Source organism: Myotis daubentonii, chromosome 5 (genome assembly GCF_963259705.1).
Source record: "Myotis daubentonii chromosome 5, mMyoDau2.1, whole genome shotgun sequence".
NCBI classification, from domain to species: domain Eukaryota; kingdom Metazoa; phylum Chordata; class Mammalia; order Chiroptera; family Vespertilionidae; genus Myotis; species Myotis daubentonii.
This window is the reverse complement of record NC_081844.1, coordinates 106,489,995-106,611,890: the sequence shown is the minus strand read 5'-3', so window position 1 is coordinate 106,611,890 and position 121,896 is coordinate 106,489,995. Positions and strand designations below refer to the sequence as shown.

General features: G+C 56.5%; 1 protein-coding gene across 2 annotated transcripts; it reads right to left on the bottom strand.

Annotated features, from left to right (window-relative positions):
• Positions 1-1,528: 1,528 nt before the first annotated feature.
• Positions 1,529-83,617, bottom strand: ERGIC1 (endoplasmic reticulum-golgi intermediate compartment 1). Of its 2 annotated transcripts, XM_059699197.1 has the most exons (10): positions 83,460-83,616; positions 43,418-43,479; positions 38,262-38,334; positions 28,865-28,959; positions 24,785-24,909; positions 21,789-21,893; positions 21,089-21,149; positions 16,629-16,729; positions 14,130-14,252; positions 1,529-3,328 (listed from the first exon to the last, which is right to left on the bottom strand). In XM_059699197.1, exons 1-10 carry the CDS (start codon positions 83,477-83,479, stop codon positions 3,221-3,223), a joined length of 873 nt encoding a protein of 290 aa, XP_059555180.1. In that variant the 5' UTR covers positions 83,480-83,616; the 3' UTR covers positions 1,529-3,220. The 2 variants fall into 2 exon arrangements, with proteins under 2 accessions (XP_059555180.1, XP_059555181.1); XM_059699198.1 differs by lacking the exons at positions 1,529-3,328; positions 14,130-14,252 and adding an exon at positions 14,433-14,555 and having other exon boundaries at positions 83,460-83,617.
• Between the last annotated feature and the right edge of the window lie 38,279 nt (positions 83,618-121,896).

The following is a 121,896-nucleotide window of genomic DNA, read 5'->3' as shown; positions in this document are numbered from 1 at the left end:
GTTCTGTAGCTATGTTCCTCGCTAGGTTCTCCAGCCAGGTTCTGTCCAGGCTCTCCAGTCAGGTTCAGTGTCCAGGTTCTAGTCAGGTTCTCTTGCCAATTTCTGTAGTCAGGTTCAGTCCAGGATCCCTTGCCATGTTCTCCCGCTAGGCTCTGTCTCTAGGCTCTGAGGCCAGTCCCTCTCCAGGATCCTCCGGCATGCTCTCTCCAGCGAAGTTCTTCTGTCTCTAGGCTCCGTGTAGGTTCTGTCTTCTTGATTCTGTTCTAAGTTCTGAGTGTTTCTGTCTTGTTACAACTGTATTTATACCAGTTGATTCAATCCTATCAATCTCTATTACAAAGGTTAGGGCGTTTCTTATCTCCATTCCAGGGAGTAAAGATTATGTAGCTTAAGCATGATTGTTCGTAGTTAAAGTGATTAATTACCTGCCTGGCACTTAGTTAAGGGGTTTTATTCCCTCCCTAACTTCAGGGGAAAATCCCTACCTGGGGATTCAACCTTTCTCGGAGAGGTGACCTTGGTTAAAACACAGCGCCAAGAAGGTGAGCAAACATATTAAGAACCCTATGCCATATATGCCAGGTCCCTTGAAACAGCAAGGATGGACCGGCTCCCGGCACCTTTATTGTTTCTCTCCAAGGTATCCGTTCATTTTCAATCCTACTTCACTGGCTAACTAAGTCACATCATCACAGCACGGAGCTCAGCTGGCGCAAACGGCTTGGGCACACATGACTGCCCGCTGGTGGGCAGGCTGCTGTGGACGGCGAGCGGTGAGTGTCACCACAACTCAAGTAGCAGACAAGTTGGTAGAGAGACGGGGAGCGTCAAAGAGGGCCACCTTGCAGACAGCTGGCTCCCACACTCACCCCTGATGTGTTTGTCCACGTTTGTGCCGTCCCAGCGGAGACCCTGAAGGGCTGGCCAGCAGGATGGCACACAGCCACTAAGTAAGTCCCGTTGTCAGAGCTGATGATGGTCTCCCTTTGCTGAGCTGAAGGTTGAACCGGGAATGCCAGGTCCTTGGAAATCGAGAACGTATGAAACGCCTTCCTTTATGCACCCTCGGCTGGAAGCCGTGGGGGAATGTCAACCCTGCTCCCAGGACATGGCATTCCCTTGGGAATACCGATCCGGACCTACTACCGTTTTTGAAAAGCCACCAGGTACCACTTGCCCGCATACATGAGCTGGTTCCGACCCAGGATAACTGACGTGCACATACTGCAGATTTCATTTCTGCCACAGCCCCCTGAGGTTGTGTCACTGTTAGCCCCATTTCCACCGGGGCAAACTGAGGCACCGGCAGGGGAACGAGGCTGTGTGGCTAGCGAAGGGCAGATTCCGGGAACGTCCTGGAGGGACTCCATACAGGAAGCGCTGGGTCCGGAGGGTGACTTCTGGTCATCCTCACAGATCTTTTCCGCATTTCCCAATCCCCCTCCTCTGGATTTAAATTCCCTCCTGGGACCGAACCCCCGGGCTGCCAGCCACCGTCCAGTAGAAAGAAAGAAACACACAGCAACACTTCTGAAAATCAGCCCTTTAATCTATTTGAACCCAATGAGTGGGGAAAGAACGGACACATTCCCCCCCTTGAGATGTCTGTTTATAATAATGGGTCTGAGGTGTGTCTTCCATAGGAACCTGACATCCCCTACGTCCTCACGAGTGTTGTTTCTTTAAATGCATCAAAGTGGAATTTCGAGGCCTGTGCACCCCACACATTTCCTCGCCCTACCCGCCCACCCTCTAAAGGGGACTCTTCGTCACTGGGGAACAGAATGTAAAAAAAAAAAAAAAAGAAAAGAAATCCATCTAAGTGGCCAGAGATACCAGAAATAACCAAATGCACATCAGTCAGCACACATGCAAGCGGGGAAGCTGTTCTACTGGAATCCGGAGCCAGCAATTACCAATGGCAGAGACTGAGCTATCTAGACAGATAAGTTACAACTCCTTCCCCGGCACGCCCCTTAATTACAAAAGTATGCAAACAATCTTGATCTAAATGGGAAGCCGGCTGCTCTCCCTGGGACAGGGCATACCTGAAATTCCCGGGTGGACATGTGCCTGGACCCCTGTGCCTCCCTTTTAGGACTAAAGGGGAAGGATGGCGGGGGGGGGGGGGGGGGGGGAGGAAGGGTTAGGGACCCACCTCAGGAGCAAGTGGGGGGACAATGGAGCCGCCCCAGGGACCAGGAACGTGCTGGTGTGTGGCCAGCCCCTGGGAAGCTCAGTGGCAAGGGGCCTAAACTGAGGGCTGCAGAGAGGGCCGGGGCCGGCGCCCCTCGGGAGCCGGGAGGTGGCCGTCCAGACGGGGGAGGGGGTGGGTCAGCATTGCTTCCCCCACCTAAGGCCTTGGGACTGATGGCAGCCGCTGGGAGAGGCCGACATGATTGTTTTAGGGCCACAGAGAAAGAGGCTCCCGCCTGACATAGCGCACAAACCCTGTCTGGTTCTCGAAGGATGATTCCCGGTCACAACCAGCCCCTCCGCCTGGAGATGCTGCTGTCACACAGCAGGGGGCTGAGGCACATTGGTGGGGGGGGGGGGGTCCAGAGGGACACGGTGAACTGAGGAAGGGAGCCCACCACCGCCCCGTGACTGGGCATCTGCTTCTCGGGAGAGAAAGAAAGGCGTGGGGGTGAGGCCTCCTGGCCCGGGCTCTGGGCCAGGCAGGAGAGGATGCGGCCAAAGCCAGGGCTCCCCCATGCAGCGCCGCATCTCAGGGACCTGCCTGGGAAGTACCATCCTTTGTTGAAGGCGCCAGGTGGGGGGTACCTCTGGGCAGCCTGGTCCAGAGCCGAGTCCAGGTCTGCGGGTGGCTGCCCAAGGGGGAACCCAAGGGACTCGTGCGTTCCAGAGGTGGGGGCTGAGAGATTGTCAAAGCCTGGGTGAGAGCTGGTCGACAGGAATTCTGGGCTGGTCCCACAGCCCTCCCAGGAGTGGTCCCCAACATCCCCGAGCACCCCTTGCCTGACTCTGGTCTTGGGGGTCCCCAGGGGAAAGGGCACCACAACTTCAGGCAGCGTAATTCATCTAACATTAAGCACGGGGAAGAGAGGTAGCTGCGGAACCATGAGCCACCTGCTACCTCCCCCCACCCCCACTTTGGGATGCAGCCAGATCCTGGGCCAGACAGAGGGCAGGAGGAGACGGGGCGCTGGAGCAGGGCTGGCGGTCGCCCTGGGTCCTTGCCGGCCGGGCGGGCAGGTGGTCAGTGCATCTTGCCCAGCTGGATCTTCTTCCAGGCCTCCGAGGCTGTGAAGATACACGAGTCCAGAATGCCAGCTACCGTGAAGGTCCCGCCGATGATGGCACAGATCTGAAAGAGGGGGAGGTCAGAGGTCAGCGCTGCAGGGAGTGCCGGGCCAGTCCCCGTCCACATCACAGGACAATGAGCTCAGCAAGCACAGACGCTCTGCCCCATTACACTCTCCCCACGGCAATCCGCGGGGTCTGGAACACACCCAGGGCTCAAAAAGCCCACCTGTTGGATGATGAAGTTAATACTAATAATAAAAGTAATCAGCGGCAGCTCCTTAAATTCCCATGTTAACCTTCTGAGTGAGGGAAGGGGATTAGTGGACCCATTTCACAGGCGAGGAAACTGAGGCTTAGTTAGGTAACTGCGCTGTGACTTGAACTCAGGTATGGCTGGACCCTGGAGCCTGTGGTCTTCTCTAATTGATCAGGGATTTACAATCCCATCTGCAGATGAAGGAAAGGACGTTCAGAAAAGTGGCAGCACTGGCCCAAGGTCGCACAGCCAGCAAGTGGCAATCCTGGGACTTGAACCTGTGTCTGACAGGTCCAGGCGCAGCGCTGCCTGTGACTGAAAGCTGGGGTGGGCTGCAGAGGCAGCAGCGAGAAACACATCTCTCTCTCACAAGCTTGCACGCGACCAGTGGGATGGGTAGTCATCAAATAATCATACTGATAAATGCAAAATTATAACCAAGGCCATGAGCAACAGAGGAGGGGGCCCATGGTGCTACCAGAAAGCTCCTATTCGGCGGAGTGGCTCAGGGCACTATTTATTTTTGGGACCGGATAAGTCACCGTGAGGCCGTCCTGTGCACGGAAGGATTCTCGGCACCATCCCGGGCCTCCACCCACAAGATGCCGGGAGTAACTTCTTCCTGTTGTGACAACTAAAATGTCTCCAGACATTGTCCAATGTCCCCTGGAGCTCGAAGCTGCTCCCGATTAAGAACTGCTACAGTAGGGGGATGACCATGAATGTCACCTGTATGTCTGTATTCCAGAACTTCCTGCCACATGACGGCCACAGACAGCGCTTGCACCGCGCCTTCCCTGTGCCGGGCACGGTCCGGGGGGGGGGGGGGGGGGCTCATGCCTCCCATCACAGAACCCCCGGTCAATCCAATGAGCTCAGTAGAATTCTTACGCCTACCTGATAGCCAAGGAAACCAAGGCACAGAGATACCAAATCACTTGCCTAAAGCCACAGTGACTAGTGGCCGCACAGGGACACAGAACTTTGTGGAGTCTGTCTCTGAACCCCGCTCGCTGCCTCTCCGACACGAAATGTGCCCTCCGCTGACTTCCTCCCTTCGCTGTGAGGTGGTTGAAACTGTGCGACTCGGAATTTTCTGACCTATGAGTTGCTTTTTGGTAACAAAAGAGAATCAGAGAATGCATGACGGAAAAGACAAGTTCACAGAAGGTTTGCAAGAGAACTTTAAATGCATTTCCCTCTTGCAAACAAACCTTACGCTGTTCATAAGAACCAATACCACCCTCCACCCCGTGTGCCTGGGGGAGGCACCTCTTCACTCGTGTACCCATGTGGCCCAGAGAGGGCGATCACCTGTCCAAGGCCACACAGCAAGTGCGAGTCTGTCTGCCCCCAGAGCTCTCACACGCCCCCACATGCTGGGCAGCCCAAGGGGGCCCCTGAGCCTGCCTGGAAGGCACCCCTGGGGGGCCGGCCAGCATGACACTCGCCCACTGGAGGACTCTGGGAGAGGGCAGCCAGGAGAGAGGCGGCCAGGAGACACGGGGAGGCAAGAGGGGAGTGCGGATCGAACCGGCATTTATTTTTAAAGTGATATTTCTACGAGATGAGCTCAGCGGAGGCCTGAGGCCCGGGCAGACAGAGCGGGTCTGTGGGATGGGCTGGAAGTGGGGCAGCTGGCATTCCAGTAATAACAGCCCAGCAACCGGAGCGGCCCCCGGGAGCGCAGAGGCTGGGGGCGCCGGGGGATTATCGTGGGGCGCTTCAGCGGGCACGCCCCTCCCTGCCGGCCCCCGAACATGACGAAGGGGCACTTTCCGAGGCCGATGACGGCAGGGAGCTGGCTTATTTCGGTGGAGTGGGTCAGATGATGGGAGATTTTAGACCACAAAACGCTTTCAGAGCTTGGATCGGAGGATAGGAAAATGTGACTTAAGTGCAACGGAGCAAATAATGAAAAAATGAAAAATAACCACACACACATCTATATTCATCTACACCCTCTGGACCCCGAGCGCGTCCGTGATTCACACACACCTGGCGCCCCGTCTGGAGGCTCCTCTCACTGGGCGGCCCGGAGCAGCAGACAACACACGCATTGAGGTACACGGGGAAACACGGCTGTGGGGAAACTGAGGCCCTGGGCGCTAGACCCTGCGGTGAACCCACAGATGCCCCCAGCTCAGCATGTCCCCGCGACCCTACGTCTGCCGAAGGTGCTGGTCACCGGGCAACTGAGGAGGGGAAATTTGGACACTTTTTTTGGGGGGTGGGGGAGCTCAAAAGCTGAAAGAAATCTAACAGCCCCCCCGATGCTGCCACAGCCCCCAACTAGCTCACCCATAGGTGATGACTGGCGTGAGCGGGGCTGGGAGGGGTCCCAGGGGCTCTCAGGCCACGGTGGCCCTGGATGCTGCCATCTGGGTGGTCACAGAACCCCAGCACCAGGTTACCACCTCTGGACTCGCCCAGGGAGGTGGTCAGTCATGGTGAGGCTTCATCCTGAGAAGGTCACGGGGAAATTAACAGAGCCACGAGGCTGCATGGAGGGTATGCGTGTCCTCGGACTCAGGCCCTACACGGTGGTGGCGAGATTACAGGCTTCCTTTGTGATTCCGTGGCTGATGGGGGGTGACCAGCCACAGACATGAGGAGGCCGACGCGGATCTCAAGAAGACACTCGAGAGAGCCCTAACTGGTTTGGCTCAGTGGATAGAGCGTCGGCCTGCGGACTGAAGGGTCTCAGGTTCGATTCCGGTCAAGGGCATGTACCTTGGTTGCGGGCACATCCCCAGTAGGCGGTGTGCAGGAGGCAGCTGATCGATGTTTCTCTCTCATCGATGTTTCTAACTATCCCTCTCCCTGCCTCTCTGTAAAAAAATCAATAAAATATATTAAAAAAAAAAAAAAGATACTCAAGAGAGGGCAGGCGACAGGGGGCGCGGAGACACGGCATCTCCCTGACCGGCGGGGACAGGCCCAGGGCGAATACAAGTGAAAATCAAGCGAATCACGGTCGCAGCACTCAGTTCCCACAGCCCGTCGCTCTGCACGCAGAAGAGCGAGGAGAACTGGGCCTCCGTGGGCACGGGGCTGGGAGGCGGGACCCTCCTCGCCGGATGTGGTAAAGGTGGACTGGGCAGAGTGGGGGTGAGGTGAGCACCGGGAAGTCCACTGGGGCCACCCCCACTGTGACAGCAGAAAGAGCTGGAGGTTTCTGGAAGCGGAGTGCTGGCTGTCACTCTGGCCGTGGGAGAGCCTTTCTGGGCCTCAGTCTTTTCATCCACAAAATGGGAAGACCATCCCTACCTTGCCAACTGTTGCACTGCAGGAAAAGCCTCTGGAGCTCCTAGCACTTAGTAGGTGCTCAGTAAAGGGTCCCCTTTTGGTGGACCGAAAGGCTCCAACCTTGTCGCTAGAGCTGAGATTTTGTAAACCTCCCTAAGAACAATGGGGCAGCTGGCATTCCAGTAATAACAGCCCAGCAACCGGAGCGGCCCCAGGGAGCGCAGAGGCTGGGGGCGCTGGGGGATTATCGTGGAGCGCTTCATCTCGTATCCCTCAGGTCAGGCCTCGGGGTCTCCATCTCTGTTTCCCACCTGGCTCTTTAAAGGAGCATGCCGATTCAGGGAAAGCTAGGCCAGCACAGGCAGACAGGCAGATTCTCTGCAGCTGCCTGGGCCCCATGCACCCGGAGGACCCATTCTACAGATCGGGGAGCTGAGGCGGAGGCAGGGTGTTTCCTCAGGGAAGTGCCAAGAAGTGTTTGTGCTGAACAGCGCTGGTTAGGGCAAAGCACCCTAGGCCTCAGGGAGCGTCCATTCTTTGGCCCACCTCAACCCTACCGCGTAAAAGCCCAGGACGGGAGACAGCCAAGTCCCTGACACGCAGTAGGCACTTAGTACACGTTCACTGAGCAGGCCAGGCAGTGATTGAGTGGGAGAGTGAACGGACGAATGAACAAATGAAGGACTTGCTCAGAAACGGAGCAGGATTCCCAGGGGGCAAAGGTGACGCTCTCACAGGGTGGAGGCGATTCAGGATGGTCGGGTCCCCTCCCGCCGCATGCTCTTGCATCACCCAAGTGCCCCGTGCCTCAGTTTCCCTACTTTTACAAATGGGAAGGCTAATCCTCACTGGCCAGGACTGCTGTGGGATTGAGGGAGTGTCCGTGCCAGCCCTGAATGCCTGTTCCCTTGGTCCCTCATTGCTGCCAGGCTTTGTACCTCCCGGCCAGGCCAAGGACAGTGGGACAACCTCTGTGGGTGTGTTGGGGTGTGGGGGGGGAGGGGGACGGGGGTGAAGAAGCAGGGCCACTGAGTCAGGAAGGGCCGCCGCAGCCAGCACCTGCAAGCCCCTCGGGTCAGCAGCCCCAGCTCCAGGCCCAGAAACAAGGACCATGCGATCGCCAGGCCCCAGAGAGTCTGAGACCAGCGCTTCGCTCCGCTTCTGGCAGAGTCATCAATAACACCCCTCTGTTCCCGCCGGGCCTCCTCCCTGCGGCTGCCAGCCTCCCGGCCGCCTCTGGCCAGAATGAAGTCAGCTCGTCTACCTTGAAAAGAAGGTGTGTGTGTGTGTGTTTCCCTTTCGTTTTAATTACGGCTCTTAATTCCTTATACTCTGGAAAGGCCATGTTCCAACCGCACTGGCTGGGGCTGAATCCCTCCCTTGTCCCACCAGCACCAACCCTTCCCCGTCCGTGGGCACCACCCCCCCCATTTACTTCTCTGTCGCGTGCAACGAACAAGTGTGACAGACACGCCCCACGAGGTGGGGGAGAGGGTGGGGGAGAGGGTGGGCTCCGGGGGACACATTCCCCGGGTCGGGTCCCAGCTCTGTGGCTCTGGCCGGGGAAACCCGTTTGCCTCTCTGAGCCTCAGTTTCTCTCATCTGTGAAATGGGGCCCACCGTGAGGACTGCGTCGGCCCCCGTCTAGCTGCCGGCTGCACTAAGTGCGGGGAGCCACCCGCTCCCTGCCCCGGTCCGGTCAGCACGGCGCGAAGAGCTGCTGGAAAAGCACAGGAGGAGGAAATAAATAATGAATCCGGTGCCATCAGAGCTGGCGGCGGCAGACAGGCTGGAGCCGAGGATGAGAGCATGGAGCCGGAGCCCGGCGAGGCGGAGGTGGGGGCTGTCTCAAGGGAAGCCGATGACTGGGCCCTGGGAAGGAGCGGGGGGTGGAGGAGGAGTGGGGTGGTGCCCCCACCCAGGGGTGTCTCACCTGCCAGAGGGCCCATGCCCACCCTCTAGTGCAGGAGTGCGGGGGACAGGAGCCCTCTCCTTGCCATTTTTACAAAGGTTGCGGCTGCAAAATACCGGCCTCCGCCTCAGGAAAAAGCCACCTTGGTTGAGCACCTACTGTGTGCCGGGTCTGAGATGACACTTTCTTCTGCTTCTCATTTAGTCCTTGCAAGTGCTGGGGGAAATGGGCGATGCCCATTCCACGGATGGGGAAACAGAGGCGCAGAGAGGGACTGACTTATCCAAGGTCACACGGCCGCCACGTAGGGCGACCAGAAGCTAGGTCTGGGAGGCTGGCTGCAAAGGGCCCGCTTTTTCCAGCGAGACCCACCCCCCGCCCCAGCTTCACCCCACCCTACAGCCTCCCTCGGTCCCCATCTTCATGCTCAGGCAGCTCCTTTATCTTTTGTTTTCTCAATTCTGTTGTCAAATGCCCTGAAGGAAGGGCCCCCCTCAGCCACGTTTATGGAGCAAGAAGCTGTGATGCTGTAAAAATCAGCGTAGTGTGCAAACGGGAGCCCAGTCCATTCTAACGTTCCCTCCATCCCAGAAGCTGCCTGAGAACAGCTCCTGTTCCAACCGAGGCATCCGTTCAGGCCGGCCGGAGCCACCTGCCCGCGGCACGCAGCCTTCTGAACACCTAGCTCCGCTCAGACGTCTGGAAGGATCTGGACGGAAGCTGTTTGCACATGTCCAGGCCAACTGAGTAACTGAGCTGCCAATCTGGGTTTGTTCTGTTCCCCAGAAATTGCCTTGGGGGTGGACACCCCTCCCTCCGTCTGACACCTGCTTACCACCCGCCTGCGCTGTGGACGATCTGGAGACCCGAGATGCCAAGACGCAGCCCTGTCCGGGAGCGCACGGTCCCGGGGAGGGAGACACCCGGAGGGAGGGACGCGGGAGTAGGAGAGAATCGAGGCTCTGAACAGGCCGCTGTGCCAGTCTAGCCACAGGGGGAAGCTGGTCTTTCCCCCCTCACAGTCTCAGCAGGTAACACCGTCTCAGGCTTGCCTCCTCCCAGTCCTTCTTCCCACTCCCCGCACCCCAGGCACCGGGTGCCTTTTGCCGACGGCAGGTTCCTTCAGGTGCCCACACAGCTGAGCGGAAGGCAATCAGGTCAGGACAAGGAAACGTGCAAACCGCACGTTTGGGTAGCTGGCTCTTTCTACGGTTTGCATGTACGTGGCTGTGATTTTTATCACGTGTGCTCCCTGCTGTATTTTTTCCTGATTTCCCAGGACAGGAGCCACTGTGTCCAAGGACCCTGGTGTCCTGCCCAGGGCTCCACGGCCTCATGGGTCTCTGTTGCTGGAACGTCCTGAGAGCCGTTGTTTTAAAAGAAGGAGGTGGGTTTCGGGGCCAAGTTCCGGCCTTGTCGTTTAGTGGCTGTGTGATCTTGGTCAGGCTTCCGTACCTCTCGGGGCCTCATTTATAAAACAGGAATGAGCCCTGACCGGTTTGGCTCAGTGGATAGAGTGTCGGCCTGCGGACTGACGGGTCCCGGGTTCGATTCCGGTCAAGGGCATGTACCTTGGTTGCGGGCACATCCCCAGTGGGGAGTGTGCAGGAGGCGGCTGATCGATGTTTCTTTCTCATCGATGTTTCTAACTTTCTATCCCTCTCCCTTCCTCTCTGTAAAAAATCAATAAAATATATTTTTTAAGAAATAGGAATGACATCATCTACCTCGGAGGGTCCCTGGGAGGGCTAAAGGAGGTAACTATAAAATTACCCGGGAAACACACCGATTATAATAAGCGTCGCTATATGACCACTTCTTCACGCGGCTGTGCCCCTGAATCTGAGCTCCTTTGTGCTAGCCAGGCCCTGTGCTAGATGGCGGGGGACACAGGGCTATGAGGCGCAATTGCAAGTGTGGGGGGTTATTTCACTGGCGGGCAGGGATCATGTCTGATTCCGCCACGGCTGTGCCCATCGGGAGCCTGGCAGGACCAGCCGGACTCTTTGGCGGGCAAACACTCACGGCCATCCCGGCCCAGTTTGTCCTTTGTGACTTCTGGCCGTTGCCCCCAAATAGAATAAGACAGAGAAGGAAAGCAACGCGACACCTGAAGCCATCCTATCTGTCACCGCCGCCCACTTGAAGGCCATCTCGAAAGGGGCGTCGGCGAGCGGCAGGGACAACTGTGCGTGGGTGGGAGGGGGCACTTCACACTTGCACGCTGTTGAACGCCATCTGTGTGCTCCCTGAGTGGAATTTTCTGGAATAGCACAAAGCAGAAATCTGAGCGAGGTGGCCTGGCTGGCCGGAGAGGGGAGCGTGGGGCAGCCTGGTGGACACCCGGGAGGAGGAACCCTTTCCTGACCACGGGACCCTGGAGGGGCGACTCCGAACACACCAGGAACTCGATACTTAGAACTGCACTGGGGAGGCCCCCTCGCCTCTCCCCTCCACACCCCAGGCCCCCCACCCCCACCCCCGCCACCGGCTGGACCCACCCCTCATTCCAGCCCACCCACAGCTGCCTCTGCAGCCGCCACATGACGACATCCTGGCCTACGCCCCCTCTTCAGCAGCCTCTCCGAGGAGCTATTTGCAGAGGCCCCCACTTGGAGTCCGAGCTTTGCACACAAGTGTTTGGTTTTTAAAAAGAGAGAAAGAGAAGTCACAGCAGGTGCCGCCCGCCCCGCCCTGTCCCACGAGGGCTGCCGGGGGTCTTTGTGCCGTGTGCCTGCCAGTGCACGTCATCCCCACATCTGCTGTCCCTGTCCCGAAGCTGCACAATGACGCCATCTGCCAGGGACAGCCAGCTGGCTCTCAAGGCTGACCCTGGTTGCCATGGCAACCGAGATGGTGTCCTGGGGCCTTCAGACAGAACTACCAGCCTAATGATGTCAGGAGGTTCCCTGCAGCACGGCTCACAGGGGGGTGGAGGGGGGGCTGGTGCCGGAGTCCTGGGGGGGGGGCGCCTCTGGGTAATGAAGGATCCCTGTGCCCTCTGGGACCCCCCTCCCCCCCCATGGAAGGAGGCCACTTGGCCTCCGCAGGGCGCGCTATGCGGGGCACCCAGGCACGCACTCTGCTTCAAGCCTCTCTCCTTCCCTCAGCCGGGCACGCATCCCTCGCCCTTCCATCCCATCGCCGGGTTTCCTTCTCGGAACCTTCCCAACCACGGGCCTGTGCCCCCCCCTCCCCCCCCCCCCCGTCCCCACCGCGCCTGGGGCCCCTCCTGCCCGAGGGCCGAGGTGATGTCTCATCATCTGTCCAGCTGCCGGCATGGGAGACCCTAGCCCACGCTCAGCGAATACATGAAGCGGCTTCATTTCTCAGGCACTCGCCACGGCCTGGCCTCACAGGAGCAAACAGGAGGGGGACGAAGCCCTACAGCCAGGGGTGGGCACGGGGTTTCCCTGCCCCTGTCAAGGCCGCAGCCACACCTGCGGAGGCACCGACTGGCACCCTGGTTTCTATCTTTTTCCGAATCAGCGCCAAGATCAGGAGGGGCCATCCGTGAGGCCGCGGGGAAATCACTTGTGCACACATCCCGACTTGGGTCAAAGCGTTTGCGCATCTCCCTCCGCAGTGGCTGGCCCCCGGCCTGTGCCCGGGGGGTGCCCGAAGGTCTCCCCCACTCACGGCACAGCCGCCCCATCTCCGCGGCGGCACATCCTTCCCATCTGCCCGCCTGGCAGGACCGAACCGGCCGTGCTGCTTCGAGGCTCAGTCCTCCGCTTTCTAGTGAACCCGGGCCTCGCCCCACTGGCCGTGTGGTCTCCTCTGTGAATGCCTGTCCTCGCCCGTTTTCCTTGGGATCATTTAATTCTCTCTTACTGATGTGTAGGGATTCTCTATATGTCCATTCTTAAGCTTAGTCCTCCCTTGTACGTGCGGCAAATAGCTTTTCCCTGTCTGGGTCTGCTGTTTTAACCATGGCAGGCGCCCTTTGTGGACTAGAAGTTCAAGCTGTTTATGGTGTCGGGGAACAGAAAGGGCTGTTCTGAGGCGCAAAGAAACCCAGAGGTCTGGCAGCCTCGTATCCGCGTGGCTTTCTAGCCTGCAGAGCGCGAGTCCCCCGCGGCCCTGGGAGAGATGGGGGTGTTATTCCTATTTTCTAGGTTGGGAGAGGAGGGCCCTTTGCCTCCTGGCACCGGCTCCTCCCTCCCGGGGACTGGCCCCAGATCTTCCCCTTGCAGTCTTTGTCCCTGGGGTCTGGGTGGGGCTGGCCAGCTGCAGGCTCCGCTCATTCTCCAGGCCACAAGGGTGACATGGGCCCTGAGCCAGGCCAATGACAGCGCGACCCTACCCAGGACTCGGGGCGGAGTCACTGAGAACGAGGCAGTTCTACTGGTAAATTCTGCTTGAAAATGAAGCCGGTGCAGGGGAACAGGGGTTGAAGGAAGGCCTATTGTAGACCTTGTTTATGCCTGGATCCAGCCATGCCTGAGGCCTACCGACCCCCTCAAACCAGCTCGCTGTGGGGTCCTGTCTCTTCTGTAGCTGAGTCAGAGGCAGAAATGCAAGTGCCAGGACTGGACCCCTAACCCGGACTCCTTAATCAAAGTATGCAGAGGAGCAGAGGAAGCATACGGCCTCCAGGCCTCAGTTTCCCAATCTGTGAGGTAGGGATGACCACCCATCTGTTCACGTCAGCCGGCTCTGGCGCCAAACACCTCAGGCCTCTTGGCGGAGGCAGGGCGCCGTGACCGGCGGCTTCCCCCGAGGACGTGGGGAACGAGAGCCCAGGAAACCGCACACTCGGCAACGAGGCTCCGAGAAGAATGACATCAGTTTGAGGCTGTCTCCACTGGCAGAGACGATGCCAAAGAAGAAAATAAAAAAGGGACAGGCAGGAAGGAAAGAAAAAGCCTGATGATATCAGCAGCTCTGGCTGGAAAACAGACACAGGAAAGAAAACGAGGTAAGCCTTCACGGCAAAATGTACACAGAAAAGGATAAACCCTGCTCACAAGAACACCCACCAAAGTGATAAACCGGAGGCAGCCACCAACATCGCATCGAGCCACACAAAGACCCGCAGAAGCCAGCGGCTCTCAACCTGGGCTGCCCATTAGAGTCACCTGGGGGTCTTTTTAAAATCCTGATTTCTGGGCCTCCTCCTCCGGAAAGTCTGTTTCTTTGTGACTAACGATGAGGCCCAGAAGCCAGGATTTTAAAAAGACCCCCAGGTGATTCCAATGGGCAGCCCAGGTTGAGAGCCACTGGCTTAAGCAATGAGCTGCGTGGCACTCCCCGCTGGAAAGCATTTTCTTGATGAACCACCGACGACACTGATGTGATTCTGATGACAGTTCTGCACGTCGTAGGGATCGAAGCCTCGTGTCGTACAGCCTGAGCCCCCAGTCCTGTCTCTTTAAGAACCAGTGGCGGCTCCAGGAGGAGGACCCCCCCCCCCCCCGCCCCGCAGGCACCCCGCCCGCTCACCGTGGTGATGAACCGGTACAGGGGCTGCCGTCTCTCTGTGTACTTGACCGTGATGGGGCTGAGGTCGTAGCGGAACCAGATGGCAGGGATGATGCGGCCCGTGTGGCTGTAGGCGACGTACTCCTGGGTGGAAGAAGAGACGGGGGCGGAGGGCATGAGATTCAGGCACGCAAACCGCATCTCACGGTGGGTGGGGGGTGGATGACAGGGGTTCCCCCTGCCACCCACGAGAATGGGCCTTCCTCCCTCTCTCTCCCAGGGAGCCAACCCCGCCCCCCCGACCCCTCCTCTCACACCCCTTCCCCAGAGCCTGTGCCGTCAGCGTTGGTCTGGACGGGCATCGTTGCTGGGGGCATTTTGACCTTGGCTGCCGGGAAACTGTCCATATTTTGATCCCAGAAGCAGCGCCAGAATAAAAATAAGAATCTGAGAGCAGAAAGGGAAAAGGACAAGTGTGATTTGGGCTCCTTCTGAATGACGGTCTCTCTCCCGCGTCCTGGGCCATGCAAAACCCATTCATTCATTCCTTCATTCATTCAGCAAGTTTCCTAAGCGCCTCTCCTGGGTGCTGCCGCCGTGCTGGCGGCTGGGGACCCCAAGGGAGTGAGCCCCGCTCCATCCCCAGGGCATCACCGTCTGGGAAAGGCAGATGTAACAATATGTGCAATCCTGCCACACCGCACACGCTGTGACAGAGGGACATGGAGTCCTGCAGGGGACAAGTGACCAGGTCTCCCCAGGGCGTCTGGAAGGCTCAGCGAGGAGGGGACATCCTATGCCACACATGACAGCCTGAGGAGTGCGTGCGTGTGACACAGAGAGGTGCGTCTGAGACCACGTGGGAAGAAGGAACACACGGAACTGGAAAGCCAGAGGGCTCAGCCCCACACCGCCTCCCAGGAAGGCACCGCTGGGGCCTAAAGGATGCTAAGGATGCTGAGTGGGCCGTGTGCCCTCTCTGGCCTGGGTGCCTTGGGATGCTGCAGCCCTCTGCGCTCCCCTCATTCATCTCCAACATCTGGAGACCAAGCTGAACCCCCAGGGCACCCCCAACCCCAAACGCTGGGCCGGATCCGAGGCTTCTCCTGGGGATGAGCCCGAGACCTGCCCTCTCTGTTCACCGTCCCCGATGGGCACAGCCCCACTCGCTCTCGGGGCAAGCTGGGGCCAAGGCTACAGAGGGAGCTGAGCAAGCTGTTCTGGGCGCTGGGCCCTGGCCAACGCCTCAGGGGAAGGAGCCTTGGGCAAAACAAGATCAGCTTTCTCCAGGGGAGCGGATGGGGCAGGGCGACTGTCTGGGTCATAGCCTGGGGCTGAGGGTCAGAGAGAAATAGTGAAAAAATAGCAGCATTTATCCAAAGCCTTATCCAATGCCTGGCTTTAAAGGCACCGCCTCACTTGACAGTGGTCTTGTGAGGTGGGCATCATTTTACAAACGAGTAAACTCAGGCACCAAGGGGTTATGAGACTTAGGGACTGAGCCAGGTTGGGACCAGCCGTCTCCTCCGCGGCTCCCCGACTTCTGCCCAGACCGCCTCCGCGTTCTCCCAGCTGTCAGACGCTGTCAGCACCTGAGGGTGTCGATGACACGCCCTCCGAGAAGCAGAGAATAGAAGGAACAGGCTTCCTTTTGGGGAGTTTCACCGGAACGTCACCCCGGGCGGGTCAGCGCAGAGGGACCTCAGGCCACCCAGAGAGGCAGGAAGGCCCGGCCCGCAGTCTCCTGCGCCTTGTTCAGAAGGAATGGCGATGGGACCGGGAGGCCAGGCTCTGGCGCCCGAGGAGAAGCCGGTTCTAAACCCCACTTGGCTACCTTGTAGCTTGACTACCTTCCTGTGCCTCAGTGGCCAAATCTGTAAAATGGGGACAATAATGGTGCCGATGCCAGCGCTGTCACGATGACTGAAAAAGATGGTGGAGGCAGAGAGCTTAGCAGAGTGTCCAACCCATTACAGGTGCTCAGTAAATGAGAGCTACTGCGCTATTAGTGTTATTACTAAATGAGCGAAACACTGTATCCGTACAAGGGGTTTGGGCAGCCCTGGACCAGATGAAAAAGGAGAATCCTGGTGGTAAGGGGTCTTGCGGGGGGACCTCAACCAACGAGCCTCAGGCATTCATGTCCCACTGGCAGGCAGGGTCCTCCCCGGGCAGCCTGAGGCCCTCGGCCTGAAACCGCTGTTGGTCACCCCATCCCGCGGGCTCTGACCACGCCCTGCCTCCCCGAGGCCTGCCTGCTTCTCCGTGACCTGGGGTGTTGGGGTCCCGGGACACTCCTGCTAACCAGTGGCCATCGGTATGATTCAAGAGCCAAAGCGTCTGTCATGTGCTGACCAGTCAGGGGCCAGAGGCAGGGCTGTGGAGCCGGCGTAACTCCTGGGCCTTTGGGGGAGGCCACCTGCCTGCTCTTTCTCAAACTGTGCCCCGACACGTGCAGCCCCTGCGCTCGGCCAGCAGAGGGCGCTGTCGCACGCAGCCGGCCCGCGGCCGCTGCCCTACCTTGTTGGCCACTGTGTACTGGTAGGAGTACCGCTGCTTGCCACTCTTGTCTTCGTAAACGGTGGGCACGATTTTCAAGATGTAGTCGTGGGAGGCGAGGGCTGCGGGAAGGACACAGCAGAATGAAGCAGGGGGTGGCAGCTCTAGGTCATTTCAACCTCCCACCGGCGCGGCGGGCATGGCTGGCGGTGGGGGGGGTCGGGTGGGGGCTCAGCCTCCACATTCTCATCCCCGAACGGGGGACCCGCTTCATCGTCTCCCTTCGACACCAGGCACTGAAAGACTCCACCGGTCAGGATCGCGACTCCTGTATTTAATATTAAAATCCGGGGAACAGCACAATGCCCATTCACAGGGCAGCCTACGGGGTGGGTGCTGGGCCAGGCCATCTGCCAAGAGGAACTGTTACGTAAAAAGAGCCGGTTACATAACCGGGTGAATAACGTGTTTCCGCGCATGGGGGCAGGGAAGGCTCATGCTCTCCACATGCAAAAATACATAGAAGCATTTTCTGGAAAGATACCCGAAGAAGGATGACCAGCCTTAGCCTCTGGGGAAGGAGGCAGGATGTGAGAAAGGTCACATCTCACTGTGCACCCTCTGGTCCTGCTTGAATATTATTACGCTTGAAACAGACCGGGGCGAGGTTTTAAAAAGAGAGAGCCCACCAACCAGAAAAACGTCACCTCGGAAGAATTAGCTTCTTTCCCCATTTTCAGTGACTGGGAGATCCGTGCTCCCCCCGCCATGCCCTGTCACGGATTTCACGGTAACGGTCACCTCCACCCCCTGGATGGGGAGGCCGCGGGGGGCAGAGGCCCGCTTGACTCAGCTCCGCGTCCCCAGAACCCGGTGCCGGGCCTGGTACGGAGCGGACAGCGGCAAATGCTTATTGAATGAATGAACGGATGGAGGGATGACTGGTCAGAGGCATGAATGGGAGAGCAGATGAATCAGCTTCTGATAAGCATGAGGCAACCGGAATCCAGCAGGAGCCTCCCAGAGCGCTGGCCCCAAGCTGCCAAGTGGCACCCGGGAAAGGTATGCGCTCCCTTGGGCCTCCCGGGATGCTGAGGGAAGAAGCGCAAGGACCCGTCGATGACTGCCTTCTGGACTCTCCAGGCAGGGCCCCTGGAGCTGGAATAACACAGAAGTGCGGACCTGGGGGTTCTAACCCTGGTCTCCTGGCTGAGTCAGCCCTGAGCCTTGCACTCATCCTCCGTCAGAGGCGGGGGCGGGGGGGTGGGGGGGTGCAGATGGTGTGCACGGCCTCGTCCTGCTAACGCCAAGTCTCAGGACGGAAGGGACAGCGCTGCCTGGACTGTCTTCAGACCTGACCCTCTGCAAACCCGAGATGAGCTCTGCAGCCTCAGGGCTAAGCCCACGACGACCCTAATAGTCCTCGGCTGAACCCTGCGTGGTCCTCAGAGAGCAAAGCACTGGAGTCACCCAGAAAAGGCAGACACCTGGCTCGCCGCCCTCCCCCCCCCCAAAGATTCCTGCTCAGGGGGCCTGGGGTGGGGCTCAGAGCCCGTCTGCATTGTAAACCAGGAGCCCGCACGTGAAATACAGGGCTCGGATGCCCACCGCCCCGGGTTAGAAACCCGAAGGCCTGACATCACACCTGCAAGGGTGCCATGAAGCAGAAGGCAGTCACCGGGAAAGGGGGGTGGTGGGAGGAGGAAGAGGGCGAAGGGGCCGGGTATAAGGCGATGGAAGGAGACTGGACTCTGGGGGCTGAGCCGTCAATGGCGTCCACAGACGCTGGCCTATAAAGCCGACGTCTCCTATACTGTCATTAACCGATGCTTACGAACAAGGTACAAACACACTGAACACCGTTCTGTTACAACAGGGGGCATGAAGAAAGGACCCAGAGACCACTCACAGAGCCGCCCGGCACAGGAAGCCGTGGGTTCGCATTCTGGGGTAGAAACTCGGACGGATACATAGTTTGTTTGTATTTTCTGAAAACAGGATCATACTGTACCTTCGTCTAAGAACTGGACCCCACAGACACCAGAGCGTAGGATATACGCACTGTCACAGCCCCTGGCACGGTGCCTGGCACACAGTAGGTGCTCAGGAACCGTTTGCTGCCTGGATGCCAGCGAGGCTCTGACACACGGCGGTCAGTGGGGGCCCGCGTCCCGCGGCGAGGCCACGTACCACGTACTCCACCAAGCCCCCTTCCCCCCCCCCCCCCCCCCCCGGCTGGACACAGACGCTGCTCCTCCTCTTCCCTCCTGTAAACAATGACCTAATGAACAGTGTTTTCCTAAGTCCTCAGACACTTAATTATTCCCTCGGCTTATTTCCTCAGCTTACTCTCTCCTGTGCACAACTGACGATGCAGACGCAAGGACCGTTTCTGAAGGCCTTTGCCACAAGTTGCCCGATGTCCACGACAGCACCTCACACTCCCACACGGATTCCCTCTCGGCTGACCCCTCCTAGGGGCTGGCGAAGGCCCACACACCCTCCTGCCCCTCACACATCTTATTATGGGAAAGCGCAAACACATAAAAAACCGGGACCGTATAGCGAACCCCCGTGTACACATTCCCCAGAGTCAGCAAGGAACAGTGGCCAGTTTTGCTTCATCTGTGCCCCACTGCTCTCCCGCCCCCATCTGATGTTAAAGTTAATCCCAGACATCACATCAAGTCATCCACAAACATTTCAGTTATGTCTCCCTCAAAGATAAGAGCTCCTTGAAAAAAACAGCCGCCGCCACCACCACAATGCCATCATTACAGCTCAAATATCAACAGCCAGTATCTGCAAAGAGAGTGGGCTGAGCTAAGAAGAAAAACAGGTTTGTTCCTTAGGAGGAGTGGGGTTTCCTGCAGATAAGGTAATCGGGGAGGGCCTCTCTGAGGGGGCGGCATTTGTGCCGAACCTGAATGACAACAAGCAGCCCCAGTGGGAAGACCCGAGGGCACGGGGACCCTCAAAGGCCAAGGCCCAGCAGGGGGACCGAGTCAGAGGAAATAAAATCCAGGTCTGCTGCCCGACCTAAGGCATTTTTCTTGCCACGAGCTGAGCTTTCGTTAGCTGCAAGGTTTTCTGCCCACACCCTCTACTGGCTTGCACCCCTCGGGCCACCTTGAGACAACACGCTGCCCTTACACAGACCCATGATGACTCCCCACCATTCGTGACATTCGCATGAACACAAGTGGCTGCTCGGACACCGCCGGAGGCAGTACCCATGGGCGCAGAGCGCTGGGAAGCCACTGGGTAACGCAAACACCACAAGCACCAGCGGCGTTACCGGCCGGGTGAAAAACGAGAGGAGACGTTTCCCAAGAAAAGACAACGCCTGAATTCAGCCTGGCCGGGCTGGCCGACGGCAGCGGCCTCCGTCACCGCGGGGAACACTGTGCAGCGTGCGGTTACGCAATAGGCCGAGCACATGGCGCTTTGAAGAAATGGCTTCTGTGTGTGGAAGGACGAGAACTCACAGGGGCACAGAGAACGAATGGGGGGGGGGGCTCCTGGGGCGCAGCTCATGGGGAGATGCCTTCTCTTGCTTAGATTTCTGACAATTAGAGAGCAGAATGTTTTTTAAGAAACAGTAAGAAGCCCGGCCGGTGTGGCTCAGTGGTTGAGCAATGGCCTATGAACCAGGAGGTCACGGTTCGATTCCCGGTCAGCGCACATGCCCGGTTTGTGGGCATGATCCCCAGCGGGGGGCGTGCAGGAGGCAGCCGATCAATGATTCTCTCTCATCACTGATGTTCCTATCTCTCTCTGTCCCTCTCCCCTCCTCTCCGACATCAATTTAAAAAGAAAAAGAAACAATAAGAAAAGCCTGTGGATGAAAAAAGGTGAGCTCAGGTGAGGCCATTAGAAGAGGCCAGGTAACCTGCCCTGCAGGACCCAGGGGGCGGACAGGCCTCCCAGGCCGGCGCTGTGCACGTGTCCGAGGCCCCGCGCGTGGGCGCACCCTGCCTGTAGGCGGACGTGCTTCGGGCCGGTGTGTGAAGACGGTACTCTCTTTAATCAGCGCCGCAGTGCCGGGGAGCGGAGGCGGGAGAGGGCTCGGGGTGGGGGCATCTGTGGGTGGGAGGGGTTCAAGCAGGAAGAGGGGGTGGGGGAGGTGGCCCAGGTGGCCAGACCTGACTGAGCTGCCTACGGACCGGTTCCCACGGTGCCACGTGGTCTGGGATGAATTCTGGCTCTGCCGTCACTCCCTGTGGGACTCGGGTGACTAGCTCAACTAAGGACAATTATGTGGCTGTCAGGACAGCAGTGACGCCATACTGGCTGGCATTCACTGCCACTCACGGCGCGCCTGGGGCTGCCACACTTTCCCAGGAGCAGGTCACTCTCCCCTTCTCTGTGAGATGGGTAATGCCACCTCCCCCCAGGCCAGCCCGAGAACGGTGCCGCCCTCCCCTCCCTCCCGGCTGCTGGGGTCCCGGGGCTGGAGGCGGCTCCAGGCGGACACGTACGGTTGGAGGTGAGTCTGTCCGCTCCTCCGAGCGCATTGAAGGCCCCGTGGACATTCTGCACCTGCGGAGAAGCACAGTGAGGAGGCCTCAGGAGGCCGCCGGCTCCAGGCCCGGCCCTGGCTGTGAGGGACGGCCACGTGCAATCGGGTGCGGGACCCCGTGGTCTCTGTGTTTGCTGGTCTGAGTAAGAAACGGCTGGGCTGGGCTGGGCTGGGCCTGCTGGGGGGCCCTCTGGGTCAGCAGCCAGGACTCTGGACACTTCACCACGCTCCCCGTAGCCAATGGCGTGGCCCGAGCAGTCAGGCCGCGGGGGCCGCGGGGGGGAGTGGGCGGGCTGGTCTGTGGAGCCTGACAGATCTGCTGGGAGACCCCGGACAAGCGGCTTCTCTGGTCCCAGCTCCAGGTCTGTAAACTGTGGGCGCCCTCCCCCCTCACACGGCTGCGGACAGAGAGGAAGCGCCAGCACTTAGTACTCGCTCAGTACAGCGAGGCCCTTTCCCCAGGCCCCAGGTCGGGACCGAGGTCCGAGGCCAGCGTGTGCTCCAGAGCAATGAACTGGAGAGGCTGTGGATGGAGCAGAGGATCAAAGGGGGCGACCCCTCTGGAGGGCATCGCTCTGCGCCAGGAAGGACAGGCGGCTTGGGGGACACAGCCCCCGTGTGCCCATCCCAGGTCACGCCCCCGTGGTGCGGCTGCTCACCTGCAGCGTGTCCCCGAAGGAGAGCTTGTGGATGACATGGGTCATGTCCGGGTTCTGGGGCTGGGCCGAGGCACTGTGCGTGGACACGTGGAAGTTGCCGGGGACCTGGGGAGAGAGGCGAGTGCCAAGAGGTCGGTGGGCTGACACCAGGGCGGGGGTGGGGGGGGGCGCAGGGCTTCCTCCTGAGTCAGACACGTTTGGATTTGGACCCAGATCGGTCAGCCCATGAGACTCTGAGGAGCCACGGCCCCCCTCTGAGCCCCAGGTTCCTCGCCTGCAGACGGCGGCAGTGACAGAGCTACCAGGGGGGCTGCTGGGCGATGGGGCAGAGCGTGCCCGCTGGGCACCTGGCACAAGGCCACGGCTCCAAACACCATCACCTCCCTGGCTGTGGGCTCCACGGCGGGTGAGGGGATGACCTTCAGGCTTGCAGCCCAAAGGGGCTTCCTCAAACTCCAAAGCAATACCGACCCTCTTAGAGCAGGAAGTGTGGCTTATTTTGCAAGCACCTGTTTCAAACACTCTGGGTCTCTCTCGGGAAGAGTCCTGTCTTCACTGGGCCTGAGCTGGGGGCTGACATGGGAGGAACCTGGCCCACAGGACGTGGCCCGGCCTCGGTGAGCTCGCAGCCGAGTGGCTAGCATGGAGCCGGGGCCCTGGGCCCAGGGAGCTGGGAGGAGGAGGAGGTGCAGGCAGCCACGGGTCCCGGGGCGAGCGGGAATGGCAGCTCGGTCAGGTCTCCCGGGAGGGACACGTCGCCCGCTCCAGGGGCCCAAGGACGGTGACAGGGCAGCAGCTGAGCTCCACACACGGCCAGGCTGGCCCCGCTGCCCAGCGGGGGCCTTGGGCATGGTCAGCAGCTACTCTGTGTCTGTCTCCCCACCAGCAAAACGGGGATGATAACCACGAGGGCTCCTGGGGATTCAATGAGGTGACGCGTGCAGGCCGGCGGCGGTTGTTCTGGGCTGGGTTAGAGGATGGGTGTGTTTATCGTCAGAGCCGAGAGAGGACCCTCCTGAAGAGGGCACAGCATGCACACAGCCAGGGCCTGGGCAAGAGCCACTGCGTTTAAACGTATTTTAAACGAGCCCGGCTGGCGTGGCTCAGTGGTTGAGCGTCGACCTATGAACCAGGAGGCCAGGGTTCGATTCCCCGTCAGGGCACATGCCCAGGTTGTGGGCTTGATCCCCAGTGGGGGGGTGGGGAGGGGCGCAGGAGGCAGCCGGTGAGTGATTCTCTCTCATCATTGATGTTTCTATCTCTCCCTCTCCCTTCCTCTCTGAAATCAGTAAAAATATATATTAAAAACACATTTTAAACACCACTTTTACGTCTGTAAGTAATACCTGGATATGTCCGCCTGATAAAAAATTCACATGACATAGTCAGGACCACAGTCCCCGTCACCTTCCACCCCCGGAAATACGACGCCCGTGGCGTCTGGCGTGTCCTTCAGGGCTCCTCTACACGGCGCCCTGGGCCCGTGGACGTGGGCAGAGTTCAGAGTCGCGTTTGGGGCCGGGGCCTCACGGCCCAGAGTTAAGTGAGTCCAGGAGCCCGGCTCCTGCGCAGCTGCCACCCGCTGCCACCCCTCGGGCTGTGACTCAGTGACCCGCGCCCCCTCCGCACAGCATCCATCACAGGTGGCTGACTCATGCCGGCGCACACTGGGCCGGAGAAAGACAAGTCGACGCTTTTAGAGCCTGTGACTTAGGAACCTGCGTCAGTGCCTCTGATGGGTTTTAAAAATACAGAGAAGAAGCCAGGCCCCCGACCCCCCGCCGATCCTGCCCGCCTCCGGGGGCGCCGGGTGAGTAAGCGGGGAGTCTGGGCTGCCGGTGCAGCTTGAAACATGGGACCTCTGACCTCTGGCTGCTGGCCAGCTTCCTGATGGAGAGAGGAGGAGGCCGCGCGGCCAGCGTAAGCCTGATGCCGCGAGATAAAGGGTGGGGCCTGCCGTGAGCCTCACCCACCTGTCACCACGGCGGGCTTTCTGATCCGAGCACCCCTTGACAGTGAGCCCCTCAAAGGCATGAGCCATTCACCTGTCAAGGGCGGGGGGCAGAGGCCCCCCGAGCTGTGCCCTGAAGTGAATGGACACACTGGTCACGTCACGTGTGACCGAGGTGTGGGCAAGAGGAAGCAACGGGGGACCAAGGGGAGGAGCGGGAGTCCGGGGGCCGGGATGCCTGGCTCGTTACAGCTCATATATGGCGTCTCCCCCCACCAGACGAAGGTCACCAGCACTGGGACTCCGCCCACCCATTCCGCGCTTTGCCGCTGAGCTGATAACCTACCCTGGGACTTGGAAGGTGCTTGATAAAAATTTTTGGAATGAATGAATGTGTAATAGCCCACTTAATCCTCACACAAACATTGTGAAGGGAGGGGATCATTAGATGATTATCATCACCCCACCCTCCACCTAAAGATGCAAAAACCGAGACTCGGTGGTTGAATGTCAAGCTACGAACCAGGAGGTCACAGTTGGATCCTGGGTCAGGGCACGTGCCCTGGCTGCAGGCTTGACCCTCAGTGTGGGGCATGCAAGAGGCAGCTGATCAGTGGTTCTCGCTCATCACTGACGTTTCAATCTCTTTCTCCCTTCCTCTCTGAAATCAATAAAAATAATTTTTTGGAAGAAAAAACACAATAAAAACAACGGAGGCTAAGATGGGACTTGGAGGGCGTTGCTTGGCCAAGAGGGGATGGAGCTGGGATGCAAATGCAGGGCTCAGGGCTGACAAAGCTGCCGTCTTCTCACCTCCACTCCCCCCCCGCCCCCCCCCGCCGGCCTGCTCCAGCCAGCAGGGGCTCCAAACCCCAGGGAGCCTGGATCCCCCAGGCAGACTCTCAGCAGGAACTGCCAGGCCCCTGGGTGTTGACCCCACTCGCTGGGAACGCCTGGGGGAGGCGAGGGGGGGCACAGCTCCACCAGCGGTTTCCGGGGAGGCGGAGGACCGAGGGGGTGGGACTGCACAGATGGCTCTCCGTACCTTGTTGATGCTGAACTGGCCCTCGAAGCGGCAGCCCGCCCCGCTGTTCAGCGGGATCTTCATGGAGTTGTCGATGTGCCCCACTTCATGCCTGCCCATCTCATCCTGGATGTCCAGCCCGACCACTGCGAGAGCCAAGGAGGGGAGAGTCACAAACAGCCGGAGAAACGGGGAGAAGGGCCAGCCCCCTCCCCCGTCCACTCCACGGACAGGCAGGGCTGGGCTCAAGGTCTGGGCCCAGAGTCACAGAGGGGAAGTCAGCCATCGGAGAAGGAGAAAGTGACTCTGGACTAAGAAGGAGAAAGTGACTCTGGACTAAGAGGGAGCCAGCCGCCCCCTATGCTCCACGCCCCCACTGCCCCCCCCCCCATCTGCGGCTGGAAAGGATGAGGGGAAAGAAATGGGGAGGCAGCAGCTAACGGGGCCAGTGATGGGGGACTGTGGGGTGCAGGGCGGCAGCAGCTAACGGGGCCAGTGATGGGGGACTGTGGGGTGCAGGGGTGACACTCTGCTAGGTGGAGGCTGCGGCAGGCAGCAGAGGGTCAGGGTGAGGAGGAGGTCTGAGGCCGGGCCCTGCCGGCCTTACCCACCACCTACCCTGGCAGAGGCTCTTCATCTCTCTAGGCCTCCGTTTCTTTCTTGGGAAATGGGGAATCATGAGGCTCACACAGCTCATCCGTATCGAAAACGCTCAGACAGGGTCTCACGCCCAGGAGTGGCAAGTGCTCAATGAGCTTCAGCACTTCCTGTACCTCAGTCAGCCTCTGGGTTCCCTGGTTAAACCGGCTCATTCATTCATTCATTCCTCATTCATTCATTCACACCTTCCTTTACCCCCATGCCTGTTCCTCCAGGCCCGCCCTGCAGGGGCTCAGGCACTTTTTGGGGTTGCTCAGTACACTAGATGGGAAACCTGGGGAGTCCTGGCCCTCGACTCCAGTGTGACTCCATCACCTCTGTGACTCAGCTTCCCAGCCTGGGAAATGGGCAGGCGCATGCCAACTGCTTGTGCCGAGAGGATCCAAGTGGTGGGGGTGGGGTCCCCATAAACTACAGAAACGCAGGCATTTCCCCAAGAAGAATGCTAGGACGGAGGCTGCCATGTAGAGAAGGGGCAGCTGGAAGCAACATTTCAAGCGAGCTCATCTTAAAAGGGAACCCCGATTCCTCAGTGGAGACGGGGACGTGGACCCAGGCCCATCCGGAGGAGAGAATGGGATGCAGCCCTTGACGAGGCTGCTCACGGGTCTGCAGGACATGGGCGTGAGGCTCGAGCAGCGGGTCCCCGTTTGAGTCAGCAGTTCCATCCCGGAGGCCTGTCTCCCAGATGCACACGTGACCAGGCGTGTGCAGGGGGCTCTCCGGGCAGCCTTATTTGAAACCGTGACAACTGCAAGCAGCCCAGCTAGCTGCCGTCGACGGCGCCTGGTCAACGCAACGGCCTCCTCAGGAATGTCGGGCGGCAGGGATGTGGGAGAGGCCGCGCAGGCCAGGGCTGTGGCCACGAGTGCAGGGCTGCACCTGGGACAAGTTACCTAACCTCTCTGGGCTCCAGCCTCCATGTCTGAGGAGGAGGAAAAACTAAAACAGCACTTACTATGCGCAGACACGCCTCGAGGTGCGTTTTAGGTAAGGATGTTCCCTCTGGACATCCCTGTGGGGCAGGTCACCTTGTCAGACCCATTCTTTGGGAGAGACACTGAGGCACAGAGAGGTTAAGCCTGAGATCTCACAGCTAAGAAACGATGGAGCTTGGATTGGAAGCCATGGAGCCCACAGGCCCTTTAGCACACCTCTCGCCTTAACACAGCCCAAGTGTTCCGGGCGGGGCCCGGCCCGGCCTCCGAGCTGCAGCAATGCTAGCTGTGGTTACTGGTTCGCTAATCCTATGAGGCATCGAAGAACAGCTCCAAGATATCGGCTGGAAAAAGAAACCCCAAAAGGCCCCCTACAGTTGGGTCTCAATGATGGAAAAGGAAAAGAAAGAATGTTGACAGGCAGGCTGGCAGACAGACAGACGGACACAGAGGTGGGGGGAAGGGTCCCCACTGCTGGCAGAGGCCACCTCTGGGGCGGGTGGCACCCTGGGGAGCATGTATTTCTTTTACTTTTTTCTTGATCTACTTCTGTATTTTGAACATGTATCTTATTAAGAAATTTAAAAAATATGTATTCCTGCATTAGTTGTGTCACCCAAAAAGCCCATCGTTTGAAAAGCAGGATATGAGACTGCACATGCAGCATGAGCTCAGCCGGGTGTAGAAATGTGCAGAAGGGAAAGCCAACAGGACGGAACGGCCTGGACCGCCAGCCGAGGCTGTGGCGGGGGGTGAAGGATGGGCGATTTCTTCTCTCGCTGCGGCTCCGGATTTTCCAAAGGTACAACGATGAGCACACATTTGTTTCCCTATAACATAAACTTGCAGTTCTTTTTGAAAAATTCCAGGGTGTGGGGCTCCAGCAGGAGCCACGGGGGTCGGGGGATGGCCCCGCAGAGGGGTCGGACCCCAGGAGCCAGCGCGGCCGCCGCTGGAGGTCGCTGGCCCCTCTTGGGCCGCTGCCTGGAGCTGGGACGGAGCCTAGAACCACATCCCTTCCCTCCCCTGTCCCGCTGGCCCCAGGCCTCTGGCCTAAGAATTTCCTTGTTCCAGGGACATGACCAGTTCCTGAATGAGAAGCTGCCAGAGGAGTTATTTTTCTAAGAGAAAGAGGATAAAATAAAAATAAAGCCGACCTATTTCAACAGGTTCCCTGGCTCGGGGCCCGCTGTGGATTCAGGATTGTGATGCAACTCTCAGCAAAGGCAGTAACAGGGCGGACCCCCTATCTGCCTGCAGACCCGCCCGATGTGCTGCCCTTCAATAGGAAGGAAGGGGGTTACGTGCCAGGCTGGGGCAGAGGAACTGCTAGAACCCCAGGCCCAGAGGGGACCCCCCAGTCCACTCGCCCACAAGCCTAAGAACCAGCTTACCACATCCTCTCAACAGCTTCAGGCAACAGATAGCACCAAGCCCATTTTACAGATGAGGAAACTGAGGCCGGAGAGGTGGCCTCCGCCAGCGTCACACAGTTTTACTGGCCAAAAGAGCAGAATCTGATGCCATACACCACTCTTCCAATGCGTTCTGTCTACACAAATAATTCACTCTCTTGGTTGAAACAAATGAAACAAACAAAATAGAGCATGAAGTGAAAAAGGAAGTTTCCCGGCGGCTGCTGACAGCTCAGAGCTGCATCCCTTTCCGGGTGACTACTCTTGGCTGGTTGGGGGTCCCCTTGCCTTGAGATGCTTGGAGGGGTTATACGACCCCCACCCATCACCCACACCCCACCCTGCAGCCGTTGGTCAAGGATATCAAGGATGCGGATAATAACAGCCTGGCCCTGGCTACCAGGAGGGACCACCCGCGGTGTCATTCCCACGCCAAGCATCTCTGCGTGTCCTCTCACCTCCCTGTCGCCCGTACACGTTCCTTCTGAGAGCCCTCCCTCAATCAGCCATTTGCAGGCAACCTAACTCCGCTTCTCCGACCTAAGAGACCCCCCCCCAACACACACACACACACACACACACACACACACGGCTACTCTCCAGAGGTAACCCCCGTTAGCAATTTCTTGATTTTTATCCCAGAAAACCACCAAGTGCATCCACATGTGATCACATTCTCCCCCAGGAGTGTGGAGAATCCCACGCCACGTGTGGTTGGAGCTTACGCTGTTTGTTTAGCTCGGTGATGGCGAACCTATGACACGCGTGTCAGAGGTGACACGCGAACTCATTTTTTTTGGTTGATTTTTCTTTGTTAAATGGCATTTAAATATATAAAATAAATATCAAAAATATATGTCTTTGTTTTACTATGGTTGCAAATATCAAAATATTTCTATATGTGACACGGCACCAGAGTTAAATTAGGGATTTTCAAAATGCTGACACGCCGAGCTCAAAAGGTTCGCCATCACTGGTCTAGGGGGTCCCGGCTGCCTGGCCAATCATGCACCCAAGCTCTGCCTACACGGAGGGGGGCGGGGGCGGGGCGGTGCCTTGCTGGGGGGAGGGCTGCTGGGAACACTCACGGTCACAGTGCAAGTTGGGTAAACTGATGTTCAGGCTGACGTCGATCTTGCCGCCGCTGTCCTTGTCCGGGTCATCCACGTACAGCTCATTCACACTGAGGGGGACAAGCATGGAGCCTTGGCTGAGACGGGGGCAGGGGGCTGCCGGGGACCCCCTGGCGTGGTGACTCCTGCTCCGAGAGCCTGCGCTCCCTCCGGGGGGGCCTGCGCCTGCTCAGGTACAGGCCAGCGGGGCTCCCGTCCCACGGCTGGCGATGGCAGGTGCCCTCCAAAAGCTGGCCTAGCACTGGAGGGAGGGGTGGGTCGAGGCAAGAGCACAGGAGTCGGATTCAGGCTCCAATCCCGGCCCTGCCTCTCTCTGTGGGAACTCAGCAGCTGTCACCTCTTCCTCTGTCTTTTTAAAAAATATATATATTTTTATTGATTCCAGAGAGGAAGGGGAATGGAGAGAGATCGGCTGCCTCCTGCATGCCCCCTATTGGGGATCGAGCCTGCAACTCGGGCCTGTGCCCTGACCAGGAATCCAACCGTGACCTCCTGGTTCATAGGTCGCCGCTCAACCACTGAGCCACACTGGCTGGGCCCTTCCTCCTCTCTTGAGCGCCCCTCCCACCCCGACTCTCACAAACCCTGGGCGGGTACCGGGTCTGAGAACACTGGAGCGATGCAGCCGTGTCTTGTGGCTGCTGCAACGAACTGTCAGAAAGTTAGTGACTTAAAAGTTAATGGCTCTCCTGGAGGTCAGAGTCTAGACGCGTTCTGCAGGGAAGAAGGCATTTTCCTGCCTTTTTCGGGGTCCGGAGGCCGCTCAGCTCGCAACCCCTTCCTCTCCTCCCAGCCGGCCCGTGGCATGTCCTCCCCTCGCACGCCTACCTTCCTCTGAGAAGCCCTCTGTGCTTTCGCCCTGCCCACCTGCGCGACCAGGGTCACCTTCCCACCTCAAGACCCCTGGCGTAATCACACTGTAAAAATCACACTTTGCCGCGTGAGGTAACAGTCCCCGGGTTCAGGGAGGGGGAGGGGACACTCTGGGGGAGGGCACAGTGTCGGGCAGGTGGCTGGAAGGACAGCCAGGACACCTTGCTGTTGGGGACAACAGCAACACAGGGTCCGCGAGCGACCCTCATCCATTCAACCTGTACGTCTGAGCACCCGCCCTGCCCGGCACTGGAGGGAGAGGACCCAGACGCGGTGGTCTCGGCTCTCCCGGAGCTCAGACACCCCCGCCTCCTGGGTAAACAGCCAACCAGGTGACTGCTTTGATAGAAAGACATGGGGCCCCCCCACCCCCGGAGGGACAGGCGGTGTGGCTACCCTCGGGAAAGTGGCTGGGAAGACTGCTCTGAGGTGGCGGCCGCTGAGGTCTGAGCGTGAGGAGCTGTCCTGATGGGGGGGGGGGTCTCTCGGGACAGCGGGGCAGAGGCCTGGGAGTGGGAGGGGCACGGCTCCTTGGGGAACAGCATGGAGGTCGCTGGCTGCAGTGTGGAGCAGAGGGGAGCGGGGGTCGCTGGCTGCAGTGTGGAGCAGAGGGGAGCGGGGGTCGCTGGCTGCAGTGTGCAGCAGAGGGGAGCGGGGGTCGCTGGCTGCAGTGTGGAGCAGAGGGAAGTGGGGGTCGCTGGCTGCAGTGTGGAGCAGAGGGAAGTGGGGGTCGCTGGCTGCAGTGTGCAGCAGAGGGGAGAGGGGGTCGCTGGCTGCAGTGTGGAGCAGAGGGGAGAGGGGGTCGCTGGCTGCAGTGTGGAGCAGAGGGGAGTGGGGGTCGCTGGCTGCAGTGTGGAGCAGAGGGGAGCGGGGGTGCGGCAGTCAGAGGATGGGCGGGGGCCGGGCCAGGCCAGGCGGGCTCTGAGGCCATGAGGAGGCTTTGCACTGGAACCCGAGCCCAGCGCCACGGTCAGGCTGCATTAACAGCCTCCCTCTGTCTGCCACAAGGAAGGCTGCCCGGGGGCGGGGGGGCCACCATGCCTTTGGAGACCGACGAAGGCTGCTGCAGGTGCAGGTGACGGAGGGCGCCTGGCCCGGGTGTGGGGGGATGGAGAGGAGGGTAGGGGCGCCAGAGCAGGCGGACTCCCTGATGGCCAGAGCATGACGTCTCCTGGAACCATTCACTGGAAGAGAAGCGGGACGGTGGGAGGGAAAGGCACTGGGTTCCGTGTGGCTGCTGAGCTCGAGGTGCCTTGGAGACATCCTGGGAGCTGTGTCGGACGCCTGGTTCCCAGATAGCGCCCCTCCATGGGAGGGAGCTGAATCTACAGGCCTCGTGGGCAGCTACGGGCAGCGCCAGGTGGCCCCTGGGGTCCTGGGCACAAGCTGTACATAACGGACTGCGGCTCTAACCAGTCCGACTCTGCAAGAGCCTCATCAGCGGCCACTTCTTGGGGAAAGAATGAGTCGGGCCAGGGCCAGGGCGTTTGGTTTTTACGAAGACCCTGCCTTTGTGCCCCAGCCCCTCGTGTGGGACGGTGGGCTCGCTCACAACACACACCGGGGTCACAAGGGTGTTCCTAGGAATGAGAGCGAGGCCTGCACAGCTCAGCCTTCAGATGGCTGGGTCTCCTGCCCATCAAGCCGGGAATGGCCCAATCGGGTCTGTGGGCATTCACGTGGTCCCGCCTGCCCCTGCGGAATGTCCTGATCCCCATTCCACAGGCAGGAAACCGAGGCTCAGAGAGGGTGAGTGCCATCCCCAAGGCCACACAGCAGGACATGGCTAAGCTGCAACCCCAACCCGGCCCGGTCTGCCTTCTGCCCGAGCTCCAGGGCTCCCCTGGCCTCCTCCTCCTCGTCCTCAGCATCCAGGGTCAACGGGGAACACGAGGGGGGCCCTGGCCCTCCGAGGCCACGGCGTGCGGGGTGGGAGACAAGGTCCCGCATCGAAGAACAGGAAGGACCAATGAGCCAGGGGGAGGAGCGGACAGGACAGCAGGGGGTGGTGCTGGAGGATGGACATCTCAGGGCCGAATGCTTCAGCGCCCGCTTCCCACCCTGGCCTCACGTCGCAACTCAGGAGGGTGGTTGAACAATGAGCTTTGGGGTGATTAACAGGACGGTCACCGGGTCACCGAGGGAGAGCCCAGCCGCCCTTCCCAGCCCAGTGAGACTCTTCCTTGAAGCGGCTCACCTCTCCCACCTGGGAGGCGGGCCCCGAGCAGCACTGAGGGATTGTGGGATGATGTCACCCCTTGGCAATCCTTGGGAGGTGACCTCAGCTCCCAGAGCGAGGTGAGCCTCAGGTGTGGCGCCCAGGTGAGCACACCCTGGAGGCCCCCTGCGGGAGGCCCCTCCCAGCCCAGGGGCCCCGGCTCCCCAGACAGAGGGGCTGGGGAGGGTGGGAAACCCACTACCTGCCAAGCTCAGGCTGTTACGTGAGGCTAGAGCTGGCTGCTCCCAGGCGCCTCCCTGCAGAGCCCCGGGCTGTGGGATGAACGGTGCAGCCACCTGTGCCACCGCCCGATGAGGTCAATGTGGCCGCCTTCCGTCCGAGCGAGTCCCAGGCAGCGTTCCAGGCTGCTGGCTTCCTGCCGCTCAGCCGACGCCACAAGCCCACCCACGGTGTCATCCCAGGGGCCTGCCAGGCTGGCTCACCTCGTGGCCCAGGGCCGACCTGGTTTTCACAGGTGATTTTAAAAGCCCATTGGGAGCAAAAATAAACTTTTTATGGCTTCACCAAAGTTTGGGGACTCTGGTGAGGGTGATGAGAAGACCCTGGGGCAGTGGCAGACAGATGTGGGCTCGCCCCCTGGCTCTGCCACTGAGAAGCTGGGGGACCTGGGACAAGTCGCTTCACCTGAGCCTGTGAAATTGGTAGAACTTTCTATGAAGTGTTAAGACAGGCAGAATTAGCCCGGCCGGCGTGGTAGAGCATTGACCTGTGAACCAAGAGGTCACGGTTTGATTCCCAGTCAGGGCACGGGCCCTGGTTGCGGCTCAGGCCCAGTGTGGGGTGTGCAGGAGGCAGCCGGTGAATGATTCTCTCTCATCATTGATGTTCCTAACTCTCTCCCTCTCCCTTCCTCTCTGAAATCAATAAAAAAAATATATTAAAAAAACATAAAGACAGGCAGAATTAATCTATGGTAACAGAAGTCAGAATAGTGGGTGGGGGGGGTTACTGACTGAGAGCGGGGACAGGGAACCTCCCAGCTTGTGGAAATGTGTTGTCTGGTCGGGGTGATGGTGACGTGGATGTCGGGGTGATGGTGACGTGGATGTCGGGGTGATGGTGACGATGTAGAGGTGATGGTGATGAGGATGTCGGGGTGAGGGTGACGATGTAGAGGTGATGGTGACGTGGGTGTTGGGGTGAGGGTGACGTGGATGTCGGGGTGATGGTGATGTCATGTAAATACAGGCAAACATGCATCAAGCCTCATCTTTGAGCTCTGTGCACTTTGCCATCTCTAGGCTATAGACGCCTCACTAAAAAAAGGAAAGAGAAACAGGAAGGAGGGGAGGGAGAAAAAGAGGAAAGGAGAAAGACAGACAGACGAAAATGGGCTATGGATTCCGGCCATTTCCCAGGGCTGTGTGAGGACTGGCCATGAAACACAGGCTGCCCGGGCAGGGCTGTCTGCCACTCACTGAACTCTGTTAGGTGGCATCGTGGTGGAAGTCCAGGCTCTCGGGGTCAAATCCTGGCTCTGCCGCCTCCTGGCTGACTGACCTTGGCCAAGGGGCTTTGCCCCCATCAGCCTCGGTTTCCCCAGACCTTCGTAAACAGTAAGTGCTCCATAAATGTCCACTACTTTCCCTGCTATTATTAATACCAGTGTTTACTGAGTTGATAACAACAGGTATAGCAACAGTATCCAGGGTGCTGTGGTGAGGGTTAAATGTGTTCATGTGTGGCCCGGCCGGCGTGGCTCAGTGGTTGAGCGCCGACCTATGAACCAGGAGGTCATGGTTCGAGTCCCAGTCAAGGGCAAATGCCCTAGTTGCGCGCTTGATCCCCCGTGAGGGGTGTGTAGGAGGCAGCCGGTCAATGATTCTCTCGCATCATTGATGTTTCTCTCTCTCTCTCCCTTCCTCTCTGAAATCAATAAAAAATGTATTTAAAATAATCAATACATAAATGAATGTGTTCATGTGTGTAAGGCGCCGAGCACCGCCCTGGTAAGTTCCAAGGCCCGAGTAAAAGCTGGCCTCTCTTATGACTAATCAGAGGAGACGTCCCCGTTCTGGGCTCCCCGATGGTGGGCTTTCCCAGGTCGTATCTCATTTAATACTCAGGACTAGCCTGGGTTTGATAGGGGTTACTTTGTTCTTTTCACAAGGATGAAACCAGATGGCCTGGCCAAGGTCACACGGTCTCAAAGCGGTAGAGGCAGGATCTGAACCTAGAGCCCCGGGAGCCCAGTGCCATATTCTTTCCATGGAATGACACTGGGTGGGGCAGGAAGCAGTGAAAAACTGAGGGGCAAGGGGCGCCCAAGTAGATGATGCAGGTGTGACCATCTTACTGATAATGGTCAGGTGCTCAGCCCCACCCACGGCCCAAACAGCCACAGGGCCTGGAGGTGCTCAGGGATTCACTCCTTTGTGCCCCCAAAGCCTGCCTCTGCCATCACCCGCCACTCCCCACGCGCGCAGCAGTGGACTCCCCCACGAGACGAGGGCTGAGCCGCCAGCACAGAGCAGGGGTTCACGTCTCCGCAGACGAACGGGGGAGGTAACCAGCGGGGCTGGTGGAGTGTGGGGCACATTCCAGGTCGGGGGACGCCAGACAGCGTCAGGGAGTCTGCGGATGGCGTGGGGGGTGGGGGGGGGGTGAGCCTTCACCATGTAGGGAGAGGAGAGAGGAACTGGGGAGGTGTGTGTGGGGAGCGTAGGTGGAATGCAATGGAGGGCCTTGAAATTCTCGGCTGAGGCGTGAGTCCGATGACATCTATGGAAAACAATTTTATTTGCTTTTAAAAGAGCACTTGAATAGTTCGGATTCCTGCCCAAAGTCCCTGACCTCCGTGCTTCACAAGTGGGTTTAATGGAAACTTACACAGCAGTGAGGCCCGAAGCAAGGGCTGGGGTGGGAGGGGGAGGGGAGAGACGCAGGTTATGTAAGCGAGCTCGCGGAGTCTGACACCCTGACCATTCCAGGTGTCATGATGCCCAGGAAATCAGCCCTTCGCAGACACCCAGGCCTGCCCCCACGCCTTCTCCACGACTGCTGCGCTAGGACCCTCGGTCCCTCTGCCCTGGGTCATCACCAGCCTCCTCGCCTGGGCCCTGGCCTCCGGGGCACCTCTTCCTAAGAGGTGAGCGTTCGAGGCCTGAACCTGACCCTGCCACTGTGCTCAGAGGCCTGCAGGCTCCCGCCGCTCCTTCACGTGACTACCGTGGCTCTCCACCCGGCCCGGCTCCCGGGCCAGGACCCAGGGTAGGTCTCTGGGCTCGGAGGGAGAAGTCAGCTCCTCCTCCTCCTCCTCTTAAGCTACTGGCCTCCTTGCTCTGGGCCTGCCAGGGGAGCGGCGAGGACACGGGTCACGGTAACCTGGCAGTTCCCACGGGGCGGGCGGTGGCCTCCTGGAGTTCCAGCTGCTCGGGCACCTCACCTGCAGGGAGCATCCGAGTCCCAGCCAACTATTCTGACCGAGAAGCAGGGCTGCAGGCGCCCAGGGAGCCAAAATGCTCAGGGCAGAGAAGGGTGGGAGACAGGCCAGGCGATGCTCTGGCTCCGCCACTGACCAACTCACTGACGGTGGTGTTAGCCTCCCGGTGCCTCAGTTTCCCCAGCTGTAAAGTGGGGCTAATGCGAACGTAGTGCCCACTTCACGGGGTTCTGTGAGCCTGGATGAGCTGCTCATCGTGAATGGCTCACCTGGGTGGCTGGCACCGGTCGCCCACGATACACAATCAGAACTGGAAAATTACGAGGTCTTGTATTATGCTACCAATTGTCAACGGAGAGTTCCGGCTGCTAGTTTCTTATTAGAAATCCTCATCAGGTTAATAATTAAGAGCAGCCAGAGCCTGGGCAGCCAAAGGCTGGAATGTTCCATGGCCACGTTGTCCGAGGCAGGGGGGGGGGTGGGGGTGTGTGCTTGCTGCCCTGGAAAGTCAGGCCTCAGAGCACCCTGGGGGGCCCTTTCCCAGCATAATTAACGCCTGTCCAGGGCCCAGGTCGGAGTCCAACCACCCAAACAAACAGGCCCTCCTCTCTCCCACCGGCCAGGCCAGAATAGCGTCTTATGTCACAGATAACCGCAGGCCAGGCTTGGAGCGGTGTGATCCAACCCGCGGTGACCTCATTTCCGGGGGGGCGAAGGGTGGGCTGACCCACTGCGGTCACACAACTGCCAGGGAGGGCCGGCTGCTCCGAAAAGGAAAAGAATGGCGACGCTCCGTTCTCCCGGATCGGCAGGGCTCCCCAGGGCTCAGACGAGCTTCCCCCTGGAGCAGCCTGTTCCCTCTGGTTTCTCTGTGTAGTCGAGTCCGCACCCTGCAGACTCCCTGCGGGCAACTTGTGTACTATGGTTACCTGGCAACAGGAGCGAGGGGCCGTAGGGTCACTGCATCGCCCTGAATGGAGCCTCGGCCCGAAAGGCCTCTCTTCCCGCCCCCACTTCCCTCCCTCGCCAGCCGCTCACACCGAGAATGGGGAAGTGCTCGTGGGCCCAGGGCCGGACGCGGGCGCACACTCCATGAATAGCCTCTTGTTTGGGCTCTACCCTCACCCTCATCTGGCTTCCTCTCCAGGGACCTGGTGGGACCGGCGTGTCCAGGGTGCCCCCAGGAGCCAGGAAGAGGAAGTCGGGGCGGGCGGAGGGCAGGGCGGCGGGAACACTGCGCTCCTGGAAGGAGAGCCCTGCCCTGGGTACACAGGAGCCGTCCAGGCTTGCAGAGGGCCCTTCACCCAGCAGCCGGGGCCCCACCTGCTCCAGACGCAAGCTCTGACGTCAGAGCTCACCTGCGGGGGGGGGGGGGGGGGCCCTGCCTCAGCAGCTACCTCCATGGTAGCTGGAGGCGAGGGGGTGGGTTCTTAACTCAAGGGAGGGGACGAGGAAATGCACCTTCACGGGGACTGATCGCGCCAGGTGCTGAGCGCCTCACAGCCCTTTAGTGTTACCTGGGGGAAACGTGAAAGGGGTAAATGCAAGGAGACGGGCCTGCTGATATCAAACGTTACACTCGGTCCTTTCAGGAAAATACAGGCAAACCTCGGTTTATTGCGCTTCTCGGGTGTTGTGTTCGTGTTGTGTTAATATTATTTTTATGGATTTCAGAGAGGAAGGGAGAGGTAGAAGCATCAATGATGAGAGAGAATCATTGATCGGCCGCCTCCTGCTCGGCCTCCTAACTGGGGATCGATCGAGCCGGCAACTCGGGCCTGTGCCCTGACCGGGAATCGAACCGTGACCTCCTGGTTCCTAGGCTGAGGCTCAACCACTGAGCCACGCCGGCCTGGCTTTGTCCTGTGCCGTTTTCCCACCACTCTGTGAGGACCCCGGGCTAAAGAAAGGATCAGGGGGGCAGGGAAGCGGAGTGGAGGGCAGGAAGTACGTCCAGAAGCAAGTTAAGGGGAGGCGAGGCCAGCGGGCCTGCGGGCCACCTCCTCGCTGCATGCCCGTGGGCACGTCCCTGCCTGTCTGAGCCCGTCTCCTCACCTGTGTGGCTGTGTGAGGCTTAAAGGTGGTCATGCTTACACAGCAACACGGCCCTCTGGGCCCCAGCAGCTGTTTTCAGCTCCCCACTGTCCTGTGGCTGAGGGAGGCGGAGGAAACCGAGACGTTAAAGAGAAAATTCTGGTGCTGGACGGAGGAGCGAGCGGCCAGGGCTTAGCCCCGTGCTGTCTGTCTAGGTCGTCAACACGGAAACAGAGGCCTGGAAGCCTCGAGCCCCTGGCCAGGGCAGGAAGCTCCTGGGGCTAATTCCCTCTCAGAGGGGCGCCCGGGCCGTGACTAAATCATTCCGTTGGCATCTGGGCTGCACGCGGCCGGAGCACTTACTAGGAATCGGGGATGGGGCCGCGGTGCGTCAGCTGCTGCCAGGAAGCCCGCACCGACCCCCAGCGGTGGGCGGGAACAGGGCCGGGGTCAGCAGCCTCGCCCCCTCGGGCGGCGGGAAGCGGCTCCCTTTCTCCGAAGCCTCCCGGCTTCAGCATCCGTGACCCCGGGAGGAGTCAGAGGGAGAAAAAGCCCCTGGCCAACCAGCGGGACGGCAAAGAGGGCACCCGAGCTGTGTCCATCGGGGACCCAGGAGGCCCCCCAGGACGGACCCAGATTTCCTCTCCTGCCGTAACGCAGCGGCGTGCCCTTTGGCTCTAACTTTTAATCGCGTAAAGAGACAGAGGAGCGGCGGTGCCAGGGCTTGGAAAGAGAGCTGGGAGGCCTGAGGTTTCTCTCCGGGTTAGAGCCCCTCCCGCTTCTCCTCTGGGGGCGCTCTGGGATGCCCCCCGGGAGTAACTTACACTTCTGTGGTTATGAATCCGGTGAGCTCCGAGAGGAAGAGGAAGAGGATGAAGAGGCAGCAGCAGACAGAGACTGCAAGAAACAACAGAGACACAATCAGGGTGGAGGCCACACAAGGGAGCCATACCCCCCCTTCCTCCCCCCCCCCCCCCCCCCGCTTTCCTTCCCCCTGCCTCCAAGGAAAAGCTGCTTAGAGGGAGTGGAGAGACCCTCCTGCATACCTCAGCCCCTCCTACTCTTTTTTTTTTTTAAAGAAGTGATTTTATTCCTCTTGCTTGGTATTTTTAAAAAATATATTTTATTGATTTTTTACAGAGAGAAAGGGAGAGGGATAGAGAGTTAGAAACATCGATGAGAGAGAAACATCGATCAGCTGCCTCCTGCACACCCGCTATTGGGAATGTGCCCGCAACCAAGGTACATGCACTAGACCGGAATCGAACCTGGGACCCTTCAGTCCGCAGGCCGACGCTCTATCCACTGAGCCAAACTGGTTAGGGCATTACTCTTCTTTTTTTTTACATAAAAATATTTTTTCTTTTAGAGAGGAAGGGAGAGGGATAGAAACATCAATGATAAGAACCACTGATTGGCTGCCTCCTGCACACTCCACGCCGGAGGATCAAGACTGCAACCCGGGCATGTGCCCTGACTGGGAATCGAACCGTGACCTCCTGGTTCACAGGTGGATGCTCAACCACTGAGCCACGCTGGCCGGAAGCCCCTTCCTACTCTTGATCTCCATATGAAGCAGCCCCACTCCCGAAAAGGCAGATTGATACGACAGATACCAAGTCTACAGCTCTGGTACTGACCTGACCCTCCAGTGTGGACCAACCCCCTAACGGGCAGTCCCTCCGAGGGGCCAGCCCAGCTTTCTTCTGCAAGAGCCATTTAACGCAGAGGTCAGTCGGAAACACAGGTAGCCAGGTGGTGGTCACCAATGGGTTGCTTGGCTTGAGCGGTACGTACTTTAAAATACGGAGGCAGCATTGAGCAATCTGGACGTTGCGTGTCAAAGTCCAGCTTCTGGCTACTCCAGAGCACTTAAGCCCTGGACCCACGTGGGGTCTGAGCTCACCAGTTTGCCACAGGCCCCACTACTCCCTCTTGCCTCCCTGATTCCTCGTGTCCTTGCCGGTCACGGGAGCACAGACGTATAAATCCTTTCTTTCTCTAAGCAAACGGCGGTGCAGGGGACACACCCTCTGCTCACCCAGCAATCCAGTCTAAGCAGGTGCCACACCAGTTCATGCAGAGTGCCTGCGTGTGATTGCTTTTATAGCCTGGACGTGAATTTCAAATGCCTTCTCCCGCTGCTGAGCAAATCCACTGCAGGGGGCTGTCCGAGTTTCCGGGCTTCCGTCCACCCCTTCTCACCTGCAGACCGCAGCGAGGACGCGGCCAGGAAAAGAACCCCAGCGAGGGGGCCGAACGCCCCCTCCTGAACAGCATCACCTCACAGGGCACCCACTTTTCAGAATCGTTTGCACCCTCAAGCCCCAGAACCCACAGGATGCTGCCGCGATGAACAAGCCCCAACAAGCAGGCGTTTTTGAAGGTCATTGCTGACTTAGGTCTGTCCGGGTCTCCTCGCTGCCTTCCTGGCCTCCAGCCTGCACAACGGGCCCCACGTCCTCCCTCTGTCCAGGTTGGAGGTGGAGAGACAGGGCCGGCAAAGCCTCTTGCTGAAACCTGCGTGCTTTGTTTAAGGCTCTGATGAAGCCTGGCCAAGCCGTAGGTGGACACCAAGGGCCCAACGACCCTGGGTCACCCGAGCTCGGTGTCCACTCCCCCGCCCCCGCCCGCCCCCCGACCGGGAGGACCGAGACGGGCTCCCGGCACCACGGCGGCCTTGGGGTTGAGCACGGTGCCTGCCTCCGAGGAGATACAACACACATGTTTGTTGAATGAATGAGTGAAAAGTGCGCAGGCTGGACGAGGGCTTTTCAATCCATGTTTGGGCAAGACGCTACGGCTCTCCGACTCCAGGCTTCTTCCGAGACTGACTCAGGCACCGGCGGGAGGAATGTGACCCCAGGAGAACGCTGGCCAGGGGGCAGCCAGCCAAGGGGACACTGGACCCGAGACCGAGAGGCCTGGACGTCAGTGAATTGTCCAAGGCCACACGGCCGCTGAAGGGGCAGAGGCGACACAGGCCCGACCCGTGAGTCCCCCGCGCCCTGGCCGGTTTCTCCGGTTATTCATAGCAGTGATCGTGACGTCAGGAAATGTGTCTGCGTCTGCAGCCCCGCTCGGCCGGCCGCGCGCTCCTCCAGGACGCAGCCCAGGGCCCATTCAGCAGCGTGGTCCCGGGCTTGGCGCGGCCCGGCCCCAGGACCCGGTTCACAAATATTTGTCAGCTGAACGGTAGCTGAGGGCTGGCTCCCCGGGCCTCGCGCCTTTCCTCCCGCGGGAGGGAACCGCCACCCGGCGGCGCGCCGTGGCAAGGACAGCAGAAGAGGCCGCATCTCCGGGGGCTCCGTGGCAGCGCCTTCTAAATTCTGCCCCACGCACGCCCTTTGACCCAGTCGTCCCTCTTCTGGGAAAGTTACTTGACAGAAGTAACCGTACAGGGACACCGAGAGGTATGACCGAGGATGTCTGTGACAGCAACACCATGGAATCAGCCATCCACCCTCCGCAGGCTGGTCACACACACAGTGGGTCACCCAGCTCATGCAATCTGACACGGCTGGAGAGAAGAGCCTGGTGGCCTACTATGTGCTGGGAGAAGGTGTCCGGGACCAATCAGCTGGGAGAAAGGCGGGAAGATGGTGTGCACAGCGTGCGCCCGCCTGTGCTGAAAACAAAGGCATACGCACATCAACGCCTCGCTATACGTTCAAAAAAATTCTAGAAGGATACACGCTGATAGTAAACCTACTGCCCCAGGTGAGACTGGAGAGACGGAGAAGAGGTTGGAGCTGTCCGCTGGGGGCAGGAAGGGCGCAGGCCGGCCGTGCCGTTTCTGGCCCAGGTTCATAAAACAGCTGAGCAGGGAGAGGAGCGGGGAGAGCAAGCCCCTTTCCTCTCATGTCCCCGAGTATCCTTTCCGTGGGGATCGGGCACAAAGCGTCACAGCTCCCGCGGTCACAGACCCGCATGGGCCGCGGGCTCCAGGAGGAGGCCATCCGTGCACCGAGGACTTAGCAAGCCCCCCACATGCAACAGGCGTGATGTCCTTTCACCCCCAGATCAGGACACGGAGGCTCAGAGAGGTGAAGTGACCGGCCCAAGGTCACCCAGCTGCGAAAGGGGAGGATGAACGCAGTTCTGCCGGACCCAGAGCCTGCCCCCTCCCTGGGGGCATGGGGACGGCATCCTCAGCTTCCCTGAGCTGAGCTGGAGGGAGGGAGAGCTGGGCGAGGCCAGCCAGGGTGGGGGGTCGCTGAGGTCATCCCTCCCCTTCAACGGCCTGCCCTGGGAGGCCACGGTGGACTCCAAGCTGAGGGTCTGACCCCAGGGGACAGTCCCTGGGGAAGGTCCCTCTCCTACACCAAGCACTGGAGAGGCCACGGGTGGGGTGGGGGAGGGGGAGGAAGGCAGAGAGGCCCACTGAGTCCCAGGGCAGTCCGGCTCTACCTTCTGCGAGCTGTGAAACATCAGCGAGCCAGCTGACCTCTCTGAGCCCATTTTCTCCTCCATCATTCCTGCCTGCATAGCACCTCTGGCGTGTTTTTATTTTTTATTGTGGAGCAATACTCGATACAAAGATGGCACAGGAAGTTCCCACACCCCTTCTCCCAGCTTCCCCGGACGTTAGCTAACATCTGGCAGGTTTGTCCAAAGGGCTTAGTTGCCATTGTCCAATACGATGACCAAATAAGCTATAGACTTATCCAGAGCCCCAGTTTCCCACAGTGACCTGCTCCTGTTCCGGAACCCACCCAGGCCCCACCCCACACGCAGCTGTCACAGGCCCGTGTCTCGAATCTGCGACAGCTCTTCAGACTGGCCTGCTTGCTTGTCAGGCGTCCTGTACGATGCACCCCGCCCCCCCCCCCCAAATCTGGAGCTGCCTGATGCTTTCTCACAGTTACACTGGCTTGTGGTTTGGGGGAAAGATCATCCCATGGGGCGGGGGGGGGGAGGGAGAAAGCTGTGACATCCACATGACATCTCACTGGTGTATCCACATTAAAGTGACTATTTCCTTTCCATTCTCATCTCTCTCTCTCTCTAAAATATATTTTTATTGATTTCAGAGAGGAAGAGAGAGAAACATTGATGATGAGAGAGAATCATTGATCGGCTGCCTCCTGCACACCCATAGTGGGGATGGAGCCCGCAACCCAGGCATGTGCCCTGACGGGGAACTGAACCGTGGCCTCCTGGGTCATAGGTCGACCCTCAACCACAGAGCCACGCCAGGGGGGACCATTCTCGTTTCTTCACAAGCGAGGCGCTCAGCCCAGCCCACACTCACAGGAAGAGAGCCGCGCTCCGACTCCTGGACCGGACGTCTTCCTATAGCGTTTGCAATTCTTCTCTGAGGAAGAGTCATCCCTCCCCCCATCGGGATGGACTCGTGGACCTTTTCCTGGGCGACGAGCCGATAATCCCATCGCTTATTGTGTCACTCGCACTGCCCAGCCTCGGGCTCCGGGCTCCCTCTCCCAGGCTGGCGTCCGGCCGACCCGCCCCAGCCTTTGCTTCTTCTCCAGCGGCTCTTTGCTTCCTGGCGCACGAGGCGTCCAGGTTTCTTTGTGCCCTTCCTGCCCGCCCCTGACGTCAGCCACTTCTCCAGGGCGCCCTGCGTCCTTTCATTGACGAATGACATTTAGAACCCAACATCTGGGTGAGATTTTTATTATTTTTTTCAATGGTTAAAACCATGCTTATGTCAAAAATGCAACTAGTTTAAAAGGCCTGGAGAGAAAAGGAAGGCTCTTCCTGACCCCTGAGCCCCCGTGTCATTTCCCAGGGCAGCGACTAGGAATGATTTCTGGTGTCCCTTCCGGAAACAGGTGCCGGCAAACCTCACAGGATGGGTGAGGACAGAGATGAGATGAGGAGCTATATGAAGGGCCTGGCGAGATGCCCGTCATTTCTTCCTGCCGCCATCTCTCCATTCCTCTGGCCCAGCAGTTATGCATGGGGAGTGGGCACAAGAGTGGGAGGGGGTAGGGGGAGGGCGGGAAGGGCTACTCACTGATGGCCCCGGTGTATGTCGGCTGCGTAAGGTCCTTGGGCACCTTCCTGTAGATGTCAAACCTGCGGAGAGCAAAGGGGATGGGGTGAGACGGGCACAGAGGGCTGGTCTCGGGCAGCGGGGGCCGTGGTGTGGCTGGCGTGCCCCATGGCTCGGCTAACCTCGGCTCTCCCGGGACCAGCTCCGCCAGGAGCCTGCGGGACACCCCGTCTGATGGGCCCCGGGCCCCCACACTGCCCTTATGCTTGTCTCGCTTCCTCAGGACACATGTTGGCACCTGAGAGGACCTTGACCCACATTTGGTTATGTTTCTTTTTTAAAAAATATATTTTTATTGATTTCAGAGGGGAAGGGAGAGGAAGAGAGATAGAAACATCAATGATGAGAGAGAATCATTGACCGGCTGCCTCCTGCAAGATCCCAGATTGGGGGGTAAGCCTGCAGCCTGGGCATGTGCCCTGACCAGGAATCAAACCGTGACCTTCCAGTTGACAGGTGTCAACGCTCAACCACCGAGCCACACCAGCCAGGCTGGTTATGTTTCTCGGTTGGTCTTTCCCATCAGAATGTCGCCCTCACGAGGGCAGGGACCTGGTGAGGTCTTGTCACCCCTACCATATCCCCAGACCCTAGCTTGGGCCTGGCGCATAGTAGGCACTCAACAGGAATGAGCTGAACCCCAAAGGGCTTCTCTGACGTTCAAGGGAACAGGATGCTATGGCGTCACCTCTCCACCTCACCCTCCGGTTTCCACCCCCTGCTTCCATGGCCCCTGTACCCGCTTCTTTTAGATTCTTCTTTGTTGTTGTTGTTGTTAATCCTCACCCGAGGATATTTTCCCATTGATTTTTAGAGAGCATGGAAGGGAGGGGGAGAGACAGAGAGAGACACACACATCAATGTGAGAGAGACACATCGATGTGAGAGAGACACATCGATTGGTTGCCTTCCCGTATGCGCCCCAACCAGGGCCAGGGATCGAGCCTGCAACTGAGGTACACGCCCTTGATCGGAATGGAACCCGGGACCCTTCAGTCCGAGGGCCAACGAGCCACACTGACTAGGACCTGGGAGATTCCTCTTCAGTCCAACAAAACCCTGCCCGGGACGCGGTCTCAGCCTCAGCTCGGCTTTGGCCGTTTCCTGTGGGTTTCAGCCCCAGGCACAGAGCGGACGCCTTTCTTTCTCAGGGACCCCATCAGTGTAGACGGGGTTGTGGGCGGAGGGATTTGGGGTCTGGGCCTCAGACAGGCTTCTTGGGTTTAAATCTGGCCAGCTGTTCAAGACATAAGGCCCGAGTCAGCTGTTCTGGGTTCAAATCATGGCTGTGTGACTTTAGGAAAGTAAGTTCCCCTCTCTGAGCCTGTTTCCTCGTCTGTAAAAATGGGGCTCCTATGACCAGACCCGCCAGGCGATCGAGAGGAGTGAGGGACATAAGTGTCGGGCAGGTTTGACACGGAGCATTCACAGGAGGCTCCTCACGCACCTGGCTTCCTCCTCGCACTGGACCCTGGGCAGACGGTCTTGCACACCGCGTTCTACCGATGGAGCTCTGAGCCCACACGCGGCGTTCCCAGGCTCTCTGGTTAGAGCCCGGCTTGGTCAAGAGCCGCTGCCCTGGCCCTGCTGGGTGACGGCTGGTGTGGGTGCCCCATCAGGGACCGGGAGAGTTGGCGCCCTGCTAACCCAACGCAATGACTTACAAGTCTTGCGTAAGATCTGATAGCTGCCTCCTGTGTGCTCACTCTACCAGCACGTGGACCTGGTGTCCTAAGACCTCGGGGGAGGAACAGTTCCTGTCGGCCGCCAAATTAAAAGGCGCCACTTTCTTTCCTACCTGCTCAGCCGGGTGCCAGGGCCCCTAAGGGCGCTAGAAACTGGGGCTGGGAGTGTGTGTGAGGGGTGGGGACCGTGTGACTCAACCACCCATACCTACTCCTCTCCCTTATGCTGACTATGCTCTCCCCTTTCCCGTGAGAGGCACGTGAGAGGTAAGAGCAGGTACTGCAGGGTCTACCTGTCGGGGTTCCAATGTGACTCCGCCACGGTGTGACCTGGGCCACGTCACTTAACCTCCCTGCGCCTCAGTCCCGCCATCTGTAAAATGGGGCAACAATCCTAACCATCTCACAGATTGGGACCAGAGGGATGGGAGCACCTAAAGCACTTAGAACCGGCCGGGGGCCCAGGAAGTGCTATTTGAGTACTGCTGTTACTATTATTGATGCTCATCTGAGTGACATTTATGAGCACCTACTATGTGCTGGGCCCTCTTTCAGGCACTGGGACATGGAGATAAAATGGGCCCCATGTGCCTGTGGCTTTGCAGCAGAGACAAAGGAAATGCAAGGAGAAGGGGGTGGTGCTTCAGCACGGGGTCACGCGGGGAATCTGGAAGCTTCCTACAGGAGGTGAGGTCTGAGCAGAGCAGGACGACGGGAGGAAGGTGGGTGCAGACAAAGAGGAGCCCGGATAATGAGAACAGCAACAGCAGAGGCCACGCGCAGGGTCAATCGCACTGTGCTGGAGGCTTCCTTCATTTGCACGTGGTACAGGGAAGGGAGGGAGTGTCCGTGGGAGGTGAGAGGCCCTTACAGTCCAGCTTCCTGGCCCAGTGAATACCATCCAGGGCCCACAGGCCGAATCTGGGCCTCACAGTTTAAAAACATAAGAACTACCCGGCCATATGGTTGGGTGTCAAAATCTATGAACCAGGAGGTCACAGTTAGACTCCCAGTCAAGGGCACATGCCTGGGTTGCGGGCTCCATCCCCAGTAGGGGGCATGCAGGAGGCAGCCAATCAATGATTCTCTCTCATCATTGATGTCTCTCTCTCTCTCTCTCCCTCTTCCTTCCTCTCTGAAATCAATGAAGATAAATAAATGAACGAACAAATGAATGAATTTAAAAAACATATGAACTATCATCTCAAAACTGGGAGTTTCACAGAAGCGGAGGCTGCTCAGGGTGACAAGGTGGGGGTGGCCCAGGGCAGAGTATCAGAGCCGGGTGAGGGTGAGGAGGGAGGGATGGAGGGTGTTACACGCAGGGGGCTGATTAAGTAGTGAACACTGTGCGATGCCGGGGGCCGGGGCCTCACCGTCGGGAGGTACGCACAGAGAGAACGGCAGGAAAACCCTATGGCGGGAGCGCGGAGACGGAGGGGTCGCTGTGAATTCGTGATTTTCAACAGACACAATACAGACATCGCCATGTGGATGTATACATGTCACATGTATGTCCCAGCTCATTCCATAGAGAGGGCCCAGGAACTGACAGCCAGAGAGCAATGGACGCCTCTGGCACTGAAATATGGGCTTGTAATGCCATCCTTTACTCAGAGACCAGCTTCTTGGAGAGATGGCTCATTCTAGGGCTGGGCAGGGAAACGCACGAAGCAAGAAAGTGGCCAAGGAATGATGGGGACATAACAGGACAAGAGGCCAGCTTAGAGGGGCTGCCACTGGCCAGAGAGAGGACAGCGAGAACACCAAAGCCCACGGCCGCAGTAAGAGACCGTAACCCACTGGGTAAGGCAGGAAGCCCAGACTCTATATAGACACAAAGACATGAATCCACCGGAAGTTTGAGGAGGAACGGGACATTTACGCACCTTCCAAGCACCTCCCTCCCCCAAAATCCTTGCTAACTACAAAAGGAGAAAGTGTTAATGTAACCTGACTGTGGGGAAACTTGGCCGACATCATAGTAACCAAGTGACTGAGTGTCACCAGTAGGAGACACGTCATGGTCCCCCGCACCGTCACGCCGGTGGAGATCTTGCTCCCAAGGCACCACCTCGAATGAATCACGAGAAAACACAAACACATCCAAACGGAGGGGCGGCTGACAAAATGACGGGTCAGCACGTGTCCAAACAGCAAGGTCAGGAGGGCAAGTTACGACTAAGGAACTATCAGAGACGGGAGGAGGGGACAGGGACGTGACGACCCAATCACGAGGGACGATGTCCCGAGTCGGAAAAGGGGCATCAGTGGGGCAACCGATGGGATTTGGATTGGAAACTGCAGGCATCTGACCTTGAAGAGCTGGCTTCACACACGTTTGCCGGGTGTACCTGGTGTTTGGTAGAGTATGTCTTTGTTGGAAGTGGAAAGGGGGAGGAAGGCTGGGTGAACAAAGGTCTAAGAGAGGAGGTTAGACCTAGCCCAGTGGTTCTCAACCTTCCTAATGCCGCGACCCTTTAATACAGTTCCTCCTGTTGTGGTGACCCCCAACCGTAACATTATTTTCGTTGCTACTTCATTAACTGTAATTTTGCTACTGTTATGCATCGTAATGTAAAAATCTGATAGGCAGGATGTATTTTTATTGTTACAAGTTGAACATAATTAAAGCACAGTGATTAATCACAAAAACAATATGTAATTGTATATGTGTTTTCTGATGGTCTTAGGCGACCCCTGTGAAAGGGTCTTTCCACCCCCAAAGGGGTCACGACCCACAGGTTGAAAACTGCTGACCTAGACCCGTGGTCGGCAAACTGCGGCTCGCGAGCCACATGCGGCTCTTTGGCCCCTTGAGTGTGGCTCTTCCTAAGCCTTAGGAGTACCCTAATTAAGTTAATAACAATGTACCTACCTATACAGTTTAAGTTTAAAAGGTTTGGCTCTCAAAAGAAATTTCAATCGTTGTACTGTTGGTATTCGGCTCTGTTGACTAAGGAGTTTGCCGACCACTGCCCTAGACCAAACTACAGGAGGCAACAGCGATCAAAGGGGTGTGCTCCGGACAGAGGGAGGGATGCGGCTCTGGCGCGAGGCTCCCTCACATATATATCTGGCTTCAGTGTTCACAGTAGCCCTGGCAGACACTGCTACCCCATTTTTCCAGGGAGAAGACAAAGTTTAGCCAGAAGCAACTTGCTCCAAGTCACCAAGCCCATGATTAGTAAAGCCAGGATTCCAACCCAAGTCTAAGCCCAGAGGCCATGGTCCTTCCTCTCCCCTGGACCTGCGGGAATCCCTTCAGAGATCAACTGTTGGTAAATTAAAGTCTCAAGATTTCGTTTATTTGCTTTTCCAAAGATGCTGCCTCAGAGCAATGGGAGCCTCCTGGAAGACAGGGGCCAGTTCAAAATACATCAATTCATTCAACAGATCCTTACTGCAGTGTCCTTGTGGGTGGGAAAACGAAAGAGGTCAAGGTAGACACGGCCCCGGCCCCCATGAAGCTGCCAGGCTACCTATGGCTTTGGCTCCCTGTTTAGGGCCACCTGGACAGAATGTTCTCTATTAATGACCCCATTCCCACGCTACAAAACCCGAGCTGGGAAGCGGTGGTGGGGTAAAGGGAGAGCTGAAAAAGACCCTGGGTTCAGAGCTGACCACAAGCCAAGTGAGTCAGCAGTGAATGTCACGAAGAAAATGGGCCACAGGGAAGATGGTGAGAACCCAGGCATGTGACAGACCGGGAAGTGAGCCGTCCTCCTTGGCTCATATTAGTCAGCCCCTCAGGGTGGTGATGCAGTGATGAGATTAGCTGTGGCCACTCACTGTCAAAAGAATGTGGAAGAAAGGGCACGGAGAACGGGGGAGGGGAGAGGGTGCTGACTGCACATCTAGTGCACGCCCGGCTCACGCCAGGCCCTCGACCAGCTCCTTCTCATCCAATGATCTCGGCCAGCCTATGAGTTAGGGACTGTTAACCGTTTTACGGGTGGGGCTCGGAGGGGCTGGTGGCTTGACTAGGAAGTGCCACAGAGACCCTGTGCTCTCCACACCCTCCACTGCCCGGCCTAGAAGGCTCTGAGGCATGGTGTCCAAACCCGTTCATCTCCCAGATGAGAAAGCGGGAGCCCCAAGAAGAGGGGGTGACTGCCCGGTTCAAGGTGTAATTCAGCTCCGAGTATTTAACACGAAAGCCAGCCAGCAAAAAGCGAGGGGCACCCTTGGCCTCTTCACGCTCTTGCAGTCACATGCCAGTGGGTCCCGGAGACATTTTGGTTGTCACGCTCGGGGGCGCCACTGGTGCCAAGTCGGTGGAGGCCAGGGATGCTAATAACCACCCCACAGCACACAGGACAGCTCCCACAACAAAGGATTATGGGCCCGAAATGTCCCACTAACGCTGGGAGACCCTGTTGCTTGCAGAGCAAAACTTCCCGTGGGGGAAGCTCATGTTCCTGGAGCCTGTGTTCTTGCCCCAGTCGGGTCTCCAGCCTCGATCGCCTCCCAGGGAGACCGGGGGCCTGGAGGAAGCAGTCAGCCCCGCTCCCCTCTGCTCTGTGCCGAGCAGGCAGAACTCCCTTGGGAAGAACTGGGCGAAGGACCCAGCAGGGGAAAGACGCAGTCGATCTGCATTTGTGACCAGTGGTCCAATGAGTATAGGTGTCACTAGTTTAATCAAAAAGGTGCTGAGCCCGGCCGGGTGTGGCTCAGTGGCTGAGCATCAACCGATGAACCAGGGGATCACGGTTCGATTCCTGCTCAAGCAGGCCGGCACATACCCCGGTTGCCGGCTTGACCCCCGTGTGGAGCGCGCAGGAGGCGGCCCATCAATGATTCTCTCTCATCACTGATGTTTCTATCTTTCTCTCCCTTCCTCTCTGGAATCAATTAAAATTACATAGTTTTTAAAAGATGCGGAATCAGTGCCTCTCACTTGGTTATTCTTTAGGATAAAACAAATCCCCCCGGAGAAAACATACATCTGCGCCAGGAGGCAATGAGCACAGAGGACTGACTTCACAGAGACTCGCTCTCCGCCACATGCGGCCTGCAGGGCGAGGAAGGCGGCCTGGCCTCCCCTCAAGTAAACAGGCAGCGGGAACCGCCGCTGGGAACGTCTGACTAACGGCTTCTTCTGTCATTTCTTTTCATAGCAGAACGCCTCAGCTTTGCTATTTTAACTTTTGCTGCTGGGTCCTCGCTTCTCCCGGCTCTCGCACACGCATCTCGGATCACTCTGTGGTTCGCCATAGGTGGGTGGCGCCCAGGCAGCGCGCGTGATGTCACCGTTTCCAGGCTCCGTGACATGGGACGCCATTTAGGAGCAAGTCATTGGAAGTGGTGGGTCACTCGGCCCAAAAATAGCCAGCAAGCGTTTTCGTTGGCACTTGGGCCTGGTCGGCCCTGCCCGCCAGCCTCTCCAAGCCCTCAGAGCCCAGGGCCAGGGGGCCGGGTGAAAAGTGCGCTTGTTTGTTCACTCCTTCGTTTCCTCCACCTTCCTGAGAAACACCGGTGTGCGTGCATGTGTGTGTGTGCCTGGGTGTGTGTACACGTGTGCGCATGGGCGCGTGCCAGAGAGCCCACAGAGGTCAATGCACAACCCAGAGCGGAGCCCTGCAGGCACCAGTTCTCGTGAGCCCTAGAATGGCTCTCACGCCACCCCCCACCCTGGCCTTGACGTTCGCACAGCCAACATGAGCTCGCCCTTCTCCTCCCCCCGTTAAAAGGAAGGGTGCAAACATCTGTCTCCATCTCCAGCCGGATGAAGCAGCTTTGGGGGAGTCACGTTAATCACAAAAGCCACCACAGCAAGGCTGCGCCGCCCGCTGTGTGGTGGCTGCCACCATTCTCGCCTTTCCCCTGCCCAAGAGGCAGGACTAGGATTCCAACCCCTGCTCCAGGGCACCCACCTCAGCGCCACTGGCCCGCCCGGGACGGGGGACAGCCTCCTGCACCCACAGGTCTGGGTGATGACCCTCTGTGCACACACCTCCAGCCGTCGCTTGAGGCTCTCTCCCTGATCTCGCTGCCCACGTGGAGGTCTCTCTCTCTACAGGGGAGCCTCCAGCTTCAGTCACCTCCCCCTGTGACCGCTCCATGTCAGAATACGCTCTCTGCCCACAAAGCCCTCCCCTCTCCCCTCCCCTCCTTCCTACAAAAGCCACCAAATCTGGCCACCGAGGAGGAATAAACCTGACCCTGAACTGGAAGGCCCCTCCCCAGGCAGGCAGCCCCCCCTCCCCGCCCCCCGGGGCTCTGTGAATGTGTGTTCCTGGCACAACCCCATGTTGGCTGCAGGGCTCTCCACTCCAGCTGGGCTGGGCTGGGTCAGGTCTGTTCCTCAATCTCCTGTGGGTCGTGCAGGGCTTGGCCCACTAATGGTATTCAGTGAATTGCAGGTGAAACCCCAAAAGGACATGTACACACAGGGCCATTCGCCGCGGCACCAGCCGGGACAGCAAGCGACTAGAGACCATCCACACGTCCATCCGAGGGGACCGGTTCATACACTGCAGACCATCCGTGGAGTGGAGGGTGCACAGCGGTAAAGGGGGAGGTGGAGGTCTCTATACAGAAAGAGAAAAAAGCGAGCTGCGGGACACAGTGTTCTGTCCCATTTTGTGTGTGTGTGTGGGGGGGGGGGAGGGGTATAAAAATAAATGTACATCCTCGCTTGTATCTTCAGAAAGAAACAATAGAAGGTGTCACCAAAAGCTAACACAAATGGTTGCTTCTATTCTTCTTAGGAGATGCATAAAAACTATCAAATATTTAGGGGTAATTTTGTCAAAAGAAGTACAAGACCCACATATGAAAAACTATGAAACATGGATGAGGGAAATCTGAAAAGACCTAAAACAATGGAGAAATAGACCATGTTAACGGCTCAGAAGACTCGATACTGTTCCGGTGGCATTTCTCCCCAAATTGGTCGGCAGATTCAACTCAAGCCTAGCGAGCATTTTTGCAGAAAGTGCCAAGTCGATTGTAAGATGCACATGGCCATGCTGAGGACTTCGAAGAGGCAAAACCACTCTTCAGAAGAACAAAGCCGGATCCCACTTCAAGACCTGCCGCAAATCTTCCAGAAGAAAACGAGAAAGTCTTTGTGATCTTAGGTGAGGCAAAGATGTGGGGGTTTTTTTCTTAGTAAAGCAGGATCCATAAAATAATTGGCAAGTAAGGCTTCATCAAGATGATAAACGTGTGCTCTTCAAAAGGTACTATTAAAAGAATGAAAAGACAAGCCACGGACTGGGAAAAATACTTGTATCTGATAAAGGATTCATACGCAGTACAAAGAACTCTCAAAACTCAGCAATAAGAAACGACCCATTCAAAACTAGGCAAAAGATCTGAATAGACATTTCACAGAAGATTCATCGATGGCAAAGAACCGCATGGCGTGATGCTAACATCAAAGTCATCGGGGAAACGCAAATTAAAACCACGAAGAGATACCGCTCCATGCCAGCGATTTCCAAGCGGTGTGCCGGGGCAGGTACCCTGGTGCGCCGCAAGAACTTTTAAAGTTTGCAATACCTGACTATACAGGCAGGGGCACCGGCCTCTTTTCCCTCAGATAAAAAAAATGACAACAGCCAAAACAACAACAACGGTGCAGCGTGAATGAATCAAAAGGATACCTATTTTTCTGTCAGGTCGGCAAAAAGATATATTTCCTGGTGTGCTGCAGAAGCGCAGTAAGTAGTGTATGTGTGCCAGGAGATGAACAGGGGTGGAAATCGCTGCTCTGGACTTACTAGAATCGCTGTAAGTACAGAGAGTGATCGCACCTGGCGCTCTCCGACGCTGCTGGTGGGAAGAAAAGCTGCACAACGACCATGGAGGAGGGAGTGGCCGTTTCTCCCGACGTTAAACACGTACCCAGCATACACCCAGCCACTCCACCCCGGGAGGAACGAATATGGCCCGAGCCGGCTTGGCTCAGTGGATAGAGTGTCAGCCCGCGGACTGAAGGGTCCCGGGTTCGACTCCCATCAAGGGCAGATACCTCGGTTGCAGGCTCCTCCCGAGTCCCGGCCCTGGTTGGAGCTTGTGCAGGAGGCAACCAATCGGTGTGTTTCTCTCTGTCTTTCCCTCTCTCTCTAAAAGTCAATGGGAAAGTACCCTCGGGTGAGGATTAAAAAATAATAATAATTAATAAGTAAACACATGCACATGAATATTCATGGAAGCTTAATTTGGAATAGCCACAAACTGGAATGTGCGTCAACAGGCAAATGGACAGACACATGGTAGCGCGGCCGCACGACGGACTATGCTCAGCATTCAAAAGCAGCGGGGTACTGGCGTGAGCCACAACAGGGGCGCTTCTCAAAGTAAGGATGCTGAATGGGAGACAAACCCAGGAATCTTCGGTAGGATCCCACCTCTGTAAAATTCTGAGAAGTACAAACTAACTAGAGTGACAGCAGCCCAGCGGTTGCCTGGAGGCGGAGGGAGGGAGGGAGGGGCACGAGGGAAGTCTGAGAGGTGAGGGATGGGATGCGTCCACTCTCTTTGGCTGCGATGGTGGTTTCACGGGTGTATACGGCTGTCAGATTTCTCAAAGTGTACGCTGTAAGTGTGTGGAGTGTATTTTACGTCAGTTATACCCCAATAAACTGTTGGGGGGGGGGGAGTGTGTAATTGATAGCCATCATCGAAACACACCAAACACACTAACCTCCAGCCCTACGTCCTCATGCTCTCGGTCCCTTGCTCCCACCTCAGGCCCTCTGCCCTGCGTTCTATCTGGAACGTTATTCCCCGGGATATCTGTGTGCTTGCTCCCTCCATTCATTTGGGTCTACAGTCCAATGGCACCTCCTGGGCTCCTACCCGATGGGCCAAGTGCCACCTACCCCCTGGACCTCCCCCACTGCGTCCTCCCTGCCAGCCATCAGGTACCGGCAACAAAGCAGGAAACCAGACTCAGAGAGGCTGAGCCACTTGCCTGAGCTCACACAGCCAGCAAGAGGCAGAATCAGGATGGGGACCCTGGTCAGCCTCACCTGGAGGCTGCCCCCCACGCTGCCCCCCCTGCAGCCGCCCCCCAGCTCCACGCTGGCCCCTGGGGCCTTGACTGTCCCCGCTCCCAGCTGCCCTCCTGCGCCCGAGTAGGGCCTGGTGCGACCGCAGGCCGTGGGCACCCGGTGGGCGGGTGGGGAAGGAAGGGTCCCCACTGCAGTGTGGTGCCCCGGAGGCCCTGGCAGAGCGCAGCTGGACAGCGTCCCCGCGCCCGCAGCTGCCTCCCCCACCTGCCATGATGAGCTCATCTGTCCTGGGAGCGGAAAGCTGTCTGTGGAGCCTGGGCTTGGCTGGGAGTCAAGGCCACAGGGAGCGCGGCTGAGGGACAGCAAGGGCCCCAGAGCGTTTCCAAGTCACTGGAACCGGGCCACGGCCACGGCCCCACAACAACATCCCGCGAGCAGACGCTATAAATGGAAATGTATTCTTAGAGGGGCAGATGGGGGGGGGGTCAGAAGTGACCCATCATCGGATAAAAATACAGACGGCATTTAAATGCTGAGCGGCAGGAGCTATTCGGGGACTGGGTTCGCATGGCCGTGGCTCCCGGCCAGGGCACGGCCTTCGGCAGACCTGAAAGGAAGGAGCTATTGGGTGGGTGTATTAAGTACAGGAGGAGAGCAGTGGGGCGGGGGGTGGGGGGAGGTCGGCATGCCCGCACACCTGGGGAAGGGGCTGCCTTTTAGGGGTGCACACAGATCCCTTGACCTCCACCCACACCTGCCCATGGGGTTCAAGTCCACCCTGGGCTGTGAGCCCACCCTTTGGACAACATGCTCGCCGCCCTGCAAAGTCAAGGCGGAGTCCCGGCGGGGCCTGTGGCTGGGAGCCTGGGCCGGGGCTGGGTTGGAGGAGCTTGCAGGGCAAGGCCGGTGCAATGGAGGAAAAGCTGGGAGGGACCTGGTGTCGAGAGGGAAGGGGGATGTTTACCGAGCCAGCCTCTTAGCTGCTGCTGCCTCACTGACTCCTCAAAGCCATCCAACATACAGAAACCATGACACCCTCGTTTTCACAGGAAAAGACACCGAGGCGAGGAGACCGTGTGGAGACGCTGACCCTGAGACTGAGGCTGAGACGCTGAGTCTAGAAAGACGAGCAGAAACGAGGCTGGGAAAGGGTGGGCGGTGTCTGGGGCGCAGCGACCGCCCCTGCTAAGGCTCCCGGCTCCCGAAGCTCAAGGTCACCCGATCAGCACGTGGCCAAGCGGCGGTGCGCTCCCTCCGGGCCCGAGCAGGAAGTGGCTGGGCTGCGCTGGGCCAGCTGTGCTGAAAGTGAGGGCTGGCCCGCCATGAAAAGGCCAGGTTTTTTCAGACAAGCCCACGGAAACGGGCATAGGGAGAGGGATCTCAGCTCCCCTTGCCCTGGGTGGGAGGTGAGTTGGTGACCGTTTTCGTGTGGGCACGTCTCGGGACTTCTCCGTTCTTCTGTACTAAACAGGTTATAATAATAAACCAGGACAGGAGACCTGCCTTGGGCTGGCCAGCACCTCTCTGTGCTTTATCTGCCCCCCACACCCCACAGCCCCACCAGCACTCCGTTCCGGAAAGGCCCCTCTGCCCAGCCCCGTGCCTTGGCTTGCATTGTGCCCTCTGTCTCTCCTTCGCCAGCTCGCCCGTTCTTTCCGTCATTCCTGAGTGCCTACTGGGACCCAGCGCTGCTCCGGGTGCGAGGAATACAATGGTGGTCAGACACGAAGCTCCCTGCCTTCGCCCAGCTCACAGCCCGGCGGGGGAGACAAACCACACATGAACTAACATATGTCACTGCTGACAAGTGCCATGAAGACAAATAAAGCAGGCTAAGGAGACAGGCTGGAATGTGGGTGCTGCTTCAGGTGGGGTGCGAGGGGGGTCGGAGAAGGCTTAGCTGACAAGGCGACGTGCAAACAGAGATCGGAGTTCCACGAGACAGGCAGCCACACGGACGTCCAGGGAAGAGCATTCTAGGCAGAGAGGAGAGCGAGTGCAAAGGCCCTGGGGCAGGGAGCCTGTGTGGCAGGTTCCTGGAATAGCAAGGAGGCTGATGCAGCTGGAATGGGAGGGTAGGTGAGAATCCCCTGGTCTGTAGAACTCATCTTGCACACCCTTTGCTCTGAGAAGCCACCACCATCAGTTCCCAGGCCGGCGGAGGGACCCTGAGCTGCTCTGGGATCATCTGGCCCATGGTGTGTATCATTAACATGTGTGGACCACAATCACTGAATGAACAGCGCACCCCACTCGGGCTCATTAACACTACTGGTGTCTTCCCCTCGAAGCCGCGAACTCCTCAAGGGTAGAAATGGGTCTTTGCATCTTGGGGTCCCCAGCGCCTGGCTCTGCAGCCTCAGGCAGGCAGCATCATCTTTAAGCAACCAGAGGCCCACGGAGCCACAGACGCCGGTGGGTCTTTCCCGGCCAAGAGGTCCCCTGAGATGTGCAGGCGAGTCCCCCAGGGAGCCACCAGCAGTGAGACTCCACAGACAAGACCTAAGAGAGGCGGGGAGTGAGTGGGGGGCTGTGGGGCAGGATCCTCCCTACTCCCTACTAGTATTTCCAACATCTGTCTCAACCCAAGCTTTCCTCAAAGTTCATGCCTTTGCTCTAAGAAACACCCACATGATAGAGCGTCGGCCTGTGGACTGAAGGGTCCCAGGTTCGATTCCAGTCAAGGGCACATGCTGGGGTTGCGGACTCGATCCCCCGTAGGGGGCGTGCAGGAGGCAGCCGATCAATAATTCTCTCTCATCGTTGATGTTTCTATCTCTCCCTCTCCCTTCCTCTCTGAAATCAGTAAAAATATATATTTTTTTTTAAAAAAGAAGAAACACCCACACGGAAAAATGAAAATATAAAACCAATTCACCAGGGAGTCATTATTCAAAGATTCCAGGAAACATCGGGCATCCCAAATAAATGAGTGGACCTGGGCATTGATCACCTGCTGCTCTCACCCAACGGGAGACAGCCAGGCACTACCCGTCTCCGAAAGAACCCTTCCCCACCCCCCCACCCCCACCCCCGCAGGTGGAAATGCCCGCTGGGCCTAGGCAGGTACCAGAAATGAGAGCCAATTTGGAGGGTCCAGAGCCCATCTCATGGGGGTGGGAAGCCCCCCAGCGTGGCCCACGGCTGGGACAAGGAGCCCTAAGGTGGCCCGATCAGTGAAAACCAGAAATCTGGGGTCTTATGTGAAATCACCAACTTAAAAACAATAGCAACTAGTTTTTGTTTAAAAAACAATAAGCAAATCAAAGAAAACACTTCTGGGGCCCCGGTTCCGTCCGTAAGGCGGACCCTGGGCTCGGCGTGTGCACATGGGGATGGAGCAGCAATGTCTGCGGAGGACGTGGAACCGGGGGCCCTGGTGACACGCTTTCCGGGTGTTCTCAAGGCCGCTTGAGTCCAGGCCCATTTTTAGGGCAGAAACATTGAGGTCCAGGAAGCTACACCACATTTCCCAGCGTCAAAAGAGAAAACTACCTGAGGGCCAGCTGGCCCTTCCCGTGGCACCAGGGGCCCTGAAATGGGGCTCTGGGAGCCGAGAGAGCCAGCCCCGAGCCAGCGTGCACGTCACGGAGACACGGGTCTCCACAGCAGAGCATTTTACCCACAGCTCCAAGACCAGCACCTTTTCTCAGCAGTGAGGGGTCTGAGCCCTGGCCAGCCCTCTGGGGGCGCTGCCCAGGGCGCACCACGGTCCCGGGGAGGGCCCTGAGCTGGCCGAGGGGCCTGGCACCAGCGGGAGCCTGGGCCCGGGCGAGGCCGCGGCCGCCCCGAGCCCGCCCTCCGCCCTCCCACTCCGTGAGTCACGCCTGGCTCCCGACTTCAGTGCGCTGGCTGCAGCGTCTTCAGTTTTTCTTGGCTCCTGAGCAAAATGTATTTTTCCAAAGCACATAGATTCAACCGAGCCTGAGTTTTGCAATGACCTGGCAGCGGCCGGGCCGGCCTGAGCACACGCTGTCCCGGGGGGTGGGGACCAAGGAATGTGGTTGTCGCCTCCCTCACCTCCTCCTTCCTGCTCCCCAAATGGGTCCATCCCCTCGGCCTCCCCGGTCACCTCATTGCAGCCACTGCCGCCGCGACTCCCCCCACCGAGCACACTCCTGGATGGATGGGACTTCAAACCATGCCAGCTAGCAGGCCTGGCAGAACCGGACAAGAGGGGCCCGCAGAAATCCAGCCAGGGAAGCCCCCCGAGTCTGCAGAGCCACGCCCCCTTCACATCACTGCTGGGGCTGTGGCCGGTGGGGGCTCCAGCACCACGTACACTGTGTACCGTCTGATTTTTATAAAAATAGGTTTTTGATTGGTGCGGTTTAGATTCACAGCGAAGTTAAGTGGAAGGTACACATGCCTCGCCTCCCCCACCAGGTGGGGCGTCTGTTCCAGTGGGTGACCCTAGGCTGACATCACTGTCACCCAGGGTCCACAGTTGACATCAGGCCTCGCTCTTGGAGTCGCACATTCTCCGGGTTTGGGCAGATGTGTAATGACAGGCGTCGCCCTTACAGAATCACACAAAGTCGTTTCCCTGCCCTGACTATCCCTGTGCGCTGCCCACGCATCTGCCCAGCCCTCACGCGAGCCACCACTCTCACTGTCTCCACGGTGTTGCCTTTCCCAGAATGTCATACACTAGAGACCACCTGGTACGTGGCCTTTTCAGACTGGCTTCTTTCACTAAGATGCGTTTAAATTTCCTCCAGGCCTGTTCAGGGCGTGGAGGTCATTCATTGCCTTTTAGCACCGAGTGATACCCCAGCCCCCGGCCGGACCGCAGCGCGCCTGGCGTCCCGATCCCCCAGGCGTGGACTGGCAGGGCTCTGCCCCCCACGCACGCGCTGCCTGCCTGTGGACAGATTTTCCCCCGAGCCTCCGGTGTCTTTCACTTGTAAAGCGGGAGAAAGAGACGGCCTGCCGCCGGGGAGTGAGGATCACGTGTGGAAGCGCATGGAAGGCACTGGTTCCAGCTCTCAGCACGGAGCAAGCAGGCGGCAGACGCCGGCTGCAATCACTCCCTCTCACCAGCACTGTGGCTGTCGTTACATTTACAGGCTCTGCCTTCTCTCTACAAAGCAGCACAAGGGAAGTGGAGACACGCCAGGCTCTGGGCTCACACAGGCTGGGGGTTAAATCCTGACCATGCTTAGGCAACTGGCTAGACCTCTCCGGAGCCTCAGTTTACTCATCTGTAAACTGGGGCTGGGAGGAATTACACGTCCCTCCTAGCATGACTTTGAGAAATGAATGCGATCACTAGCTGGGACTCAGAGAGAGCCCCCGGCACCCAGGGGGCAATCCCGGAAGGTCAGTTCCAGGCTGTGAGGGGAGGGCCCGCGACCAGCCCTTCTGAGTGTCGGATGCAGGGAACAGCGGGTCTGTGAGGGGAGGGGTGGGAGCCTGTGGCTGCTGCCAGAGAGGAGGGTGGCTTCAAAGCAGAGTGAGCGCGGGGACAGGCAAGTGCCATCCTGCCCAGCCAGGACACAGCAGAGGTCAGCCAGGACCCACCGACAACCGACAACCGAAGGGGGACTGTGATACCTCTGCAGCCAGCCAAGGCCTGGCCCGCCTTCTTCTTGGTGTCAAATGACAGCAGAGCTGAAAGGCGGAGGCAGTGGCCAAGGCCAGTCAGCACTGTTCCCCTGGCCTCCAAGGTGAGAGGCAGGGACACAGGGGAAACGGAAGGGGCAGCATCAGTCGGTCAGCTCCAGGGAGCCCACCAGCGAGCCCACCCCGTGCACCTGCTGGGCCTGACCGTGACGCCCGCGCTCTCCAGAAGAACGACCTGGGTCGTTGGGGTCCACCCACCGGGAGGCCCACCTGTGCCCAGAAAGGTCTGGGAGGTGTCACATCCCAACCATGCGGTACCAGTGACCCTGGGAGGGAGGGACTATCATGGCCCCCGCTTTCCGGAGGAGGAAGTTCAAGGTCCCTGCCAGGGAGGCCTGGAGCTGGGCCTCCCATCCTTGGCTCTCAGATTCCCCATCCCCCCAAAGCCAAGCCTAGGGTCTGCAGAGACGCCGCTGGGGGGCCTCCCCCCGGCCGCTTCCCACGGCTCTGCGTCCGCATCGTTGCCCATTCATTCATTCATTCATTCATTCGGCACAGATTCCACCAATATAGCTAGCATCTACTCTGTGCTGGACGCTGGGCTGGGCCCTCGAGACACAACGGAAGCCGGACAAAGGCAGCGCCTGCCTGCCTGAAGCTGGAATCAAGAAAACTGTTACGAATGTGTGGTCATCGCAGGAGACAGGCGGCAGGAGGCGAAGGCATGGCCTCCTGCCCTCGGTTACGACGGAGGCTGGCCAGTGTATGGGTCACGGTGGCCCGGAGCTGGCCTTTCTGGGTGTTGAGTCCCAGCTCCGCCACTTGCTAGCTGTGGCCTTCGGGAACTTACTTCACTGCCCCATGCCTCAGTTTCCCAGCCTGTCAACCAGTGCCCACCTCGCTGGGCTGCTCTGATGGGGTCCAGGTGTTCCCACATGGAAAGTGTTCGTTTAGCACAGCGCCTGGCCCCGTGAGTGAGCCCTCACCATCTGGCCTGTTACTACGAGGCTGCAGGGTGCATGGTACCGGGGACCACAAGTCTGTCCTCCCCTGCAAGTCCCTCTACGGCTGGCTCGGCAGAGGTGGCACCCGTGGGGCCAAGAAATTGGGTCAGAATGAGGGGCAGGCACACTGAGCTCCCCATAAGTCCAAGATGAAGGCAGGGGCCTCAGGGAACCCCGAGTTCCAGCTGCTTCACACAGGCCAGCATCATCTCCTCGGATCACCTTCTGCCCCTCACCCCCGCCCCCTGGCCTTCACCCCCACTCAGCTCTCTTCCTGCCTCTCCCCCCCGGCCTTTCCTGCTGGACTCGGTTCCAACTCTCTTGACCTCAATAGCACAGAGCTGAGGTTCTGAATTCCAGAAAGACTTGGAACATTTCAAAAAACTTTTTATCTGGGTTCAGCAATGGCGCGCGCGCACACACACACACACACACATGCGCACACACACACACACTCACTCCAAGTAAGAATTCATACAGCCCTAGCCGGTTTTGCTCAGTGGATAGAGCATCGGCCTGTGGACTCAAGGGTCCCAGGTTCGATTCTAGTCAGGGGCACATGCCCAGGTTGCAGGCTCGGTCCCCAGTAGGGGGTGTGCAGGAGGCAGCCGATCAATGATTCTCTCTCATCATTGATGTTTCTATATCTCTCTTCCTCTCCCTTCCTCTCTGAAATCAATAAAAAAATATATATATTTTTAAAAAGAATTCATACATAAGTAGTGAAACTTTACTAACATGCACAGGAAGTATTAGCTCCACAGCGGGGAGACTAGTTACACTGGGGTGGGAGGGGGATGCCTCAGAGACGGAACTGTAAAAGCAGAAGAGGAATATGGGGCTGACGGTTTGTTTCTTAACTGGGTGTTGCTTATTCTCTGTGCTGTTTGATGTGTCTATAACACTCTGCGAGGAAATTCTTAAAAAAGCTCACAAGCACCCAAAAGAAATCAGATGCTACGGAACCAAAAAGAATGGATTACTGACCCATGCAACAACATGAGCGAACCCCACAGGCGTCACACTGAATGAAAGAATTCGGACACGTGCTGTAGGGCCCCATTCGTGTGGCACGGAAGGGCTGGCAAAGCTCATCAGTGGTGAGAGACGTCAGAAGGGCTCCCTCTTGGTGGGGGTACTGACTGGGATGGGGCCCAGGGAGCTCTCCAGGGGACTGGAAATTCATGTCTGGATGGGGGGGGGGGGGGATGGCCACATAGGTGTGTATGCATGTGAAGAACCATCCAGCGGCACACAAGAGGACAGCACCTTGTGGTCAATTATGCCTCAATTTAAATATTAATTAAAATGTTAAGGAGAAAAACAAATCCTGGGCCAGGTTTGGGAACCCCTTGCACTGGCTTAGGGGAACAGTAAAGGGACTGTTTTTGAATTTCTTTCCAGGCCAACTGGGTGTTGATGCTGTCACTCACGTATGTCTCTATTGGAACCTCTGCGGGCAGTCGTGAGCGAGGTGCAAGTGCAGATCCACAACGGACATGGCAGCCGGTGGGAACCCTGGCTCGCCCTCGCTGCTGTGTGGGCTGGGCTAGGTGACGCCCGCGCGGGGACTACCGTCTCGTGTGCCAACGTGGTCGGGATTAAACAAGACAGTGCTCAGCGCTGTGCCTCGACCCATTAGGTGCTCAGAAACCGGGCCGGACACTATGGTTCACGCCTTCACCCTCAGGGCAACGCTTCACCACCAGCAGGTTCTCACCATCCATGAGGTGGACAAACCAAGTCAGTGCGTTACAAACTGCCATTAAAAAAATTAGACTACAGCCCTGACTGGTTTGGCTCAGTGGATGGAGCGTCGGCCTGCAGACTGAAAGGTCCCAAGTTCGATTCCAGTTAAGAGCATGTACCTTGGTTGCGGACACATCCCCAGTAGGGGGTGTGCAGGAGGCAGCTGATCGATATTTCTCTCTCATCGATGTTTCTAGCTCTCTATCCCTCTCCCTTCCTCTCTGTAAAAAAGTCAATAAAATATATTTTAAAAAAATATTAGACTATAATAGAATAGAGAGTATCTATTTGCCCTGAATATAATAAAGGAAACAGTGTGTTGTGATCTCATACAGTGTCCGCTGGGTTGTGATATACTTACAAAGGGTAGATGTTTAAAGCGAATAAAAGCCCCGTTCCATCGAACCCCACACAGCTCTGCGACAGAGCAGGGACCAGCGCAAGGGGACGAAGCCCCCTTCTTGGAATGAAGTAGGAACAATAATGCACGATGAGAATAATTCTAATATTTCCAAAAAAGGCAGACGTCCGATCATGTTTTAAGGCCAAAATGCATTGAGATGAGGGACAGCTGCCCGGAGGAACTGGCTGCAGACCTGGAGCCACAGAGTCAGATCTGAACTCTGGGGCTGGAAGAGGTGGGCCAGGCCGCCGGCTGCCGGGGGACGCAGGGCTGACAGCGTGGTCAGCTGGGCCCAGCCCCGAGTCTCCTGTCCCTCAGGGGGGCCAGGCGGCTCTGCAGTGGCCTTGCGTACAATGGTTTAGCTCAGCGGTTCTCAACCTTCCAAATGCCACGACCCTTTAATACAGTTCCTTATGTTGTGGTGACCCCCAATTTCATTGTTACAAATTGAACATCATTAAAGCATAGTGATTAATCACAAAAACAATATGTAATTATATATGTGTTTTCCGATGGTCTTAGGCAACCCCTGTGAAAGGGTCGTTCGACCCCCAAAGGGGTCGCGACCCACAGGTTGAGAACCGCTGGTTTAGGTGGACCGGCAGATGGCAGACAGGGAGGGAGATCGGCCCGCTCCACTTCCACAATTCCCGTGAATGAGCGGAGGACAAAGTCGCCTGAGGTACTAGGAGCTGGTTTATCACCTAACGATCTCACTTTTTAATAAAGGGAAGAACAGGCTTCAGGCTCAGCACGTCTACTGCCAATAGCCCGGAGCTAGAACTCACTGCTCAGTGCTCTGAAGTTCACGGACACCTTGAATTCCTGGCAGGTGACACTGGTTTTCCATTTCTAGGGATGGATGAGGTAACACGTTCGCCACTTTAAACGCATCTATTCAAGTTTTTAAAAGCGGGCCCGTGTAAATGAAATAGAGAGTTTAGAACAGTCTGGGCAGAGGTAAATATGGCAAAGAGTGTGAACGTGGCCGGGCGGGCGGGGGGTGGGGAGGGAGGGGGAGGGTTGACATTTGTAAACGCTGCTGAGGGCGCTGGGCTGGGGACGCCTGGACAGCTCTGCGCAGCCCGGCATCGGTGGGCGCCACAGAGGGACCCTCCCAGGGGCAGAGCTCAGGAGGCGAGGACCACGTCTCCGAAGGAAGAGCCGCCTCAGGCCAGCCAGCCAACCGGCTGCTGAAAATTCTTCACAGAAACGGGATTTTGTAGCTGCAAGGTGCCTCCCGTCACCATCAGCAGCCTTTCTCCAAACACATGCTCCTTCGTGTGGCCTCCATGTCATAACAAAGTCTCCGCTCGCCGCTTTCTCCTCTGCCCTTTATCTGTCCCCTTCCTCTCACGTCACCCTCCTGGGCGGCGTCATGAGTCTTACAGGAGAGAACAGAAAAGGACAGACAGCCCCACCCCCTTCACCCAGCTTCCCCAGGGCTCCCATCTGACAGAATCACTTTTCGGAAAGGCTCTGAAAACGAAGACGTGAGCCTGGGTGCAACACGATCAGGTAGCCACAGCTTCACTAGGGTGTCACCAGCCCTCCGCGAACAGCCTTTTCTGGCCTCGGGTCCGAGCCAGGGTCCCGCACCGCTCTAGCTGCGGCTCCCCCGGTCTGTGACCATACCACATCCTTCCTGGTCTGCCAACGATATTGAGTGCCCACCCGTGCCAGGCACAGGAGTGGAGCAGAGGGGCGAGGCCCGTGAGTGGAGGGAGTTATGTCCTCACGGAGGGGACGGATAATAAATGCTTTAACCAACAAGAACGGAGATGTGACTGCTCTGAAGCGGGCTAAGGGCTGCGAGGAGCACACAGGGTGCTCTGACAGGGCGTGACGGGGACACTTCAGGCAGAGCGGTCAGGGCAGGCCCCTCCCAGGAGAGACCTCAAGGAAGGGAAGGGCATTCCAAGTGGAGGGAACAGCCAGTGCTCAGCAGTGGCTCAGAGTGAGGCCGACCTGCGGAGGGCGAAGCCATGGCTGAGCGGCCGGAGTCCAGGGAGGGAGGGGGGGGGGGGCCGGGATGAGGTCAGCCCCGACGGGGAGGACGGACCCGCAGGGCCCTGCAGGCAGGGGCAAGGGCTCTGCATTGTTCTCCAAGCTGAGCGTCCAGCAGGGAGGACACAGCTCACCCGGAGTGACCCTGGCGGCCAGTGACAGCCGGGCTCAGGCCGAGGCTGGCCTAGCCTGCATCCGCCCCAGCCAGGCCCTTCCTCTTCCCCCAGCACCGGCCCGGCCTCAGGCAGAACTCCAAGCCCCGTGGAACCGGGGCCTGGCTTTGGAAGATGTTTTTGTGCTCACAAGAAACACGGTGCGGCAACGCCCTGGACGGCTCCCTTCCTCCCAGAGCGAGATCACTCACAATCCCGCGCTGCAGCTCCCCACCCGGGGGGCCCTGAGCCCCGGGCCCTCTCCCCGCCAGACCCGGGGCCTGCGCTCGGCACCAGCCCAGGGCTGCTCCGCCCAGGGGCCCGCTGGCCTCGATTCTGCCGCAGCACACACCTCGGAGCGTCCGCTTCCTTCGCGGTCCTCAGACTGACACGCGCTGTTCCCACTCCTCTATCCAGCAGGCTCACAGCCGGGCAGCGCCCTGCTGGGGCGAAGGGCAGAGACTGGGGAACCAGAGCTGGGTGACCCTGGGCAAGTTCGTTAACCTCTCTGTGCCTCCGCTTCCCAATGTACCAAACATTCCTCGTAACAGATCCTGCCCACCTCCGAGGTGCAGCCGTGAGGACCCCGTGAGCTCATAGACGGGAGAAGGCAGAGCCCAGGCGCCCTGAGGACGCCACCTCGGGTTGGCTATTCCCATCGGGTCTCGAGCCTCTCCCGCCCTCTCACTGCCTCATAACCTGTGAGCTCCCTGGGGACAGGAGCACACACACCTGGTTCACCTGCCCCTCCCGTCCCTGGCAGGGGCCTGGCACTGAATACATGCTGCTTGTTGAAAGAATGAATGAGGAACAAACCCGCAGGCTGGTGGGCTGGGTAAACAGGTCAGTGAGATCAAAAACTGGGAGTTCCTGCCCGGCCGACGCGGCTCAGTGGTTGAGCGTCAACCTATGAACCAGGAGGTCACAGTTCGATTCCCGGTCAGGGCACGTGCCCGGGGTGCAGGCTCCATCCCCTGTGGGGGGCGTGCAGGAGGCAGCCGATAATGGTTCTTTCTCATCATTGATGTTTCTCTCTCTCCCTCTCCCTTCCTCTCTGAAATCAATAAAAATATAATTTTTAAAAAGAAATAAAACTTGGAATTCCTCAGGACAAATACTTTCAACAGAAGGGCCTCGGGCAGAGCAGAGCTCACAGGCCAGAAACGCGGCAGGGAAAACCCAGGAGCTAACAGGGCCCCAAGAACTGACTCTGGAGTGTGGAGTTGCCGACACCTGGCCTCCCGGGCCGTGCTGTGGCCTCCGCGTACGCTGGGCAGGCTGTCTGCTGCCCAAGGACGCCTGGCCGGGCAGAAAGCAAGAGCTGGACTCTAGCTCAACCCGGTCGAGGAGGTGTCAGGACTGCATAGGGCTCCAGGGGCCTTTCAAAGTGACCCCCACAGAGGTGGCAGAGAGGTGACCAGCAGTCCCGGCACCTGCATGGGCTCCAGGAGCTTCCGTTCTGCCTTGAAAAGGGGAGCCAGTGGGAGCAGCTACACTTCACAGGGAAGGTGACGGCACTGTTAGACGGTGACACTTTTTAACTCCCCCTCTTCTTATGCCCAGTGCCTAGAACAGTGCCTGGCACACAGTAGGTGCTCAGAGCATTTGCTGAAGGAATAGACAAACGAACAAATGGACGGGCTAATGTACTTAACCCCCGTCCTTGCCCCACAGGCAGCCCGTAAAAGGGGCCACGCGGTGGGCTCAGACCCAGGCAGGCGTGGCCACGAACTTGAGCAAACTCTCCCATCCCCAGCCTGGAAGAAAACAGAAAGGAGTCTTTTTCAGTCAGCCGGGAAAAGCGATAAGGAGGTGAGCTTGGGACCCCTGGGAACTGGGGGTGGGGGAGGGACGAGCCTCATTCAGGGGGGGCAGGAAGGTTGCAGCCGGTGAATTCGGCAGGGTGTGGGGCTGGGCCTGGGAGCAGAGTTCCTGAATGACCGGCTGGCTGGGCCAGGGCCTCGAGCCCCTCTTGGGAACCTGCACAGCCAAGAGCAGTGTTTCATCAAAACAGGAAAAATCATAGAGGAAAAATGCATATGTCAGGGAACTGGTATTTACAGGAACGGCCCTGCCTGGACCCAAGGCCTGAGGATGGACTGGGGGGTGGGGACACCGAGGAGACATGCAGGGAGCTGACCTCCTGGTAAGGCCACCCCGTGCCCACCCAGGCCCAAGGGGGGGTCCCAGGAAGCCAGGTGAGGAGCCTGGACTAAGTGAAGGAAGGTGGACCACAAGCCTCAGGAGTCACGTCCTCAGAGCTGAGTTCCGCAGCCCCAGGCCCTGTGGGCTTCGGGCAGAACTTGCCCTGATGTTATCCGTCCCGAGGGCCTCAGCAGCACAGACGTGCTCTCTGGCAGGTGTTCCCTCCAGGGCAGGGAAGTCAGGACTTTGGCCCCAAACGCCTGGCAGGCAGGAGCCTCACAAGCGCCCAATGCTGCTTTCTTTGGACAACAGGGCGCTCCTCCCCCACCCCAGTGCCCTGTGGGGTTATGAACTTGGATCTGCTGGGCGCACAGTAGGGTTGCTGGCCTGGACCATAACCGCGGCCACATGATAGCTGCGATCCGGCCAGGGCCTCTCCACCCCACCCCAAGCTTCCCGGACACACAATCCTGTGCCTGGGACTTGCTTCTGTATAAACACAAGGATTCTGGTCTCGCTGAGTGCGAACTGAGCCTCTCCCCTGGCCCTGACGAGAGAAGGAACTGGTATGTGCCCTATGCAGGCACCCCCCCCACCCCCCACTCGGCCCCGCAGCAGGCTCCCACGGCTCCACGCTCCCCCTTCTAGCCAAAGTGAGCTTTTCGCAAAGATCGAGCAAGGGCAACGCCAGGTGTGTGTTCTGGAGGCAGCTGAGAGGCAGGAGCAGAGCGGGAGCAGCTCGCGAGTCCCGGGGTGCTGGGCGGAGGGCACATTCCTACGCGTTGCATCTCCTGTGCAACACCTTCCCGGGCGAGAGCCACACACGGCAAACCGGCTCAGCCGGTGACGGGCGGACACCAGTCCACATCCCACGTCCCCGCACTAGGGAGCCCACGGTGTGGCACGGGCTGGGGCACTGGCAGCCACGGCACCAACACACAGTTCCACACGCGTCCACGCTCACACGTACAGACGCAAAAGGACACAGGCGCTCCTTCGACAAACAGGCGTGGCTCCCCCCAGAGGCCCTCCGCCTCGGCCAATCCTGCGTGCCCTCTCCCCGAGGCTGGTACCACCAGCCCGCTCAGGTAGATGCAAAATGACAGCTGTCATCTGCTGGGCCAGGGTCCCCTGTGAGAGTCTGCATCAGGGGTCAAACACAGAGACACCTGTGAAAACTCAGCGACAGTCACAGCCACCTGGAGCGGCCACGATCCCTCGCAGTGCCGCGCTGACCGCTGACCTGCACTGCTTCACTGGATCTCACGGTCCCCTGGGAAGAAGGCACCTCACCACCCCACTAATGACGCGGACAAGGTGCCGGCGAATCAGAGGCCTGTGGGGGCAGAGCTGCAACTCAAACCCTGGGACACTCTGCTGGCCACTATCCGACAGTTTTCCAGTGTGCCGGGCACCATCCTAGGCCCAGGGCAGCCAGCAGTGACCGAACAGAGCCAGGAGTGGCAGCCTGGTGGGACACCAAGCTCGCTTTCACCCTGGTCTCTCCTGTCTCCCAAAGGCCATGGCTCCTTCCAGAGACCTCCTGCTCGGCCGGCGTGGCTCAGTGGTGGAGCGTCAGTCAACCCATGAACCAGGAGGTCACGGTTCGATTCCCAGTCAGGGCACATGGCCGTGTTGCGGGCTCCATCCCCAATGTGGGGCATGCAGGAGGCAGCCGATCAATGGTTCTCTCTCATCATTGATGTTTCTCTCTCTCTCTCTCCCTCTCCTTTCCTCTCTGAAATGAATAAAAATATATATTTTTTAAAAATGTGTTTAGCTAGTGTGGCTCGGTGGTTGAACCAAGAGTTCCTGGGTTCACTCCCCAGTGCAGGGCGTGCAAGAGGCAGCCGATCGATGTCTCTCCCATCAATGTTTCTCTCTCTCTCCCTCTCCCTTTCTCTCTCTCCCAAATCAATAAAAACATATTTAAAAAGGAAATGTGTGGACCACCCCTAACCGGTTTGGCTCAGTGGATGGAGGGCCGGCCTGCGGACTGAAGGGTCCCGGGTTCGATTCCGGTCAAGGGCATGTACCTTGGTTGCGGGCACATCCCTAGTAGGGGGCGTGCAGGAGGCAGCTGATCAATGTTTCTCTCTCATCAATGTTTCTAACTCTCTATCCCTCTCCCTGCCTCTCTGTAAAAAATCAATAAAATATATTTAAAAAGATAAAAATAAAAAATAACTGTGAGGACCAGATGATCACATCTGTGACTGGGCAGAATCCAGTCCCCTGCTACCAGTGTGCGACCTCTGCTTTTGATCAAGTCTGTCGGGAAGTGGCAGGCGCGGGGACAAGGAAGCGGAGCGGCCGTGACACTGGACTAACCGACGAGGCGCCGGGAGCGGAGGAGGCTCTCTCCCTCACGCCGTGCGGCCACCCGGCAAAGCAGGCTCAGAGAGGTGCAGCGAGCTGCCCGGCACACACAGCAAGCGGGCGGAACCGCCAGGCTCCAGGGGCTGTGGGTCCCGATCTGCCCGGCCGCACACAAAGGCAGCCCTGGGGAAGGTGAGGCTGGGGCGGCTGACTCCTCATCCTCCGGTGAGTGCGAGGCAGGCGGAGGTCCAAGTGGGTGACGCGCCGGGGTGGCCCCACTTCCAGGGACCTGATCCAGGGTGGGGTGGGGTGGGGCAGGGAGGAGGCGGGTGGGTGAACCTTCTCATACCTCCTTGACTCAGGGTGAACTCAGCTCTGACAAACCACCAGGCTTCAGGGCTGACCCAGTTTCCCACTCAGCCAACTGAAACGAGTGGCGAGAAGGCGGCTGCCGCCTGGCTGGCCGGGTGAACGTGGGCAGGGCCTCAGCTTGGAGCGGTGGGTCCCCGGCTCCAAGGGGAAGGGTCCGGCTCCATCCACCTCGAGGCCCTCCCGGCTCCCACAGCTACTGATTCTAATCAGCCCGGAACCTGAACACACGCCAACCCTAGGAGAAACGCCTCCCCCTCGCTTCCCCCTCTATGAACGGGCAGCGAGCCCCGTTCCACGGTCTCGTTGTGAGATCTGAGGATGGTCCCGACGTGGTGTAGCCCTGTGCCTGACACCCCCGAGGTGTCAATGAGTGACTCCCACCGTCACCACCCCCGCGGCCTCGCACCTGCGCTTCTCGCTTCCCTCCTTCCGGAAACATCCGAGCGCGGAGTCCGGGTCAGGTCCCGTTCTCTGCCTCCGGGTGGGGGTGGGGCAGCCCCGGGCCCAGGCAAGAAGGAAAACAAACCTGCCCACTCTAGAGACGACACCTGCTCACTAAAGCTGAGAAACGGGCACACCCGGACTGCCAGGGACAGGGGCGCCATCGGAGCGCATCATTCACTGGGGGTGAGAGTCTCGAGTCTAAGGCTTGGGCTCTGTTACTTCGCCAGCTGTGCGACTCTGGGCCAGGCCCTCAACCTCTCTGGGCCTCTGTTTCCTCAAAATGAAAACCGTCAGGCGTAACCCCCAGGATGGGTTGGGGGTGGAATGCCAGGTGTCTCCTTCCCCCCAGCTTCCTCCGATGCTGGGGCTAACGTGCCATTCCAAGCCCGTGGAGCCAGCGGGGAGGGGGGTGACTCGGTCACTCCCATTCGGACAGGCAGCTGGCCATTCACTGCTCCTGTGGCCAGGGCCCGAGTCCTGGCTGATGTCCCGATTTCTCGGGACACAGTCCAGGGGGAACATCTCCCACTCGCACTGCTGAGGAATCAACTCCTCTCTTACACCCTTAGGAGAAATCTGGAAACGTTCTCCCAACATAGAGGTATGGCAACAAAGCCCCCAATCTGGGTGGAGTTGCTCTGCTCGCCAGATCATGAGGGGAGTCTCATCTCACTTGGGGCTCCAAACTCTTTTTTTGGGAGGTAGAAGGTCTGGGGGGGCGGGGGGAGATCAGACTCCGGATCTGGTTCTGACTTGACCGGCCCCGCCCTTCCTGCCTCTTTCTTCCTTGTTTTGTCCCTGAAAACCTCCCCAATAAATCTTTGAATGAATGAATGAATGAATGAATGAATGAATGAATGAATCACAAACTCCCCGCTTCCCTGAGCCTCAACCTCTTTGTCCCCACAACAGGAATGACAATACCTCTAGATCCGGGGCCTCCTCCTGCGTATTTTCAAAGGGTGGGGCTTGGTGCTGGTGTAACCTGGGGTGCGTGGGACATGGGGGCAGGGAAGTACAGGAGAGAACAAATCACTGGTGGACTCCACCCAGAATCAAGCAGCACAAAACAATGTCAGGAAGACAAACCTGACACCTGGGGAGCCCTCCCTTCAATAGCACCAGCCCAGCAGTCCCACGGATGCTGTCACCCAGAACAGGGCATCTTGTGTCACCCACGGGGCCAGCAAATGGGCAGCAAGTTCCCAAGCACGCCCAGGACCGCCTTCTGGCTTCCTGGCTCCTCGGAGCAGACCCGGGAGGTTGGCATTCCTGAGGACCCGGCAGGCGATGGGAACGGGGACAGAGAGATGGGAGGAGCCGTGTGAATTCACAGGACCACGTCCCGTGTGGCCGCACCTCTGGCAGGAAGCCCGCCCAGGCCAGGCAGCAGCCAGCACAGTGGAAAGAACGCTCAAGTCTGCGGTGCACCCGTGGGGAGAGGGGCACAGCATGCCCTGTTCTGGGCCTCAGTTTCCCCTTCGGTGAAGTGACACCCTTCATTCCTCCCTCGCAGGTCAAGGTACAAACTGTAAAGTGAGGAGGACTCCGAGGGGAAAGGGCGATTTTCACCCCCTTTCCCTGCTGCACCAGGATCCAGATTTGTCTGTGCGTGCTGGCTGCTCCCTACGCCAGCGTTTCCCAAAGCACGGCACCCAAGCCACCCACCGGCGGGACGTGGGGTGACTTCAGGGCAGGATGGGGACCTGCTGGTTAAGTGACATCAGACCTCACAGTGAGGGGGTCGTCCCTGTTGGGTTCTCGTTTGAGAACGCCGAGGACATCCAAGGGAAGGTCTCAGGGCAGCACACGACCCGGTCTTCGCCGCTCAGCTCTCCAGTGCTGGCTAGTAGCCCGTTAGTCACAGCCCCAGCGGTTCCGGCAGGCACCGGCTAGCAGCGACCTCACAGCCTCGCAACCTCGCCATGATTTCTATCTATTTGCAGCAGACGGTACTACTTTCTCATTTTCAAAGTTATAAAGTGATCTTTTCTACATAAAAATGTTAACTTCAAAAAAACGGAATCGTTTAAAGAAAAATGACTAAGTAAACAGTCCGCTTTGTTTAGAAATAGGCCCCAAAAGTCTGAAGATGGTACCGGAAGGTTGAAAACGGACTCAGGTTACCACGGCAGAGACGGTGACGCACGCGTCAAGCCCCCCTTTTCTCTTCCTCCTGGGCCACATCTCCCGGCCGCTCCTGGAACAGGGTGAGGCCAGGTCCCAGCTCAGCGACAGACACGATGGCGCCACATTCTAACCCTCCACCCAACCCTCTGTCCTCCCTTCTCCCCCCCCCACTGCCAGGCCAGGAGCACACCCTGGAGGCAGACAGAGCCACAGGATGGGCAGAACCTGGGTCCCTGGGGACAGGCAACAGGCAGAGCATCCCCGCCGCCCACCGTGGAACTGTCCGTGAGCGAGAAATGAACTAGTGTCGCATTAAATCACTGAGATTTCAGGTTCATGGGAATTAGCTGACTTAGGCTAATCTAAGGAGGCATCTCAAGACCAATTTCCGGCCAATCCAGAAATCTCCTATGATTTCTGGTGCTTTATTCTGTAACAAAGAATTACTAAGCTCCTAACAGATGCCAGGCACAGTCCTAAGGGCTTTGCAGCGATGAGCTCAATTAATCCTCATGGCAGTCCTGGGAGCCAGGCACTGCTAGTATTTACTATTCAGCTTGACTTTCATTAAGGCAACCGGGGCCCAGAGGGGCAAAGCGTCTTACCGGCACCACACATCTAAGAAGGAGTGGCTGAGACTTGAACCCAGGCCCGTCGAACACGCTCACATCCCTTGCTTTGCCTCAGTGCCACGCAGCCTCCGCTGAGCACCTCACCCAGGGATTGCCATGCCCTGACTGTGTGCCAGTCCCTGGCGGGGTTGTGACCTCATGGCCTGGAGCCCAGCGAGTAAGACAGGAAGGGAGGTGCATGGCACAGAGCCAGATGGGTACAGGAGGGGCAGCACGGTCGGAGGGCTCCGGGAAAGCCTGGTGCAACTGGGGGAGCATCGCCCCTCCGGAAGAGCAGGGAGGGCTTCTCGGAGGAGGTGCTACTTGCGGCTGGTGAGAGCGGGAGAGATTTTAGCACAAGGAGACGGTGGGGAGATGCTGGCTCATCCGGAGCTAACAGCCACCTCCTGGATCCACGGATGGTCCCCCCGCTCTGTCTACCTAAGGGGCCTAAAGACTCTGGGACAGGTCTCGAACACACTCGTTAAAACACGTCCCCGCGCTGGGTGAAACGCATCTAGTCCTTTCAGGCCTTCTCTCACGAAAGGCTCCTATGGGCCTTGCCACCGCCTCTTCTTTCACAGGCTCGGGGTGCAATGGAAACACTGGGTGGGGAGGGAGTCAGACCACTCGGAGCCAGGAGGGTCCCGGCTCAGCAGTGACACACGGGGCCCACCCCAGTGGGCCCTGCACCAGCGGAGCGGAAAGAGGCGGTTAAGTCACGTGAAGCCGCACCGGGACTATAGACGCTGGCGGTCCACTTCACGGAGGCGGCCCGTTTATAGGTGGGGAAAGAGCACCGACACAGGGGGCCGCCTGGCGAGGCCGTCTGAACCTGGTGCTGAAGGTCAAGGCCACCAATGAGGTCACGTGGGTGTCAGGATGCGCTGGGAAGGGCCCTCCACCCACAACCCGGCCTAATTAGCAGGAGACACTGGACAAACCCAGACCGGGGCACATTCCGCAGGCTCCCTGGGCCGTGCTCCCCAAGATGCCAAGGGCGGGAAGAGCCAGAACTCTCCCCGACCGGAGGGGCCCGGGGAGACGCGACCAGTGAGCGCAGTGGGGCTGCTGGATTGGATCTGACCTGCGGAAAACGGGTAAAATCCAAGTCAAGCACGAGTTCAGTTAATAATAATAATAATGTACCAGCATCCATTTCTTAGATGTGGCAAATGTGGGAACGTATGCTGTGAACCATGGGGAAAACCGGATCGGTACTATCCTTTCGACTTTTCTGTAAATCCAAGTTTCCCCAAAATTAAAACTATATTTAATTTTTTAAAAAATATATTTTATTGATTTTTTACAGAGAGGAAGGGAGAGAGATAGAGAGTCAGAAACATCGATGGGAGAGAACCATCGATCAGCCGCCTCCTGCACATCCCCCACTGGGGATGTGCCCGCAACCCAGGCACATGCCCTTGACCGGAATCAAACCTGGGACCTTTCAGTCTGCAGGCCGACGCTCTATCCACTGAGCCAAACCGGTTTCGGCTGTATTTAATTTTTAAAAAAGGGGGAAAAGAGAGAAAGAGAAGCAAAATACTGAAACTAAAACAGAAGTCCCACGAGGTTGGGGGCAGGAGTTGCCTGTTTGGCTCAATGTTATACCCCCGGCTTCTAGAACAGTGCCTGGCACACAGTAGGCCCTCAATAAATATGTTCAGTGAACGAAGGACCCCAACAGTCCTGCCAGCGCCTGGCCTGTGGATGGAGGCTCCAGAGACGGGCTGAGAAAGGGCAGGATGGCAGCCCCCACAGGAAGGGCTGCACCCCGCTGCCTGCTCCCCGGCAGGCACGTGGCGGGAAGCGCTGCCCACAAAGACGCACACAACACAGGAAATGGTCAACAAACTATAAACACGGCTCAGTAGGTGGCAGCTGGTATCTGTGAAGGGGCCCCAGGAAATCAAGGCGATAAGGCTCCGGGGCACGAGCGTGTGGTTAATAAGAAAGCCTTTGGCATCACTAGCGAGCGCCCCGGTCTCAGTGATGTCATCCGCGGTTTGGGGGACCTTGACCAAGTCCCGCCTCTCTCTGTGCCCTGCATCCTCATCACGTTAAATGGAAGAACACCAGGATCCTACCTGATGCGAGGATGGACTGAGGGAGTCCAGGAGGACCTTAGCCGGCCACTGGACAGGTGGGCACTACGGTGGGCACGGCTGCAACCACACAGGCCCTGGGAAGTCCCCGGAAGAGACTGAAGGTGTTCGAGGACCTGGAGCGAGGGAGTGTCACTCAGACTGGGCTTGGGCCGAAGAGGAACGTCAGGTCCAGTGGCAGAGCTGGCGGTGCCATCCCGGCGCCATCGGGAGGAGGGGAGCCCCAGGCTGCCTCTGCCCACACCCAAGAGTCCCTCACTCCTCTGCCTCGGCTCCAAGTCCGTGCCCACAGCCCCGTCCCAGGCGCCTGCGGATCTGCCCGCGTCCTGTGCACCTGGCCAGCCTCTGTGACACAGGCCGCACACGCCCGCCGCAGGTCGTCAGCCCTCAGCAAGGTTTGGTTTGGCCCAATATGATGTTCAAAATGAAACTGGAAGCGGCTGCTAATCATAGTCACGTTTCCTGAAAAGCTGGGGACTCTGCCGGCAGGCAGCCAGCCACAGAGCTGAAGGCAGCCGCCCCTCCCTGCCCACCGCGGCGCCTCCCTGGGCCTGGGGCATCTGGGTTGTTGTCTGGAGTCACCAGGCAGGTGCCCCTTAGAGAGGGGAGCCGGGCTCCAGGTCTAACCTCCCGGGGGTCCCCACGTGAGCACGTCACTGGCCCTGCAAACCCCAGAGACCCTGGTCTCAGCACGCCCACGTGCCCGAGGCCCCTGCTGATGTCCCCCAGGTGAGGAGCTCAGGCACATGCTGCCGGGCAAGGCCAGGAGGAGGCAAACACGGTCCCATTTTCTTTTATTTGTTTTTATATTTTTATTTATTTTTTTGTTAATCCTCACCCGAGGATATTTTTCTATTAACTTTTAGAGTGTGGGAGAGAGAGGGGAAAGAGAGAGAAACATCGATGTGAGAGAAACACATTGATAGGTTGCCTCCTGCACGTGCTCCAACCAGGGCTGGGGAGGAGCCTGCCACCAAGGTACGTGCTCTTGACTAAATCGAACCCAGGACTCTTTGGTCCACAGGCCGATGCTCTATCCACTGAGCCAAACACAATCCCATTTTCTAAGCACATCTGTCCGGCATCCACACAAGCCCATCTCATGCGGGCTCGCAGGAACCAGGCTAGGGAAGGAGGTGCACCCAATATGCAGATGAGGAAAACCGAGGCACACAGAGGCGGTGTCCTGTCCAGGGTCCCACGGCGGGTCAACACGGGGAAGGGATCCGAATCCAGACAGACTGGCTGAGCAAGCACAATATGAGGTCCGTTCCGAGGCGGCCAGGGTCAGCCCAGCACGGAGCACGTTCCCCTGAAGGTCTGGAGACACTGTCTCCACACAAGGAATGTACACTTGGACCCGCAGGACATCACAGCAGCCCCCGAGTCACCAGCGGCCCACACAGTTCCCAAGGGGCGTTTTGGTGAAATTCTGTATGTCAGCGGCTGGTGGCGAGGAGGGAAGGCCTGGGGGGAGCCATGACAATCAGCAACGGCCAGGCATCAGCGAGGCAGGTATCAGCGAGGCAGGGCCACACCTGCTGAAGCCCCCCCCCCCCCCCCCCCCCCCCCCCCGCTCAGGAATCGCCGCATTCCAGTCCCCATCCTGACCTCCCAGCGGCCAGTCACGTCCTGGCCTTGGCTCCCTGCTTCAAAACGGAATTCATCAAGGTAACAATGAACAGAGTGAAAAACTGTTCTTTATGAAACCCATATACCTGAAAAGGGGTTACTATCCAAAATATACAAGAAGCTCCTTCAACTGCATAGCGCAAAAACAGACAAAAAAACAAGAAAAGAAAAACAAAAACAGTAAAAAACTGGGCAAAGGATTTGAAGAGGCATTTCTCCAAAGGAGGCACACAGGTGACCGACATGCATATGAAAAGACGCTCAGCGTCACTAGTCACCAGGGAAAAGCAAATAAAAGCCACAATGAGACGTCACCTCACACCTGCTAGGATAGCTGCTGTCAACATGGACAAAAACGACAACTGCTGGCGAGGCCGTGGAGAGAAGGGAACCCTTGTGCCCTGCCGGTGGAAAACAGTCTGCGGGCCCCTCAAAAACTAAAAATAGAGCTACCATGTGACCCAGGAATCCCATGACCGGGTTTTTATCCAAAAGAACTGAAACGGGGACCTTGCAGACATACAGGCAGCCCATGTTCACTGCAGCATTATTCACAGTAACGTGAAGCAACCTGACTGTGTCGGATAAAGACACTGACATGCACAGACAAGGGGGTAACACTCGGCCTGAAGACAAAGGAACTCCTCCCACATACAACACGGATCAACCTGGAGGGCGGTCTGCGAGGTGACGGGAGGACCGATGTTCACGGTATCGCTGACAGCACACATCTAAAGCAGTCAAGCTCACGGAGGCAGAAAGTGGAACCGGGGGTGTCGGGCTGGGGGAAGAGGGACGCTGCTCGACGGCTCTGAGGTTTCGGTCACACAGGACACGTCAGTTTGGAGACCTGCTCGCCGACTCTGCCCCGCGTTGGCCACACTGCTGTGCCCAGACACACTGGCTCCGAGGGTCACCTTAACGTGCTTACTACCTTTTTTTAAAACGGAAGCAATAGTGTGACTATCGCCCGGCCGGCGTGGCTCAGCGGCTGAGCATCAACCTATGAACCAGGAGGTTGGGGTTCGATTCCCGGTCAGGGCACGTACCCCGGCTGTGGGCTCGATCCCCAGTGTGGGGTGTGCAGGAGGCAGCCGATCGATGATTCTCTCTCATCATTGATGTTTCTCTCTCTCTCCCTCTCCTTTCCTCTCTGAAATCAATACAAATATATATTTTTAAAAATAGTGACTATAACATTTCTCGGGCTGCTGAAACTGCCCTGTATCTAGATCGGGGGGTGGTGACATGATATAATGTCTTAAATTTCACAGATAAGTACACCCCCAAAAAAGGTCAATTCTACTGTAGGTTAATTTTAAAAAATAAAAATAAATTCCTAATCATCATCTCTCTCTCTCTCTCGGGACGGGGTGGCCTTTAAGCCCAATGACATGCCCGGCACAGTGCTCAGCGCACCCCGAGCAGGGGGACCGCCAGGCTCACTCAGGAGGTCAGCTTGCCTCCTTCCCTCCTGAGATGCAAGCCCCAGGCCAGCACGTGAGGGACAGTTAACCTCCTGCAGGGGCTGTCTCAGCACCAGTCCCAGTGTGTCAGGGACCCCCGACTAGACTTACGTTTACTCACAGCCAGGCCTCGTCTCCAATGGGGTCTAAGAGAATATTCAGTCCATTTCCAACGGAGGTTGTGCTGCTCGCCAGGTTCCAGGGGGTGAATGGCACTGTCAGGTGTACGCAGGTCCCCTGGGCCCTGTGAGGTACCGAGGTGTGACCCAGCATCTCTGAGGCGATAGCGCTGATCCCCCAGCAGCCCGGGGGTTAGAAAGCATTGTGCCTACGCCCTCGCCGTGGGCAGTGCAACCCCGAGTTCTTCCTGCCTCCCCCGAGGGCGGGGATTTTTTTAACCGAATGCGTAGTCGTGTTGGAGGTTCTGTGCAGACCTGTACTTTTTCTGCATATGCAACCAATGTAATTAAATCCGCAGACCTAAATGTTAAAAGCTGACAACAGGCAATTAGGCTAATTACCACTTCCTTAAAGGATCCATTAGGGCTGTTCCCCACACCTCATTCTGAGAAATGGTACCCAGCGCTCTATGAGCAACAGGGTGACTTAAGACAGTAAGTTTGGCAAAAGCGGGGCTGAACCGAGTGACTCTGGTTCCTTTCATGCAGGCCTTCTCAGAGCCTTTAGTATGTCAGCTCAGCACATGCTGTGACTCTCTAAGCGGGGACACGGTATGGAGAAGCACAGACTGGGAGATGCTAAGTCAAGTCAGTCCCACGGGGCGAGGCACCCAATCACCGGGGAACCTCGTTAGCCTAGGTGCAGGCTCGCGGTGGGGGTGGGGGGGGGGTGGGGGAGGGCGGGGGGTCCAGAGACTGCCCTTCTCACAAGCTCGGCGATCCTGCAGCTGCTGGTCTGGGGACCACACTTTCAACGCAAGGGCATCAGTGGCGAGGTAAGACCCCTTACTGACCACTCGACTGGTGAGAGAAGTCTCAGAGTAGGGAACTGGCCCGCCAGAAGTCACCCAGGAGCGACAGGTGGGACCTGACTCCAAGGCCCAGGTTGCTGTCAGTTCTCTGGGTTCAGGACAATCTGCTCAGTCTGGGCTGTGCACTGACACCACTCGACGAGCTTATAAAAACCGACGCCTGGGCCCATTCCCCGGGTCCTGACCACTGGGTCTGGAGTGCAGCCTGAGTTTGGGGACTTTGAAAGCCCCTCCGGTGGCTCCCGTTCAGCCAGAGTCGAGGTTCAGAGATGCAGATGGTGGGGAGGCCTCACCCCAATGCCCTCCTCTCTCCCTGCCTGCCTAGCCAATCAATGCCTGAGGAAAACTGCCTACAGCCACTCCAAAACAAAGTCTGAAAGGATTACCAGATGGGGAGAGGCACTGACGAGGCCACAGCTGGCTAAAGCCCCGTCTCAAGATATTATGGCATTGCGGCCAGGAGCCCAAACAGCCTCAGCCCTAGGGAGTGGAGTCTCCATCTCATTCTGTGTCCAGGGAAGCCTGGACCGTCCAGAGTGACGTGCCCTGTGTTGGCGTGAGACCGCAGTGGGGGTCTTTAAAGGCAATTTCAGAATCGGGTGTCACACCACAAGGTTAGTGTAGGGAAAAAAAAAAAACGGTTGCCCAGCCAGCGTGGCTCAGTGGTTGAGCACTGACCTGTGAACCAGGAGGTCACAGTTTGATTCGCCATCAGGGCACATGCCTCCCTGAGAGCAGGGCTCAGGCTCCCTGGGCCTGGGCTGCAGGAACCGCCCGCATCGCCCGCCCCAGGCTGAGGGGGAGGCAGCAGGTGGTACCCGTCCCCCGCCAGCAGGAACTGGGTCCGGTCTGGGCCAACGCCCCCGGATCTGGGTCACAAGCCCAGTTCCACACTTGCAGGGTTCAGCGATGACTGAAGCAACGCAGCAGAGCAAAGCAAACACAAGTAATCTCTGAAGGCCCAGGATCCTCCCTCTGCACTCTGCCTCCTCCCCCACCCCCAACAATTTCAAGCAAATTCAAGGAAAGGAGGAGGAAAATCACCAACAGCTGAAAACCTGCCCGGGGGAGAGAGTTGGCTACCAAACCGCAGCCATGCCTTTGGCTTCCTCGTGAGGCATTTCCAAGGGTCCAGGCTCGGTTCTAGGAATTACCAATAAATAAGACAGATACAAATCTTTGCCCTAGGCAGCTCCGTCTCAATGCGAGGGAGAAAGAAAGTGAGCATAATAATCAAGTGAATTGTATAGTGTTAGGAAACAGAGTTGCTTCGATAACACAAATAATGAGAGTAGCGGCCACAATGTATTGGGAGCTCACTCGGGTAGACATACTGAACATACATTATCTCATTTAATCCTCTCCGCTGCTCTCATCCCCCTTCACAGATGAAGACACAGGAGGGAAGCTGACAAGACCCCATAGACCAGCGGTTCTCAACCTTCCAAATGCCGCGACCCTTTAATACAGTTCCTCATGTTGTGGTGACCCCCAATTTCATTGTTACAAATTGAACATAATTAAAGCATAGTGATAAATCACAAAAACAATATGTAATTACATATGTGTTTTCCGGTGGTCTTAGGCGACCCCTGTGAAAGGGTCGTTCGACCCCCAAAGGGGTCGTGACCCACAGGTTGAGAACCGCTGCCATAGACAATAAGAAAACAAGGAGTATTGATAAAGGAAGGACAACCTCCGCCTGGTGTTGTTTAAGGAGAGCAGACTGAGCAGGAAGCCTGGTTTTCTTCCAGGCCTTGAAGTGGGGGGTGGGGGTGTCAAATCAGAATATGCCCCTCTCCACTCCCCACGGCTCTTAAAAGAAGTGACAGGGTTGTGGGACCCTCCAAACCCTCCCTTCTATCCCAGAACGAAGGCTCCGGAGCTAACAGTCCCGAGTTCAAATCCCTGCCCCACCAGCTCACCATGGCCCTGGGCAAACAGTCTCTCCTCCCTCTGATTTAAAATGAGATTAAAAGCCCCTCTCACAGATGACAAGACCGCACCCCACAGTGCCTGTACAGGGTGACTGCCCCATGCACACCCCTACTCCTGGGCGAATGCCCTACGCCCGCCCCCCTTCCCCCCGCCAGTGCTCAGAGGCAGGGCCACGTGTCTCCAGGCCCCGCACGTGGGGCACGTGGCAGAGGGCTGAGCACCGTAAACATCTGATGAGTCAACATGAAGAGGAGGAAATGTCTGGGATGGTGGGACCTTCTTTAGCACCTGAGCCCTGGAGGTAACAGAACTTAGAAACTGCAGGTTCCTGGGCACAAGTGGCTCACGCTCCGAGGTGCGAATGTGAAGTGTTGAGCCCACTTTCCCTGTTAGGTGGTGAGCCCACGCCCTCAAGCAATCGATTAAAGCGCTGCATGAAGCCGGGACCCCCTTGGCCCTGAACCGTGCATCTCAAGGGCCACCAGGTCAGGAGCTGTGTGCGACCTGGGGCCCCGGGCCCACCCGTCAGTCTAGCACCCGTGAGGTGCAGAGCAAGACCCTGGAACCTCAACTTTCTCATCTGCAGATGGGGGATTAGGCACAGAGGGAAGGGATTAAATGATCAAACGCAGTGATTCCATCAAGATCAAACATCACTGAATCACATGGGGATGGAGGAGGGGCAGGAATTGTCAGCCTGGGTAGGGGGAGGCTCTGTGGGCCCAGGAATCCACGTCTTAGGAATTCCTGGGATCCAGGAATCCCAGGTCTTAGAGCCCGGATTGAATGTCAGCATGAGGACAGACCCTGCTTCCATCAGAGGGGACTTTCCTTGTTCCAAATGGCCCTGCGTCTGCAAGCGTTTGTCTGAGACCCTAGTGCCAGCCTCAGGGCTGCATGGAAGGGCCAGGAAGCTGGCAGATGCTTGCAAGATGGCATCAGTGCCCAGGGCAGGCTGGGGTACCACGTCAGCCAGGGCAAGAGCTCCAAGGCCAACCACCTCTCCAGGCCGAACCCCCCACTGTGCCACCTGCCATGGGGGTCACTGCCAGGTCTGTCTTCCAGAAAAGGCTGTCACTTGGCCCTGACTTGGTTCACACCTGGAGGGAGGGACGGACGGGGCGGTCAGGGAGGGAGGGCTCCCTCCTGGGGGTTGGGCACCGGAACCCCTGTTCTGTGGACAAGGAAATGGGCTGGCGGAGAAGCTTCTCACCCACCAACCCCCACTTGTGGGCTCGAAACCGTACAGGCCCTGAGTGAGAGCTTCTCAGGCCCTCCGTCCTCACAGGTGGGAGTCTGTGCGTAGCCCCAAACCGCAGGTGGTCAGAGAGGCTGACACTTGCCCGGGTCACCCAGCTGAGCAGCCAGGGGAGGTCTGCACCCCGAGCCTGCTCTCTGACTTCCAGAACGCACCCAGGTTCTCAGCGGAGGGGGCAGAGCCAGGCCTCTAACTCAGCCCCTGCCCACACCAGCCCTCTGTGTTCCCGGCCGGACACCCACGGTGTGGCTGCCTCAGGCCAGGGCCTCCCCTGGGGCTCCATGGCCCAAGGGGAAGTCTGGTGGAGACCCCTTCCCAGGCAGGCTTTCCCGAGGCCTAGCCCCGCACAACCCCCGGACCATGAGGCGCTGGACCCACAAAGGGCCCATTGTGATGGCTGGAGGAGGCCAAGGCCGAAGGCTCTGGGCCCTCTGCACAGCGCTGCCCCAGGCTCCAGGGCCTCTGCCCCTCGCCATGGCGCCCCCATACCCAGCGCCCAGGCCCAGGACTGGCTGGGGTCAGGCCCCCTGCTCTGCCCAGCGGGGGCAGCCTGGGCCTGTGGTAACCTAAACCCCCAGCTGCCCCGCTGGCGGGATGCCCTGCGGACCCTGGGGGGCTCCTTCAAGGTGCCCAGGACGCACCTGTCAGCTGGGGTGGGGTCCACGCAAGGGGGCTCTGTAGAGGGAGGAAGGGGCAGGCTGTGTGCTCCCAACTTGGGGGGGGAGATCTGTGTCCCAGATGGGGGGGGTGCATATTTGTGAAGCGTGAGACCGGCTCCCCAGCCTGCAGGCTGGGGAGGGGGCTCCGGGGAGGAAAGGAGGGGGCGGTCCGAGGTGGGTGGCTTTGCCCACAGAGGTGGGGGGCTGCACGAGGGGGCCCTCCGCGGCTCGGGCAGGCTTTGTGTGCGGCGGGCGGCCCGGCCCGGGGTCCCGAGGGCCTGCCGAGGCATGCACGGGGCGGGAGCCGCTCTGCGCGCTAGGCAGGAGGAACCCGCGGCGCGCCAGGCACCCCTGCGCCCGCGGAGGGGGCTTCCCGGGGGCCGGGGGCGCCTCACTCACCTCCTGAAGTCAAAGGGCATCGTGCCGTCGCCGCCGGGGGTGGGAGCGCTGCAGGCCAGGCGGGCCGCGGCGCCGCGTGGGTCCCTACCGGCTGCCAACGCCTCCTCCGGCCGCCCCGCCCCCGCCGGCCGCCCCCCGCCCCCCGCCCGGGCGCCCGCCGCTCGCCGCCGCCGCCGGGAAGTGACGCTCCGCGCAGCCCATTGGACGCCGCGGGCCGGGAAGGGGAGGGGGAGAGGCGGGCCTTTTGGGGTAAAGGCTCTCGGAGGGGAAGGGAGCCCCCAAAGAGGCCTTCGTCCTTTGCCAGCCCCCCACGGTGTCTCTCTCTCTCTCTCTCTCTCTCTCTCTCTCTCTCTCTCTCTCTCTCTCTCTCTCTCTTCTCTGTGTGGCTTTGGGCACACCCCTCTGCCTCGCTGAGCTTCTGCCTGTGGGGTTTGTAAAACAGAGTCCATGAGGGTGAGGACTCCATGGACTGGTCCGGGTTCGGGCCCTGCACGGCGTCCAGCTCTGAGAAGGGCCGAAGGCTGCGAGAGAAGGGAGGTCAGGCAGCCCCCGGTTTGCAAGGGGCACGTTTTTACAAAAAGGCATTTCCCGGCTGTGCCTCTCTGGGAGAAGCACTTGGCTTCTCTGAGCCTCACCCCTTTCCACCGTCTGCACGGAGGAGGTGGACACTTCCTGGGGGGCCTTTTCCTGGGGATCACAGGGGAGAGTTGGTTGGAGGCTGGCTTAGTGCCGTGCCTGGCACCGAGGAAGGGCTCAGGCTGTTGTGGTCCGCGTGGGAGCGGGCTCTGCGTTCATTCCAACTGCGTTCAGGACGTGCAGGCCGTCCCGGAGGCAGCCGGTGGCCAGTCTGCGCCTTGGCCCAGGAGGCCTCTCTGAGCCTCAGTTTCCTTCTGGGAAAGTCACAGGTAATCAGCATCTCCCTGGACTAGAGGAGATGATAGTTGAGGTGACACAAGACCCATGTAGAGGAAACTCATTCTGAACTCCCCCCCCCCCCCCCCCCAAAGCCAAGGACCAAGGACAAGGTGACCGGGAACTTGAAAATCCCAGGGGAGGAAGGTAGAGGCTCACGTCTAAAAGCAGGGCCTGCAGGCGGTTTCTTTGTCTATAAATAGAGGGAAATGGTGGTACTTCTTCCTCTGGGAGGGTTGCGAATGCAGTTTCAGCAGGGGGAGGGGTGCGGAGGAGCTGGTGTAGGGGGTGGGGTGCGGAGGGGCTGGGATAGGGTGGGTCTGAGAACTAAACTCTCCCCCCTGGAGCTTACACATGGCCTCACAGTTGCCTCTCCTACCCGCTGACCTCTGGCATTCTCATTCATTCATTCATTCATTCATTCATTCAAGGAGGGGCTGGTATTCTTGGGAGAGAGAAAGAAATCTCAGACCCAAAGGGAAACCTGAGGGCAGCAGGAAGGGTGAAGGGGCCTGGAGCAGCCACTGGGCCCAAAGGACTGTTTGTTGGCGCTTCGCAGGAGGGAGCCATGCCATGGGGGGCCTTTGATCACACGCCTCCCTCCTGAAAATGTGGTCCCCGTGCCAGCTGCTGGGGCGCCAGGGGGCAGATTCTGGCCCCAGCTCAGACCTATGGAATCGCGTATGCATGTCACGTCACCTCCGGGAGATGCCTTGGCACGTTTAGGTTTGAGAGGCATTGTGCTAAAGGACCTGGCTCCTGGAGGTGGGGGTGCAGGGGGAGCTTTAGTATTCCTGTTCCTTTTACCTGGAGCGCATTCCTTCCTTCTTCCACCCAGCCGTATGGGCAGAGGACGCACATGTCTCCCAATAGCCACTCTCCCTTTCTTCGTAACTGTGAACAGAGCCCCGGCTGGAGCCAAATGACATGGGTACGCGGTCCAGCTTATCCACTCACTTATTTTACCTCTTTCCCTCAATCTCCTCATCTGGAAAATGGAGCAATACTAGTACCTTTGTCATAGATCTGTTTCATAGAGGATGAAATGTGTTGGTGTATGTCAAGGGCTAAGGTCCGTGCCTGGCACAGTGCAAATGAATGAAAGATACGGTTGACTATAGTTGCTATTTTTGTACGATGATGGAGCTCCCAATTTTTGGCTGGGTATATGGCTGCTCAAAATGCAAGTTCCATTTCCCAGCTTCCCTTGCAGCTAAGTGTGGCCATGTGACTAAGTTCTGGCCATTGATATGTAAGGGAAAGTGGCTTGTGGCAGCTTCTGGGATAGTTGGTGTATATTACCCTCTGTGTCCCTTTCTCCATCTAGATGTCCAAAATCTGGATGCCACCATCCTGGACCATGTGGTGAAGGCCACACCGTGCAGAGCAACAAGATAGAGGAGACTGGGTCCCTGCCACTGAGTGGCAGAGTACCTGTCCTCAAACATCTACCCAGACGTCTAAGCAAGAGAAAAGTAAACACCTGTCTTGCTTGAGCTCCTGCTATTTTGTAGCTTGAGACACTTCCACCTGAACCAGGTGCTAGAGCGCCTGCCCCAGCCTCGGCTCAAATACTAAATGCAAAACAGGTCGGGGGCCCATTCTATGCTCGCATGGCACCCTCCAGTTTTCCTTGGGAGAACTTGTCACCGTTTGTGACCAGGTGATTGTCATTGGCTAATGTCTACCCCTCCATGTTGGCTCGAAGCTCTCCAGGGTGGATGGGTGTCTGTTTGTTCAGTCGTGTCCCCGCATCCAAGCAGAGCCTGCATGTGGAGGGGGTGTAAGAGCTGGGGGTGGAAGGCCGAATGGAGGCTTCCCAGGGAGGCAGAGGGTGGGGAGCGGGCACGTCAATGAGGATCTCTGTGGGGAATGTACTCAGCCAGTCCCAATGGTCCAGCCTCCCAAAGAACAGTGGGAGATGGAGCTAAGGGGTAAGTAGGAAAGTTCTGGATCTCTTTGGCCAGGGGAGAGACTGCATCCCAGCTGTGGCTCCCTGTGGTCGCCGGCCTCCTGATATTCTCATGTCCTCATGTGGTCACCTCCCACAGTGACTAGGGCTGGCCTGGGGAACCGACAGGTCATTGTAGAAATGATGGTGTCTGACCCCTGAGGGCCGCTCATAAAGGGCATCGAGGCTTCTGCTTACACCTGCCAACTCGCTTGCTCTGGAAGGAGCCACCTTCTGCATCATGAACTCAAGCGCCTGGCCAGTGTGGCTCAGTGGTTGGGCGCCAACCTGTGAACCAGGAGGGTACGGTTGGATTCCCGGTCAGGGCACGTGCCCGGGTTGCGGGCTCGATTCCCAGTGTGGCAGGAGGCAGGAGGCAGCCGATCAATGATTCTCTCTCATCATTGATGTTTCTCACTCCCTCTCCCTTCCTCTCTGAAATCAATAAAAATATATTTTAAAAAAAAAGAACTCAAGCGCCATTACAGAGGGGCCTGTGTGGCAAGAACGGCCCCAGCCGAGCTGCTTCTGAATTCCCGAGGCTCATAAACGATGAGAGATAACACACGTCAATCTCAAGCCACTAAATGGTGGTAACCGTTCCAGGGCAGGAGATAGCTTATACAGCCTCTGTCTCCCAGCCAGGCTAGTGAAGTGGGCAACTAGCCAGGCGACCTGGACACACTGCTGAACTAGCCGGGTGTCTGAGACTAAAAGGAAGGACAGGAACACCTTACCTGTTGCAGGTAGCCTCTAAAACCGCCGCCCCAGTTAGTCCACTTCTTGGCATCCATACCTTTGTGTAATCCCCTGCCTTAGAGTGTAGGTTGGACGTGTTGACTCACTTCTAATAAACAGAGACGGCGGGAGTGATGGCATGTTGCTGCTAAGACAATGTCTGAACAGATGTGGCTTCTGGCTCAGACACTCTTTCTATCGTTCAGATCAATAGCCCTGGGCAAGCCAGCGGCCCTGCCGAGAGGTCCGTGTGGACCAGCTTGCCAGTGGATCTTCGGAGGCCTGGCAAGAACCGTTTGAGCTTAGAAATGGACCCGTCAGGCCCAGTTCAGCCGTGAGGTGACCGCAGCCCTGCAGAAACAAATACATGGTCCTCAAAGCTCGCTGTGAAGATGAAGTAACAGGTACAGTGCCCAGCACATAGTAGGTGCTTGCTGAATCAATCAATCAATAAACAATCGCATGTTCTATAGGGTAGAATGTCCCCTGGATCCGAATGCTCACTCCCCTTCACCCCCTCCTGCAAACACGTCACTGAAAGTTGTTTAAACAGGGGAATGGCCGGGTCAGATTTGTTTTTCTGTAATAGGAAACGGCTTTGTGTTCCATGGGTGTGGCTGGTTCCACTGTGGGCTGGATGAAGGGAGAGATTAAGAAATAATAATTCTTTGTTAGTTCAGAGAGGTCTTGAGGGTAACTTGAGCCTCGTAAAAGGTAGGCCTCTGACCAAACAAGTCTCTTTTCTTGTTCTAAGAAAGTCTCATGACCAGCCGGAAGACATTCATTCATTCGTTCATTCACTGAACAGCTCTTTATGACAGGTCCTCTGGATGTAGAAATAAACATGACACCTCCCTGTTCACAAGAAGCCAGGGGCGGGGGAGCCCCTAATTCTACCTATGGGATAAGTCAGTCTGAGCTCTGCCTCTTTGTGGGGCAAAATGTCTGCCGGTAGCTCCAAGCTGATCATTTCTTGCTCAGCAATTGCAGCTGATAAAGACGCCGGTTTCCTGATACCTCCAGCAAAGGCTCCTGGGATGACCCTCAGGGGCCTGGCTTAGGTCACAGCCCTGAATGGTAGCCTCCAGGAGAATGGGACCTGCTGATTGGCCAGGCCTAGGCTGAACAGCAGAGCCTAGAGCAAGCGTGTCAAAGTCGAGGCCAGCGGGCCGCATACAGCCCACAACGAATATTTTTGCTGCCCGGCCAATATAACGGTGTGTGAGGAATGTTTTAATAAAAATTGTGTAACTTAATGTTTACAATATCCTGTTATACATAATTATTGATAACGAACTACAACGCTCACTAATGACTGATGACTATAATTGCATTGCATTCATTTCCATTACGTGCCTTTCATGCAGACGCACCATTTCTCTCCACTAATACCAGCAGCGAGTATTTTAGCAACCGATGGCCACGTCATTAGTCTTGGACTGACTTGTTTGGTGTGCGCAACAGGAAATATTGAGCTTTCGGAAAACAAGAAAAATAGGTTTATTTGCATTACGCTTATTAATTTGTGCAGTTTTTCAGTGTCTGGTAAGTGAATGTCGAAGAAAAAACATTGTTATTAAAGTGTTCTATTATTTTATGTTAACAATTACTCATTTATTTCAGCCCTTTGTACTCAGCACGTCTCTATCGAAACAAACCTACGTTTCTATGAAAATCAAAGCTTTTGTTTTTTTGCGGCCCACATACACTTAAACCTTGTTTAATTGGCCCGTGTTCGCCTTTGAGTTTGACATGCTTGCCATAGGGCCTGGAGTGGAATCAGCCTCATTCTGCACACAGGGATTCAGATGGGCGAAGGGTGGTTTCCAAAAAAAATAAGAGTTAGGGCAACATTGCCAAAGGTGGGGAGGATGTTGGGAGGTAAACCATCAGCCATCTGCAACAGGGGAGTCAGGAAAGGCTTCCGGGAGGAGGAAGAGAATGAGCTGAGACCTGAAGAACAAGTAGGTGTTAGTCAGGGGGAGGCAGGCAGGCGGGTGCCTTAGTTATCCATTGCTGCAAAAGAAATTCCCCTAAACTTAAAACCCATAAAAACTCAAAGGGACAGGGTCCGGAGAGCTTCCAGGTCGGTGAACATGTGGAGATATGCTTCCATCCTGGCTCCTCCACTCTCCTGGCTGTGTGACCCTGGCCAAGTTACTGAACCACTCTGTGCCGTGGTTTGCTTATTGCTAAGCTGGGATTCGTAATGCTTATGTCATATGAAGTGACTTGATGTATTTCCAGATCTTAGCATGGAATTGGGCACGTAGTATCTGCTCAATTAAATGGCAGTTTGCCCACACCCTCCTAGGCTGGGGAGAACACTAGGGAAGGTTAATGCAAAAGCAGCAGCATGTGGTCCACACAGGAAGGGGGCCTTTGTCTTAGATAGAGCACCTCTGCCCTGCTGAGGGTCTGGCCACTCACCCATGCTTTCTGAGAGCTGTGAAGCTCATGAGTGTGAGGTCTCTCACCCAGACAGTGCGCACTGCTGCCTCCGGCAGCCAGCGTCACAGGCTGGGTGACTCAGTGCCTCCCGCTCGCCTTCTCTCTGACCTGGAGCTCACCTGGACCCGTTCCTCCATTGTCTGTGGTGTGGCTTGGGGTTGGGCAGGGCCTGCACCCAGTTCCTCCTGAGCAGGCTCTGCAGCAGCCCCTTCCCACCGGCTCCTCCCTCCCCTCCGCTCCTGGGCTGGACCTGGGTGCTTGGTCAGGTCTTCCTGGGGCCTCGGCCTGAGCCTGGGTCATGGTGCATGGGTGTCGCCGAGGGTTGACATCCAGGGGCAGGTGGGCCTGTCCTCCTGCTGATGACTGTGCTGGGCTTCCTCAGAGTTGGCTGGGACTGGCTGGGTGTCAAACCCACCTTGACTCTTAGGAGGAAATAGAAAAGGGAGACCGGGGTGGCACTGGGTGTGACTCCTGTGTCACTGAGGTAAGTCCCTTCACTTCCCTGAGCCACAACCTCTTTCTCTGGAAATGGGTCATCTGCAGGAATGAGAGGCCATTCATTCATTCATTCATTCATTCGCAAGTTGATGATACACCAGTGAACAGGACAGCAACTCCCTTCACATACAAGTGCTTAGCACCCCATAAATAATGATAAGGGTAGACAAGCCTAATAACAGTATATTCCAGGTGTCTCCGGCTAGATCCGCATGGCCCTAGGTGCCTGCAGATGGAGAAAGGCCAATGAAACCTGGCTCCCTGTAACCCCAAGAAGTGAGGTCAAGGGTATAAGAGAGAAAGCTCTGGGGTCGGAGATCGGGATCCTCAGCCAAGCTCAGCCGATTTCTGTCTGTGTCACCTTGGGGATGTCCCCTCCCCACAGTAGCCTCACTTTCCTCTCTGCAACATGGAGGTCATGCACAGTTCACGGGGTAGTTGAAGGGCCAGACGTTCATTCTGTGGTCCTGTGGGAGCCCCCCACTGCTTTGGATCTAGTTCTGGCTGGATCTCACATCCCACGCCCTCTGGTCTCAGGGTCATATTGGTAAAGTGAGACCTGTCAGAACAGCCCACCCTTGCTCTGCGAGTTCATTCCGTTCCATTTTTATTTTTGTTCTCCTCCTTGACAAAGCAACTGCATGTTTAGCAGACCCTAGACACGGCTTCCTATGTGGCTGAAATTCAAGGTCCTCACGGAATCCAGGAAGCACTTGGGTGTCACGGACAGACATCAGCGGGACCCTCCCTCCCCTCCAGAGTCGCCGCCCAATCTTGTGTTCAGTCATCACAACACCGGTGCTCTCTGTGCCCGCCCCTCCCCCAAGTCACCCGTTCAACCAGAGCTCCAGCCGGGCCTGAATCAGTGATGAAAACAGGATCAGCTCCTGTGAAACTTAGTCTTCTTTGTTTTCATGAACTACCTTTTTCATTAAATCCATAGTAATTATTTAATTTAAAATGTAACATTAAAAAGACATTCAGACTGGGACCAGGGTCCCCGATGGAGAACGAACTCCCTCTTGGCCCCCCACCTCCAGCCAAGGCGGCCACGGCTGAAGGTTTTCCTCATGGGAAGGGGCGTTTTGGTGGCGGGGTGGGGGGGAGCGGCCTTTCCTTGGGGAGGCAGGGGAGGCCGGCATCTCCCCATCTTTCCTGCCAGGAGCCCTGAGGCCGGAAGGAAGGGAGGAGAGTGGGAGCTGCCCAGAGTTGAGGGTCTGCCAGAAGACTAAAGGGGTGACCTTGGGGTCAGGGGTCCGACAAAGACCTTTAACCCACTTCCGAGAGACCCGCGGACCTTGTCAGGAAGGTCCTCTGCACGTGTTTGTTGCGTGACTGCGAAGGGCCAGAAATAACTCCGGCCTTGGACTGGGGTCGGAATTCGGGCGGATGAGGAAATGGACCGCGGGAGACCCGCATCCCGCTGTCAGCGGGCGGAAGGGAGAGATCGCCCAACACCCACTCTCTGCCAAGGGCTGCTGTCCGGTTATTATAAAAGTGACTTGGAAATACACGATGAGTCTAAAAATCCATTTGCCGTGTGAAAAAGTGAAAACTTTGCAGATTAGCCTGAACACCCCCCGCCCTGATCTCCAGCTCCGATCTTGGCTTCCTTCCACTTTGCCAGAGGTCAGCCCCATGTTCAAGTCGGTGTGAGTCATTCCAACTTTGTTGCCTGCATTTTTCAGGCATACATATGTTTTGTTTGCATTTGTCTGGTAAGGTGAATAGCGTCAGGCAGGTTACTCGGCCACCGACTCTGGGTGAGTAACGTCTCTGGGCGATTTCTCTTTGGGCGAGCGTGGATCTGTGCCAGGGTTGTGCGTGGTGCCTCCTCGGGCGCTCCCACCAGCCCCGCTGCTGCCAGGAGCAAGCAGAGGCCCAGGACGCGTGGGTGACTCGCGTGGCTCCCGCAGCTCTGAGGGGTGCAGCAGGGCTCAGACGTGGGTTTCTCTCAAATTTGAACTGCACCTGCCCTTTACCTAACCTGCCTGTGGTTTGTGCCCTACACTTCCTTTGGCTTACGATACCATCACATGTGCCATTTAAATGGCAGGTTCATCATGAAGCAAAGGACACATTGGCCACCTCCCTTCCCTGTTAAAATACCTCCATGGTTCCTCATACCCAAGGGACTGGGTTTAAGTCCTCAACCCCGTAAGAAAAGATCTTCTAGCCCTAGCCAGTTTGGCTCAGTGGATAGAGCATCTGCCTGCGGACTGAAGGGTCTCTGGTTCTATTCTGGTCAAGGGCACATGCCCAGGTTGCAGGCTTGATTCCCAGTAGGGGGCATGCAGGAGGCAGCCAATAAATGATTCTCTCTCATCATTGATGTTTCTATCTCTTCCTCTTCCTTCTTCTCTAAAATATATATATTAAAGGCCCGGTGCATGAAATTCATATGGGGGGGGGGTTGTCCCTCAGCCCAGCCTGCACCCTCTCCAATCTGGGACCCCTTGAGGGATGTCCAACTGCCCATTTAGGCCTGATCCCACTGGGCAGTCGGACGTCCCTCTCACAATCCAGGACTGCTGGCTCCCAACCACTCGCCTGCCTGCCTGCCTGATTGCCCCTAACTGCTTCTGCCTGCCAGCCTGATCACCCCTAGCCACTCCCCTGCCAGCCTGATCGATGCCTAACTGCTCCCCTGCTGGCCCGATTGCCCCCAACTGCCCTCCCCTGCAGGCCTAGTCGCTCCCAGCTGCCCTCCCCTGCCAGCCCGGTCACCCCTAACTGCCCTCCCCTGCAGGCCATCTTGTGGTGGCCATCTTTTGTCCACATGGGGGCGGCCATCTTGTGTGTTGGAGTGATGGTCAATTTGCATATTACTCTTTTATTAGATAGGTTACATCCCTTGTCTCAAAAGAGAATCAAAACCCTCCGCCCACTCTTGATGCTGGCAGGGACTTCCTAGGAGAGGGGCCAGGAGCTCACTCTCTGGAGGAACTGTTCCCCTCGTGAAGATTGCAGTTACAACTTGTTCTCTCTTAATTAGCATTCTGCTCAAAATCCCAGGGTCATCTTCTCTTATTGCTGGAATGAGGGGATGCCCAAAGCTTTCACCCTTTCCTCTCACTTCCTTTTTCTCCGAACAAATTTCAGGGAAACCTCTCTTCATTTTTTTCCCCCTTAATATAATGTAATGCTTCGTTTATGATAAAAGTACAAAAGGATCTTTTAAAAAAACAGAAAAACAGAAAATAAAAGAACCCCACTACTGAGACACCATCTCATTTAGAGTTCTTCCAGCCTTTTTTCTACATCGTTTTTTTTTAATTACATGACATATATACCAAAAAGTGTATATAACGCATATGTATAATTTAAAGAATTATAGCGGGAATACCCATGTATCCATCACCTAGCTGAAGAAAGTAGACCATCACCAATACCTCAGAAGCTCCCATTTGTCCTTCCCTCCCAACCACCTAGAGGCCGCCATGGCCTTGAATTTTGTGTGAGTCATTCCTCTTGTGTTTCTTAATAGTTTTACTATATATAATCCCCACACACTGTTTTTTTACCTTTATATAATTGGAGAGCATTATTTTGCAATGTATCCCTTTCCTTACTATGCCTGTGAGGTTCGTCTGTGTTGGCCTGAGCAGGAATAGGTCATTGATTCCCACTGCTCTATATAGTCCATTGTGTGGGTCTACTCTCCTCCATGCATCTATCCATTCTTCCCCTGATGGACAGGTGGATGGCTTCCAGAATTTCCTTCATCTTTTAAACATTTTATTAAATGAAATTATTAAGGATATATTTTTATTGTGATAAAATATATGTAAACCTGCCCGGCCGGCATGGCTCAGTGGTTGAGCGTCAGTCTATGAACCAGAAGGTCATGGTTTGATTCCCAGTCAGGGAACATGCCCGGGTTGCAGGCTCAATTCCCAGTGTGACAGCCAAGCAATGATTCTCTCTCATCACCTCTCTCTCTCTCTCTCTCTCTTCCTCTCTAAAATCAATAAAAACATATTTTAAAAAAATATATATGTAAACATAAAAGTTACCGTTTTAAGCATACAGTTCATTTACATTGTTGTGCAACCATCACCACCATCATTTCCCGAACTTCTTTTCACCTCCCCAAACTGAAACTCTGCACCAATTAAACAATAACACCCTATTCTTTCCTCCCCCAACCCCTGACAACCACCATTCTAATTTTTGTCTCTGTGAATTTGACTACTCTAGGTACCTCATATAAGTGGAATCATACAGTATTTATCTTTTAAATGTTTTTATTTATTGGTTGATGAGAGAGAGAGAGAGAGAGAGAGAGAGAGAGAGAGAGAGAGAGAGAGAAGAGACATTGATTCGTTGTTCCACTTATTCAAGCATTCATTGGTTGCTCTTTGTATGTGCCCTGACTGGGGATTGAACTGGCGACCTTGGCTCTAACCAGCTGAGCTAACCAGCCAGAGCCAGTACAGTATTTATCTTTTTGTGACTGGCTTATTTCACTTAACATAATGTCCTCAGAGTTCATCCATGTTGTAGCATGTGTCAAAACTTCCTTCCTTTTTAAGGCTGAATAATAGTCCGTTGTGTATATCTACCACACTTTGTCTATTGAAGGGGAGCAGAGTTTGCTACCCCAAAATATGCCTCTTTGAGATATTGGTTGCTTTAGGCTGGGTGATTTTAAGAAGTGGGAGACATGGGAGAAGCTCTGAACACCCAGGAGACGCTTCCCTCGGTGAAAGGCATTTACTTTGCAAGGGAAATCTCCATCTGAAAGGGGGTTTCCCTCACTGTCCCGGGAAGAGGAGGCAACCTACATGAAGGGCTGGGTTATCCATGGCATGAACCTCAATCTGCAGAACAGCCCTCCTCTTGTTTTCTGCGTCTTACTGGTCACCTCCCATAGCTGACTCCCCAGCACCAATATCTTTGTCTTTAGCTGCAGGTAATACTTAAGGGGATGGCCTCTGCCATTTTGGCAAGTCCCTCAGTGTTCCTGGGTCTCTCTCTCCCAGGTACACAGGAGACATACATGTGTGGGGGAGGAAAATCTTCCCTCTACCCTTCTAGGTTCTTTCTGCTGGTCTAATGATGAAATCTATAGGAGACAAACAAGAGAAAATAGCCCAATTTAATTACATATATATGTATGGAACCCCACATACATGAGCGAGCCAGAGCCCCCACCCCCCATATGTGAGAGGTTCAGAGGCCGATGGGGAAAATGGGGTGTACACGGCATTCTGATCCAAGGATGAGGTCAGGCACCTCGGGGCTTCTTAGGGGAGGAGGTCATTGCAGGAGGATGAGAAGAGCAGATGTTCTGTGGTTAGAAGTGCCCTGCCCTGGAGCTAGGTCATAAAAAGTTATCTCTGGTGATAACTCTAATTATGGGCAAGGCCTCCAATTTAAATCCTTTGTGGGAGAGGTACAAGATTCTTGTGAGCCCACAGGGTCTCAGTTGCTTTCAGTTCAATGTAATCCACACACCAAAGTGTCACATGTTGAGGAGGCCCGAGCTGAACCCCTTCACGGGTTATGGAAGGTCCATTTGTTTTTCTCCCGCTAATCTGTCTCATGTCAATTTGGTTATTAGGCCAGCCAGGAGAGCCTTGAAGAAGAGATGACAATTTTTCTTCCCTCACATCATCCATGCATCGGCTGATGAACACATGGGTTGTTTATACCTTTTGGCTCTTGTGAATGATGCTGCTATGAACATGGGTGTGCAAATATCTGTTAGACTCCCTGAAAGGGCGAGGACTACGCCCTCCACCTTGCCCCAGGGTAAGGGCTATGCCCTCCATCTTACCTTGGCCATGTGCTCAGCAAGCTTCTTCCCGGAAGATAGTCAAGGGAAGTGCACGCCATCCCTATGACCACATCCTGTGTAATGAGACACCGACTGGCGCCTGGCCAATCGGCAGGGCCCACAGTCCTTTCTCCTCCCCTTACCCCAACCCCCTATAAAACCTCTCTCCACACAGAGTTCTCTCTCTCTCGGCCACTGGAGCTTACCGTTGCATCGGCGAGTGTGGCAGGGGAGCCAAACCTAGGTTTGAAATGAATGACTCTTTGCTTTTGCATCGGACTCGCTGGCTCCCTGTGGGTTCTTGGGAATCATGAAATCTGGGCACAACACTCCCTACTTTCAGTTATTCGGGGGTACATACCCAGAAGTGAGATCATTGGATCATACAGGCATTCTGTGTTCAATTTTCGGGGAGCCGCCATATTGTTTTCCACAGCAGCTGCGCCATTTATATTCCCACCAGCAGTGCACAAGGGTCCCAGTTCCTCCACGCTCACCCACGCTCTGTATTCCCTGGTGTTTCTGTTTGTGTGTTTTAAGTAGTAGGCATCCTAATGTGTGTGTGAAATTATTCCAGGATTTTTCACACACAAAACAGCTATGACTGCCCTGGCTGGTTTGGCTCAGTGGATAGAGTGCCGGCCTGCGGACTGAAGGGACCCAGGTTCGAATCCGGTCAAGGGCATGTACCTTGGTTGCGGGCACATCCCCAGTAGGGGGTGTGCAGGAGGCAGCTGATCGATGTTTCTCTCTCATCGATGTTTCTATCTCTTTATCCCTCTCCCTTCCTCTCTGTAAAAAATCGATAAAATATATTTTGAAAAAAACAGCTATGACCTTTCTAGTGCATCTATCCTGGTGTTGATGTGCAAGAGCGTTTCTAGCTATATAATGGAGAATGGAACTGCTGGGTCACAAGCTACGTGTGTGTGTTAGTTTCCAATGCAGTATTACCATGTACATCGTCATCGGGAGTAGATAATCCTTCTAGTTGTTCCACGTCGTAACACTTATTATTACCAGTCCTGTAATTTTCACCAGTGTGGTGGGTGTGAGATGATATTTCACTGTGGTTTTATTTGGCGTTTTCATGAGTAATTACAAGATTCAGCATCTTGTCAGAGGCTTCTTGCTCATATTTGTCCCCTCTTATGTAAAACACCAGCCCTAAGCCTTTTGCCCATTTTCCTGTTAGGTCGTTTGTCTTTATTTTATGCATGCGTGGGATTTCTTTATTTGTTCTGGGTTCTAATCATTTCTTGATTACACATTGCAAATATCTCCTCCAAATCTATGGTGTGTCATTTCATCTCTCCTGATGAAACAGAAATTTTTGATTTTAATCAAATGCGTCCATCTTTTTCTTTGTGGTGGTACATTCTGTATTTTGCTTAAGAACTCTGTCTCTCTCTGAGATCCTAAAGATATTCTCTACTTTCTTCTTAGCGTTTTCCCCCAGGCTTGTCAAAGTATAATTGACAAATACCATTGTGTAAGTTTAACATGTACCACATGATGACTTAATATGCATACATATTGTGAATTAATTAACACAATAAGGTTAGTTAACACAGCCATCATCTCATATAGTTACTCTGTGTGTGTGTGTGTGTGTGTGTGTGTGTGTGTGTGTGTGTGGTGAGAACACTGAAAACCTATTCTCTTAGCAAATTTCAGGTATAGAATACAATATTGTAAATATAGTCTTCATGCTGTCTGAAATTAGTGCTTTTGACTGACCTCACCCCATTTCCCCCACCTCCCAAATCCTGTCAACCACCATTCTCCTCTCTGTTTCTATGAGTTCGGTATTTTTCAGATTCCACATATAAATGAGATCATGTAACATTTGCCTTTCTCTGTCTGACTCATTTTACTTGGCATAATACCCTCAAAATCCATCCATGTGTCATAAATGGCAGCATTTCCTTCTGTATGGCTAAATAATGCACTTAAGAATTATAAGGTGTTTCTTTTATTTATTTTTAAAGATACTTTTTCTTTAAAACAACAACAACAACAATTGCTTTGAGAAAGGGAGGGAGTGAGACAGAGAAACATCGATTTGCTGTTTCTCTTATAGATGCATTTATTGTTGATTCTTGTATGTACCCTGACCGGGAATCAAACTCCCAACCTTGGTGTCTAACAACTGAGCTACCCGGCCAGGACAAGGTGCCTAGACCGAAGCCAGACATGGTAAGAACACAATGAAAAATAGCTTCTTTTTTTCTAACACAAACTTTTACTTTCCTTCCATTTTGCTGGGTATTGATGACTCTGGCTGAAATCGGTGTTTGAAAGGTTAGGGGGAGGGGCAAGGATCAGGATTTCCATGTCACCTTCCCTCCCCCTCACACTGATCCTCTTCGTACCCCACTGCTCCCCACTCGAGGGTTGAATCCAGGTGGTCAGTGTCGGACAGAGCCTCTCAGACCCTGTCGTTGACAACAGAGTGGACAACGAGGACACCTCCTCCGTGAGGATGCCTAGTCCAGGCTAGCTCTCCAACCTGTTCCTCCTCCCCATTCTCCAGCCACTGCCTGAGTCCAGGTCTCATGGCTGCTCCCTGGTCTCTCTGCCTCTTGCCTCTCCCCATCTGGCCTCCTGAGCGAGCCTTCGCACTTTGTACCTTCACCACCTGGTAGGGCCACCCCCTGCCTAGAGCCTTCCATGGCTCCCCACTGCCCTCAGGATGAAGCCCCAGCTCATTGGTCTGCTTTGCTGCCTAATCGCCATCACTGACCAAACTCCTATTCGGTGTCTTACACATGTTGTTGGTGACCTGTGATACAGGATTGCTGGGTAAAAATCATTCTTCTGCCAGGCTGGTGTGACCCAGTGGTCCATGAACCAGGAGGTCACTGGTTCGATTCCCGGTCAGGACAAATGCCCAGGTTGTGGGCTGGATCCCCAGTAGGGGAGTGCAGGAGACAGCCAGTCGGTGATGTTTCTCTGTCATTCATGTTTCTATCTCTCTATCCCTCTCACTTTCTCTCTCGCTCTAAAAAAATCAATAAAAACATATATTTTTTTAAAAAAATCATTCTTCCCTCCTATAGATGAGGACGCTGAGGCCAGAGAGTGCAGTGACTCCTCAGAGAGCCACGATTGGGAAGTACAGACACAGGATTTGAACCCAAGCCTCTGGCTCCTGGGCCAGTTTATTTCCCCCTGTACCACTCCGCACTCCCCCGCCCCATCCCCGCCTCTCACCAAGAGCCAAAGTCTCAGCTTAATCTGGTGTAACATGCAAATGAGCTCATTCTGCGCAGGTGATAAAGGGGCCTGAAATGGATGGGGAGAGGGCAAAGGTCAAAGAACAGCCTGAGATAAAAGATAAGAGAAAGTGTGTCCCCTGGCCCTTACCATCTAAGGCTGCCGCTGTGTGTGCGTGTGTGTGTGCGTGTGTGCGTGTGTGTGTGTGTGTGTGTGTGTGTGTGTTGGGGGAGGTGGGGAGCCTCAGGGCAGAGGTAGCCAGTGAGGTGGCTAATGGGAGGGGCGGGGCGGGGAGGGTGGTGAGGTAAGGGCTGAAGATGACAGAAGGGGTGATGGAGGAAGTGAGTAGGACCAGGAAATAAGATGCTGAAACCACCTCAGGAGGATCGTCAAAATATCCCTGGCGTCGATTAACATTTTACAAATAGCAATAATCACTGTGTTTTAAAATTCTCCGTGCCACTCGCTTGCCTGGCCTTTCGGTCATGCCAATAACCCTGGAAAGTGGTTGTTACACGTCCTGTTTGCCATAGAAGGAAACTGGAGCTCAGGAAGCTCAGGGGACTTGCTCAAGGACTCTCAGCTAAGATGTGCCAAGATCCAAAATGGGTCCAGGTCTGCCTGGTGGCCCGCCCCCTCGCCGGGCCCTCGCGGGGCGTCATTCTGCGATCACTTTGGTTCTTCCAACTGTAGCCGGGTTATCTGGGGGCCCCATAAAGATCCTAACTGGCCTGCTAGAGTGAAATATCCCAGCCACACAGGGCTTAGGAGAGGACATTGGCAATCCTGCCGCTGGCTGGGGGCATAGTGACAGCCCTCTCCGTGTTAGGGTGCCCGGGGCCGGGCGTCCCCTGCCTCACGGTTCCCAGGTCCACTTCCAGAGCCTACACAGGCCTCTTCCGGGCCCACCTGATACGGGGACGTAGGGCTGGGCATGACCAAGTGTCTGCTGGGGTGTGGGGCAGTGGGCAGAGCAAATGTAGGCTGGGCTGTCCCCACAGCTGCCCAGGGGCTGGGTCAGGGACAGGAAGGGGAGAGGGCAGGTAGTGGTCAGTTCTTTCTCTGGGCGCTGCCATATTAGGGACAGGCCTGAACGGGGGTATAATTACTTTTTAAATGCAAAGTTAATAAACATCCAGAGAAGAAATTAATTGTTCTAAAGAGTGGGAAATGTCATCGTTTCAAATAGAAAAGACCTGTGCAGTCATATGTTCATTGCAGCGTCATTTACAATAGCCTCCCTCCCTCCATCCCTTCCCCCTTCCTCCTTCCCTCCCTCCTTCCCTTCCTTTTTATCTATCTATCTATCTATTATCTACTCACTTTTCCTGCACAAAATGGATTATACTATTTTGCAACCTAATTTTTTTCTTATCCTCATCAGAGGATATTTTTTCCATTGATTTTTAGAGAGTGGAAGGGAGGGAGGAAGGAAGAGAGAGAGAGAATCATCAATGTGAAAGAGACACATAGATTGGTTGCCTTCTCGCACATGCCTTGACCAGGGTGTGGATCGAACCTGAAACCGTGATCGGTGCCCTTGACTGGGAATCAAACCTGAGACCCTTCCATCTGGGGACCAACGCTCTAACCATTGAGCAACCAGCCAGGACAAGCGATCTAATTTTTACCTCCAATACTATCTCTCCGACAGCTGCCAGCCACGGTCACCCATCACACCTTATCCAAGGCCGAGAGGCATATTCTTTCTTTTAAAAAATCTTTTTATTGATTTTTGAGAGAGAGGGGAAGGGAGAGGGAATAGAGATAGGAACATCGATGAGAGAGAAACATCATCGATTGGCTGCCTCCTGCATGCCCCCCACCGGGACTGAGCCCCCAATCAGGCATGTGCCCTGACCGGGAATTGAACTGCAGCCTCATGGTTCCTGGATCAAAGCTCAACAACGGAGCTACAACGGCCAGGCAGGAGGCAGATTCTTGAAGGTGGACGAGATCTCACGTCTGTGGGTGGCGTCTGGTGCCGGAAGGGGCTGCCTGCACCCAGTCACCTCTTCACAGGTGCACTGACCGGGTTCTCGCAGCAGCCTCCCACCTGCCACCCTCACAGAGGCCTGCTTCTGCCTCTGCCTGCGGGGCTCCTGCCCCGGCCCTGTGCCCGCACCCGGCAGGGCTCACTCTCGGGTGCAGAGTGAGCGGACGGCAGAAGGACAACCCCTGGGGGAGGGGGGCTTCGGGGACTCATCCACAGGGCGACTTGGTCCAAGGCTGCTCTTGGCTGGTCCGATCGTGAAATAAATCCTCCATTCATGAAAGAATGAAGAAACAGATGAGCCATGAAATGCCTGAGCCCCGAGTAATGATGATTAAGGAATGGTGGGAAAGGGGAGTATTACGAGGCTCTGAAAGCATCCGAAAGCTGGGGAGAGTGGCCGGGCGGGCGGGGCCGCTGTTATCAGCACATGCCAGGCCCCTCATTCCTGCCGCGTGAGGTCACCGTGACCAGCCCAGAGCAGGGCCTCCTGTCATTGTTTGCACCTCACCTCAGCTCACCCCCTTTTGAGAGGCAGTGATGGGTGGATCTGGGGCAGGGGGCCTCCAGGCGGGCTCTCAAAGTCGGGGAATGTGGTCTGTTAAGTGGGATAAACATGATGAGCCAGGAGCGACTGAGGAGGTGAAGCGCGATCTTGCTGGCGAGTGGGTGGTACAGGACTCACTACCCTCAGCACATGCGGAGGACATCTTTAGGGGGCATGTGCCTCCCCCAGAGGGTCAACTCCCTGAAGCAGGGACGCTGTGTCTGTCCCCACGGTATCCCCAGAGCCGGAAGCAGCGCCTGGCACACAGTTGGCACTGCACGCACTAACGCTGAGGGCATGAGCGCACCCATTACATAACCGGCTAACAGGCCCGGGGAGGCAGCTCCGGGGCCCAGTGCCTGGTTCCCACGCAGGGTGCCGCAATCCGCCCCTTTCCCCGCCTGCCCCACGCAGCCCTGACAGGCAGTGACCACACGGGAAGATGACTCTCTGGGTACTTCTCTAAACGCTCTCTGAGGCTGATGGAATCTCCAGCGCCTGGCTCATCAGGATGAGCAGAGAACTTGGGGCCCAGCGTGGCCCCCCTTCCCGTTAGCAGAGCACTGACCAGCAGCTGGCCGGACTCTGAGGTTCTGTTTGGGGAAGGGAACAGAACATGCAGCCCCAGGCGGGGAGGGACACTTCCCGGCCCCCTAACGTCGGAAATGGGCCGCGGGCTGTCCCACACCACAGCCTCTGCTGGCCTGAAGGTCACTCCTCTCCCACCTCTGACCTTGAGCCTGCCTTCATCCTGGGGAGTGATCAGGCTTTCTGTAGTGAGTCTGAGCAGTACCAGCTCGTGGCTGGGGGTCAAGTTCATGGACCATCTGACGCAATAAAGTCCTTTTATTGAGCCCTTAACTCCGTACCAGCTCCTGTGCCAAATGAAAATATTTTATTTCACTTCCCTGCAAGAAGTACCACCCCATTGCCCCCCACAGTCTGTCCTTTGATGTGGCTGAGTCTTGGCACAGGCTGTTCCTCAGGTTAAAATGCCCTTCCTGGTTGGCTTGGGGTGGTGAACACCCAATACAATAGACAGAGGATGTATTGTAGGATTGCATCCCTGGACCCTCTATCATTTTATTAACCAATGACACCCCAATAAACTCAATTAAAATAAACAAAAAATAAAGTGCCCTTTTGGTGACTACACGCCCCTCAGCACCCAGCTCCTCTGTCACCCCCTCTCGGAAGCCTTCCCCATCTTGCCTGAGACGATGAAACCGCAGCCTTCTGTGGGCCCCCACAGCTCTCATTTGGGGTTTGCGCGTTTGTCTGCCCCTGAGCTGTGGCCCGTCCAAGGCCCAGGCTGTGCCATTTTGACCTCCTTGTCCTGCATGGCCACCTCCATGCCCAGCACACAGCAGGGGCCCTACCAACGTCAGGCTCCCCCCTCAATGCCTTGGCACTGTGGCACTTTATCGTGTGTACGCCCCTCCTCCCTTAGTCTTTATGTAATATTTGCCTTTATTCCGAGAGCAGTGCGCATCGTATTATAGAGAGCTGTCAATGTGAGGCGTGTGATTCAAGGGGATCAGTGGCCTGACTCACAGATAGGAGGTGTTCGCTTTTTCTGCCTGTAGAATCCGTGCTCACTCCCAGCAAGGAATCATCAAGAGTCGGGAAGGAAGGAGTCGGAAGAAGGAACAGAATGGGAGAAGGTGCCGGAACTAACACTTTCTGAGCACCTGTGTGTGCCAGGTGTATGTTTCATGAACTCCCTACCATAACCCAGTGCAGTGAATATTATGTTCCCCTTCTTAGGGACAAAAAAATGAAGGCACAGAGAGGTGAAGTGTCTTCCCTGAGGTCACACAGCAAACATGTGGCTGAGGAGGGATTTGAGCCCCACCTGCCTACCTCCATAGGTTAGATCAGTGGTCCACAGAGCCAAATATCAACAGTACAATGATTGAAATTTCTTTTGAGAGCCAAATTTTTTAAACTTAAACTATATAGGTAGGTACATTGTTATTAACTTAATTAGGGTACTCCTAAGCTGGCCTTTGCTAAAAACGTCCTCAGTCTGATTGAGGTACGTTCGCTGAGGTCGACCCCTTCCAACTCTCCCATCCACACTCGTCTTGTACACTTGTTTTGTCTCTCTCCTTTCTGAAAACCAACTTCTGCGCATGGGCCACGAAGTTTCAATCGCACTGTATGTGCGCGCCCGCACGTGGTGTTTTGTGGAAGAGCCACACTCAAGGGGCCAAAGAGCCGCACGTGGCTCTCGAGCCGCGGTTTGCCGACCACTGGGTTAGACGGAGAAGGCGAGGGGTCCCTGTGGTGTGGGAGTGTGGGGGAAAGTGAGGAGGGGCTGCGGGGACGGTGGGGAGGAGGTGTGTCTGCCCTTCGGCTCAAACCCGGCCCCTGGGCATGCATGGTCCCTGCCTCCCCGCTGCCTCATGTCACCGTTCCTCAGGACGGGTTTGCTGGCCTGTGGACCTGCCCCAGACGCCCCCAGCACGTTTAGCCACTTTCTCTTGAGACAGATCCACTTCTTGAGTCGCTTCTTTTTTCTAGTATTGATCCCGTCCTGAACGCTTCCCTCTGAGTCCCCAGACCAATCTTGACCCCACAGGGTTGTGCAACCCCATCGAAGGCTCCAGGAACCCACAACTTCTCAATTATGCTGAACTGGGTGAAATTTCCCAGTAACCTCCTCCCTCGCCTGACGAATGCTCTCTTAGCCTGGCCATGCAATATCCTATTTTTGAGGAACCCAGTCATTTGGTTTAGATTCTTCGTTTTATTTTAATGACCTTCTGAATCATCCATTTTTCTGCTTCTGAACTGATTCACTCCCGGCCACTTCCTTGTATAAAAAAATCCAACTCCTCCTTTAAGACTCAGCACCAGTAACCACCTTCTGAAAATGACCCTCATCACAACGCCCCCTCCAGGAAGAAGTATTCCCCTCGCTCCCCTTACCACTCATCTGGAGTTATTCTACTGTCATCCTCATTAGCATAATGATAACATTGGCATGCCGCCCACTGGAGTTGTTTCTCGTAACGCTCATGGTGATGCTGGGAGAAAGTCATTATTACTATTATTATGTCCATTTTACAGGTAGTGAAACCGAGGCTCAAGGAGCCTGCACCTCTGAAGCCAGTGTGGCTGAACTCCAGAGTGAGTGTCTTTTTTTTTTATGCATAAAATTTGAATATTTTATGTACTGGCTAAGAAAAGTTATAAAAGACATTTTAGACCATCAGTAATGTGAATATGGACATAGTGTGTGTCTTGAAAGGTAGCTTTTTACACGGGGCTGCCTGGCTCTGCTGTGATGAAGGTGTTGCTGTCCATCACCCCTCCCCCCCCCACCATAAGCGCCACGAAGTGTTTGTTCCCTGTCGCGTGGTACACAGTCAACATCTTCCGTGCAATCAGCATCTGCACGGAAGGGCTGCTGCTCCGTAGACGTTGAACAGTGGCTGCAGGACTTCCTGTCCCCTCCTTCGTGCTCATTGCTCGAAGCTGTACACAATTTTGCCTTCTTACAACATCAGGAGCTTGGTAGCAGAAACACTCAGTGCACATTGAATGAAGGACATAAGGGACCGCCCAGTCCTGGAAGATTCCAGTGGGCAGATTTCCTAGCGGAAAACTTCTATAGGAAATTAAAAAAAAAAAAATCCTTTCTGTAGCTCAGGAGCCATGCTGCCAGGCAAGACCTCCTCGTCACTGTTTTTCGGGTTGAACTAACAAAATCTTACAGAAGGGTTTCGTGTAAGTTCACTCAACACAGCTCTGATGGGTGTGGGCCAGGCCTGCGCTCCCAGGCTAGGGCTGGAGGTGGCTTCCTGTGGGTGCCCACCTTCCTCCACTCCTGGGAGACACGGTTTGATTCCCGGTCAGGGCACATGCCCGGGTTGCGGGCTCGATCCCCAGTGTGGGGTGTGCAGGAGGCAACCGGTCAATGATTCTCTCTCATCATTGATGTTTCTATCCCTCCCTCTCACTCCGTTCCTCTCTGAAGTCAGTAAAAACATATTTTTTTAAAAAAAGAAAAGTAGAAGACAGCCCTCTGGACCATGAAGTGAGAGTGGAAGAACAGACGAGTGGGAAGGTCCAGGAAGGCTGATGGAAACAAGAAGCCAACTAGGGGTGGCACCTGGAGGCAAAGAGCGTTAAAGAGGGTCCGTTGCTCTACCCAAGTGTGTGGTCCCCTGGGGATGCCAACGAAATGACCCTTCCCTGTGCCCTTATCACTCGGTGCAGGGCTTTCCCCTCAAACTCCCTCCCCTCCGCCCTCAGCATCGCCAGCTCTGCTTCCTGGCTGTGTGTCGTCTCCTGACAACCCGGTGACAGCCTCTCACTTACAGCCTCACGGGGACACGTCTTTGTCTCAGGCGGGTCTTCTGTTTCCAGCATCCCATTGGCTTTTTGGTTTTGGGGGTTTGGGCCCAAATTGCACGCTTTGCCTTGGGGCAGGAGCACTCTATCGGGGAAGCCGTGGGGCCCAGTGGTTATCACAGGCTTCCGGTGCCAGGCTGCCTGGGCCAGGGGGTCTGCTGCCACCCTGCCAATATTTAACGGAATGCTCAGTGCACGCCTGGCACTCTCTCTCCTGTTCCCCAAACATAGGCAGAGAAGATGGGGAAACTGAGGCCCAGGAACAGGAAGCCAGTTGTTCAAGGGCACAGTGAAGGAACGTTTAATTGGCATGCCAACGGCACCACACATTCGGGTAGATCAGCGGTTCTCAACCTGTGGGTCGCGACCCCTTTGGCGGTCGAACGACCCTTTCACAGGGGTCGCCTAAGACCATCCTGCATATCAGATATTTACATGACGATTCATCACAGTAGCAACATTACAGTGATGAAGTAGCAACGGAAATAATTTTATGGTTGGGTCACAACATGAGGAACTGTATCTAAAGGGCCGGAAGGTTGAGAACCGCTGGGGTAGATCGATTGACCCTCTTTAACTCGAGAGCTTCTTGACTCTTAGGTTAGGCCAGGAGGGCAAGGAGCCCTGACCCGTTTCTTCTCAAGATCAAGGATGGCACTCAGACCTGTTGATGGCAAAGCAATCATACAGTCGTGGCAAACACCTGTTTGGAATTCATCGCTTGCCCAGCACCATGCTATGTGCTCTGAAGCCGGACAGCCGGGGTGTGAACCTCAGCTCTGACACGGACTGGCTGTGTGACCTTAGGCAAGTTACTTGACCTCTCTGGGCCTCTGTTTTCTCATCTATAAAAAGGGGCTGGTGATAGCACCTTATAATAGATCCCAGCACATGGCCAATGGTATCTAAATATGACTGTTCTGGTTTAAGAAATCTAACATCAGCTTCCTCTTTCCTGGGCTCATGAATGGTGAGTATATAAAAAAGAAAACCAATAGAAGAGAATGATTCATTGTTCAGAGCTGCAAGCCAAAGGGAAGAAACGTTTCCAATAAAGAAGACATCAGAGTTGATAGGCGTGACCTGGATTTGCAAATGGGGAAACAGAGGCTCAGAGAGGGTAAGCCAGTTGCCTGAAATCACACAGCCGACAGACTGCAAGAGGATTTGAACTCAGACCTGTCCGATGTCATGGCTCGTGTCCCTAATCCCAATTCCAATATGGCCCGTCTTGGGGGTCATGGAAAGATCTGGCGCCTGGGCTGCACTGAAAATGGAAATATGAGTCACTGGCTGTCCCTGGGGACGGCTGGGGAGGGAGAGGGGCCCAGCTCCGGGGCAGAATGTTCCGCCAGATGCAGAGGAGCAGCTGCCAGCACCGCTCAGCCTCCTCCATGTGAAGAAGGGAGGCGGGGAGCAGGCGGAGCAGGGGTCACCGCCAGCCGAGCGCAGCCTGGACCGGGGCCACGCTTGGGGGTGACGTCAGGCTCACACATCTGGCCTCTGGAATGCTGAGGCCCAGAGGGCAGGCCCGAGTTGTGCGGCTCCCTGCAGCGGGCTCCTTTCTGAAACAACCCCGGCGGGTCCGTGGAGAAAAGTCTCGGGCCGTGGGGGCTCCCCCGGACCGACTCAGGCGGTGACCTGCGGGGTGGGCATGCTTCACCCAGTGATGAGACCAGGCCCCGCAGACACCGAGGCCCAAGAAGCAAGGCCCTGGGGTGGGTTCCTGGCTGGGCCGCCCTGGCCAGCGCCCTGGTGTCCTCCTCCTCTGCCGGCTCTGGAGGATGGACCGCAGGCAGATGCCGGTACCGGGTGGGCGTCCAGGCAACGCTCCTACCACCTGAATCGATGACCGAGCCGATGACGGAACCAGCAAACGTGTTGAATGGCGTCCTGCACGGCGCCGGTGCAGCCGGTGGCCGCCACCTGGCTGGGTGGAGGCATCGTGCCTGCCCTGCCTTTTCTGGTTCCACTTTCCACTGGGCTCCAAGGGGAACCAGGACCTGTCTGGCCCCTCCACGCGCCCGACTGCAGACAAGGGACGAGCTCAGCCTTTCGCCCTCGCCCGCCCAGGGATGGGGCCCCACCTGACTCATTTTCGATGCTTGTGCCGGTTCTACCCGGGAAAGTTTGGGACTGGCCAGTGTGACTTGATGATTCATTTTGGTCCCAAAGGGAACAAAAGCCCAGGTCTTCCCGAGGCCCCTCCCCTGGGGAATGAGTCACCACTCACCCCTCTCGCTCCTGAAGATGCTCCCCTTTCGCTTTGCCTGGGCCTCAGAAATCAAACAGCTGCCGCTTCTTTTTGCTCCTGGGGTGGGGGTGGGGGTGGGGGTGGGGGTGGGAGTGGGTGGGGGTGGGGCTGGGGGTGGGGGTATATCAAGGGAAGACTACGAGGAGGAATTAAGCCCCATTCATTCCACGGTGGCCACCCAAAGGGGACAGACTTCTCCGCCAAGGAGCGCCCCTCATCACCAGCTCGGTCCCTGCCTGGCAGCCCCTCCAAATTTCCTCCCCCAACGTGTAAATGCAACCCACCTCCACAGGCTGCTGGAATTTTTTAAAGTGTCCTCGCTGCTATGACTTGCCAGGGCACCAGTCACTGGTTCCCTCATATGTCGCCTTCGAGCCACCACAGACCTGGGTTTCCTGCGAATGAAGGTCGCGGGACGGAGCGGGCAAAGTCGTCCTGGGCCACAAAGACGCCGGCGCCTGTGACCCCGGAGGCCCTGGCCGCACGGAACCGGGGGGGGGGGGGGGGGGGGACCGTCTGTACTTGTGTCTGTGTCCCCACGTGGGGGCTCTGCTTTGCGGGGAGCCAGGCCAGCCGAAGCCTGGCCCCTGGGCTCTCTGGAGCTCAGCGGTGCCCCGAGCCGCCTACGGGAATGCTGGGTGGTGGCGGAGAGTCACCGAGCCCGGGCGCGTCTCTTGGACCCGTCGGGTGAGACTGTGGGAATAAAGGCAGGGGAAGCGGGATCCCCTCGGAGGCCATCCTCTCACACAGTGTGACGAGGGCAGGGGTTCCCCGCTCTGGGCTGCAGGGTGTGTGTGTGTGTGTGTGTGTGTGTGTGTGTGTGTGTGTGTATCAGCAAAATAGAGATAATAATTCCACATCCAAGGGCTGCAGAAGGAGGCCATCTTGCCACGTGGAACCTTCTTGCTCATCCTGACGGTGAGATGGTGACTGTGAGGATGAGACGGGATAACCAGCGAAGTGTTGGTGGCGGGCGGATCGTCACACCCGATAACCGATAGCTGCTATCACAGCGACCACTGACTGGTTCCCGGCACACAGTAGGCGTCCCATCGGTGTTGGCTGCGTCGGGGATGCTGATGCCGGGACCGGAAAACACAGAAATAGAATCTCGGGGCACTAGCCACGGAAGGGCCCGCGGATGGAGAAACCCGCCTTATTTTAGATCACCCCCTGATCTTGCCTCAGGGCATGTGGAGGCCCACAGGGGTCAGTGCCCAGCCCGAGGTCACCGCGAGCTCAGTCTTGCCCGGCCAGTGCTCTCGGCCGGCCCTGCTCCACCCAGCAGACTGGGGCCATTTAGAGTGAGGCCCGCTCACGGCCTCTGTCCCCCCCAGGAGTCACTGTGTGGCTGCCCAGGGTGGGGACCCAGGGCTGCAGGTGGACTGGACTCATCCGGAAAGAACCGGAGGGTAGCAGCAGGGGGTTGCCCTGTGAGTCGGGGGGCCCTGCTTTCGGAAGCAACCCACGTGCGAGCGGGCACAGCGTGTGGCTCAGAGATGGCCATTCTGGACGATGACAACGGCCACCATTGGTGAGCACCGACTGTGGGCCGGCCCTGGGCCAAGGTGTGCATCTCAGGAGTCCTCGCGGCACCCTGCGGGGTGAGCGCTCTCTCATCCAGTAAACCGAGGCACGGGGAGGAGAGGGGCTGCGCCAGGCCCCCAGCGAGTCCATGCTGGAGCGGGCACCTGAACCTAGGCGGTGCGGCCCAGGGCCCGTGACCCTCCACCCCACCCTGCTGCCCCGACGGGCATGCCTCCTGCCCGTGTCACCCTCCTCACTGCCTCACACGTTTTTCATGTCTGGGAGCTCAAGGCCAACTCCTGCACAGCCCGCTGAGGCTCCAAGGGTCCCAGCGTCGGCCCCACACCAAGGAGGGTGTCATCCACTCAGCAGGCATTTCAGAACCTTTCCACGTGCCAGGGCTGAGCCAGGGCAGGCAAGAGGGCGAGTAAGATCAGGGCTGGGGCTGGCCATTCCCCGGCACGTGGCCGGGCAGTTACATAAGGTCATGACTGGGAGTGACAGAGCCGGGGCTGCCTCATCTTTATGGTGAGATGGTCACTGTGAGGATTAAACGCGATAATCAGCGAAGTGTTCGTGGCGGGCGGATCGTCACATCTGATAACTGATAGCTGCTATCACAATGACCACTGACTGGGTTCCAGGTAATCTCCTCTCAGGCATTCGTACTGTTGGCTCTCCTTTCACCCAGAGCACCTACTCTGTCCCAAGCGCCCTACTAAGCGCTGGGGCACACAGTGAACAGGCCAGGCCTGCTCCCTGCGTGGGTCACAGTCTGTAAAAAGCCCATGCGGTGGTATTATTACTCATCTGAGGCAAAATGAAAGATCTCTCTGCCTCAGCTCAACTTCCCCCAGCTCTACCACCGAGCAGCTGTGCGACTTGGGCACCTACCTTCCCTCTCTGTCCATGGCTGGGGAAGGGAAGATATCCATTCCTGCCTCACTGGCTTGCTGTGAAGGAGTAATCAGGAAGCGCCCGGCCCAGAGAAGGTGCTCCGGCCGCTGTCAGAGTCTGTCCACATTCCCCGGAGCATGCTCTGCAAAGCTGTTGTCATGGTCACCCTCACTGGACAGAGGAAGAAACTGAGGCTCTGAGGGGCCCTGCCTCTAAGGCCGCAGAGTAACAGGGACAGCCGAAACGGAGCCCTCCAGGGTCCCAGGCACGTGTTCTCGTCCCCTCACGCCCCGGGGCACCTGCATTCCTGGGACCCTTCCTCTCTGGTCCTGGGCCAGCCGGCCAGGAACCAGTGCCTCCACCTCCCCGCCTGGGGGGCGGGGGAAGGAGAGGCCCTAGGACAGCGGTCGGCAAACTCATTAGTCAACAGAGCCAAATATCAACAGTACAACGATGGAAATTTCTTTTGAGAGCCAAATTTTTTACACTTAAACTCTATAGGAAGGTACATTGTTATTAACTTAATTAGGGTACTCCTAAGCTGGCCTTTGCTAAAAACGTCCTCAATCTGAGGGGTCGACCTCAGCGAATGTACCCCCACTTCTTCTAACGCCACTTCTTCAAAATAGACTCGCCCAGGCCGAAAACCGACCTTTGCGCACGGGCCACGAAGTTCCAATCTCACTGTACGTGCGCACCCGCACGTGGCATTTTGTGGAAGAGCCACATTCAAGGGGCCAAAGAGCCACATGTGGCTCGCAAGCCACGGTTTGCCGACCACTGCCCTAGGTGGCTGGCGCTGTAGCAGAAACTTCAGGAGGCAGTGAGAGGACTTCTACGAAAGAGGGAGGCGGGAAGGGACACACTTGGCCCAGCCCGAGGGCCAGAGGTCAGCCTGGTTGCCAGCCCAGAGGCAGCCTTCGCGGCAGCCCAGCCTGCAGCCCAGTGCGCTCAGCCCACGCACGTGGTCAAGGCCGGCTGCGAAGGGCAGGCCCGTGAGGCTGTGATCTGCCCCCATGCAGAGCCTCCTCCAGGCTGGCCTCTCCCAGCCTTCCTCGGGCGATGCCTGGAGAGGGCTGGCCGGGCCAGGTAGGAGCCCTCTGTCCCCTGTGCCCGCCCAGGTCCCTCGAGACCATTGGAGGGCCTGCGCTTTGGGGTCAGCCTGGCTCCGCTTTCTTTGACGGGAACCCTGGTCATGTGCCCAGTGACTGAGCTCTGCGTTCCTGTCTGTAAATGGGGGACATAGTCGTGACAGCAATGCCACCTGGGGGCAGGAGACGCCCGCCCTCCCTCTCTGAGCACCTGGCACGAAACAGGTGCCCTAGTGACGCCAGTCCCTGCTCTCGCAGGTGGGGAACAGGTGCTGGGACTCGGCCTTCTCAGGGCTGGGGTGGGGGTTTCTCAGTGCTCCCCTGTGCTTTCGGGGGCCTCGATGCCTCCTTGAAGTCACAGACATGGCCAGGGCCCTGCGCTGGCTCCAGCAGGGCGACTGCAGGGCAGAGTCCCTGAGCACAGCCAGCTCTGCAGGCCGCGGGGTGCACCGGAGCAGCGGGGGCCCTGAGCCGGGCCCCAGAGTCCGCAGAGCAGCAGGGCCCTGACACAGCCCCGCGGAGTGCCGTGCCGCGGTTACACTAGGTAAGTGAGCCCTCTGTACCCCGAAGCCTGGAATTTTCCCTGAAACACCCAGAGCCGGGCAGTTGTCTGTGTCAGAGTGAGGTCACTGGGATGACTCACCCCAGACCGTGACCCCCTGGAGCTCCGCGTCGGGACTCCTGAGGGGCAGCTGCTGGGGAACCCAGGACCCTCCACCCCCACCTGCACCCCCAGAGCCTGCTCCAGTCCCTGCTTCTCAGTCACCCCAGCCCACGGGGGCCCAGGCTGCCTCTGGGTGTTCAGAGGGACCCAGGGACTTTCGAAGGGACTTTGGCGGCTGAGTGGTGCCACTCACCCGCCTCGGCCCCGCCTCACTGGCTCGGCCCCCACCTTGACCTTTCCTTCCCACGGGGCTATTTTGGGGCGTTTCCTGTCCCTTGAATAGGTGAGGAAAAGGAAGCGAAAGAAGCTCAGTGCGCGGCGTCTTTACCAGCTGGCCAGTCATTGTCTTCGTTACTCGTTGTTAAAACGCTCCGCGCTCGTGTGACAAGCGGCCATGCCGGCGCGGCGGAGGCATGGGACAGGGGCAGCGCCCCCGCCCGCTGTCCTGCTGACTGATCACAGGCCCTCACAGCCTTCGGAAAGGCCAGGGAGCCACCCCGCACACAGCAGTCTCGCCACGAGCACTAGTGAGCACCTACTATGTGCCAAGCATTGGCAGATCCCTCAACTTGCTTCTCTCCCTCAACAACATACGCTGGACGTTCCAGATGACCCTGTCAGAAGGTCGCTTCCAGCCCTGGCTGGACATTGCACCTTGGGAAGAGGTCGAAAGTCCCCGTGTCCAGGCCCCACCCTGTGGGAGTTACATCAGCTCTGGGGTGCGGCCCAGGTGGCACGGTGCTGTGGGAGCCTCTCTCTGGCTGCTCTGGCCGCCTCCCAGCAGCTGGGAGTGGCAGCCTCGTGGTCCGGGGGCTGGAGCTAAGGCGACCAGATTCTTTCTCTTTGGGAAGCTGACTTTGCCAGGGCCAGGACCTGGGTGGGTTGGAGGCCCCCTGCTCCCGTTCGTCAAAGACAGCTGTTAATAAGGGACCCCGGATGGCCTGTCCTGGGAGGAGTCTGTCTTCCTGAGGGAAAGGTTTCAATCAAGAGACAGAGTGTAGAGAAGCCAGCAAGAAGCTACTGACCGCAGCAAAAACATACCTAGGAGAGTGAAGCGAGGAAGGGCGCAGAAGAGTCTTACCCCTGAGCAAATGCCGCCACGTGTCTCCTACTGTGTTCGTTGCTACAGAAAGAACCTTATAAACGCTCACGCCCATGCCGGAACTGGGAGTTTTGACAGTTAGGTAGCTTACTAATGGTGTGTGTGGGGGGGGGGGAGGGGGGGGGTCTGGAGGGGTCTCTCTTGTTCACCTTGTGTCCTCAGCATCCCAGCTGGTGTGGCCCGTTGTTATAGAATAGTCAGAAGCCAGGACAGGCGGAATGGGGAAACTGAGATAGGCAGTTAAGCAGCAGTGTGCAGCCGCCTAGTAAATCCCATCTTCCTACACCAGGGACACTCAGAGTAAAGATGGTTTGTACTTCTCCTCCCCAACCAGCGGGTGAAAGCTTACCTCCCTCTACTCAGGGAGACAGATAACAGAAATCCAGGTAGTGCCGTTTGCCACCCACACCCAAGGACAGATAAACTACGAGACTAGATCTCATGTTGGTGCAGCCGCATGAAGCTGGTGAGCATGCTATTGATCCAGGCGCTCTCCCTCCAGGGAGCACGCCTGTACCATTCCCCGCTTCCCTCACAGGCGTGTACCCTCTAACCTCTAAGGGGCTCCGGGAGGCTTGCCCCCAGGGGAGCCGTGGGCTGTGGCAGCTCATCCTGGGTTCACCCCCTGAGCCTGTCTCCGAGGCCTGGCTCTCCGACTTCCTGACGAGCGAAGGCAGCCCGGCCTCGGCCTCCTGCTGCCGCTCCTGTGCCCTGCCCAGTTTCCCTCTCCTGAATATACTCTCTCTGCCGTCAATCAATTCTTGCTTGCTTTTCTACACTTGGCCTCTTGTTGGAATCTTTCCCCCGAGAAGACAAGAGCCGAGGCCCCCTCTCCTCCTCTCCCCGGTAACACCGTGACGTGTGGCGGTGAACATCTGTTACGCGAAGGCAGCCGAGGAGGCAGCACGGCCTGGGAGACCGGACTCAGGCCCTGGGCTCGGGGATCCCCGGCTCTCCTGTCCCCAGGTGGGGAACAGAGGTTCTGAGCCCAAGGGGGCTGAGGGGGTGGGTGGCCCGGTCACAGTCACGGTCACCCCGTACTCCGCCTGTCCTTCACTGCCCATACCCTTGTCCGCCAGGAGCAGGGCGGCGCCTGCCTAGCCGGCCTCCCACGGGCTACCCGCCGGCCAGCTGCGACCTTGCGGCCGGGAGGACTAGGCGAGAAACGTGACCGGGACTCCCGGGTGGGTTAGGAGCTCACCAGGTGTCACTGTGCTTCAGCGGTGCGCTGTGAGCTCATCTCTTCCCCACTCATCCCCAGTGAAGCCAGTCCTATTATTATGCTGTTGACACACATCCTCCCTGCCCCTGCCCCTGCCACACTCACAGGAGCCGGGTCCTCCCAGTGCCTGAGGCCCCGGGAGTCTGGCAGCTTCTGCTCTGGCCCCTTTCTCGCCCTCCCTCCTCTCCCTCCCGCCTCTCCCTCTTCCCTTCCTCCCTCCTCCCCTCCTCTACTTTCTTTCAGCCATATCTTTATCATCAGTACATTCCATTTCCCCACCTGAGGTTTTCACTTATTTGATTATTTTTGCCTTAAAACTATAGAAATGGATTCTCTCAGAGTTTTGGAGGCTAGAAATCTAGACTCCTGGACTGAGGCTTTCCTTTGCTCTGTTTCCTGTCTTCTTCCTGTCTATTCCCTGTCAACCTTTTACAAGAAAGATTCACTTGCCTACGCACTTCAGTCACACACAAGTGGCTTTCCCCCGCTTTGGACCGGCATTCCTATTCACAGGATAAAAACCGCAATACATTAAGTAAATTGTGCTTTGCTTGGTCACACTGTCCCTTTGGTCTTTGTTATTCCCACACTCGTGTGGGTCTCCAGCCCTCACTCATGAGCGCAGGTTCTCTCTCTCTGCTCTGCTCTGCCTTGCCACTCCCTCATTCATTCATTCACTCGGTGAGCCTTGGTGGAGTCCCCCGCGAATGGGGCTTTTTTCTAGGGTTCCACGAATAAACACCAGGTGTTCTCGGGAAGCTTATACCGAGTGGAGAGCCCAATATGTGAGCCAGTCCTGGCCCTCCACAGAGGCCAAGCTGGGTACTGTGGCCCACCGCGCTCTGTGGCTAAAAAAGGGGAGCAGCCCTAGCCAGTTTGGCTCAGTGGATTGCGCGTCGGCCTGCAAACAGAAGGGTCCCAGGTTCAATTCCAGTCAAGGGCACATGCCCGTGTTGTGGGCTCGATCCCCAGTCGGGGGTGTGCAGGAGGCAGCCGATCAATGATTCTCTCTCATCATTGATGTTTCTATCTCTCTCTCCCTCTCTCTTCCTCTCTAAAATCAATTAAAAAAAATATTAAAAAATAAAAAAATAGCCCTAACCGGTTTGGCTCAGTGGATCGAGCATCAGCCTACGGACTGAAAGGTCCCAGGTTCGATTCCGGTCAAGGGCATGTACCTTGGTTACGGGCACATCCCCAGTGGGAGGTGTGCAGGAGGCAGTTGATCGATGTTTCTCTCCCATAGATGTTTCTAACTCTCTATCCCTCTCCCTTCTTCTCTGTAAAGAATCAATAAAATATATTTAAAAAATAAAAAAGGGGGACGTCTATTTCAGCTATGACAACCCAGGTAGGGCTCCTGGGCCAGATGTGAAATGAATCTCCACCTGAGCCTGGGTCTTTCCTAATAGCTTTATTGAGGTATAGTTTTCATATCACAAAGTTTACCCTGTATCAGTGTACAATACAATGCCTTTTTTTTTTTTTTGGTAACTTTACTAAGTGATGCAACCATTGCCATAAATCCACCTTAGAACATGCACTCCATCCCCTAGTCGGACCCTCCCTTATGCCCATTCACAGGACATCCTGTCCCCACTCCAGCCCTAGACAACCCCCGATCTACTTGGTGTCTCTACTCATCTGCCCTTTCTGGGTATTTCACACGAATGGAATCACACACTGTGTGGCCTCTTGTGTCTGACTCCAGCCATATCATAGCATCGCTGAGAGTCACCCCTACGGCAGCCCCTGTGACTCACGTTTGCTCCTTTGTGTTGCTGAATAGCGTTCCCATGTATGGATCTACCACATCTCACCTCTCTATTAATCAGTTGAAGGGCATTTAGGTTGTTTCCAGTTTTGTTTCGTTTTTTTGCTAACATGAACAATGCTGCTAAGAACTCTGACTCACAAATCTGTGTGTTGACGTATGTTTTGCTTTCTCCAGGGTCGATACCTACAATTGCTGGACCTCATGGGTAAGTTTATGTTTAACTTTCTGGGGAACCACTGAACTCTTTTCCAAAGATGTTGCCCCATTTTATATTCCCAGGGTTCTGTTTCTCCACACATTAGTCGATATTTGTTATTATCTGGCTTTCTGAGCAGAGTCATTCTCATGAGTATGATATAAATCACACACTGCACGTTTCCATTTCTGTCATGACTAATGGTGTTGAGCAATCTGCTCACATGCTGGGTGGTGGTTGGTATGTCTTCTTTGGAGAAATATCTATTGATATCATTTTTGAAAAATATTTTTTTTATTTATTTCAGAGAGGAAGGGAGAGGTAGAGAGAGATAGAAACATCAATGATGAGAGAGAATCATTGATCGGCTACCTCCTGCACGTCCCCTACTGGGAATCGAGCCCACAACCCGGGCATTGTGCCCTTGACCGGAATTGAACCTGGGACCCTTCTGTTTGCAGGCCAATGCTCTATCCACTGAATCAAACCAGCTAGGGCTGTTCATATCATTTTTTGATTGGGTTGTTTGTCGGATTATTGAGTTGTAGAAGTTCTTGGTAAATACTGGATAGAAGTCCTTTATGAGATTTGGTTTGTGAATATTTTGTCCTATCTATTGCTTATCTTTTCATTGTCTTAATGGTAGCCCTTAAACACAAAAGTTTTGAATCTTCGTTAATTCCAATTGATTATTTTTTTCTATTATAAACCATGTTTTCAAATTTTGGCCTAACCCAAGGTCTTAAAGATTCTCTCCCCCCCCCCCTCCCATGAATTCTTCTAATAGTTTTATTGTTTTAGTTCTTACATTGAAATCAATAACCCATTTTGAGTTAGTTTTTATGTATGGTGTGAGGTAAGGGTCTAAGTCTTCCTTTTGCATGTAGATGGGTAGCCAACTGTCCCAGCACTGTTTGCTAAACAGATTATCCTTTCCTTTAATGAACTGCCTTGGCACTTTTGTTAAAAACCAGTTGACCATGAATGCAGTCAAGAATCTACACTAATAAAAGAGAAAGATGCAAATTGACCATATCTCCGCAACACCCACCAGCCAATCAGGCGTGAGTATGCAAATTAATCCAACAAATATGGCGGGTTAATTTGCATACACAGGTGCAGAGTGAAGACTGAAGACAACTGAAGACTGAAGAGGCTTGGCTTATCCACTGCAGCCGGAGCGGAGAAGCCACGCCTCGCTGCGGCTGGAGCGGAGAAGCCTAGCGAAGGCCTGGGTCCCAGGTGCCGGAGGAAAACTGGTGCCGGCTGCCAGGGGAAGGAAGGCCTATTGCACAAATCTTTGTGCAACAGGCCTCTAGTATTGTAATAGCTATGTATGGTGTCAGGTGGGGACTAGACTTATCGGGGTGATCACTTCATAAAGTGTATAAATGCCTAATCACATTATGCTGTACACCTGAAACTAATATATTGTATATCAGCTGTAATTGGACAATAAATTAATTTTAAAAAATAAAGAAAGAATACCACAACTTTCCATTGCCCAGTTGCTAGATGTATCATCAGATCGAATGCACAAGGGCTCCATTACAACCTTCTTGTTCTCTAGCCTTAAGGAGGGTCTGAAATGATTGAGTATAAATGAGAGAACAGAATGATAGGCCTTATAAATGGCTTGTGCTTGCAAGATGTATCAGAGAGACCCCTGTTAATTTCCTGGATGGTTCGTTAAGTACAAGCACTTAGTCCAATTTAATAACTTAGTCCAATGTAAGGCTGTTTCTCTAGATGCATGATTCCCAGGGATCAGCTCTCATAGCTGGTTAAAACCAATCAGCAGAGCCGGGAGACGACAAATCTCCGTGGATCTGGCAGGTTGCTGGGGTCGCGGTTACCTTGCCTGTGGCTGGGGCCCACCTCAGGGGGACAGCACGCAGATGAATGAATGGGCTGTGGAAATGGTGCCCGGCACCTACAGGAAGCACGGGATCTGTTCACAGTGGCCATCTCAGCTGAGCCAGCTGCGTTTGCTGACAGTTTCTGTTTCACCCAGGCTTCACCTTGAGGCCATGTGACTGAACCACATTTTATTATGAAAAATTTCAGGCATTGAGACAGGTTGAAAGAAGAATGCCAGCCCAGAGCACCTTTACAGCCACCACATAGACTCAGCAATTGTCAATGTTCTGCCATATTTAATTTGTTAATTTCGTGTGTATGTCCTTCTGAACGTTTAGAGCAAAGTGCTCATATGCTGACTTTTCATTGCTAAATTCTTCTGCGTGCATCTTGTAAGAACAAGACAGTCTCCCAAGTCACCACCAAAGCTAACACGTCCATCATATCACCTAACATCTGGTCCATATTCAAACAGCCCTTGTCTCGGCAGAGGGTGCTGCCAAATTTTGAGATTTTTGCTAGTCAGACACAGTTAAATGTGTTTCTCTTACTGTGATTACAAATGAGCATCTTTTTTGTTGTGGTGGTGGTTCATCTTCACCCGAGGATATTTTTCCATTGATTTTCAGGGCCGGGGATCAAGCCTGCAACTGAGGTACATGCCCTTGACCGGAATGGAACCCAGGACCCTTCAGTTCTCGGGTTCATGCTCTGTCCACTAAGCCAAACTGGCTAGGGCACAAATGAATATCTTTGTCCATGATCACGGTCCTTCTACAGCTCTTCTCCTGTGAACTGTCTGCCCGTGGCTTTTGCCCACTTTAGAATCATTTTTTAATCTCTACTTTTAAGAACTTCTTAAATATTGGTGGAATTAGCTTTGTCTCTAAGTTGAATTTATCAAGCTTTTCTTTTATCATTTCTGCGTGTTCAATCCTACACTGAAAGGCTTTCCTCCCTCCTGATAATAAAGGGGTCCCCTCACGCTTTCTTCTACAAGTTTTATGTAAGGTTCGTTTTCAAAATCTAGATCTCTGGCCCATTAGGTATTTACTTAGGTGTTTGGAGTACAGTGTGGGTCCACCTTTGATCTCCCCTTCCCCACCCCATGGCTGTCCAATTGTCCCAAGACCACTTATTTTTATTTATTTATTTAGACTTTTTAAATTTATTGATTTTAGAGAGAGAAAGGGAGAGAGAAACATGGGTTTGTTGTTCCACCCCTGTATGCATGTATTGGTTGATTCTTGTATATGCCACGACTGGGGATCAAACCTGCAACTGTGGCGTATCAGGGCGACGCTCCAACCAACTTAGCTACCTGGCCAGGGCCCAAGTTCACTTATTAAAAAGTCCCTCACGTCCCAGTGGTTTGAGATCCACCTTCATCATGCACCAGATTGCCCGTGTACTTGGGCAAATGTCTGGACTTTCTATTCTGTTCCATTGGTCTCTCTGGCTATTCATGTTCCCAGCTAACACCACTTTAAGTCATCGAGGCTTTTTGGCATGTTTTTATGTCTGGTAGGGCTCCCCCTGCCCCCCCCCCCAACCACCACCTCACTGCCCTTCCTTCCTTTTTACATTTTTCTGACTATTCTTGATTTTTTATTATATCATATCAACTTCAGAATCAATTTGTTTAACTCCAGAAAAACAGTATTTTCATGAGAATCATGTTAAATGGGTGTATTTACCTGGGCCAAATGGACATCTTTGTGGCACTGAACATATTCGCCATCATCAGGGGGCCATCTTTGAGTTACGGGCCCTGTTAAGGGTTGAATGATGTCCCCCCAGAAAGGTCTGCTTAAGTCCTAACCACCAGCAGCTCAGAGTGTGACCTTGTTTGGAAAACAGGGTCTTGGCGGAGGTAATAAAGTTAAAATGAGGTCACTAGGGTGGAACCTAATGCAATATGACTAGTGTCATTATACAAAGAGGAAATGTGGACATGCACACAAGGTGGAGGCAGAGGCTGGGTGAGACCCTACCAGCCGAGGAACCCAGAGATCGCCAGCAAAGCCCCCGAAGCCAGGGGGTGGCCTGGGTCAGACTCTCCCTCCCAGTCCTCACAGGACCAGCCCTGGCGACACCTCCGTCTCAGACTGCAGCCTGCGGGCGGCACATTTCTGCGGCTGAAACTCTCGGCTGGTGGTGCTTTGCCCCAGAGAGGGTCTCCTCGGCCAGGAGTGAGCAGTCAGCCATGACTTTGGGACAGCCAGAGGCATCTGTGTGCCTTCCTGTCCCTGACACCCCCCACCCCTCCCCCAGCAGGCCCAGCCAGGCCTGTTTCTGGCCTGCTGGAGGTTGGATGAGTGAGCCAATGAATGCATTAGAAAGCTGGAGGTGTGACTTCACTCTCAATGGGTGGCCAAAGCCTTTGAGGTCCCAGCCAGTGAATGAATCACTCGCACAGTATAGCTCCGTGAGTCAGGGAGAGCCGGGCAGAGAGCCGGAGTGAGGGGCATATTTCCTTTTCCCTTTCCTTTTGGATGGAGAAAAAGCCCTCTAAAAGCCAGCACCCCCAAGAAATAGTTTCAAGGGGCAACGCGCCACCCTCATGCCCCACCCACTGTGTGCTGTGGAGAGATAGCACAAAGGGCTTAGAAAACAGGGGGGAGCAGCGGGCACCCAGCTGAGCCGATTACTGCCCCTTTGGACAAGTTAGTTAACTTCTCTGGGCTTCTGTTAACCTCATCTCTTCACATGGGGGATCACTGTCATGGTCACACAAGAGGACATGGCCGTGAAGCGCGTGGGAAAGTGCCAGGCTCATAGCAAGCGCTCAATTATTAGTAGTGAGATCTGCCCCCAAGCAACGTGCCCACAAAAGCGAAATTGGGCTGCACAGCCTCTGGGTCTTCAACCACAGTTCCCAACAACCCCCCCCTCCCCCCAAATACTGTTTCCTCCTCCTTCCTTCAGGAATAGACACACTATGACTTCACTTGTTCCCTCCAACACCCATTAGTGTTCCCTAATTATGACAATGCAATTATTTCTCAATTTATACTCTGGCTATAAAAAAAAAACAACACCAAAATGATCAAAAGAAAGCTGTCACTTCCCTCCGGGATTCGGTGCCCCGGGCAGCAGGGGCGGGGCTGAGGCCCCGTTGGCCCGCTGTGTCCTGGATTCAGGGACAGGCCTGAGTCACGGAGGCCCTGCTACTTCCTGGTCCCTCTCCTGGGCTCCTCAGCATCTGTCCAACAAGCCTGCTCAGAGGTTTGTGCTGGGGACCAAGAGAGGCCAGAAACCAAGCCTCTGTGCCCAGGCCGGCGGGACAGACAGGGACGGTCGGCCACAGGGACGCGCACACGGGCTGCTGGGCTTCGTGCCCCACAGCGGGCCTGAGAGTTGGTCTCTTAGGCTATTACTGTCCCACTCGATA

Coding starts and splice junctions, on each gene's coding strand:
- ERGIC1 (XM_059699197.1), bottom strand. CDS start 83,479: ATGCCCTTTGACTTCAGGAG. Junction 43,480..83,459: donor ATGCCCTTTGACTTCAGGAG/GTGAGTGAGGCG, acceptor TGCTCTCCGCAG/GTTTGACATCTACAGGAAGG. Junction 21,894..24,784: donor GCCAGTTCAGCATCAACAAG/GTACGGAGAGCC, acceptor CTCTCTCCCCAG/GTCCCCGGCAACTTCCACGT.